Source organism: Somniosus microcephalus, chromosome 20 (genome assembly GCF_052327205.1).
Source record: "Somniosus microcephalus isolate GS21.2 chromosome 20, FLI_Smic_1.0, whole genome shotgun sequence".
Taxonomy (NCBI): Eukaryota; Metazoa; Chordata; class Chondrichthyes; order Squaliformes; family Somniosidae; genus Somniosus; species Somniosus microcephalus.
Window position 1 is genome coordinate 57,677,897 of NC_141006.1, and position 143,868 is coordinate 57,821,764.

The window sequence follows — 143,868 nt, forward strand, 5'->3', positions numbered from 1 at the left end:
GGTCTATCTGCGTTCTCCAATTCTGGCTTCTCACACATCACTGACTTCCTTCACCCCTTCACTGTGGCTATGCCTTCAGACACCTCGGTCCGGAGCTCTGGAATTCCCTCCCTAAACTTTCCGCTTCTACAGCTCTCCCTCCTCCTTCAAAGAAAGAGTGCATTTATATCGTACCTTTCACAATCTCAGGGTGTCCCAAAGTGCTTTACAGCAAAAGAAGTACCTTTGAAGTGTAATCACTGGTGTAATTTAAGAGGCTCCTTAAAATCTGTCTCTTTGACCAAGCTTTTGGTCACCTGTCCTAATGTTTCCTTCTTAGGTTCGGTGTCAATTTTTATCTGATCAGGTTCCCGTGAAGAGCCTTGGGAGGTTTTACTACATTAAAGGCACCAGATAAAATACAATTTGTTGTTATAACCACCAGGAACTGGGCCGAGACTGTACAAACTTATTTCACATTTGTTGAGTCTGTGTTTCCAAATGTAGTTATGCTGAATAACTGGACACAGACTACAGAAATAATTAAACAGGTCTTTAGTAATTGAGGGTCAGGGCTGAACTGGAATACACTTTGCTCCACAGGGTTTATATACCGGTGTGGTCACCACCGGTACTACAATGTACAGGAGCCATCAAAAAGTAGTCCATCACCTTAAGGTATCCTCTTAAGGTGGTACAGGTTACATACACTACAACATTGGGCCCTTATAGTCAGCAGGCAGAGAAAACTTTTAACCCATAATTTCTTCCTGGAGGCCATAGAGTGAAAGGAGAGGGGGTCTCATTTCATTACCTAGTACCGCCCAGCCCCCCGCCAACTGCACAACTTCAAAACTTCTCAGGTTACATAACAATTAATTCTGACAAAGTAAAAAGCACAACGAGCAGTAAGAGTACTACAAACGGTCTCAGTGCCCTTGTGGTAGGGAGAGTGGTAAAACAGAGAACAAAATAAAACCCAGGGTTCCTGTTCCTGCTCAGTACCTGGTGACCCTGTTGGCAAGTGTGGGTGCATGACACTTTAAACAAAGACAGACCGAAGCTCCGGCTTGGCTTTGATACCCCAACAATTGAAGAACCTCCTGACACTCACTGCCCAAGGCCACAGGTGACATGCTGGATGGCTGCTGGCAACAGTCAAACAGTCCAACAGGAACAGTGAGAACCTTCAAATGAGAAGAGGGAAGGAAAAATAATGCAAGGAGAGCTTACAGGTATTTGACAATAAGAATGAAATATTCATAGCAACAACAACTTGCATTTATACAGCACCTTTAATGTGGTAAAACGTCCCAAGGCGCTGCCCAGGACCGTAATCAGGCAAAAGATTGACACCGAGCCAAAGAAGGAGACATTAAGACAGGTGACCAAAAGCTTAGTCAAAGAGGTAGGTTTTACGTTTCCTACATTGCAAGTGACTACACTTCAAAAAATACTTCATAGGCTGTAAAGCGCTTTGGGACATCCTGAGGTCGTGAAAGGCGCTATATAAATGCAAGTACTTTCCTTCTCTTTCTTCAGCAGTGTCTTAAAGGGGAGGTGAGCAAAATGACCACACGTTAATGTTTAATATAGTTTTGCAATGCACTGATTATTATAAATTTGGTTTCTACTTTACTGTTTGCTTCCAATGTATCTTGGTTCTCGCCCCTCAGATATTCTCAGGGATTAGAAACATAGAAAAATAGGAGCAGGAGTAGGCCATTCGGCCCTTCGAGCCTGCTCCGCCATTCAATATGATTATGGCTGATCCTCTATATCAATACCATATTCCCGCTCACTCCCCATACCCCTTGATGCATTTTGTGTCTAGAAATCTATCTATCTCCTTCTTAAACACTTTGGTGGCAAAAACAGGAAGGCAGATTTGAATGGCAATAGATTGGGAGAAGGGGAAGTGCAAAGAGACCTGGGTGTTCTTGTGCACCAGTCGCTGAAGGTAAGCATGCAGGTGCAGCAGGCGGTTAAGAAGGCAAATGGTATGTTGGCCTTCGTAGCAAAAGGGTTCGAGTACAGGAACAAGGATGTCTTGCTACAGTTGTACAGGGCCTTGGTGAGACCGCACCTTGAATATTGTGTGCAGTTTTGGTCGCCTTACCTGAGGAAGGACGTTCTTGCCATGGAAGGAGTGCAGCGAAGATTCACCAGGCTGATACCTGGGATGGCAGGAATGACGTATGAGGAGAGATTGTGTCGATTGGGCTTATACTCACTGGAGTTTAGAAGATTGAGAGGGGATCTCATCGAAACCTATAAAATTCTGTCAGGCTTGGACAGACTAGATGCAGGAAGGATGTTTCTGATGGCCGGGGAGTCCAGAACCAGGGGTCATAGTCTGAGGATAAGGGGTAAGCCATTTAGGACTGAAATGAGGAATTTCTTCACCCAGAGAGTGGTGAACCTGTGGAATTCTCTGCCACAGAGGGCGGTGGAGGCCAGTTCATTAAATATATTCAAGAAAGAGTTGGATATATTTCTTAAGGCTAAAGGGATCAAGGGATATGGGGAGAAGGCAGGGACAGGGTACTGAATTTGGATGATCAGCCATGATCTCATTGAATGGCGGAGCAGGCTCGAAGGGCCGAATGACCTACTCCTGCTCCTATCTTCTATGTTTCTATTCAGTGACTTGGCCTCCACAGCCTTCTGTGGTAGAGAATTCCACAGGTTCACCACTCTCTGAGTGAAGAAATTTCTCCTCATCTCAGTCCTAAATGTCCTACCCCATATCCTGAGACTGTGACCCCTCGTTCTCAACCCCCCCAGCCAGGGGAAACATCCTCTCTGCATCCAGTCTGTCTAACCCTGTCAGAATTTTATACGTTTCAATGAGATCCTCTCTCATTCTTCTAAACTCTAGTGCATACAGGCCTAGTCGACCCAATCTCTCCTCATACAACAGTCCTGCCATCCCAGGAATCAGTCTGGTGAACCTTCGCTCCACTCCCTCTATGGCAAGTATATCCTTTCTTAGGTAAGGAGACCAAAACTGCACACAGTACTCCAGGTGTGGTCTCACCAAAGCCCTGTATAACTGTAGTAAAACATCCTTGCTCCTGTGCTCAAATCCTCTTGCAATGAAGGCCAACATACCATTTGCCTTCCTGTTTGCTGCACCTGCATGTTTGTTTTCAGTGACTGGTGTACAAGGGCACCCAGGTCCCTTTGTACATCAACATTTCCCAATCTATCACCATTTAAATAATACTCTGATTTTCTGTTTTTTCTACCTAAGTGGATAACTTCACATTTATCCACGTTATACTGCATCTGCCATGTATTTGCCCACTCACTCAACTTGTCTAAATCACCTTGAAGCCTCTTTGCATCCTCCTCACAACTCACCCTCCCACCTAGTTTTGTGTCGTCTGCAAACTTGGAAATATTACATTTGGTTCCCTCATCCAAATCATTGATATATATTGTGCACAGCTAGGGCCCAAGCACTGATCCCTATGGTACCCCACTAGTCACCGCCTGCCACCCCGAAAAAGACCCATTTATTCCTACTCTCTGTTTCCTGTCTGTCAGTCAATTTTTAATCTATGCCAGTATATTACCCCCAATCCCATGTGCTTTAATTTTGCACACTAACTTCTTATGTGGGACTTTTTCAAAGGCCTTCTGAAAATCCAAATACACCACATCCACTGGTTCTCCCTTATCTATTCTACCAGTTACATCCTCAAAAAACTCCAGTAGGTTTGTCAAACACAATTTCCCTTTCATAAATCCATGTTTACTCTGTCTAATCCCATTGATATTTTCTAAGTGTCCTGTTATCACATCCTTTACAAGAGACTCAATATTTTCCCTACTAATGATGTTAGGCTAACCGGTCTGTAGTTCCATTTTCTTTCTCCCTCCTTTTTTAAATAGTGGGGTTACATTTGCCACCCTCCAATCTGCCGGAACTGTTCCATAATCTATAGAATTTTGGAAGATGACAACCAATGCATCCACTATTTCCATGGCTGCCTCTTTTAGTATTCTGGGATGCAGATTATCAGGCCCTGGGGATTTTTCAGCTTTCAGTCCCATTAATTTCTCCAGCACTATTTTTTTATTAATACTAATTTCCTTTAATTCCTCCTTCTCACTAGACCCTTGGTTCCCTTGCATTTCTGGGAAGTTATTTGTGTCCTCCACCGTAAAGACAGAACCAAAGTATTTGTTTAATTGCTCTGCCATTTCCTTGTTCCCCATTATAAATTCTCCTGTTTCTGACTGTGAGGGACCTACATTTGTCTTCACTAATCTTTTTCTTTTTACATACTTGTAGAAGCTTTTACAGTCCGCTTTTATGTTCCTTGCAAGTTTACTCTCACTCTATTTTTCCCCTCTTAATCAATGTCTTGGTCCTTTTTTGCTGAATTCTAAACTGCTCCCAATCCTCAGGCTTGCTACATTTTCTGGCAATTTTATGACTCCTCTTTGGATCTAATACTATCCTTAATTTCTTTTGTTAGTCATGGTTGGGCCGCTTTTCCTTTTGTGTTTTTGCGCCAGAAAGGAATGTATAACTGTTGCAATTCATGCATTCGTTCCTTAAATGTTAGCCATTGCCTGTCCACCGTCATGCATTTTAATGAAGCTCCCCAATCTATCATAGCCAACTCACTGCTCATACCTTCGTAGTTTCCTTTTAGATTTAGGACCCTAGTTTCGGATTGGACTACTTCACTTTCCATCTTAATGAAGAATTCTATCCCGTTATGGTCACTCTTCCCTAAAGGACTCCGCACAAGATTATTAATTAACCCCTTCTCATTGCACAATACCCAATCTAGGATAGCATGTTCCCTAGTTGGCTCAAAGTACTGATCTGAAATACCATCTCGTATACACTCCAGAAATTTATCCTCCACAGTATTATTGCTAATTTGGTTTGGCCAGTCTATATGTAGATTAAAGTCTCCCATTACTGTAGTACCCTTGTTACATGCATCTCTAATTTCCTGTTTGATGCCATCCCCTACATTAACACTACTGTTTGGAGGCCTATAGACAACTGCCACCAGTTTTCTACCCCTTGGTGCTTCTTAGTTCCACCCAGACTGATTCTACATCTTGATTTTCTGAGCCAATATCCTTTCTCACTATTGCGGATTTAATCTTTTACTAACAACGCCACCCCACCTCCTTTTCCTTTTTGCCTGTCCTTCCTAAATATTGAATATCCTTGGCTATTCAGTTCCCAGCCTTTGTCACCCTGCAGCCATGTCTCTGTAATTGCAATTATATCGTATCCTTTTACATCTATTTGCGCTGTTAATTCGTCTACCTTATTACGAATGCTTCGTGCATTCAGATACAGTGCCTTTAGGTTTGTCTTAACATTGTTTGGTTTACAATAATTAACACGAGTTTCAGCCTTTAGCAAAGCCTATATTCTATTCCCCCCATCCCTCTTGGAAGGGGTTGACTCTTGCTAGGATACAGTTCCACAACTACTCTCTCGTACCATGCCCAATGACCATGTGTTACTTGGCTCAGTGACTCTTGCCTCAAGTCAGAAAGTTGCAGGTTCAAGTCTCACTGCAGGACTTGAGCACATAACCTAGGCAGTACTGAGGAGGTGCTGCATTGTCAGAGGTGCCATCTTTTGGGTGAGAGAGAATTATACAGCACAGGAGGCCACCATTCGGTCCATCAAGTCTGCGCTGGCTTTCTAAGAACAATCCAGTTCATCCAACTCCCCCTCTTTCCCCATATCCTTGAATTTTTTTCTCCAAGTATTTATTCAATTCCCATCACCCTATCAGGCAGTGCATTTCAAATCCTAACCACTCGTTGCGTAAAAAGGTTTTTCCTCATGTCGCCTCTGGTTCTTTTGCCTATCACCTTAAATCTGTGCCCTCTGGTTATCGACCCTTCAGCCATTGGAAAGTTTCTCTATTCTAAATCCTTCATGGTTTTAAACACCTCTATCAAATTTCCTCTTAGCCTTCTCTGATCCAAGGAGAACCACCCCAGCTTCTCTAATCTATCCACATAACTATTTCCTCATCCCTGGAACCGTTCTAATAAATCTTTCTCCAAAGCCTTCATGTCCTTCCTATAGTGCCTAGAATTGGACACAATACTCCAGCTGGGGCCAAACTAGTGTTTTATATCGGTTTAGCACAACTTCCTGGCTTTTGTACTCTATGCCTCTATTTATAAAGCCCAGGATCCCATATGCTTTGTTAACCTGTCCTGCCACCTTCAAAGATTTGTGCATAACCACCCCCAGCTCTCTGTTCTTGCACCCACTTTAAAATTGTACCATTTAGTGTATACGGTCTCTCCTCATTCTTCCGACTAAACTGTATCACCTAAATTGAAGTCCATGGGATAAAAGGGGCAGTAGCAGCATGCATACGTAATTGGCTGAGGGAGAGTTGTGGTGAATGACTGTTTTTCGGACAGGAGGGAGGTATATATACAGTGGTGTTCACCAAGGTTCAGTACTATTACCACTGCTGTTTTTGATATACATTAATGACTTGGGGGTACAGGGCACAATTTCAAAATCTACAGCTGACACGAAACTTGGAAGTGTAGTAAACAGTGAGGAAGATAGTAATAGACTTCAAGAGGACATAGACAGGCTGGTGGAATGGGCGGACACATGGCAGATGAAATTCAATGCCGAGAAGTGTAGAGATGTTAAATCAAGGCCCCGTGTGCCTTTTCAGGTGTAAGCAACAGATCCCAGAGTAGGGAATTCTCCCAGTGTCCTGGCCAGTATTCCTCCCCCAACCAACACCGGCAAGAACTGATTAACTCGTCACTCATTCCATCGCTGGTTATGGATAATTGTTTCAATAGTAATCAAAGGCTGTGAACCGCTATTTAAATTCAAGTTCTTTCTTTTGTGTGCGAGCCTAGACCACCACAGGCTATTGTGACCCCGAAGAACTAAACAGCTCAGCATCACCAAACGTCCACACAGGTACACGTTCCAGCTGGGGCTTTCCCTAGCCCAGAGGCGTTGGGGCTGGTTGTAGTGTTCCCTATTGTAGCCGAGGCTACGGCCAGTTTATCAGAATTTGAAATCACTTTTGCCAATGTTAAATTAGGTTTTGGTATCCGTCTGCCAGTAACAAAAATGGTGGTAATGTAGGGGGAGGGGCATTACAAAAATAAGAAAAAAATATTTTCAGACATGACACAGAAATAAAAGCATTTGAATATTTTCAATCACCTTTCTGTCACATGCATTTAATTGTTATACAGGAATGCTATGCATTTTTTGTTGGTTTAGTAAAAAAAAATGTACATAGTGTGGATTCATAATAAGAAGCAAATGAAAACAATACAGGCTCACATTAAGAAACTTCTGAAAACATCATTGGAAAGGAGACACACTAAAGCTGCCCTTACACAAATGAGGCTCGTTCAAATTTTGGCAAGGATATGCAAGAGGGTTACACGCAAGAGTAAAAATACAAGTACACAGCAAGCTCCGGCAGCATCTGAAAAGACCACGACAGGTTAACGTTTTACGAGTGGATCCTTTTTTAAGCGCTGAAGAGGGGCCCCAAGATGCAGACCCCGGTTTTCATTTTTCAGATGCTGACGGATCTGCTGTGTTTTTCCAGCAATTTTGTGTGTTCTTACTTCAGATTTACAGCATCTGCAGTTGTTGCTTTCTAACCTGTTACACTTGTAGTGATTGCCTCCCACAACTCACGCCGAGTACCCAATGCACCATTGCCTCGGCGCACTTTTCCTTCAGTCGCTTTTGTCACCCACTGTTACTGACCCTTAAAATGTTTTGCTTTGCTTCGCTTCACGCAGCAAGAGCACCCCATCTCTTCCAAGTAAAGGAATCAAAATTGGATGCTACATTCAGACTAGGCTTAAGTAAAACTGAATCAACCCATTCTGTTGCTGGAATTGTCAGAGGTGTCTGATTTGTGGCGAGCAATTGGAAGTATGTGGGTAGGGTATTTACCTTATATTCAATTACATCAGTGAACCCGAGCTTGCATCCTCTTTACAAGTTGTTCTGGGAAGGGGAGGGGACAGACAATGAGAGATCACTAATGTCAAGATGCTAACATGCTACCCAAACACCACTTGGTTGATAGCAGCTTGCAATACGAGGCAAACTGGAGCGAATTCTGATCCACGGTTGGGGGTCCAGCTGAATAGTCGGGACACAGCACAAAGAACGCATCATAATATTGCATTCCTTCCTTTAAAAAAAATACTCGTGTTGAGATTCATACCTTTTACACATAACTACATTTTGGTAACAGTACATTCAGATACAGCCAAGCAAGTACTTCAATAGCTCAAGTGTTTGGTTTTCTTTTTTTTAATTAATTTTCCTCATTTCTCTCGTCCTGCTGTTCCTCCTGGGTCACAACTTCGATGGCTTGTATCTGGGTTTCGTTGTCCGTGTCGGGCACCTTGTCGTCGCACTCCACATCCGCCACACCGTCTGGGTCCGAGTCCATCTCTGGCCCAGGGTGAATCTCGATCACAGTCTGCGATTCCGCCGTCGAATGGTCAACGCTGTGGCTCTGAACGACAGACGCCAGACCCGAGTCCACGGTGACCAGCTCCACGGGGCCCACGTTCATGCCGGCCATGGTCGTGGTGTTGCTGTCTTGGATGGCGGCCGTGCTCAGCAGGGCGAGGCTAGAGGCCGGATGAATGGTGACCGTGTCGGAGGCAGTCGTCTTGGGCACAGTGACCACGGCGGCATACCTAGTGAAGAGCTGGGTCCCGCCCGACAGCGTGTGGACGGTGACGGGGCTGGACTGCTGGCCAATGGCCATGGGCATGGTCGTGACGTTGGCGACAGAAAAGTTTGTTCCCATTGGAGTGATGGAGATAGGCGATATGACAGTGAACTGGGGTTGTTGGACCGGTGTAGTCGGGGTCAGGATGGTGGCCGAGGCGGGTCTCTGGAGTCGGGGGCGCTTGTTGGGTTTGGGAGTAGCGATCGGCATCAGCACCACGTTTTGCAGAGTTTGGCTTTTCAGTTTCTGCTCCCTGGCTCGTCTCCTCTGCTCCTCCAGCTGACGTTCCAGTTCTGTTGTTGGGAAGGGAGGGGGTTAGAAACGGGAATTTAAAAAAAATTTGGTGTGGTGTTCAATATCCAACATTAACATTGGCAACTGGGTATGTCCTTATTACACACCGTGCTCAGTACAGGAATTAGAAGGAATGAAAAATGGAATCAGTATCAGAGAACCATTACATAGTGTGTGTAATACCAATCAATACTGAATGGATCATTAAATAAGGACAATGCAAGGAAAGGAGAGCTACTTTGAATATAAAATACTTCCCTTATCTGTGTACCCATATACAAACGTAACCAGTATTTTTACCATACACATCTCTTCCCCAGCGCTTCAGAGTCCCTTGCCTTGCCCCTCACTATCTCTTTACCTTCTCCAGGCCTATAACCCTCCGAGATATCTGCGCTCCTCTAATTCTGGCCTCTGGTGCACCCCTGATTTTAATCGCTCTAACATTGGTGGCCCTGCCTTCAGCTGCCTAGGCCTTAAGCTCTGGAAGTCCCTCCCTAAACCCCTCTCTATCTCTCTCTCTCCTCCTTTAAGATGCTCCTTAAAACCTCCCTCTTTGACCAAGCTTTTGGTCAGCTGCCCCAATATCTCATGTGGCTCGGAGTCAAATCTTGTTTGATAAAGCTCATGTGAAGTGCCTTGGGATGTTTTACTATGATAAAGGTGCTATATAAATGCAAGCTGTTATTGCTGCACCATGAAGATACTCTGTCAACAGTTACTTAGGCGTTAGGAATTCTACAAAGAAATTCAAAAGTCAACTGTCAGGATCCATTTGGATGCCAAATGGGAGATGCAGAGCCAGTGCCGACTGGATATGCAACTATCAAAGTGCAGGTGCTCTCCTGTCAAATTCCTTCATGTGATTTTTGAGTATTGCACTGAGTTTTAGAGGCTGGGGCGGGAATGTTTTATTAACAACAGACCTCAACATAGAGTTCCGGAGAGCAACGGTACGGTACAGGGGTTTACGAACAAAAAAAAACTCCAACACAGCTCCCTTATCCCTATGATAGATGCTACTTTTTGTGGGCCTTTGATGCCATTGGGATGAAGGGGCTCGACAGTTGCCCTATGAATTGCAGGTGATGGAGGGCGACCGGTCTCTCCAAACATTGTATAGGGTAAAAGCGCCTTCAGTCAGCAGCAGCAAATAGCGCAACATCACCTGAAGGCAGCAGGTTTCTCTCAGTAAGAGGAACACAACTATTCTGAAGCCTAATTTTCCTGTGCACCTGGAGTAATAAAAATGACCGATACTGACTTAAATACGAGAGTCTGGAGCCTGAGGCTAACTTTAATTGGCAATATACTTCACTGTCTGGGTTAATTGGAGGATTGATTTGTGGGGAGGGGCTGAGTAGTGACCAGGTGCTCCCCCCGGAGGAAGAGCTATCCCCTGGTCACCCTCACGAACCTCTTGCAGCAGATCTCACAGACGCCTGAAAGCCGGCGGCATGCACTTGCCCTTTTGACCCCGGAGCGAGTGTCCCGACCCAATCGTTACCTTCACGGGGAGGGGGGGGAAGGCAACTTACCCGCAAGGTCACTGTGAATCTGTTCCTGGCTTTGATCGGTCTGACTCTTCCTGTTGTCCAAAACCTTCTTCACAGTCTCCAGGAGGCCAAAAGTGTGGGCCATGTTGTTCAGAACAGCAGCATCTGAAACCAAAGCACAAACACTCTGCAATACCTCTTTAATCCAGAATAGGGATCACTGGTTATTAAAAACCCCACATAATCCATCAGCCTGCATCTCCACCTAAGTACATCTTCTCCTAAAGGCACTGACCGTTGCTGGGATAGTTCTGCAGTACCTGCCAACCATCCAGTGCCTCATGCAAGTGCCCATCCTTCATGTGCAAGGCATTATCAACAGGTTACTCAACTGTGGAGGGCATCACAATTAAGCCTGATATCCTCACCAGACATTCACACATACCAGCAGGGAACACTGGTAGTGATCAGGAGTAGGGATTCTGGCTGTCTTTCCCCCCCCCCCACACCACTCTAGTAGTGCCACAACTACAGTCCCATCATTAATTAGCTCAATATAGAGCAGGGATCAAACCCGCAACATTCCTGGACACTATGGCTCCACATCACATCAGGCAGTGGATTTAATAATGTAGCCATCTCAGCAGCCTATCCAATAGATTTCACTTGAAAACGGAAAAAAAAACAAATGCAGTGACTCCATAATTATGGATGTTAATTTTTTTTTAAATTCGTTCCTGGGATGAGGGTGTCGCTGGCGAGGCCAGCATTTATTGCCCATCCCTAATTGCCCTCGAGAAGGTGGTGGTGAGCCGCCTTCTTGAACCGCTGCAGTCTGTGTGGTGAAGGTACTCCCACAGTGCTGTAAGGGAGGGAGTTCCAGGATTTTGACCAAGCGACGATGAAGGAACGGCGATATACTTCCAAGTCAGGATGGTGTGTGACTTGGTGGGAAACTTGGAGGTGGCGGTGTTCCCATGTGCCTGCTGCCCTTGTCCTTCTAGGTGGTAGAGGTCAAGGGTTTGAAAGGTGCTGTCTAAGAAGCCTTGGCCAGTTGCTGCAGTGCATTTTGTAGATAGTACACACTGCAGCTACGTTACAGTGAAGGAACTGAATGTTTAAACTGGTGGACAGGGTGCCAATCAAGCCAGCTGCTTTGTTACAGACAGCCATTGTTACCCGAATTACAAAGGCACAGCATTAGACTGAGAAGTTCATTAGGACAGAAGTGTCCAAGTTTTTTGTCTTTATGGGCCACTTAGGTACATTAAAAGGAGTCTTGAGCCATATGTAAAGCTTAAATCCACATTCCCATTAATCTGCGTATATCTCAAGTTGCTGATACCAACAGATCTCGGGTTCTGATTTAGGATTTATCCACCAGTGAGGCAACAGTGCCAAGGACAGCTCTCGCCAAACCTCCAGGCGCACAAAACACAAACAGGGCAAAGAGAGGAAGGAGTTATAACTGCAAATAGGACTGAATTGCTTAGGCTTTGAGGGCTGTATTGTCAGGGCTCAGGGGCTATATATAGCCCATCAGCTGTAGCTTTGTCACTGCTGCATTAAGCCACAACTGGGAGGGAAATAGAAAACCGCTAACAAAATTACAACAGTAGCTGACATTTCGATAGCATCTGTCACGTACAAAATGTCCCAAGGCACTACACCGAGGGATGGGGAAACCAACACTGAACCAGGGTGACACAGATTTAGGTAGGTTGCCAAAAGCTTGGTCAAAGAGATGTGTTTTTAGGAGGAGAGAGCTGCAAGAGGCAGAGGGGGTTAAGGAGAGAATTCCAGAGGCTGGGGCCTAGGCAGATGAAGGTACAGCCAGCAGTGGTGAGGTGAAGGTAGGAGGGGAAGCATAGGAGGTGAGAATTAGAGAACTGGAGTGTTTGGAGAGGGAGGAGGGGCAATGTTCCCTTCAATTTTTTGGGGGTGCATGGTTTTTCCCATTCAAAAGCCAGTGACCGGCCTGTGCAGGACCCCCAGACCGCTGCGCAGCTTAATGGGAACATTGGAGGGGGTTGGTAGGGCTGTAGAAGGTTAGAGATGTGAGAGGGATTAAAGATGAGGACAAAAGTTTAAAATTTGAGGCATTGAGACTCCAAGAGCCAATGTAGGTCAGCGAGGATGGTGGGTAGGCTGGAGTTGTCGGATGGGATATGACAAGCAGGGTTTTACTGGAGTTTATGGAGGGTAGAGGATGGGAATCCAGCAAAGAGAGCATTGGAGTAATTGATCTGGAATTAAGAAAGGGAATTAACTTCTATCTACTGTATTAGAAATGCTGATTTAGTTAATTGCACGACGGACTGATGAGACAGGGGCTCGCCGTCACAGTCCTTTCAGCCCGGAGTGTCTGCAGGATCCCCCAAGTGAAGGGTCACACGCAGGCACTGGGCTGGAAGTCACCGACACAAAAATGCTATTCAACAGCCGAGTACATGGGGCAACAAAATGTTCCTGCACCTACCTGTGATCTGCAGCGGAGTCTGACCCATCCTCTGCTGGACACCTGCCAGCATCTCCATCAGCTCCTTCTGAATGTTGGTGACAACTTCCCCCAGCAAACCCACGTCTGCTATTCCTTTCCAGAAAGCCAGGGTGTCCTCTGCAGCAAGAAATAAAACCACTCCAGAAATCTGATATTCTGTCAGCACCACCAAGTCCAGGATGAAGGTTCAGAGTATTTTAGAAACCCACGTTGAAAACAGCTGGAAACAGAAACATTCAGCCTCCACGTCCTCCGATACAGACGTTTATAACCTAATCTTCGGTATGGTGTAATCGCCACTGGTTGCTACTCTTCTGTTTCAACGTTTGTCCCTCTTAAGTCCAGGAGTGCTCAACCCAACTGTGGCACCCTTACTACCATCCCTTCCCAGAGATCTGCTGGATCAGAACACACCAGGGATTGAACACAAAACCTTCCTGGGCTGGGTGGATCACTGAATAAACTCGTTTAGCCATCAGCTTTAAATCACTGTTTCTACTCTTTTCAGCCTTGTGGAGATAGCCTTGAAAAGGAGACATTTGCAGGGCTATAGGGGAAAAAGCAGGGAGTAGTGGGACTAATTGGATCGCTCTTTCAAACAGCTGACACAGGCACAATGGGCCGAATGGCCTCCTTCTGTGCTGCATGATTCTATGATGGTGCCCACACAACGAGCCTTGGCCCTCCTAGTTTTCTCGTCGCACGTCCACTAAAAGTGCATTTTTCATAATTTCAGATTTAAACATCTGTGAACAATTACACTATTATGATCACACTCTCTGTCTGCTCTCGTTTGATGATAGTTGGTGGCTGAGATCAATCAGTTGCTTTCTGTTTTCAGCGGCACGGTCAGTCAGAGGTGCAGAAAACGGACAACAAAGCTCCCTTAAATAGAATATTCATTTATACAGTGCCCTTCGGGACCTCAGGACATGCTAAGGCACTTCACCGCCAAAGAATTACTTTTGAAATGCAGTCACAGGCCAGAAAGTGGAACACTGCATTACTGACCTGTGAGGAGTGAGCTCCGCAATGAGACCATGCACAACAGTGCCAGAACAACCAATTCCATGTTCCCTCCCACTCCAGTGCTTCCCCAAGTAGCCGTTCCTCGCACGCAAGTTGAAACAGCAAGTGTTGCTGGGCTATTCCACCAAAGAAAGCGTCACAGGTAAACCTGCGCCTGCCCCCACACGTGCACTTACCAGCAGGGGTGACTGGGAAAGGGTCAGCACCCTGGCTGCAGAAATTATTACCAACATTAAATATATAACAATCTCAGTGGTCTTTAAAGTGCCAAGCTATTTTTGATCATTGTGTTGATCATTCAATGGCCATTACAATGTAAGAAAACAATATATCTAGCACACACAGACATCACTCTTGCAAAATAATCTTAAAACGCTGGGTGGTTCCGAGCTGCAGCCTGAAACTGCGAGCACATTCCAATCTGCAGTTCCCTTAACAATTAAACTCAGTTACCAGCGCCCGTCTTTAGACTTTGTGGCCTTAAAATGACAAAGCTCCACTTTCACTGAATAATAAATTGTGCATACATGGTATAACACCTCTATCCTTTTAAGACAACACATCATCCAAATTACTGTAGAAAATCCACTGGTACCTTTTAGGAATCAAACTCTCAGCCACACTTTCTCCTTCAGGGAAATACTTTTTTACAAAAAGATTCCTCCCTTTTCAATCACCAGTGCGCAACCATATGCCCATTCTTCATATGCAATTCGGCAGGCTATTGAACCTCAGAAGGCATTACAGAAACCTTAATCAGAAGTCCACATGGCATAAAATATGCATCCTTACATGCACTTTTCAGCAGCAGGCCCTGTAGGGGGAGCGGAGTTGATTTTACGCCTCCCTACTCGAGGCAAACTGCGCCGAGATCAGCAGAGTCTGGGGACTGAGCCAAATACCTTGCTGGTGTGTACAGCTCAGTACTACACCTGGGCAGCGCATTTACAGGAAACTTTGGTTTATCCGGAGGTTGTATGTCCGGAATACTCGATCTAACGGCAAAAATCAGGAGCTGTTTTCTGTAAGTTTTTTTTAGATCTCGTTCTTTTTTTCCCCCCAGTCAGCCACTGCAAGGTCTGTAGCTATAGCAACAGCTTCAGCTACAGACGCTTGCAGCTGCAGCCGACTCTTTAGAAGCTGTTGCTAAGCAACAGTGTTTGTTGTCAGATACGGAGATGAAAACCTCCGTATGCTTCAACATTAACTTTGTATGTCCGGCAGTTTTGATAGATCGGCAACACGCCGGTCCCGTCAATGCCGGATATCACAAAGTTTCCTGTAATTGCTACGGCATCATGGAGTGACAGCATTTTATAACCAGCAAAATGTGTTTAATGATTTATTGTGCCAACAGTTTTAATTTAAAAAAGTCTTTTCACTCCTCCTGTGCAGGCTAGAGGCAGCGGTCCCTGAAGTCAGCTAGGACTGTAGCACTCCGAGAGGGGTTTCGGTCTGACTGCAGCTCAAAACAGAGAGGCCTACTGAACTCACCAGAGATCTCTTCGCCGTCTTTCCTGTTTAGATCCTCTGTAGTAACCGCAACTGTGGTCAGAGCTGGACTCCACTCAATGCACTCTTCAGTGTTGTCTTCAGACACAGTCATGTGGGCCCCATTGCCTGCAAAATAAACAGGCAGTCTTCAGACTGTAGCTATACTTTTTGTTGTTGTTGTGTCTTTGCAGACCAAGTCTCTCTCCTCTCAGAGCCAGCATGTCTCACCTGCAACATCACTGCACCATTCTTCACCAACTACCAACTTAGAAGCAATCCCACATACGGAAATGTCAGGCAGGAAAAGACTAGCTGCTCTGTCAAGCCTGTCCCACACTCATGATTCCTGGAGCATCACAAGACACTTCCAACAACCCCCTCCCCCTAGCCCCTCCCATGTAATAAAAAAAAAGAAAAAAATAAGGGGGAAAACTCCGACCCCCTCAGGCAACATTAAATATTAATCCACTTACCTTCTATATGATGCAATCTCTGCCCCAGTTCCCTCTCAAAGGCCTGCAGAGAGTCAGCACCCACCACACCAACCAGCAATGCATTCCAGAGGCCCATTACTCTCTAAGAAAAGAGAACTGCCCAACATCTAGCCTATTCCTGCTTTTGCATAGTTTAAATGCATTTCCCCATGTCCTCCCCAATCTGTCAAATTGAAATGATCCATCAATAGGCACACCATCCAGCCCTTTCATTATTTGCTATACCTCTAGAAATAATCTAGTTCATGAAGCACTTTAGAAGCAGGAGTTCTGTATCACTGAGCCCAGAGGCTTGATGTCTACTCGAGCAGTACAAAGCGCGGCTGACAGTTGCCCAGGGACTGTGCACTGGTTCATCAATGCCCAACTGTTATAGTGACTAGGGGTCCTCTCATAACACAGCAGGAGAGCTTGAGCAATGCACCTTACACGCAACATCTGTTTGGAACAGGAAATTCAGGGGAGGCCATTAAAAACCAGGTGATATTCTATCCCTTTCTAATAGGGCCATCCTTTGTTAAAGCGCTCTGCTTTTTTGACATTCAAAGGCCAAAGAATGAATGGGGTGGGGGTCACTGAGCCCCAAATCGCTGCAATTAAAAAAAAACCGCAGCCCTTCAATAACTGCAGGGACACACATTCCAGCCCTCAAGACACGCTCAGTGCATCAGACTCTTAAGCGTCAGGAGTGACATAAATATTTAAATGCGTTGACCTCAAATTATGATGGGGTCGGCTCAGGTGAAGGCACAGGCACGTGCAACACCGGAGGAGCAGCGATCATAGCAGCTCTGTGCTGGGACACTACAGTCCGCCCTGTAATGTCAGATGCAGGACATTCAGTTGCCCTAGGGGCTCACCAATCACATCTTCAAACTGCCTCGCAGTGGCAAGTTTTGCACGCATACTCCCACCCCTGTCTGCAAATATTCATTCTCGCTAGCGATGCCCACATAGCAAGGCCGGCCTTTATTACCCATCTCTAGTTGCCCTTGTCTGCTTTGCTAGGCCACTTCAGAGGCCAGTTAAGAGTCAACCACACTGTTGTGGGACTGGAGTCATATATAAGCCAGGCTGGGTAAGGACGGCAGGTTTACTTCCCTATCACGACAGTAACGAACCAGTTGGGTTTTTATCGACAATCCGACAGCTTCATGGTCACATTTACAGGTTTAAAAAAAAACTGAATTCAAATTCCCAAAACTACGATGGTGGGGTTTGAACGCATGTTCTGTGGATCATTAGGCCAGTACCGGAACCACCACACTACACCGTATGGGAGAGAAATAAAGAAAAATAGCAAATGCCAGAAATCTGAAATGCATTCCAAGATGATTTTCGGTGAAGGATCTCACCTGAAACATTGACCAAACCTTTCCCCCCCCCTTTCAGAGCACTCTCGGTCCCAAGCTATACAGCCTGCAGTGGTATTGTGCTCAAATAAAGAGAGAAAACACACAGCAGGCCATTGGCGCAGAGCGGTGCAGTTCTGGTGAAGGCAACACTCCTGAAATTGCAACCAATTCTTATCTCCCTGCTGATGCATTCCTGTTGCCACTTCACATCTCCGCCACTCACAGCCCTATCCCCCCATCTCTGCGGTATTGCACTCACCATCTATGGAGGTAGGGGTCTGTATCACATTGCTCTGCTGGCTGGGAACCGGCGCCCTGGCGCTGCTGATTAGAAGGTCGAACTTCGTGCTGCGGCAGGTGTTGGTGCAAACTTTATCGTGCTGATAGAAGTCCAACTGCCCAGAATCCATCATCTTCCTGCAAATAAGTACATCCAGAGACAACCCTTTCGAGCAGTGGTACACATAATACAGCCCAGGGCCACGTGCAGCCCACCTCTCCATAACCTACGGTCCTTGCAGACTGGATGGAGCATGTGCTTCCATTCACAGCCTACCCTGCTGTGGGATTTTGGCTGAGCTGGGATTCACTGCTGTTCCCTATCATTTTTTCCAAGAAAGGAAAGGGTGGTGGAAGCAGATTCAATAGTAACTTTCAAAAGGGAATTGGATAAATACTTGAAGGGGGAAGAATTTGCAGGGCTGCGGGGCAAGAGCGGGGGAGTGGGACTAACTGGATAGCATTTTGAGAGAGTCAGCACAGACAGGATGGGCTGAAGGGCCTCCTGCTGTGCAGTATAATTCGATGACAATCGGAGCCTGGGTTAGCCCAGCTTCCACACGTTAAATGAAAGAGTTATATTAAATAGAACGATATAATGGGACCCACTTTCCCTTTCGGTGGAGAAATTCTTGGCCTCGCACAGTAGCGCGACTGAAATCAGGAGTTCCTCTGGTCATCTCCTAAACCTTCCCAGAGCCTCAATGCTGTGGAATCCCCTCAGTATTCTTCCGAAAATCTACAGGTTTTTAAAACCAAAAAAATCGGTGTCACCCAATCGCTAATTCCTGACTTTTATCTTTACCAGCTTTACTGGCCTCCTGCACTACAGACCTTAGCCCTTCACCTAGAATCTCAATTTTAAAAACGGTAGAGACTAAAACACAAATCCAAGCGCTCCCACTCTGCGGCGAGGTCACTTTACCGCTCCAGTGATACTCCACTGGAATTTTCTCTTTAAGGCTCTCCTGAGCCCTTTTGCCTGAAGGCACCGATTCATGCGGAGGGACACATTTGCAGCGCCTCACATTACTGAGGTGGCCACTCTTCAGGTGTGAGTCCAGGTGATAGTTAGGGCCGCCCCAGTCTGGCATTGCATCGCAGCTACCGGGAGTGAGTGAAAAGCTCTGGAACCCCACAAACATATGCCTCACCTCACACTACACCGACTGCTTCAAACAGAAGAGAACCCAACTTCCCCGTTTGAATTGGTTGGCAGTTCTGTTGTAGCTGCCCTGTTTGTGTTGCAGGGCAGACTCCACAGCAAAGCACAGAAACAGCTGCAAGCACACATAGGCCAGCCGTGTCAAAACCATCCACTGGTCTGTGTGGGTGTGCAGCACCCCCCCCCCCCCCCCCCGCAAACCTTTTGTAAATCCATGTTGACTTTGTCCAATCCTGTCACTGTTTTCCAAGTGCTCTGCTATTACATCTTTTATAATGGACTCTAGCATTTTCCCCACTACCGATGTCAGGCTTACCGATCTATAATTCCCCGTTTTTTCTCTACCACCTTTTTTTAAATAGTGGGGTTACATCAGCTACCCTCCAATCCATGGGAACTGTTCCAGGGTCTATAGAATTTTGGAAGATGACCAGCAATGCATCTACTATTTCCAGGGCCACTTCCTTAAGTACCCTAGGATGTAGATTATCAGGCCCTGGGGATTTATCGGCCTTCAATCCCGTCAATTTCCCTAACACCATTTCCCTACAAATAATGGTTCAGCATAATGGTGATGACTGCTACCAATTATAAGGGATTCGCAACAGGGCTCGGAGAGAGAGGAGGGAAATCAGTGTTGGTGATTGCAAGAAAAACTGAGAGACTCCAGAATTTTACAAATACACGCAACCGGCGGGGAGCCTCGCCTGCCAGTCACACACACACATACTGGGAAATCATGAGCACACAATCCAAGATTTCTCCATATACGTGACCGATATGTGAGCTCCCCAAGGGAAGTGCATATTGAGGCGCCACCAGCCCTCAGATAGTTACAGACACACAAAACTACTAAATTTGGAACTTAAAAAAAAAGATAAACCTAGTTGAAAAGGCCAACTGTGCAGGAAAACCTTAAAGGAGTAGGAAACAGGATCTAGATTAATTAATAGTGACGCCAAGCTTGTTTAAAAAAAATAAAACTTGTCAATTATAGAAGGAAAGAAGACTGAGGAGATCGACAGTTCTGAGTTCCTGAGAAAGGGTGAATCAGAACGAGAGATGGTGCAATGTGTCTTGACCTCATAACAAGGGTGTAGGAAGACATAACTGAAGCTCAGAAGGAACAAGAAATGAAAGTAGAGCAATGACCATATTAGGACTCTAGGAGGCACTCCACAAACAACAACTTGCATTTCTGTAACACCTCGAACATACAAAACATCCCAAGGTGTTTACAGTGTAGTAGTAGGAGAAATGAAGCACTGAGCCAAATGGAGAAAGTTTAGGGATGGCGACTGAAGACTTGGGCAAAAAAATGTATTTTGAGAAGGTTATTGAAGGAAAAAGGCAGAGGGGTTTGAAGAAAGGATTGCATTTATATAGTGCCTTTCACAACCGTAGAACATCCCAAAGCTTTACAGCCAATTAAGTACTTTTGAAGTGCAGTCACCGTTGTAATGTAAGAAACCCAGCAGCCAATTTGCGCACAGTAAGCTCCCACAAACAGCAATGAGATAACGGACAGATAATCTGTTTTTTAGTGGTGTTGGTTGAGGGATGAATATTGGCCAGAACACTGGGGAGAACTCCCCTGTTCTTCTTCGAAATAGTGCCATGGGATCTTTTATGTCCACCCGAGGGGGCAGAAGGGACCTCGGTTTCACGTCTCATCCGAAAAACGGGACCTCCAACAGTGTAGCACTCCCTCAGTACTGCACTGGCATGTCAGCTTAGATTATGTGCTCAGGTAGGAGCTGCGGAGACCAGAGCCCAGGTGATTTAAAGCTCTGCCACCAATGGCGAGGTGAACGAAGAGGAACCAACCACAGAGCAGGAATCAAATCTGGGACGCTCTTGGCCTATGAGGCTCAGTTACTCATTAAGATGGGGCAATAATTAGACAGGAGGGATAGGTGGAGGGTGTGGAGGGATAGGTGGAGGGTGTTTTTTTGTTGTAGGGAGGTGATGACAATGGTTGGAGGGGAGTGGGAGGTGATGACAATGGTTGGAGGGGGGTGGAAGAGGAGTGATCAGAAATTGATGGCGAGGAGCTCAAGGGAGCTGGTTCTCAGGGCAAAGAAGTATATTTGAAAATCAACAAAACCAAGGACTCAGACAGCATCATCCCGGGTTCAAGATTATATAAGTGAAGGGGTCAATAAAAAACAGCAATACTGGCAAAATGGTACCAACCTCAACATTATACCTCCTATTCGAATTGCCCGCTTCCAGTCTTTCAGTGTAGATTTCCCCGCAAAGTGTACAAACTGTTTTGGGCTTATGAGCTGATCATTAAACTGAAAAAGGAAAATCAGAAGAAAGAATTCCATCAAAACTAGAAATACTGGCACCTTTGGTCACACACTATGAGGGAAAGAGGTGTCTGCATTAGTGCCAGGACAGTGCGCACACGCACACAAACGGAAACACGCGCACACAAACGGAAACACGCACACGTGCACACAAACGGAAACACGCACATGTGCACACAAACGGAAACACGCACACGTGCACACAAACGGAAACACGCACACGTGCACACAAACGGAAACACGCACACGTGCACACAAACGGAAACACGCACACGTGCACACAAACGGAAACACGCGCACACAAACACACAAGTGGGGCTTAAGCACCTTCGGAAGCGAAAGTGTGGCACTGATCCATGTTGGGGTATGGGTCTGTGGCTGTCTGTATCTCTCTATACGAGGTCGTTCTCTATTCATGAACCTAGATGGCATCAGGCTATTCAACCTTTAGAGGCAGCACAGCTGAACCATAGTTCACACACGCATGGCTGTATAAGTCACTGGACTGATGACCAGAAGTAGCAGCCCCGGCTGGTTTCACCCCCCCTCCCGAGCCTGGGGGGCTTAGACCAATTGTAGTATCCCTGTTGCCACCCCATTTGAGATCTGCCAACTCCGCACCGGCCTGAAATCAATCGCGGGACTTTCCTGGTCTATACAACTCAACAAGATACCGAACATCACATTAATCAGATATCAGAAATATCGGAATAGTTACAGCTGGAACATTTACATCTTGATCATACCTTTACACATTTCACGTTAATACCCGGGCAAACAAACTTCTTCCACAATAGAATGGCTTTGCTTTCCCCACAAGTAATAGGATAAGCAATTTCAACTTCCTCATGGAGTTCATTGCAGATATCTGAAATTTAAAAAAGAAACATTTATATACTGTACATTTTCACTATGTCTCTGCAAACAATTATCACAACTTTTTTTTTTGAAGAGAAACTGAAAAAAACCTTGCGGAGATTGTGCCAGAATAAATCGGTCATGTCTGGTGGAAACCACTGCAAAAAGGATCTGCTCGTTCTGATCCTTAAGAGTAAAACAGCCGATTGCAGCTCTTCCCCCAGTGGTCAGTTTACAACAACAACAACTTGCATTTACACATCACCTTTAACTTAGTAAAATGTCCAAAGCGCTTCACAGGAGCTTGACTCCAAGCCACATAAGGAGATATTAGGGCCAAAAGCTTGGTCAAGGAGGTCTTAAAGCAGGAAAGAGGGGTAGCGAGGCAGAGAGGTTTAGGGAGGGAATTCCAGAGCTTGGGCCCATGGCAGCTGAAGGCACGGCTGCCAATGGTGGAGCAATGAAAAGCGGGGATGCGCAGGAGGCCAGAATTGGATGAGCGCGGAGATCTCGGAGGGTTGTAGGGCTGGAGAAGATTACAGAGATAGGGAGGGCTGATAGTTTAGAGCAGTATTAGTAAAGGCCCGAGGAATGGAATTTTGCACAAGGGGAGAGAGTTAGGAATAAAACAAATGGCACCCAGAGTAAGCATGAGGCACTCCCAGAGTAAGCATGCGTTAGATGCAGAGCAAAGCTCCTTCTACACTGTCCCATCAAGTACCTCCAGATGAGCATGGGTTAAGATGCAGCATAAAGCTCCTTCTACACTTCCTCCATCAAACACACAAAGGCCTAGCCACAGCACAGGTTAGATACACGATCCATCGATTTCTGCGCATTCCACATAGAGTACCATTGACAGCTTGGTTTCCCACACTAGACATCCTGCGATCTCCGAGTGAGACTACAGTTTGGTGATGTGAACTTTCATCCACCAGCTGAGTTAAAACCATCTCCAACTCATTTTACACAAAATCTTCACGACTGAACGGTGATGACTCTCATCCCATCGGTCTGGTCTGGATTTGAAACAAGGTACTGGACATTGTCCATGCACATTTTAAGGATTTCTTGAAAGTTAAACTTTGCCGGAAGCAGTTGCCAACTGCCAGCACGTAACCGGCACTGCAGAAAGGAGGGTTTGAAGGGACTCAGTTTAAAATAACTGTTTGCTCCAACACTATTATTAGAATAAAAACAGAAAATGCTGGAAGTACTCAGCAGGTCAAGCAGCACCTGCGGAGAGAAACAGACTTAACGTTTCAGGTCGATGATCTTTCATCAGAACATGGCTAGAAAAGGTAATGCAAGATCAGGCGGCTCTGAACTTGTGGTTAGCCAGTCAACTCCAGATAACTGCATGCCTGAGCCAAGCACTGGATTCCAAATGTACCAAGTCACGCCAGATTGTCCATCAACTATTGTTTTTACTCAGCAAATATTCTTACTCAGAAGAGCCCAACTTAATAATAATAATAATTCAACTTTTATTGTCATTGCACAAGTACATGAACAACGAAATGTGATCTTGCAAGCTCCCATGACTGGGAGAAGCAAAGCCGCTGCGTCGGTGCGCGCCGCCATTCCATTTTCCACCATTCCTCCTGTCCGACCTGGGGACAGAGGTACGTGTCAGAAATGCTCAGCATTAGCTGCCCCCGAATAGCTCAATCAGTAAATGCGCCACCCAGTGTGGTACTAAGCCACACAGATTGGGAAGGGAGCAGGTTCAATGCCCAGCCTGTGTCACCTTAGCTTAGCTAGTGGAGGTAGGGATTTGACAGGCCTCAGCACACCAGGCCAGAGGGGAAAAAACAAGCCAGTGTGCACCTTGCTGATCACGATCCAGTGGCTCCCTGCTGGAAAGTGCGCGTGTGGGTGCAAAATTCGGTCTCACCTGCGATGCACTCCATGGGTAGAATAGCCCCCCCAACACAAAACCTGCATTCATAAAGCGCCTCTAACGTAGTTAAAAAAAAGTCCCAAGGCGCTTCACGAGAATGTTAGCAGAGAAAATTTGACACCGAGCCACATGAAGGAGATATTTAGGGCAGGTGACCAAAAGCTTGGCCAACACTCACTGTCTACGATTGTACATAAAGAATGGACATTTTGGCAAGGCAACATAGGACAGCCAGGAACTGTGGAACTTGCAGCCACCCAAGGTCAGTGCTTTCAAGAAAGCAGTGGAGAAAGTTAATGGAAAAAAAACAATGTTGCAAACACAGCCTACGCTGGACTCGACGCCGGAAGCTTCACTACCCCTGCCGTCGCCACGCCGATCACAGCGGCAGACAAGACCTCCGGAGAGACTCCAATACACTAACTTTTAATACACTTCACCCCGCCGGACTCAATTTTAAACAAGGGGTGAATGTGGTAAACCACTGTTTGTATTCCTGTTTGTCCTGTTTGTATTCCACTGTGTACATGCCTGGACATGCCTCGGCTGACTCCTCCCACAGGTCCTAGTATAAAGGTGGCTGCTCCCCAGCCTTTTGTATCCTGGACCGGTCGACCACGCGAGGCAGACCTCCATTCTGTTGTTAATAAAAGCCTTTAGTTACTCTTCTAACTCTCAGTCTTTTATGAGTAATTGATAGCGCATCAATTTTAGCACTTTGCACTAGGTTACACTGAACTTGCAGCACTCCGTTCTCTCCAATCCAACCCTAACACTATCATTAAACCTGCTGATAAGGGTGGTGCTGTTGTTGTTTGGCAAACCGACCTCTACCGTGCGGAAGCTGAACGCCAACTCTCCAACACCACCTCCTGGACTTTAATCTACATATAGATTGGGCTAACCAAATTAGTAACAATACTGTGGAGGAGGAATTCCTGGAGTGTATGCGGGATGGTTTCCTGGACCAATATGTCGAGGAACCAACTGGAGATCAGGCTATCTTAGACTGGGTATGATGTAATGAGAAAGGATTAATCAGCAATGTTGTTGTGCGAGGCCCCTTGGGGAGGAGCGATCATAATATGATAGAATTCTTCATTAAGATGGAGAGTGAAGTAGTTGACTCAGAGACTAGGGTCCTGAATTTAAATAAAGGAGACTACGATGGTATGAGGCGCGAGTTGGCTAGGATGGGTTGGGGAACGTTACTTAAAGGGTTGACGGTGGATAGGCAATGGCAACATTTAAAGATCGCATGGATGAACTACAGAATTTGTTCATCCCCGTTTGGCATAAAAATAAAACAAAAAAGGTGACTCAACCGTGGCTAACAAAGGGAAATTAGGGATAGCATAAGATCCAAGGAGAGGACATATAAATTGGCCAGAAAAAGCAGCAAACCTGAGGATTGGGAGCAGTTTACGATTCAGCAAAGGAGGACAAAGGGATTAATTAAGAGGGGGAAAATAGAATATGAGAGTAAGCTTGCAAGGAACATAAAAACTGACTGTAAAAGCTTCTATAGATATGTGAAGAGAAAAAGATTGGTGAAGTCAAGCGTAGGTCCCTTGCAGTCAGAGTCAGGGGAATTTATAATGGGGAACAAAGAAATGGCATACCAATTAAATATATACTTTGGTTCTGTCTTCACAAAGGAGGACACAAATAACCTTCCAGAGATATCAGGAACATATGGTCCAATGAGAGGGAGGAATTGAATGAAATGGTGTGAGGGAAATTGACGGCATTGAAGGCCGATAAATCCCCAGGGCCTGATAACCTACATCCTAGGGTACTTAAGGAAGTGGCCCTAGAAATAGTAGCTGCATTGCTGGTCATCTTCCAAAATTCTATAGACTCTGGAATAGTTCCCATGGACTGGAGGGTAGCTAATGTAACCCCACTATTTAAAAAAGGTGGTAGAGAGAAAACAGGGAATTATAGACCGGTAAGCCTGACATCGGTAGTGGGGAAAATGGTAGAGTCCATTATAAAAGATGTAATAGCAGAGCACTTGGAAAACAGTGACAGGATCAGACAAAGTCGACATGGATTTACAAAAGGTAAATCGTGCTTGACTAATCTACTGGTATTTTTTGAGTATGTAACTGGTAGAATAGATAAGGGAGAACCAGTGGATGTGGTGTATTTGGACTTTCAGAAGGTTTTCGATAAGGTCCCGCATAAGAGATTGGCGTGCAAAGTTAAAGCACATGGGATTGGGGGTAAGGTACTGACTTGGATAGAGAACTGGTTGGCAGACAGGAAGCAAAGAGTTGGAATAAACGGGTCTTTTTCCAAGTGGCAGGCAGTGACTAGTGGGGTACCTCAGGGATCAGTGCTAGGACCCCAGCTATTCATAATATATATTAATGATCTAGACGAGGGAACTAGATGTAATATCGCCAAGTCTGCAGATGACACAAAGCTGGGTGGGCATGTGTGCTGTGAGGAGGATGCAGAGAAACTCCAGTATGATTTGGACAGTTTGGGTGATTGGGCATATGCATGGCAGATGTAGTATAATGTGGATAAATGCGAGGTTATCCACTTTGGTGGCAAAAACAGGAAGACAGATTATTATCTGAATGGCAATAGATTGGGAAAAGGTGAAGTGCAACGAGACCTGGGTGTCCTTGTGCACCAGTCGCTGAAGGTAAGCATGCAGGTGCAGCAGGCGGTTAAGAAGGCAAATGGTATGTTAGCCTTCATAGCAAGAGGATTCGAGTACAGGAACAAGGATATCTTGCTACAGTTGTACAGGGCCTTGGTGAGACCACACCTTGAGTATTGCATGCAGTTTTGGTCGCCTTATCTCAGGAAGGATGTTCTTGCCATGGAGGGAGTGCAGCAAAGATTCACCAGACTGATGCCTGCGATGGCAGGAATGACGTATGAAGAGAGATTGGGTCAATTAGGCTTATATGTGCTAGAGTTTAGAAGAATGAGAGGGGATCTCATTGAAACTTATAAAATTCTAACAGGACTAGACAGACTAGATGCAGGAAGGATGTTCCGGTGGCGGGGGAGTCCAGAACCAGGGGTCACAGTCTAAGGATAAGGGGTAAGCCATTTAGGACAGAGATGAGGAGGAATTTCTTCATCCAGAGAGTGGTGAACCTGTGGAATTCTCTACCAGAGAAGGCAGTTGAAGCCAACTTATTAAATATATTCAAGAAGGAGTTAGATATATTTCTTAAGGCTAAAGGGATCAAGGGATATGGGGAGAAAGCAGGGACAAGGTACTCAATTTGGATGATCAGCCATGATCTCATTAAATGGCGGAACAGGCTCGAGGGGCCGAATAACCTACTCCTGCTCCTATCTTCTATGTTTCTATGGACCATGACCCCATTAGCAAACATCAAGCCATTGTTTCCAAGACTGTCACTGACCTCATCTCCTCTGGAGATCTTCCCTCCATGGCTGCCAACCTTATAGTCCCCCAACCCCGCTTCTACCTCCTTCCCAAAATCTACAAACAGGACTGCCCTGGCAGGCCCATCGTTTCAGCCTGTTCTTGCCCCGCGGAACTTATCTATTCCTATCTCGACTCTATCTTTTCTCCCCTTGTCCAGTCTCTTCCCACCTTCAGTCGCGACTCTTCCGACGCCCTCCGTCACTAACAGTTACCTGGCCCCAACAGTCTCCTTTTCGCTATGGATGTCCAATCCCTCTACACCTCCAACCCCCACCAGGACGGCCTGAGGGCGCTCCGCTTACCAGTCCCCATCCACCACCACCCTCCTCCGCCTGGCTGAACTTGTTCTCACATTGAACAACTTCTCCTTTGACGCCACTCACTTCCTCCAAATCAAAGGTGTTGCTACAGGAACCCGCATGGGCCCTAGCTATGCCTGCCTGTTCATGGGATATGTGGAACATTCTTTGTTCCAGTCCTACTCAGGTCCCCTCCGTCACCTCTTTTTTCCGGTACATCGATGATTGTATCGGTGCCGTTTCCTGCTCTTGCCCTGAACTAGGTAAGTTCATTCACTTTACTTCCAATTTCCACCCTTCCCTCACCTTCACATGGTCCATCTCCAGCTCTTCCCTTCCCTGACTTCTCCGTCTCCATTTCTGGCGATCGGCTTTCGGCAAACATCCACTACAAGCCCACTGACTCCCACAGCTACCTGGACTACACTTCCTCCCACCCAGCTTCCTGTAAGGACTCTATTCCAGTCTCCCAGTTTCTCCGTCTCCACCGCGTCTGTTCTGATGATGCCACCTTCCATACCAGTGCTTCCGACATGTCTTCCTTTTTCCTCAACTGAGGATTCCCATCTACTCTCGTTGACACGGCCCTTGACCGTGTACGTTCCATTTCCCACACTTCTGCTCTCACCCCTTCCCCTCCCTCCCAGAACCATGATACGGTTCCCCTTGTCCTCACCTTTCACCCCACCAGCCTCCACATTCAACGGATCATCCTCCGCCATTTCCGCCACCTCCAACGCGATCCCACCACCAAACACATCTTCCCCTCACCTCCCCTTTCAGCATTCCGAAGGTACCACTCCCTCCGCGACACCCTGGTCCACTCCTCAATCACCCCTAACAGCCCTTCTCCTTCGCCTGGCACCTTCCCGTGCAAGCGCAGGAGATGCAACACATGCCCTTTTACCTCCTCCCTTCCCACGGTCCAGGGCCCCAAACACCCCTTCCAGGTGAAACAGCGATTTACTTGTACTTCTTGCAATCTAGTATACTGTATTCGCTGCTCACGATGTGGTCTCCTCTACATTGGGGAGACCAAACGCAGATTGGGTGACCGCTTTGCGGAACACCTCCGTTCAGCCCGTAAGGGTGACCCCGAGCTTCCGGTCGCCTGTCACTTTAATTCGCCGCTTCACTCCCACTCTGATCTCTCTGTCCTCAGGCTATTGCATTGTTCCAATGAAGCTCGACGTAAGCTCGAGGAACAGAACCTCATCTTTCGATTGGGCACTTTGCAGCCTGCCGGACTCAACATTGAGTTCAACAATTTCAGATAATTATCCCTGCCCCCATTTTTCATGCAGTATATTTGCCATTCCCATTTGCAACATTTTATCTTTCCTGCCTCTTACAAAAGTACAGGATGTTCTTTCAATTCCTTCCTCCCCTCCTAAACCGCTCCCCCCCCCGCGCCCCCCCGTTTCATCTACAAGCTTCATAGTGACTAACCACCACAGGAGGTGCAGATAGTAATCACACCTCCAACAAGATTAAAGGAACCAAATATCAGAAGCTCAGAGCCTTTCCTACCCAGAGAGGATCAGGTTAACAAACACCTTTGCATTATATTCTTATCGTACATCAGTTACATCATATGGCAGATACAAAAAATAAAATCTCTTTTCTGGTCCAATTCCTGCTCATTAATCAGACTCATATTCTAAAATTTTCCACCACTGTTCCTTTCCAGGACTGTACTAGTGTAATGTGATACACATACTTGTGGTGCCTTGTTGGGTTACTGTGCCACAGGCAACAGACGCCCTCTGATATATGTCATGAGTCTAGAGAGGGACTGTCGACAGGCTAGCCTACCATTGGGGCATTACAAACAGGCCCAAAGGCCATACACATACTTTCTGGTTTGAGTTATTGGACAGTGATCAATAGCGGTAACCCTGCCTGATTTTGCCTCGCTAACTTACGGGTGCCAAGGCCCAACAGTAGCACCTTTACTGAACTCTCTGGCTGGAATCAGCACAGACTGGGGATCAAACCCAGGGCCTTCCGTGTGACTCAGTTCTACATTGGGCAGTCATTTTACTAACCGAGCCATCGGGAGACGAGGCATGCATTTTAAAAGCTGCAAGCATGCTTTTAGTGAGTAAGGAGTTCAAGGGACCATATCAAGAACTTTAAAACCAAGATTCACTTTAACTCTTTTCTCTCTCCTCTGTGCGCCATTATCTTCTCAGCCCCCTTGTTCTCTCCAGTTCACTAGCATTGGGGTTCGAGACCAGTAGAGGTGGTCTGGGATCCTTTTGGATAGATCAGTGGACGTATCAAAGAAAGGCATGAATTTATATAGCACTTTCATGACCTCAGGACATCCCAAAGCGCCTTTTTAAAAAAAAAACGTGTAGTCACTGTTGTAATGCAGGAAACACGGCAGCCAATTTGCGCACAGCAAGGTCTGTTTTAGTGAGGTTGGTTGAGGGATAAATATTGGCCAGGACACCGGGGACAATTCCACCACTCTTCTTCGAAATAGTACCCTGGGATCTTTCACACCTACCCGAGAGGGCAGGTGGGGCCTCGGTTTAACATCTCATCAAAAAGACGGCACCTCAGACAGTGCAGCACTCCCTCAGTGCTGCATTGGGAGTGTCAGCCTGGATTTTGTGCTCAAGTCTCTGGAGTGGAACTTGAACCTACAACCTTCTGACTCAGGAGGCGAGAGTGCTGCCCAGAGCCACATCTACTTGTGAGGCACACTGCACCAAGGTAGGCGGAAGAGAAGTATTGGTGAGTAGCTCATGATTTTATCTGATTAGGATTGTAATTGAAGGTTCTATTGCCCGATTACTATCACAACTATTCTCCTTCCCCCCTTCCATCCTGTCGAATTCCCTTCTCAGGGATACTTGCACGTTAGGGGAAAACTGACTCTGGTGGCTGCTGGGAGAATACACCCAAGGATTTACACTGGGGTGAGTAACACAGATCAGGTCAGATCCTTCCATTGGCCCAATGAAGGGATGTCCAAGATACAGACTGCAGGCGATACCCAACCCTGGGAGGGAAAGTGGAGTTGAGGTCGAAGGTCAGCCCTGATTTTATTGAATGGTGCAGCAGGCGCGAGGGGCCATATGCAATGTCCCCTTTGAGCTGCGCAGCTCTCTGCAGCTCCGGTGAAGTGGGCTCGTCAGCTTTTAAATAGGAAAAACCGCACAGGCGCGGTATTTTGAATGGGCCGCACACCCAAACAAAAATTGAAGGGAACATTGGCCGTATGGCCTACTCCTGCTTCTACTGCTTATGTTCTCAAACTGGGCCTCAATGCAAGGCAACTCGCTCGTATTTTCACTTAGATTTCTTACTCACTGATCTGTCCGGTTTGATTTTGAGAGTCTGGAGATTTGGAAAGTGCCATTAGTACTTTTGCCCTATTGATAAATAAATCCTAAATCAGAACATCAAGATCTGTCAGTGTCAGCCACTTCAGATATATAGAGATTAACAGGATGATGCAGTCAATGTACCAACAAAGTTCCACTGGATCCACCTAAGCAGCCCACAGACAATAAAAGCCTGGACATTCATGACCTGAACTCTGTGCCTTAACTCCTGTACACCACATCATTATCCTGGCATAACTGAATAAATTGGGAGATACAAAAACCACAGGTGACAGCAACGGTGTGTGAAGCACCGCTGCTGGTATTCCCGACAGAGAATCTGCATTGATTGCAGCCGAGAGACGGGGCCTGTTCTTTCTCCCCCGTTCCACCTCCCGAAGGTGTTGGCTCATGTCAGGGTACAGTGCCACAGACGCCACCCGCCCTCCATTATATCGCCCAAACGGCCCATTCTTCACGTGTGTTGGCAGGTTATCATTTCCATCAGAGCCATGCTCAATCCTGCCCACACAAGACACACTTTCCAGCAAGGGTCATTGTACAGCAATCACAAAAGGAGAACCATGGCTTTTTCCCCCCTTCCTTAGCCCGCAGGGCTTTGAGCACAACCAAACAGCAGATCAGCTAACTCCACACAAAATAGATTAGTTACCTACTGAATTAGCAGATACAGTCTGGTTTAACTGAGAGGTGCAATGTGATGTGTTGGTTTGGTCCTGATCTTGTAAAGGACTGGACTGGGCAGCCCAGCCCCTTCTCTCCAATACTGCAAATCGTGAGGTCTGAGAAAAAGCAGCTCAACTTCATCCAGTCCACTGGCTTGCAACAACAACTTGCATTTATATAGCACCTTTAACATATGGAAATGCCCCATGCAAGACATCAGACAGAGTCCCAGGGTAAGGATTATCTCTGGAACTTACCAAAAAATGTCTGGGATATTCCTTCACTGGAGATGGACTCTGTAGAATTCACTTAAAGCAGTGAAATCATAGGAAGCAAGTAATTTGACAAATAAATGTCATCTTACTGTTTTTGGTGCCTCTAATAAAAGGTCTCAATTAAAAAAAAAAAAAAATTTTCAACTCATAAACAAGTCTCTAAATGCCCCCCAATTTATTCAGTTATGCCAGGATAATGATGTGGTGATGGGAAACAAGTATGAAAAATGTTTTTTTAAGCAACTCACTAAACTCACGTTCACAATCAGCTAAAGTTTTTTTAAAAAGCCACGGTAATGGTACATGGTCCGCATTATATTCATGGGTTACGCAGGAAACTGTCACACTCATTGCCCCATAAAAGTCATCTTAAAGACATTTAGATTAATAAGGAGGATTGTTTGCATTAAAGTGTCTGTTGAGATTAGAGTAGTTGAAAAGCAAGTACTAGCATAAGGGGCTGATCAGCCTCCTAGTGAGCTGTAAATTCTGATTCCCATACTTTCCCTCCTCTTTAATGCGCAGCCTACATGTTTAACTTTTTGTATCTGTACATGTACAGAATGTGTTTAAGTTTATAATATGTTGCTTTAAAAAACTGCTGAAATCACAAACTGTTACATCAAATATTCAACAGACACAACCCCTGTTAACACCTTAACCTTGAAGTCAAAGAGAAGGTTTGTTACCTCATATTTGTTAATGTTCAATTAAATGTGCAAACCTCAAGGTAAACAAAAAACACACAGCAGTATCCAATGTCTGGCTTATGTTACCCATACATACGGTCCAATCTCTTACCTTCCCCATCTGCTAGCTTCTGTAAAGTGTGAGTCTCCACAGTCACGACTGAAGCATTGCAGTTCGATTCTGCTCCTTCTTCACACATGCTATTGGAATAATTTCAAACGCAGGTCAGTGCAAAGTACAGCAATCGACAACTGCACAAAGATAAATGGAAAATAGTCCACTCAAAACAAGATCCAGTACTGCCACTGGGAATTCAGTGAAACACACAGACTGAGTGTGGAAAGTCTGGCATATAGTGGGCACTTCTTGTGACTGTCACACTTACTTCCTGCAAGACTTTGCCCAACACACACCCCCTCACCGCTGGGAACATCTCCTCCGACTCCCTGTGAGCAATGGATGTATTACACACACACCTCGAGTGGAAAAGGATCAACAATTTTGGATTCTATCCACCCAAGCCTGGGGTTGTGTCTGGAGAAGCATTCTGAGCCATGAAGAACTAGTGGATACAGTTCTGATGGAAATCATGGAATCAATGTAAGGTGATGAATTAACGAGGGTCACATCGCAAGAAAGGTATTGGCACATTGTAAGAAAGAAATACTTGTGTTTATATAGCATCTCAGCACATTGTTAACATTTTTCACAGTGCTATCCATAATGAATTACTTTTGGCTGCACTCATTATTATACAGAAGGAGCCTTGGCTGGAACACCAAGAAAATGGCCTGTTCTTCTTTGAAACAGTGCCACGAGATCTTTAACGTCGGAACAGTTGAGACCACAGTTTCATTTCTGATCCAAAGTATGACGTTGTACTGCACTCTAGTGTTAACCTAGTTTATGAGCGCAAATCCTGGTGAAAGACTCCAATTTACAGCCTTCTCACAGAGGTAACTGTGCTATGACGGAGACAAGCTAACACACACACGGTGTACACATTTAACTGATTTCCCGCCCCCTCCCAATAGCATGTTAACAAGCTTTAGATGCCAAATGACAATGTAACACTCTGACCCTCAACTGCCTGCAGTATTTTAAAAGAGCTGGTTGCTTTTCAAGTTTTGTTTCAAGCAATCCCCTGAAATGCTCCCCTCTCCACCCCTGAAAGCACCGAGTTCTGCTGTGATGCAGTTCCACAGGTTAAAGCTCTTCAGTACCTCATCCAAGTGGATAGTTTTCATACTTGGGGCTTGACAAGAGTTTGGCAAACTATGTGACCATGCTCAGCCTGACCCCATCCCCTTTCCCACATCCATGCCCACGTACTTTCCAGCACTGGGTCAATGGACAGTGATCAGAAGCAAGGCCCAGAGGTGCTGAGGCCAACTGCAGCATTCCCGCCTCCACCTGATCAACTAAATCAGCACGGACGAGGAATCGAGCCTGCAGACTCTCTGGACTGCAACAGACTTGGGCTAAGCGATTAAGCAGTATATAGGATTAATACTAGACTGCACTGTAACGTCACAGCCTCATACTTTAACCTGGAGATATCGTTCACCTTCCTTTCTGCTGCCATGTCAGATAATGGCCTGTTAAGATGCTGGAGGTCTTTGACTGATGGGGAGAAGGCAACAAAATTCCACCTCCACGTGTTTAGATTTAGGTGGAGACATAATGGCATCTCACGGGACCAGCAAAAAATGTGCATCGCCACTGGTGTCAGGACCATGCAGGTCCCCTGCTTTATATCAGAGAGCACTGTCAATGGAAGCAGTAACATGCACTTGCCTTCAACGTAAAAGTGCCTGCAGTGCGGCCCATCATGCCTGCACCGACTATTCACCTGCACTCCCAAGGTCACACCCCCGCTGTTCTGTCGTACATTCACAGCCGACCGTCTCCTCAGCCAGGCAATCAGCTGTATGTGGCCTCCTGCGCTGCCCCCCTCCCTCCCCCACCAGACAAGCTGCCCACCCCTTTCATACAAATGACTCAGATGGGGGTCAAGGACCCCATGGAGCCACACTTTGGTGACAAGAGCGGCAGGAATCTCAGGCCCTTATTATACACTGGTTAAAAACGGAATGTGAGCCAGTCATCCACCACCTGCTAATTCTACATCATTTGAGGCTTGCTGTTTTACTTTTTTTTAATATATTTTTGCACTCGAACAAACATTCGCCAGACACAAAGATGTCTGAAAATAGTTCCAGCCAAAAAAATATTCAAGAAGGAGTTAGATATATTTCTTAAGGCTAAATGGATCAAGGGATCTGGGGAGAAAGCAGGGACAGTGTATTGAATTTGGATATCAGCCATGATCTCATTAAATGGTGGAACAGGCTCGAGGGGCCGAATGGCCTACTCCTGCTCCTATCTTCTACGTTTCTATGAATCAAAATGATTTTAAAAATGTATATATGAGGCAGAGACCATGACATCACGCAACGGGGAATAGGATAAGTGTTTGAAAAGGAATATAAAAGGATATGGGGGAAAACATCAGGGAAATGGGATCCGAGTCGATAGCTCCAATTGAAGAGACAGCACCAAGATGGGCACAAGGGGCTGAATGCCATCCTACTGTGCTGTCATTTGTACAATTTTTTTAAGCAGACACAGTCATGGTGTCACACTAATTCTGTATCATGACAGCGCAAGGTGCAAGAAATAACTGTTGATGCATTTTCACCCTGTGTAGCATCAAGCAGGCTGAGGCACTGTAGGTAACTGAAGCATCCGAGGGGCCTATGATCAACATTCCCTGTAAGCTGCTCGGATGTGCAGCTTTCTGCCTGTCCTGCACAGCCCAGGACCGGCTTTTCCAATAAATTGCGCGAGAAACCGTGAATGGGCCGAGCATTCAAATTTTTTTTTATTGGGGAAACCTCGCTTACGCTGTATTTAATTTAAATAGAAAGAAAAGAACTAGCATTCATATAGCGCCTTTCATGATCTCAGGACGCCCTAAAACGCTTGACAACCAATGAAGTACTTTTTTGAAGTCGCTGTTGTAATGTAGGAAACGCGGCAGCCAATTTGCGCACAAACAGCAATGAGATATTGACCAGTTAAATCTTTTTTTTTTTTTTTTTACTGATCTTGGTTGAAGGATAAATATTGACCAGAAATCCCCTGCACTTCTTCCAATAGTGCCATGGGACTTTTTACATCCACCTGAGAGCAGGTGGGGCCTCGGTTTAACATCTCATTTGAAAGATGGCACCACCAACGGTGCAGCACTCCCTCAGCACTGCACTGGGAGTGTCAGCCTGGAATTTGTGCTCAAGTCTCTGGACTGGGACTCGAACCCATAACCTTCTCAAATATAATGATGAATTATTGTAATTTTTTTGCCTATATACACAAGATTTCATTTCAAATTATATTTATGTCAGATTTTATTTTAAATTATGTTTAACCCAATTAAATTACTACTTATAGCAATTTTAACATTTAATTTACCTTTATTTGATTTTTAAACTTGTTTTATATTTAGTTTATTTTAGCATTTAATTTCAGATGATTTGTATTTTGTAATTTACAACCATTTAATAAATGTTTGTATTTGAGCTTTTAAAATGTAATCTATTTATCCTGTTTATTTTTAATAACTTATTGTATTTACACCATTTCATTTTATATTTAAATATTCTTAATTGTTTGATTAAACTTTTATAATTTAATGCATTTATTTACTTAAAAAAATTCATTTTATACTGTATATTTGATGTTTAATTTTTACATTTTACATGTTTTTACGGTTTAATTTTTCTGATTTATTACATAGAATTTTCAGTACAGAAACAGGCCATTCGGCTCAAATGGTCTATGTTTATGCTCCACATGAGCCTCCTCCCACCTGACTTCATCTCACCCTATCAACATAACCTTCTATTCCTTTCTCCCTCATGTACTTATCTAACTTCCCCTTAAATGCATTTATGCTAATCACCGCAACCACTCCCTGTGGTGACAAGTTCCACATTCGAACCACTCTCTGGGTAAAGAAGTTTCTCCTGAATTCCCCATTGGATTTATTAGTGACTGTCTTATATATGGCCCCTAGTTTTGGACTCCCCCCACAAGTGGAAACATCTTCTCTACATCTAATTTCTATACATTACACAGTATATTATTTACAATTTATACATATTTACACTGTTTAATTTTATAATATTCATCATTGTTTAATGCTGAGAATTTAATGTCTTTAGTTACATTATTATAAATACATTATAAAATTAAACATTAAAATATGCAACTAAATTATAAATGTATTAACAGGTTATTTTACCATAAACTGTATTTAGTTTAATGTTTATATTTGAATGTATTTAGTTTAATATTTGAATGTATTAGTTTAATATCTTAATGTATTTAGTTTGTTTATATTCTAATGTATTTAGTTTAATATTAATATTTGAATGTATTTATAATTTAATGTAGTTTATTTTAATGCATTTAGTTTAATGTATTTAGTTTGTTTATATTTTAATGTATAGTTTAATATTTTAATGTATAGTTTAATATTTTAATGTATTTATAGTTTAATGTTTATTTTAATGCATTTAGTTTATTTTAATGCAGTTTTTTAATGAGTTTTAATGTATTTGAGTTAATATTTTAATGTATGAGTTAATATTTTAATGTATTTGAGTTAATATTTTAATGTATTTGAGTTAATATTTTAATGTATTTGAGTTAATATTTTAATGTACGAGTTAATATTTTAATGCATTGGAGTTAATATTTTAATGTATTGAGTTGGTTTGAATGTGATTGTGCAGCGCTTGGTGTTGCTGTTCCCCCAGGCCACTATCCAGGCCGTGCTGGGGGCTGCTGGAAGCCGGCAGGCCTCCCCGCTCCTTACCCGTGCTGGACCGGCTGCAGCTGCAGGATGACCTGGGTCTTGCTCTCCTCCGAGCTCTCCCCCTCCAGGTTCGCGGCCTCGGCCGTCACCACCACCACATCCCCGACAGGCACCGCGTTCACCTCGGCCGCGTTCGCCATTTTTCCTTCACCCCCGTCTCCCTCTCGGTCGCTCGCTCCGAACGATCTCCCGCCGCCTCCGAGCGAGCCTGCGGGGCCTAGCGGCCCACTCGCGGGCTGCGTCCGCCGCTAACAACCGACAAATCGCCGAGGCCCCACGGTCGCTACTTCGGCGCTTTTCCGTCACCAACGTCTCCCTGCTAGCGCCGGCACCGCGGAACGTCATCACGTTGAGCGGGAGGAGCCGCGTCGGCGTCACCATCACGGGATTCGCGTCGGCGTCCGGTCAATCAGAATTGTGACTACTCCGTGCGCCGCCATCTTTCATACTGGCAAGAAATTACCACAGCAATTATTAATTTTAATGTATAAAAAAACTAAATACATTAAAGTATAAACATGAAACTATAAATAAATTAAAATATAAATATTAAACTAAATACATTAAAATAAACACAATAGAAAGAAAGACTTGCATTTATATAGCGCCTTTCACGACCACTGAATGCCTCAAAGCGCTTTACAGCCAATGAAGTACTTTTGAAGTGGAATCACTGTTGTAATATAATACATTAAAATATTAAATTATAAATACATTAAAATATTAAACTAAATATCACGCCTTTCATGACCTCAGGACGTCCAAAAGTGCTTTACAGCCAATGAAGTACTTTTTTGAAGTATTGTAATGTAGGAAACACGGCAGCCAATTTGCACACAGCAAGCTCCCACAAACAGCAATGTGACAATGACCATATAATCTGTTTTTTTTGTGATGTTGATTGAGGGATAAATATTGGCCAGCACGGTGGCATAGTGGTTAGCACTGTTGCCTCACAGCGCCAGGGACCCGGGTTCGAATCCGGCCTCGGGTGACTGTCTGTGTGGAGTTTGCACATTCTCCCCGTGTTTGCGTGGGTTTTCTCCGGGTGCTCCGGTTTCCTCCCACAGTCCAAAGATGGGCAGGTTAGGTTGATTGGCTATGATAAATTGACCCTTAGTGTTAGGGGGATTAAATACGTGGGGTTACGGGGATAGGGTGGGATATGTGTCGGTGCAGGCTCGATGGGCCGAAATGGCCTCTATCTGCATTGTGGGGTTTCTGTGATTTCTGTTCTGTGAACATAAGAAATAGGAGCAGGAGTAGGCCATTCAGCCCATCGAACCTGATCTTCTACCTCATCTTCACTTTCCTGCACTATCTCCATATCCTTTGATTCCCTTAATATCCAAAAATCTATCGATCTCTGTCTTGAATACACTCAACAACTGAGCCTCCACAGCCTCTCTGGGGTAGAGAATTCCAAAGATTCACCACCCTCTGAGTGAAGAAATATCTCCTCATCTCAGTCCTAAATGGCCAACCCCTTATTCTGAGACTGTGGCCCCTGGTTCTAGATACCCAAGCCAGGGGAAACATCCTCCCTGCATCTAACCTGTCAAGCCCTGTAAGAATTTTATATGTTTCAATGAGATCACCTCTCATTCTTCTAAATGCTAGAGAATATAGGCCTAGTCTACTCAATCTCTCCTCAAAGGACAATCCCCCCATCCCAGGAATCAGTCTGGTGAACCTTCGTTGCACTCCCTCTATGGCAAGTATCTCCTTCCTTAGGTAAGGAGACCAAAACTGTACACAATACTCCAGGTGTGGTCTCACCAGGGCCCTAGAAAATTGCAGTGAGACGTCTTTACTCTTATACTCAAATCCTCTTGTATAAAGGCCAACATACCATTTGCTTTCCTAATTGCTTGCTATACCTGCATGTTAACTTTCAGTGATTCGTGTACAAGGACACCCAGGTCCCTCTGAACACTAACATTTCCCAATACCAGGGATTGCTCACCTGCACTTCTTCAAAGCAGTGTCATGGAATGTTTTACTCCCTCAGTACTGCGCTGGAGTGTCAGCCTGGATTTTTATGCTCAAGTCTTTGGAATGGGAATTGAACCAACAAAATACTGACTCAGAAGCGAGAATGCTACCAACTGAGCCATGGCTGTCACCTCTAAACAATCTTCATCGATATCTTTTATCTATTGTTAGCTGCATTAAGGGAAATTATATGTGATGTGGTAAAGGAATATTCATTTCTTTCAATATGTTAGGGTTGTTGTTGAATTGGAAAACTTGGCTTTTGTCTGGAATTTCTGAAATAGAATCCAGACACCAGACGTCTGGTTTTTAAAACAGAAGTCAATTTACAGGGCCTTGGTGAGACCACATCTTGAGTATTGTGTGCAGTTTTGGTCACCTTATCTGAGGAAGGATGTTCTTGCCATGGAGGGAGTGCAGCGAAGATTCACCAGACTGATACCTGGGATGGCAGGAATGACGTATGAGGAGAGATTGGGTCGATTGGGCTTATACTCGCTGGAGTGTAGAAGAATGAGAGGGGATCTCATTGAAACTTATAAAATTCTAACAGGACTAGACAGACTAGATGCAGGAAGGATGTTTCCGATGGCCAGTGAGTCCAGAACCAGGGGTCACAGTCTAAGGATAAGGGGTAAGCCATTTAGGACAGAGATGAGGAGGAATTACTTCACCCAGAAAGTGGTGAACCTGTGGAATTCTCTACCACAGAAGGCAGTTGAGGCCAACTTATTAAATATATTGAAGAATGAGTTAGATATATTTCTTAAGGCTAAAGGGATCAAGGGATATGGGGAGAAAGCAGGGACAGGGTACTGACTTTGGATGATCAGCCATGATCTCATTAAATGGCAGAGCAGGCTCGAGGGGCCGAATGGCCTACTTCCTGCTCCTATCTTCTATGTTTCTATGTTTCTATTTCTATTTTGATCCCTAATGACATGAAGATGTTGGTCATGAAGGTTTCCAACTAATTCACCATCAGTAAAGGGTCAAAACTCCATTTGCGATTCACTGGCAACTCCCACACTTTGCATAAGTTAGTTTAACGCTTGTGATTCCAGCACGGATTGTAAATTCATACACTTAAATTTCCCACGTGAATCAGGAATAATGAAAATTTCTGCGAAACATGGGAACTTTAGCAAGACTGGCAAAGCAAGCCTCAGATCTCAAGCCATGATGCCAACCCCTGCCCACCATCATTTTGTCTCCAACCATTCTTGGATATCATTTAGCAAAATGTGGCAGGTCTAAAAGGTGCAAATGTGCAAACTTCTTATTCCTCATCACATAACACTGGGTACAACAGCAGTCACGATTCCACAAGCAAATTGAATCCAGTACAGGGACCCTCTCTCTCGCACACACACACACACAACTTATCATCAAATAATTAACATTTCCATAAAATGCAGCAATTTGTGTAGCCTTGCATCCAGTCCTTTTTTTTAGACACTTTATATATTTTACTACATTGCAATTTTAGGATGAAACATGGAACCTTTTGCAGTGTACTTCAAAAATAGCTATGGCTCAGTGAGTAGCACACTCTCCTCTGAGTCACAAGGTTGTGGGTCCGTCCCACTCTAGAGAGACATAAGCACAAAATCTAGGCTGACTCTCCCAGTGCAGTACTGAGGGAGTGCTGCACTGTCGGAGGTGCCGTCTTTTGGATGAGATGTTAAACCGAGGCCCCATCTTCTCTCTCAGGTGTAAAAGATCCCATGGCACTATTTGAAGATGAGCAGGAGGAGTTCTCCCCAGTGTCCTGGGACCAATATTTATCCCTCAACCAACATCACTAAAAACAGATTATCTGCTCATTTATCTCATTGCTGTTTGTGGGACCTTTCCGTGTGCAAATTGGCTGTTGTATTTCCTATGTTACAACACTTCAAAAGTACTTCTTTGGCTGGGAATCACTTTGGGATGTCCTGTGGATGTGATAAGATGCTGTATAAATGCAAGCTCCTTTGAAGATTTATCACAAAGTCCTTGTCCTCATTTTCAGATCGCTCCATGGGCTCAGCCAACTCTGCCTCTGCCACCTCGTCCAGCCATATATCACCACCACCCCTCCAACCCTGGATTGTTCCTCATTCCATGTTCCCTCTTTCCACTATCAGCAGCCGTTCCTTCTGGTGCTGTGCACCTGCCTTCTGGAACTCCCTCCTTAACCCCTAAACCTTGCCACCTCCCTCCCTGCTTTCAAAATTCTCCTTAAAGATTCTCTCTTTTGTAGGGAAATGGTGTTAGGGAAATTGACGGAATTGAAGGACAATAATCTACATCCTAGGGTACTGAAGGAAGTGGCCCTAGAAATAGTAGATGCATTGCTGGTCATCTTCCAAAATTCTATAGACTCAGGAACAGTTCCCATGGATTGGAGGGTAGCTAATGTAACCCCACTATTTAAAAAATTTGGTAGGGAGAAAACAGGGAATTATAGACCGGTAAGCCTGACATCGGTAGTGGGGAAAATGCTAGAGTCCATTATAAAAGATGTAATAGCAGAGCACTTGGAAAACAGTGACAGGATCGGACAAAGTCAACATGGATTTACAAAAGGTAAATCGTGCTTGACTAATCTACTGGAATTTTTTGAGGATGTAACTGGTAGAATAGATAAGGGAGAACCAGTGGATGTGGTGTATTTGGACTTTCAGAAGGCTTTCAATAAGGTCCCGCATAAGAGATCAGCGTGCAAAGTTAAAGCACATGGGATTGGGGGTAAGGTACTGACTTGGATAGAGAACTGGTTGGCAGACAGGAAGCAAAGAGTTGGAATAAACGGGTCTTTTTCCGAGTGGCAGGCATTGACTGGTGGGGTACTGCAGGTATCGGTGCTAGGATCCCAGCTATCCACAATATATATTAATGATCTAGACGAGGGAACTAGATGTAATATCTCCAAGTTTGAAGATGACACAAAGCTGGGTGGGCGTGTGTGCTGTGAGGAGGATGCAGAGAAACTCCAGTATGATTTGGACAGGTTGGGTGATTGGGCAGATGCATGGCAGATGCATTATAACGTGGATAAATGCGAGGTTATCCACTTTGGTGGCAAAAACAGGAAGACAGATTATTATCTGAATGGCAATAGATTAGGAAAAGGGGAAGTGCAATGAGACCTGGGTGTCCTTGTGCACCAGTCGCTGAAGGTAAGCATGCAGGTGCAACAGGCGGTTAAGAAGGCAAATGGTATGTTGGCCTTCATAGCGAGAGGATTCGAGTACAGGAGCAAGAATGTGTTGCTGCAGTTGTACAGGGCCTTGGTGAGATCACACCTTGAGTATTGTGTGCAGTTTTGGTCGCCTTATCTGAGGAAGGATGTTCTTGCCATGGAGGGAGTGCAGCGAAGATTCACCAGACTGATACCTGGGATGGCAGGAATGACGTATGAAGAGAGATTGGATCGATTAGGCTTATATTTGCTAGAGTTTAGAAGAATGAGAGGGGATCTCATTGAAACTTATAAAATTCTAACAGGACTAGACAGACTAGATGCAGGAAGGATGTTCCCGATGGCGGGGGAGTCCAGAACCTGGGGTCACAGTCTAAGGATAAGGGGTAAGCCATTTAGGACTGAGATGAGGAGGAATTTCTTCACCCAGAGAGTGGTGAACCTGTGTAATTCTCTACCACAGAAGGCAGTTGAGGCCAATTCATTAAATATATTCAAGAAGGAGTTAGATATATTTCTTAAGGCTAAAGGGATCAAGGGATATGGGGAGAAAGCAGGGGCAGGATACTGAATTTGGATGATCAGCCATGATCTCATGAAATGGCGGTGCAGGCTCGAGGGGCCGAATGGCCTACTCCTGCTCCTATCTTCTCTGTTTCTATGCCTCTGCCCTCCACCACTCTTTAACATCTGCTTGTCCGTCCTGCTTGGGGTCGACCCTTTTACTCCTCAACATCTTGTAAAATACTCTGAGATGTTGTCCTCTACATGAGGAGTGCAATAGAAATTGTTGCTTGTTTGTGTGTGTGTATGTGTTTGAGTGTGAGTGTGAGTGTGTGTGTGAATGAGTGTGTGTGTGTGTGTGTGTGTGTGCCTGTCATCGCAAGAATCCTCCTGAATTGCCTCCTCCCAGTGGCTGAAGAGCTCCTCCCAGAGTCGCAGTGCGGATTCCGCCCACTAAGGGGCACAATGGACATTATCTTCACTGCACGTCAATTACAAGAGAAATGCAGGGGACAGCACCAACCGCTGTACATGGCCTTCTTTGATCTCACAAAGGCCTTCGACACTGTCAACTGTGAGGGATTATGGAGTGTCCTCCTCAAATTCGGCTGCCCTCAAAAGTTTGTCACCATCCTCCGCCTGCTTCACGACGACATGCAAGCCGTGATCCTGACCAACGGTTTCACCACAGACCCAATTCACGTACGAACCGGGGTCAAACTAGGCTGTGTCATCGCACCAACGCTCTTCTCGATCTTCCTTGCTGCAATGCTCCATCTCACCCTCAGTAAGCTCCCCACTGGAGTGGAGCTAATTTACAGAACAAACGGGAAACTGTACAACCTCCGTCGCCTCCAGTCCAGATCCAGGGTCGTCCCATCCTCTGTCATCGAATTACAGTATGCAGACGACGCTTGCGTCTGCGCTCACTCGGAGGTCAAACTCCAAACCATCATCAACACCTTCACCGAAGCGTACGAGTGCATGGGCCTTACACTAAACATCCGTAAGACAAACGTCCTCTACCAACCTGCCCCTGCCACACAGTACTGCCCCCCCGATTATCAAAATCCACGACAAGGCCTTGGACAACGTGGACCACTTTCCATACCTCGGGAGCCTACTGTCAACAAGGGCAGACATCAACGACGAAGTCCAACACTGCCTTCAGTGTGCCAGTGCAGCCTTCGGTCGCCTGAGGAAGAGAGTGTTTGAAGTCCAGGACCTCAAACCCGGCACTAAGCTCATGGTCTACAGGGCAGCAGTGATACCTGCCCTGCTGTATGCCTCAGAGACATGGACCATGTACAGCAGGCACCTCAAAGCACTGGAGAGGTACCACCAATGCTGCCTCCGCAAGATCCTGCAAATCCATCGGCAGGATAGGTGCACCAACGTTAGTGTTCTTGCTCAGGCCAACATCCCCAGCATCGAAGCTTTGACCACGCTCAATCAGCTCCGATGGACGGGTCACATTGTCCGCATGCCCGATACGAGACTCCCAAAACAAGCGCTCTACTCGGAGCTCCGGCACGGCAAGAGAGCCCCAGGTGGGCAGAGGAAACGCTTCAAGGACACCCTCAAAGCTTCCTTGAAAAAGTGCAACATCCCTATTGACACCTGGGAATCCCTGGCCCAAGACCACACAAAGTGGAGGAGAAGCATCCAGGAAGGCGCCGAACACCTCGAGTCTCTTCGCCGGGAGCAAGCGGAAGCCAAGCGCAGGCAGCGCAAGGAACGCACGTCAACCCAAGCACCCCACCCACCCGCCCCTTCAACCACCGTCTGCCCCACCTGTGACAGAGACTGTAGGTCCAGCATTGGACTCATCAGTCACCTACGAACTCATTTTTAATGTGGAAGCAAGTCATCCTCTGTTCTGAGGGACTGCCTAAGAAGAAGAAGTGTGTGCCTGTTCATGTGAGTGAGTGTGTGTGTATGTGAATGAGTGTGTGTGTTTGTGAATGTGTGTGTGTATTTTTGTGTGTGTATGTGAATGTTTGTGAGTGAGTGAGTGTGTTTGTGAATGAGTGTGTGTGTTTGTGAATGTTTGTGTGTGTGAGTGAGTGTGTGTTTGTGAGTGTGTGTGTGTGTCTGTGCATGTGCATGTGAGCAAGTGAGTGTGTGTGTTTGTGAGTGTGTGTGTATGTGAATGTTTGTGTGTGTGTGTATGTGAATGTTTGTGTATGTGAATGTTTGTGTGTGTACGTGAATGTTTGTGTGTGTTTGTGAATGTGTGTATGAAAGACACTGCCGATGCAGAATGACTGCCACGTTCACCTGCACTCCAAAACCAATACATTGAATGAATACAGAAGGCCCTCTGGACCTTGACTGAGTTGCCATTCATGAAGTGAGAGTGTAGGAAAGCTGTTCCATTATGGGAGCATCATAACTGTGCTTCATCCTATTTTCCAGTGCAACATCCACATACATGCACCTTCCAGCAGGGGGCAGTGGCTAGTCATTAAATTGAATTTTGCAAAACCTGAGTATGTTAGGGCTGCCAACCCTCCAGGATTGCCCTGGAGTCTCCAGGGACTAAAGATTCATCTCCAGGACCACTGCTGCCAGCAGCTCGCCAGAAAAATCATAGCAGCATTGTGGGCTTCTTTTCATTTTCTTTGAACACTTTCGTTTATTAGTTATGCAAATATCGGAGATAGGAAAAAAGACTGACTGACAGTCAAGCATCATCCAATCGGAGAACGAAGAGTCTACTCACTTTCCAGTTGGCCGTGGAAAGGCGGGGCACCGCGAGGATGGACATATTGAGTGACCAATGGCGGAATTATGGGGTCAGAGGTGGGAGGTCACGTGAATACTCCACTTGGAATACATCCAACCAGAATTGTCAAGCTTAAAGGGTGCTGAGGCTTAATTTACCATCCCCAGCATTGCCTCAATCTGCAGCACAGACCAAGAATCGAACCTAGGACCATCTGGTCTGTATCAGCTGTAAGTGTTATACCGGGGTAGTGTCCTTTGCCACCTATTCATGATGTTTAGTAATAGCCATGGTGCTGAGGGGGATGGATTCACTCTAGCACCCCCCCGCCTCGGCTTGAGATTGGCTAACTCAGCACAGACCAGGGATCAAAACTTGGGACCCTTCTGGTTTGCACAGCTCGGTGCCACTCTGGGGAGGGTGGTTTACTCAATCAAACTGCTGGGGGGTGGCGGGTGGCACCCATGTCAAGGAATCCCTAAGCGAAAGAACTTGTGTAACAGGCAAAAGAATCAACGGCTCTTCCAAGCCCTTTGTCTCCAGTTTCGAACCATCTGGGTCATCCCTGCAAGCTTGCAGACTATAAAGGCAATGTTTCCTTTCAAGCTAAGACTGTCAATCAACCATCAATAAAGCAACAGCACTATTTCGATATATCATAAATCCACATATTCTCTTAACATTTCTGCAAGATTAAAATATAACAGAGCTTCCCATGCACATGGCATTGAAGAGCGGAGAAACATAAAACTGACCACCTGCCCAGCAATCCACTTACTCTCTGAATTAAATGCTTCAATAACAGATTAAAGATCACCTTTCCTCTCTCTTACACTCAAGTGCCTCTCCTACTTACCATTTACATTTTTTTTGTCTAATAGAGCTATTTTTTCTTTTATTATTATACATCTTCATTATTCCTACCCTCTAACCTCAATCCCCTTCAGTGCCTTGGTATTTCATAGAATCTTACAGCACAGAAGGGGGGCATTCGGCCCATCGTGCCTGTGCTGGCTCTCTGAAAGAGCTCTCCAATTAATCCCGCTCCCCTGCTCGTCCCCCATAGCCCTGCAAATTTTTCCTTTTTAAGTAGAGCTCCAATTCCCCTTTGAAAGTTACAATTGAATCTGCTCCCACCGCCCTTTCAGGCAGCGCATTCCAGATCACAACAACTCGCTGCGTAAAAATATGTTTCCTCATCATCCCCTGGTTCTTTTACCAATGACCTTAAATCTGTGTCCTCTGGTTACCGACCCTCCTGCCAGTGGAAACCGTTTCTCCCTATCTACTCTATCAAAACCCCTCATAATTTTGAACATCTGAATTAAATATCCCCATAACCTTTAGTATTTACTAAATTTCAATTTGTAAATGATCACGTTTTGACAGCGAATTATAAATTCATATAATTGGGACATTTCCTGTAACACTGTATTTTAACTGTAGAGCAATATTAAGTGAGTTTTTGACACTTATCAAAATAGTATTGCTGCTTTGATCACAATTGATGGACAGTCCCACCTTCAAGGAAAACACGGGCTTATAACTTGGAGGTTTTTGGTGCTGAGGACCATGGTAAAGTGTTCTTCTGTCAATCAATCATGATCAAGGCTGATGGTGCCTCGTGAGTAAAGCTGCCCTCAGTGCGATACAATGCTTTAGATAACAGAAAAAATCACCGGGTTGATCCCTTGTCTGTGCTGAGCTAGCTGGTCTCAGCAACAACAATAACAGCAACTTGCATTTATACAGCGCCTTTAACACTTCAGGCGCTTCACAGGAGTGATTATCAAACAAAAATTTAACGTCTCATCTGAAAAACGGCACCTCCGACAGTGCAGCACTCCCTCAGTATCAGTCTGCATTTTAGGCTCAAGACTCTGGAGTGGGGCTGTGAACCCACAACCTTCTGACTCAGAGGCGAGAGTGCTGCCCACTGAGCCTGGGCAGAAATATCACACACCAGACTTGTAAAATTGTTATGATTTTAATTGATAGATGTCGTGTATTGATTGCGAGTTTGACACCAGTCAATACGGTAATGTAATGTGCGAGTTTGACACCAGTAAATAATGTAATGTGCAATGCATTATGGGAATTACCCAGGAAAGCAGCAGTCAGCCATTTAGAGAATAAAGAGAACATCACAGTTAGAAGCCTGTCTGCCTGGCTCTATGCTTGAATGCGTTCATACAACAATAAATTAGACTGGAGTATCAGAACTAGGCTATATAATGCACAGCAATGACAGTATTGTAAAGTGAACACAGGCTGACTGTCAACTTAAACATCCCGTTTCTCTTCTGGCTGATTTCTTGTAAAAAAAAATGATATTTACAGAGGTTAATTTCACCCTGCGGTGTTCAACAATCAATGACATTTTTAAAAATACATTTTCTCCCAAATGGCCCACTGTTTCCTGGTATCTTCCAGCAGCCCAACAGTTTCTGCTGGTCCTGTCCAGCAAAAGCTTGCAGACTATAAAGGCAATGTTTCCTTTCCAGCTACAACTGTCAGTCAATCATCAATAAAGCAACAGCACTATTTCGATACATCATAAATCCACATATTCTCTTAACATTTCTGCAAGATTCAAATACAGTTTTGCAAGGAACACTCCATAAAATGCTAATGAGTGGCTAAATACACATCACCTGCAATCTTAGCTAGCATCTACTAATATACTGCCTATTAATTACAGATCCACAGAGGATACAAATAAAATTTGGTGTTCGCAACCAGTTAAAGCTGCAGTGTCAAAATACAGTTCATGGGTCACATGGTTGCAATTTCAACAACTTCAACTTGCCTTTATATGGTGCCTTTAACGTAGTAAAATGGCACAAGGTGCTTCACAAAAGCGTTATCAAACAAAATTTGACACTGAGACACATAAGGAGATGTTAAGACAGATGGCCAAAAACTTGGTCAAAGAGGTAGGTTTTAAAGCACGCCATAAAGGAGGAAAGAGAGGTGGAGAGACGCAGAGGTTCAGGGAGGGAATTCCAGAGCTTAGGGTCCAGGCAGCTGAAGGCACGGCCACCAATGGTGGAGCGATTAAAATCAGGAATGCGCAAGAGGCCAGAATTGGAGAAGCGCAGAGATCTCGGAGGGTTGTAGGGCTGGAGGAGGTTAGAGAGAGAGGGAGGGGGCGGGGCCATGGAGGGATTTGAAAACAAGGATGAGAATTTTTAAATCGAGGCTTTGACGGACCGGGAGCCAGTGTGGGTCAGCGAGCACAGGAGTGATGGGTGAACGGGACTTGCAGCAGTGCCCAGGAGGTTAATTCTTGGAGACTCTGGGACAATTCTGGAGGGTCGGGAACCTCTACCTGCAAAGCCTCTTGTGCGGGTCTCCGGACCCCTCTGTTCTGACCAGAACCAGCCCCGTTACTGACAACCAGCCTGCCGGAAACACCAGCAAAGTTTATCCCACAGGAGACTGAAGAGCAGCACAGGCTAGAACCTTGTATATTGGCATGCGAGCATCTCTGGGCCACTCTTAGACTAGAAACTGTCAGCACCTGCCTTATTTCCCTTTGGCCATGAAGCTACTGTATTTCTGCCACTTCTAAACGGAGCCTTTTATCCACACTTTATCATAAAATGCTCCTCACAGCCCCTCCTAAAAATGTTAACCAATGTTGCATTTCCACAGGCGTTAATCTACCCTCTGGCACTTAATAATCTTTGCTGCAGGTTTTTAATATTAGTTTGATCTATGAAGAAAGCCCTACAATCCATTTAATCTCATCTTTCTACAATAACAACTGGAGCATCTTCCCACTAGACCATACGATGCCCATCTGAACTCGTTACTGAAACCATAGCGATAGAATATACTGACATCATAATTACATACTCAGTGAGCCCGTAGCGATAGAATGTACAGATTTTATTTGCTTTGAAGTAATCTTTTAACTAAACTGTAAAGATTTGTAAGTGTTGAAATGCAACTCTGGGTTTCATACGAAATTCCTTTGCCTGCTATTTTAACCTGTTAATTTTAGACAGCTTAATTCTATGATTAAGTTAGCGAGTGGAGTAATTGTACATTGTTCCGACATAGACTGGAGTGATTGATATGTGTATATATCTGTATATACTTTCAGTATATGTCCCTCTGAAAGTTGCTGATGTAAATTATTAGCTGCCCTCTGATAACTTGCCCAATGGCCCGTTTGTCCATTGAGAGTCCAGATGGTGAGTCTCCACTGGCTATTCGACCACGAGGAGCATCACAGCCCAAGCCTTATTCGCACTTGGCATCCACACACTTTTCATCCGGGGGTCGCTGATAGTGATCAGGTGTGGGCAGCCCCGGCCGATTGTCTCCTTAGCTGAGCCCAAGGCCCTTCGAGATCAATTCTACAACCTCTGGCATCCCTCTGAGCTCACACCAACTAACTGGACACAGGTCAGGAATCAAGGCAGGTACTATCCCTGGTATAGCTCAGTTCCACACTGGATGGTGCATGTACAAACAGAGCCACCGTGGGTAGTTGAATCCATCAGTATATCACTTTCTATATTACACACTAGTCAGGAGGGCGTGTCTTATGTTTCCTAATCTGAAAGTCAGTTTCCCTTTTCATTAGGTCACAAGACTTGGTACATACACGGAACAGGGCTGCGACAGCGGAATTCAGGAAGTCCCTGTACAAGATTTCCTGCCAAGTCATAATCTAGCCAGTGAAGTTATTGTCTGCATCTGTTGGATCCAAGCAAAGACTGAAGGTAAGGAAACCACATTGAAAGTACGGCACGGCCCCACTGAGCACAGGTGCATCAGGTGGGAGCTGCTTTGTGTGCTGGTAGCAGCCTGTGACTGCTGGAATATGAACAGGCGAGGTGTAAACTTGACAAGTCCAAAAAGCTGACGGGAGGCAAGCTTGGAGAGTGGGGGAGAGGGGAGCGGGGAGAGGGAGAGCAAGGGAGCAGGGGAGAGGGGGAGAGCAAGGGAGCAGGGGAGAGGGAGTGAGGGAGAGCAGGGGAGAGGGGGAGAGGGAGAGCAAGGGAGAGGGGGGAGAGGGAGAGCAAGGGAGAGGGGGGAGAGGGAGAGCAAGGGAGAGGGGAGAGCAAGGGAGAGGGGGGAGAGGGAGAGCAAGGGAGAGGGGGGAGAGGGAGAGCAAGGGAGAGGGGGGAGAGGGAGAGCAAGGGAGAGGGGGGAGAGGGAGAGCAAGGGAGAGGGGGGAGAGGGAGAGCAAGGGAGAGGGGGGAGAGGGAGAGCAAGGGAGAGGGGGGAGAGGGAGAGCAAGGGAGAGGGGGGAGAGGGAGAGCAAGGGAGAGGGGGGAGAGGGGGGAGAGGGGGGAGAGGGAGAGCAAGGGAGAGGGGGGAGAGGGAGAGCAAGGGAGAGGGGGGAGAGGGAGAGCAAGGGAGAGGGGGGAGAGGGAGAGCAAGGGAGAGGGGGGAGAGGGAGAGCAAGGGAGAGGGGGGAGAGGGAGAGCAAGGGAGAGGGGGGAGAGGGAGAGCAAGGGAGAGGGGGGGAGAGGGAGAGCAAGGGAGAGGGGGGAGAGGGAGAGCAAGGGAGAGGGGGGAGAGGGAGAGCAAGGGAGAGGGGGGAGAGGGAGAGCAAGGGAGAGGGGGGAGAGGGAGAGCAAGGGAGAGGGGGGAGAGGGAGAGCAAGGGAGAGGGGGGAGAGGGAGAGCAAGGGAGAGGGGGGAGAGGGAGAGCAAGGGAGAGGGGGGAGAGGGAGAGCAAGGGAGAGGGGGGAGAGGGAGAGCAAGGGAGAGGGGGGAGAGGGAGAGCAAGGGAGAGGGGGAGGGAGAGCAAGGGAGAGGGAGAGCAAGGGAGAGGGGGGAGAGGGAGAGCAAGGGAGAGGGGGGAGAGGGAGAGCAAGGGAGAGGGGGGAGAGGGAGAGCAAGGGAGAGGGGGGAGAGGGAGAGCAAGGGAGAGGGTGGAGAGGGAGAGCAAGGGAGAGGGGGGAGAGGGAGAGCAAGGGAGAGGGGGAGAGGGAGAGCAAGGGAGAGGGGGGAGAGGGAGAGCAAGGGAGAGGGGGGAGAGGGAGAGCAAGGGAGAGGGGAGAGCAAGGGAGAGGGGAGAGCAAGGGAGAGGGGAGAGGGGAGAGCAAGGGAGAGGGGGGAGAGGGAGAGGGGGGAGAGGGAGAGCAAGGGAGAGGGGGGAGAGGGAGAGCAAGGGAGAGGGGGGAGAGGGAGAGCAAGGGAGAGGGGGGAGAGGGAGAGCAAGGGAGAGGGGGGAGAGGGAGAGCAAGGGAGAGGAGGGAGAGCAAGGGAGAGGAGGGAGAGCAAGGGAGAGGGGGGAGAGGGAGAGCAAGGGAGAGGGGGGAGAGGGAGAGCAAGGGAGAGGGGGGAGAGGGAGAGCAAGGGAGAGGGGGGAGAGGGAGAGCAAGGGAGAGGGAGAGCAAGGAGAGGGAGAGCAAGGGAGAGGGGGGAGAGGGAGAGCAAGGGAGAGGGGGGAGAGGGAGAGGGGGGAGAGGGGGAGCGGGGGAGCAAGGGAGCAGGGGAGCGGGGGAGTGGTGGAGAGGGAGAGCAAGGGGGGAGTGGTGGAGAGGGAGAGCAAGGGAGCAGGGGAGAGGGGGAATGAGGGAGAGCAAGGGAGCAGGGGAGAGGGGGAATGAGGGAGAGCAAGGGAGCAGGAGAGAGGGGGAGTGGGGGGAGAGAGGGAGAGCAAGGGAGCAGGGGAGAGGGGGAATGGGGGAGAGGGGGGAATGGGGGAGAGGGGGGAATGGGGGAGAGAGGAGGGAATGGGGGAGAGGGGGGAATGGGGGGAGAGGGGGGAATGGGGGGAGAGGGGGGAATGGGGGAGAGGGGGGAATGGGGGAGAGGGAGAGCAAGGGAGCAGGGGAGAGGGAGAGCAAGGGAGCAGGGGAGAGGGGGAATGGGGGGAGAGGGGGGAATGGGGGAGAGGGGGGAATGGGGGAGAGGGAGAGCAAGGGAGCAGGGGAGAGGGAGAGCAAGGGAGCAGGGGAGAGGGGGAATGGGGGAGAGGGGGAATGGGGGAGAGGGAGAGCAAGAGAGAGGGAGAGGGGGAATGGGGGAGAGGGGGAGCAGGGGAGAGGGGGAATGGGGGAGAGGGGGAGCAGGGGAGAGGGGGAGAGGGGGAGCAGGGGAGAGGCGGAGTGGGGGAGAGGGGAGAAGGGTACCGGGGAGGGGGGCACGGAAGCAGGGGAGTGGTTGAAGGGGAGCGGGAGAGCTAGGGAATGGGAAGGGAGGAGAGCGCGGGAGAGCAAAGGAGCAGGGAGAGGGGAGAAGGAAAGGGAGAGGCCAAGGGGGAGAGGCCAAGGGGGAGTGGGAGGGGGGGAGTGCGGGTGAGCAGGGGGCGGGGGAGAGGGTGTGTGTAGAAGGGAGTGTGGAGAGGGGGGAGAGAGGAGAAGGAGGGGGAGTGGGACGAAAACATTAACAACTAACATTTACACATCACAAGACGCGGAAGGGAAAATAGACTTCTTTTTAGTCAAAAATGACTTTTAACAACAGAGTTTACATTTTGGGAATTTCTGGCCATCTGGACTCCAAAACCGGACTGGCCAGTCATAGAACTGACCACGATAAATGGCAGCAACCCTTTGGGTGAGATTTGTAAGGATCAGACACTACAGTGTGTTGTGTGTGGTGTGACCGAGACTGGGCATTTTGCCTGTTGCTCCCTCTATTTCAACACTAGTCATTCCCGCCTCCCCTCTAATATAATACACCGGTTTAGAGACAGATTCCTTTTTTTCGGTGCTGTCCCCCAGCCGCCCTCCCTCTCTTTCAGGGCCCTAGTTCCACCGCCGCCCCTCACTCTTGTGGCCGTCCTTCAGGTGTGGGCCGCAGATGGGGAGTGGGGGGAGGGGAGGGGATTGTGTTGCCGCTGGACGTCCTTGCAGACACACACATTTTCCAGCGGAGGTCACTAGAGAGCCACCAGGCACGGCAATCCTGGCTGATTTATTCCATTGCCCAGCCCAGGGTCTAGGGCCAGTTTCGACTATATTCGCCACCAGGAAGTGCCCCACTCAGGTTACTCTATGTTGGGACCCTCCACTTCGATCACCGAGTCTCACCAGCGCTGTGCTGGGTTGGAGATTCAGGCCCCATAGTGGTATAAAAAAAGAAAGGACTTGCATTTATATAGCGCCTTTCACGACCTCAGGACATCCCAAAGCGCTTTACACCCAATGAAGTACTTTTTGAAGTGGAGTCACTGTTGTAATGTAGTAAACGCGGCAGCCAATTAGCACACAGCAAGCTCCCACAAACAGCAGTGCGATAAATGAGCAGATAATCTGTTTTAGTGATGTTGGTTGAGGGATAAATATTGGCTAGAACACTGGGGAGAATTCCCCAGCTCTTCTTCAAAATAGTGCCATGGAATCTTTTACATCCACCTGAGAGGGCAGACAAGGCCTCGGTTTAACGTCTCATCCGAAGGATGTCACCTCCGACAGTGCAGCACTCGATAGAGAATCGGCTGCCCGTCGTACATCACTCCCAATTATTATTTCCATTAAAGGCGATAAGACACTGAAGAGGGGTCGGGGAAAGGGGAAAGGAGAATGGGGGATGGGGAGCGAGAGACACTGGGGAATGGGGTGGGAGTGGGTACCAGTATGTTCTGAAGAGCAGCAGCAACAGCAGCTCGGTTTCCCTTCTCCCCCAGACTCGGTTTCCCCGCCCTCGGTTTCCCCTCCCTCGGTTTCCCCTCCCTTGGTTTCCTCTCCCTCGGTTTCCCAGTCCTCGGTTTCCCAGTCCTGGGTTTCCTCTCCCTCGGTTTCCCAGTCTTGGGTTTCCCAGTCCTCGGTTTCCCCTCCCTCGGTTTCCCAGTCCTCGGTTTCCCCTCCCTCGGTTTCCCAGTCCTCGGTTTCCCTCCCTCGGTTTCCCAGTCCTCGGTTTCCCCTCCCTCGGTTTCCCAGTCCTCGGTTTCCCTCCCTTGGTTTCCCAGTCCTCGGTTTCCCAGTCCTCGGTTTCCCCTCCCTCGGTTTCCCCTCCCTCGGTTTCCCAGTCCTCGGTTTCCCCTCCCCCGGTTTCCCAGTCCTCGGTTTCCCTCCCTTGGTTTCCCAGTCCTCGGTTTCCCAGTCCTCGGTTTCCCCTCCCTCGGTTTCCCCTCCCTCGGTTTCCCAGTCCTCGGTTTCCCCTCCCCCGGTTTCCCAGTTCTCGGTTTCCTCGCCCTGGGTTTCCCTTCTTCGCCTCCTGATTCTCTGAACTTCTCGCACAACAACTGCCGGCGCAAAACTGCGAGCAAAATATTCAAGTACAAGGGACCCAACCTTTATACAGTAAATGCAATAACATTTGGAGATGTCATGTGATCAGATGTCATGTGATCAGGCATCGCATGTCAGATGTCACATGGTCATTGTCAGCTGTGACTCAGTGGGTAGCACTCTTGCCTCTGAGTCAGAAGTTGTGGGTTCAAGTCGCACTCCAGGGACTTGAACACAATAAATCCCGGCTGACACTCCAGTCCAGTGCTGAGGGAGTGCTGCACTGTCAGAGGTGCCGTCTTTCAGATGAGACGTTAAACCGAGGCACCATCTGCCCTCTCAGATAGACGTAAAAGATCCCACGGCCACTATTTCGAAGGAGTTCTCCCCGGTGTCCTGGGCCAATGTTTATCCCTCAATCAACATAACTAGAAAAAAAATTATCTGGTCATTATCACATTGGCTGTAAAGCGCATTGCGACATCCTGAGGTTGTGAAAAGCACTATAGAAATGCAAGTTCTTTCGTTAAGGCTGGCTGAACTTAAAACTTTCTGATGAGTTTAATTTAGATCTGATGAGAAATTCTACATTCTTTTGATAAGCTGCTCAGTTCTAGTGTATGTCTGACAGCCTATCACATGCCTATCACATGCCGAGGTCAAGGCTGGGCCTTAGTGTCGAAATAAGAGGCACTAACAGCGTTTGACTTTGCTTCAGTTAAAAGCTCGGGACCCTGGCAGCTGCTTGAATAAACAGTAAATGATCCAGTTATAAGAGCCAGCTTTAGGCATCAGTGGTGTAGCATTCCCGCTGCCGAGGCAGGAGGTCGCGGGTTCGATCCCCGCTCCAGACAGTCCCGGCGAGTGGAGACCAGAGCTCCAGCTCGGAATTCCAGGTTGACATCCAGCCTGGGTCAGAGGGGTGACCCCCTCTGATCATATGGGAGCCTTTAAAACCCTCCTCCCCCCCTCCCCCGTATAGGACTACCGCCCCCATCCGTTGGGATAAAGAGGTCACGGCCATGGACGGCGTGCTCACGTTGGGGTTGTCACCTCTGGTTGGAGACATTCCTGGAGGTTTGATCGCGTGATGTTCTGAACACGTGACATCGGACCACATGATGCCAGATCACGTGACGTCTGATCACCCGACTTCTAACCCTAATTTTGCATTTACTTTATAAAGGTGGGGTCCTCTGCAATATTCCATGTGGGCGGTGTTATAAATCTCATCATCAAGAAACTACTTATGAAATAACGCTGGACGGCCAGCTGGTGGCGCCATCCAAGGAGTATAAATACTCGGGCGTGGGCCCCAGCTTGCCGGGGACATTTTGTAAGACAAGGAACTAGTGAAGTACAACTAGACTTCCATGTTCTGAAACAAGTTGATTAAAGCCTTGCTTTATGCTCAAACCAAGTGTGTAGTGAGTTTTATTACGTCAGGCGGCACTATGTCCTGCTCGCCCTGTTGCTTTCAGTGCGCGGTTCCATGCGCGGTATTTCCAATGCACATGCTCATGAGCGGCCTGCGCGGGACTTTGCAGATTACTGCGTGCGCGCATCTTAGAGGGAACGTTGGTCCTCTGTGGTTGAGTATCTTTGCTCGTGGTTTCGCTGCTAGGGGCGGCACTCAGGAGAGGAATCACCAATTTCAGCCGACTCCCGCCGAAAGCAAGAGGGCCAGCTACCCGAGCTCACACCGCGGCCTATCAGACTGTTAATCAGCCTGCGAATCCTCCCACTACTTCACCCTGTTCTCCAAGGGTAGAGCGTGGAGATACAAAAACAATGACAGTCCAGTGATCGTCACTCCACTCTTCAGCTCATTCTCAGCACACATTGGGGTTAAATTCCACTTTCACCATTAATCGGTGGCCAATGGAATCTTGGGGGTGGGGGGTGTTTCCATAGTGACAAACAGCTGTGCACCACAAGCTTGTGGACAGATACCTGCTCGAAGGCTTCCTTGGCGAGTTTGCCTAGTGAGTAACTGAGCCTTACAGACCAGCGGGGGGGTCTCGCGTCCAATCCCAGCACTTGTACTGAGTTAGCTGACCTCAGCTGGGATGGTGTTGGGGGTTGAGGGCAGTCAGGTGGGGGGGGGAAGAGGAGGGCGTTTGTCGATCCGATTGGTCTCAGTGCCTCTGGCGTACGGAGGGCGAAATTCGGCCGTGGTTCCTGCTCCGAAACGCTATCCAGTGTCTCCTGCTGGAAGTCCACTTGCGTGGGCATCGGGCTTGGCGGTGAGGCCCGCCACAGTGGAATAGCCTGCCCGACGCTCACTGTCGAGCCTTGTGCACGAGGAATGGGAAGTTTGGGAAGTACGAGAGGGTGAGCAGCGCCGGTGCAACTGTCCTCCAGCAAGTGGGATCTGGCTTCGGGAACGGGGCAGAAATAAACTGACCAATTTGGCCAGGAAGAAACAGCCACGATGAGAATTATTTTTTGAAAAAACAGTAGGAAAACCACGCCTTGCGCCCTATGTTTCCTGGCGGCCGTACAGCTCCCAGAGTGTGTGGGGGATGGTCCGCAAGCTCCAACAAGCCGCAACATGGCTTAAATAGGCGGGCTCGAGCACTCGACCTACTGGAGCGGTGGCCTCCCCTATGGTGGCCCTGCTAGTATTGGCTGCTGCCACTAGGTTGGTGAAAGAACCAGCGGTGAGATGAGCAGAATGTTTTTTACGCAGCGAGTTGTTGTGATCTGGAATGCACTGCCTGAAAAGGTGGTGGAAGCAGATTCAACAGTAACTTTCAAAAGGGAATTGGATAAATATTTGAAAAAGAAACTATGGGGATAGAGCGAGGGAAGTGGGTCTAATTGGATGAATCTTTCCAAGAGCCAGCACAGGCACGTTGGGCCAAATGGCCTCCCTCTGTGTTCTATGATTCTGTGTCTTCCCTCCATTCGGTAGTGAGCTGCACTTTGGCCCTTCACTGAGTTCCATCAGACTGAAGAGACTTTGACAACCACCAGATAACATGTCACTTATCTTTACTTTGCAAAGGAAGCTACAATGGCCTACAGACAAGAGCGATCAAATTCAACAAGTGGCGAATCTCTTTATACGATTCTACATTTGCCAAAGAAATCTACGGCAGAAGAGGTCAAAACAGCATATAGGTAGGAACATAGGAACAGGAGGAGGCCATTCAGATCCTTGAGCCTGTTCCACCGGTAAATTATATCATGATTGATTTGTATCTTTACTCCATTTACCTGTCTTTGCCCCATTTCCCTTGTTACCCAACTAAAACCTACCGATCTCCATTTTAACATTTTCAATTGCCCCCCCCCCCCCTCAACAGCTTTCTGGGGGAGAGAGTTCCAGATTTCCACGGCCGCCAATGGTGGAGCGATGAAAATCGGAGATGTGCAAGAGGCCAGAATTGGAGGAGCGCAGAGATCGCGGAGGGTTGTAGAGCTGGAGGCGGTTACAGAGATAGGGAGGGGGTGAGGTCATGGAGTTTTTTTAAAAATTCGTTCATGGGACGTGGGCGTTGTTCATTCCTAGATTTGAAGCGTTTGAGGAGAGGGGTGGAGAATTTTAAAATTGAGGCAATGTAGATCAGCGAGCACAGGGGGGTGTTGGCTGAACGGCAGTAGCATTCTGGACGAGCTCGTTTACGGAGGGTGGAAACTGGGAGGTCGGCCAGGAGAGCGTTGGAATAGTTTAAGGAGGAGAGTCGGTGCTTGTGACAGAGCGTGGTTTTTGGGCTGCCGGTGATTCTGTGTCTGATTGCAATGCAGAAAGCTGGCACTGAGATATCACCCGGACAAAAATCAAGACGACGCCACGGCAGCCGAGCTATTCAAGGAAATAAACCGAGCCAACAGCATCCTCTCCGACGAAAAGAAGAAGCGCATCTACGACTCGTATGGCTCGGCTGGGCTGCACCTGGCCTCCATGCTGGGGGGGGACGGGGAGAACTTCATGGCCTCACAGAGCAACTGTTGTGTGAAGGTGAGCTACGGGGCTGGGGCGCTGCGTCTCGTGTCACCAACCACGGTCTGACACATTCCTGGAGGCTTTGTCACGTGACCTCTCACCTCCAATCATTTCGCCCCCTCCACACTCCCGCCATTGGTCGCCCGGCATGTCAATCCTCGTGACACCCCGCCTTCCCACGCCAAATTGGAAAGCGAACAGACTCTTGGCTATCCGGTTGGATGATCCTTGACTATCAGTCAAACAGTCTCTTTTTTTCCCCCCAATCTCCAATTTTAATGCCCCCTATAATCTTTCTCCTGGAGATTCATCAGAACATACGAACATAAGAAATAAGAGCAGGAGTAGGCCATACGGCCATACAGCCCCTCGAGCCTGCTCCGCCATTCAATAAGAAAATGGCTGATCAGCGACCTCAACTCCACTTTCCCGCCCGATCTCCATATATTTTGATTCCCCTAGAGTTCAAAAATCTTTAATTCCTGGAGACTCCAGGACGATCCTGGAGGGTTGGCAAGCCAAGCCCACGTCCATGTTTGTTTCAGCCGCAGTGCCAATGCACCATGCTGCGGGAGGGTGGGACCGTGAGTCGACTGACATACTCGTTCCCAATTTTGTCTCCTTTCTCCCCGCCTCGCTCCTGAAGGGGTTAAGGTTTGATGGGCATCGGGTGCCCTCCAGCACCTTGTGGCCATTCTCCACGTGCAAGGGTAAGATGGTGAGGATTGGTAGGCTATTCGACAGTAACGGCATCACAGCCTAACCCAATCCTGTCCTCGCCTCGACATTGACTGGTTGATCCTTTAAACTTTCCTCTCCTGTCCATTCTCAACTTCAAATACTCTGTCCTACACACTCTCCCTCCCCCGCTTAGGTATCAGCCTTAGCTCAGTGGTAGCACGCCCGGCTTCAGAGACCAGAGAATCCAGGCTGATACTTCGGTGCAGTGCTGAGGGAGGTGTATCACGATCCCGGCCTAATTTCTGGCCCTACTGGCCCTCCATCAGAGCTACAGCGGAGTGTGCTGGAGAGTCTCCTGATGTTTCCTTTGCAGCTGATTAAAGTTAATTGAAAACTTTTAAATAACTGGCACCTTCATACCACAAGAAGCAGAAGGAAAAAAATAGGGGGAAAAATTTGGTTGCTTTGCGCCTCCCGTTAGTGCCCTAAGAGGGCACTAATGGACGCAAAGCAACTAGCGCCCGGGCGCGGCGATGTTTGCGCCGCTCGCGAAATTGACCGGACATTTTGCAGTGGCGCTAAACACTTCCACCACAATCTCCTGCGTTTGCAAAGCGCGATGTCAGTCGAGTGTGCAACGCCCCGGACCGGATATTGAGTGGCACCCTCTGCCTTTCCGCCTGCCGCTAGCAACGACAGGTTGAGGGGAACGTTTTGCAGTCGGGAAGGGACGGGGGAGCGCTATTTAAAGGCGGCCGCTTCCTGTCTTTTTTTGTCGGTGACATTTTTGCACCACGCATTCTGAGAGAGAGAGAGACTTCTGGAGAGATTCAACGCTGTGTGAACGAGTTTTGGGTACTGAGCAGCACTTTGCAGGTTCATTTTGATTTGCCCTTGTATCTATTTAGAAGAGACTGTGGGGGCTGCACTCTGCGCTCTTTCCCTGGGTCTCTCCATTCTTTCCAGCAGATTTGATGTACAGGTCTCTCCAGGCCGAGACTCAAGGCTGCAGTGAGCAGGGTGTGGATGGAGAGCAAGATCGACCCTCCCCTTTAAGAACTGGCCGGCGCCAGTGTGTCTGTGTTCCATTGCTGACTGACATCACGTGAGCTTCGCCAGCGCTCTGAGATAGCGCCTCGCTCCTCAGCGTTAGCGCCTTAAGAGAGATGTGTAGCGCCTGATTTAGCGCTCCAATCACCTCCGGGGGCGATAGAAGCCAAGTTTGCAGTCGGAGGCGATAATTAGCGCCAGGCGCTAAACTTTGCGCCCGGTCGATAATTGCGCCCCAAACAGGGCGATACCGAATTTCTCCCCCATAGACTTTAAAACTAAAATCCCGACTTTTGATGTGCTTTTTATTCATATTTTTTTTTACATAAACTGTGGTGGAAGCAGATTCAATGGTAACTTTCAAAAGGAAATTGGATAAATAATTGAAAAGAGAACAAATAATTTCAGGTTTGCACATCCTGCTCGATCTGTCATTCAAACCTTTAGGCTGAAGACAGTTACAGAAATTCATGAATTATCGCAGGCCTTCGAACCATCAGCGAGGGTGTTACTTTTCCATCATCCTGGGCTGTGTCTGTTCCAAGGTTGCCCTCGCATGCAGCCATTTATGTCTGATCAATACAACCCTTTCCTGCCACCTTCATCTAACCATCGTAAAGGTGTCACACCTCTCCTGCGCCCCTGTGGAATCGAAAGACGAATAGCCTACAAGATGCCATGTATTCTACACACACACTCGGGCCTCTAAACTCTCAAGGACTTGTTACAATTTAGATACAGAACCTGTTTATATCAAAGGGATGATCAAACGGCCAGTGCGATCAGCTACAATTGAAAGGTTACTTGACACAGTTAGTGTAAAGAAAGGAATACAAAGAGAAATCAATAGCAGTGCCATCCGATTAACCACTTCCTAACAAAACGGCCCGCTCCAAAATCGACTGTCTGGTCCAAAACCGGGACACTGGTCGGTGCCCTTACCATTGGGATTTGGGACCTTGGGTTTAGGAGGGAGAAGATCATAATGTCTGGCCTCAGCTCCTGTATAACTCGGTTTCTGTAACTGTGCACTGAATGGTTTGCTTGCCTTGCAGTTTATGGCCTATTTCTGTACGATCATCACTTGCTGTTGCTGCTGTTTCTGTTGCTGCTTCTGCTGCGGCAAGTGTTTGCCAAAGGAAGATCAAAACAACGAGAGCTCAGACTACAATCCCACATGCACAGGTGAGGAACGCTCGGTGACAGCGGCGTGCGCTAACCATTCCTTAGACCAGTTCAAAAGACTACCCCTTGTGTTCAGCAACAACAATGTGCATTTATATCGCGCTTTTAATGTAGTAAAACGTCCCAAGGCGCTCCACAGGAGCGTTATTGAAGAAAATTTAACACTGAGCCACATAAGGTGATATTAGGGCAGATGACCAAAAGCTTGATCAGAGATAGGTTTTAAGGAGCGTCTTAAAGGAGGAAAGAGAGGTTTAGGGAGGGAATTCCAGAGCTTAGGGCCTCGGCAGCTGAATCAGGAATGCGCAAGAGGCCAGAATTGGAGGGATGGGCTTCAATGGGAGAGTTAGGGTACTAGAGGGATGGGTTTTGCTGGGAGATTTCGGGTACTAGAGGGATGGGTTTTGCTGGGAGATTTCGGGTACTAGAGGGATGGGCTTCAATGGGATAGTTAGGGTACTAGAGGGATGGGCTTCAATGGGAGAGTTAGGGTACTAGAGGGATGGGCTTCAATGGGAGAGTTAGGGTACTAGAGGGATGGGCTTCAATGGGTGAGTTAGGGTACTAGAGGGATGGGTTTCGCTGGGAGATTTCGGGTACTAGAGGGATGGGCTTCATTGGGAGAGTTATTGTACTAGAGGGGTGGCTTCATTGGGAGAGTTATTGTACTAGAGGGGTTGCTTCATTGGGAGAGTTAGGGTACTAGAGGGATGGGCTTCGCTGGGAGAGTTAGGGTACTAGAGGGATGGGTTTCGCTGGGAGAGTTCGGGTACTAGAGGGATGGGTTTCGCTGGGAGAGTTCAAGTACTAGAGGGATGGGTTTCGCTGGGAGAGTTCAAGTACTAGAGGGATGGGTTTCGCTGGGAGAGTTCGGGCAATAGAAGGATGGGCTTCTAAGAGCCAAATGGCCTTTTCTCATAAGAACATAAGAAATAGGAGCAGGAGTAGGCCAATTGGCCCCTCGAGCCTGCTCCGCCATTCAATAAGATCATGGCTGATCTGATCCTAACCGCCAATCTACTATCACAGAACCATCTCCTGAATCTAACAGAATTAGACACACGAAATAGGAGCAGGATCAGGCTACACGGCCCCTGGGCCCGCTCCGCTACCCACAGGGCCATGACCGATCCGAACCTAGACTCATGTCCAAATTCCTGCCCGCTCCCCGTAACCCTTAATTCCCTTTACTTCTAGGAAACTGTCTATTGCTGTTTTAAATTTATGTAATGATGTAGCTTCTACAGCTTTTTGGGGCAGCATATTCCATGGACCTACCACCCTCTGAGTGAAGTAGTTCCTCCTCATCTCAGTTTTGAAAGAGCAGCCCCTTATTCTACGACTATGCCCCCTAGTTCTAGTTTCACCCATCATCGGGAACATCCTCCCCGCACCCACCCGATCCAACCCCTTCACAATCTTATATGTTTTAATAAGATCGCCTCTCATTCTTCTGAACTCCAATGAGTAGAGTCCCAATCTACTCAACCTCTCCTTGTATGTCCATCCCCCTCATCCTGGATTAACCGAGTGAACCTTCTTTGTATTGACTCGAGAGCAAGTATGTCTTTTCTTAAGTATGGACACCAAAACTGTATGCAGTATTCCAGGTGCGGTCTCACCAATACCTTGTACAACTGAAGCAATACCTCCCTATTTTTATATTCTATCCCCCTAGCAATGAAAGCCAACATTCCATTGGCCTTCTTAATCACTTGCTGCACCTGCATACCAACCTTTTGAGTTTCGTGCACCCAGGACCCCCAGATCCCCCTGCACTTCAGTATTTTCCAGTCCCTGCCATCAAGACAACAACCTGCTCTACGATCTTCCTCCAAAGTGCCATCCTCACTCCTTCCAGAGCACTCCACTTCAGTAGTCCCATCTGCCAAATCCCTGCCCACTTACCCAGCCTGTCCATGTCCCCTTGCAGGTTTTTTATGTCCTCCTCACTCACTACTTTCCCTCCCATCTTAGTATCATCTGCAAACTCCGACATGCTACACTCGGTCCCCTCCTCCAAATCGTCAATATAGACCGTAAAGAGTTGGGGACCAGCACCGACCCCTGCGGGAACACCACAGCCACCGACTGCCAGTCCGAGAACGAACCATTCATCCCAACTCTCCGCCCCCCGCTAGACAGCCAATCCCCCATCCATGCCAGAATATTACCTCCAATCCCGTGATTTTCTATCTTAAGCAATAATCTTTTGTGTGGCACCTTGTCAAATGCCCCCCGAAGTCCAAATACACCACGTCCACCGGCTCCCCCCCCCCCCCCCCCCCCCATCCACCCTATATGTTACCTCCTCAAAGAACCCCAGCAAACATGTCAAACATGACCCCCCCTTCATAAAACCATGCCGACCTTGTCCCATTAAATTATGTTTATCCAAATGTCCTGTTGCCGTCTCCTCAATAATGGACTCCAAAACCCTACCCACCACAGATGCCAGGCCAACCGGTCTACAGTTTCCAGCCCTCTGTCTACTGCCCCCTTTAAACAAGGGTGTTACATTAGCAGTTTTCCAGTCTGCCGGGACCTTTGCTGAGTCCAGGGAGTTTTGGAAAATTATTACTAATGCATCCACAATCCCACCGCCACCTCCCTCAAGACCCTAGGATGTAAGCCATCAGGTCCAGGTGATCCATCCGCCTTGAGTCCCATCACCTTACCGAGTACCACTTCCTTAGTGATTTTGATCGTGTTTAGCTCCTTCCCCCCTTTAGCCCCCTGTTTGTCCAGTGTTGGGATATTCTTAGTGTCCTCCACCGTAAAGACCGATACAAAATATCCATTCAGTGTTTCTGCCATCTCCATATTTCCCACCATTAATTTCCCGGTCTCATCCTCTAAGGGACCAACATTTACTTTAGCCACCCTTTCTCTCTTTACATAACCACAAAAACTCTTACTATCCGTTTTTATATTTTTTGCTAATTTACTTTCATAATCTATCTTCCCCCTCCCAATCAATCTCCTTGTTATCCTTTGCTGTCTTCCAAAGTTTTCCCAATCCTCTATCCTCCCACTAGATTTGGCCACCTTATATGCCCTTGTTTTTAGTCGAATACTATCCTTAATTTCTTTACTTAGCCACGGATGGCTGTCTTTTCTTTTACACCCTTTTCTTCTCAGTGGAATATATTTTTTTTGGAAGTTGTAAAATAACTCCTTAAATGTACACCACTGATCATGTATCGTCTTACCCTTTAATCTATTTTCCCAATCCACTCTGTTGAAACGGATTTTTTTGGTCCTCAATCTGGTTCAGTACAAACACTGAGTCGAATACTGGTTTAGTTCAACAGTTGTTTTATTCTGTTGTCCCAGGAGACTTACTCTGATACAGCACCGTTCTGACTCCAGCAGAGTCTCGACAGGTTCCACCAGAGCAAGCAATCTTTCATACAGTGGGTCACATTATTATACTTTACTTTTGAAAAGACATTAACACATCGTACATTCTACACCAATCCCGAGCGAGGCACGTACACAGTTTAAAGTGATTTCCTGGCCTGGCAGTTTGAAATAAAGAAGTCACAGTTCACTGAATGGTTTATAATATAGAAAATATGCAGGTAATGGTTTCACGATCACCTAATCATTATGGTAATGCATGGTAATGTGTTTTCGGATCGCCTATTGTCAGTATACCCTTTGCACTCCACCCTACATTGTTCCACCAGCAAGGTGTGACATCGTGGGTGCCAGCCATATTAGCATTTTACTTCCTGCTGCCTTCAGTTTCTTGAATTAACATGATCATCTCTCACAATATGCAAGTGACTCAGCGATGTCGACATTGCACCACCATTTTAAGCTAACAGGGTCCTCCATTTTAGGTTGGCAGGGTCCTTGGCCATGCGGAGCGAGTTGTTACCTTATTTTTGCATTCTATATTCTCATTCCCCCCTTTTATCATTCCATGATAACCATCTAAGGTACCCTGGGATTCTGGGCTTCATCCTACTGGTTCATCTCTACTTTATTGAGTCTATTATACTCCTCCTCCATTAATTCTTTCTCGACTTGCTCCTTTAACATCTCACTCGCTTCACCCTCTATACTTGGTAGTTCAATTTCCTCTGATGCTGATTTCCTTTTTTAATAGTCCATTACAGAAGTCCCATTTAGTCACGTTCCAGGATCCGAAAGCTTTAAGATTCTTGTCTTTGTACTGGAGAATATCTCTTCGGCACAGGTGGACGGTTTTTCCAGGTGTGATTTTCTTGCATTTCTTCAGTTGATTGAACGCCCCGCCCGCGAGCAGGATAACGCTCAGAAGCAGTAATAAGGTCCTCATCTTGATCCTCCGTGATCAATCAATGCGACTTATTAGTTATTAATCTGGAAAACAAACTGCTTACACAAGATCCAAAGTTAAAAACTTAAAGCTAAAATTTTAAAAATTAAAAATTAGAAATCGTATAATAAGTATAATAAAAGTAGGATTTTGGCAGGCCAAAACAATCCAAACACAACACCAGACCTCGTAAAACTGCAGTCACCTTTATCAAGGCCGAGCGTGAGTTCTGTAGTCTCTTATCAATTAAAATAAAATTAATGATTGTTCGTAAAATCTACTCTATACTGTACTGAAATCTACTGATTATCTCCCCCCCTTTTGATTGGTTTCTCCAATCAATTTACAATGGTGGAAGTGCACCCATGCGCTTCTTCCCTCGACCTTAGCTGCAGTCGGGGTTGTTAGTAAGACCTGATATGGACCTTCCCACCTTGGATCTAGACTTTTACGAGTCCAGTTCTTAACCATCACATACGAACCTGGTTCAATTTTTAGAGAACCAGATAAGTCAGGAAGTTCACCATATGCAGCACGGACTTGTGAATGCAGCCCACGTAAAACCTTAGTAAGAGCCAAGACATAGGTCGTCATTTCTTCAGTCATATGGTGAAAATGCACCGTTGTAGCAGCATTTTGGTTCCAGGGAGTCTTGAGTGGTTTACCATAGATAATCTCAGCAGGGGTAAGTCGTGCTTTACCCGCGGGTGTGGTGCGGATCTGAAAGAGAGCCACAGGAAGCAATTTCAACCAGGTTAAGCCGGTTTCGGCTACCAGTTTAGCAAGTTTGTTCTTCAGAGTCTGATTGGTTCTTTCGACAAGTCCTGCAGCCTGTGGTCGATAAGCACAATGCAATTGCTGATGAATGTTCAACTGGCTACAAAGTTCCTTGTTCACTTTGGCAGTGAAGTGAGGACCGTTGTCAGAACTTAACCGAGTTGGAATACCATACCGAGGTATGATCTCTCTCAGCAATACCTTAACAACAGTAGAGGCTTTATTGTCTGTGGTTGGATATGCCTCGATCCATTTACTAAATACATCTACAATGACAAGTACGTATTTGTAACACTGACATCTTTCCAACTCAATGTAGTCCATTTGCAGGGTCTCAAAGGGACCCTCCGGTAAAGGGGTTTTTCCCCATTCGCAAGACACTCCCTTTCCAGGGTTGTGTTGTTGACAAGTCAGGCATCGATCGCTAATGTTCTGTGCTATTGCTTGAAGCCTTGGATGCCACCAACTACTTAGAAGCACATCACTCACTGCCCTGGCACCACAATGAGTTGCAAAGTGTACACATTCAATAACCCAAAGAGCTAACTCATCAGACATGCAAGTCTGTTCCGCGGGAGTAGTCCAGAGTTTTGATAAAGGGTTATATACACATCCCGATTCTCTCCATAAATGCTTATCACTATCAGGAGCGTCCTCCTGCAACTTAATCACCTCTTGGATGGTTGGCATTAGTTTTTCCGAGGTAGACTGATTCTTTTTGGAATTTTTAGTCTGCCTCATAATTCGGGGCACAATCATTTGGTGACTCCTAGAAGCAATTTTGGCTGCCTCATCAGCGCGGCGGTTTCCTATATCTACTGGGTTTTGGCCAGTGGTATGGGCAGAGCATTTAATCACAGCTATCTGTTTGGGGAGTAAAAGGGCTTGCAGGAGGTCTGAAACTAACTGACGGTGTGAGATCGGACTGCCCGAAGAGGTTAGAAATCCTCTATTTTTCCACAATTGTCCAAAATCGTGAACTACTCCAAAGGCATATCTAGAGTCTGTATGTACATTAATTCGTAATCCTTCTCCCAAAGTACAAGCTCGTATGAGTGCAAACAGTTCTCAGAAAAAAGGGATTCAAAGGCTGCTGATTCTAAGGTGACACCTTCCTGATTCACAATTGCATAACCAGAAATTCGTTTTCCCTTCTCATCAATTGAAGAACTGCCATCTGTATACATAATCACGGATTCCTTTTTGTATGTTACTCCGACTGCTTCCGTCATCGCATACTGAGATACTTGTCCTTGAAAGCCGGATAAGCTTTGAGTTTTTCGATTTGGGGAGATTAAGGTCTGATTGAACAGATGACATAGCGGCCCCTGTATCGACCAAAAAGGGATACCATTGATCTCGAATCTGAAGCATTAATAGGGGTTCTCGATGTGGTTGTAACATGTTGTAACATGTGGAAACGGATTGGTTTGGGAGAAATCCGTGTATGTTCCCCTTCCTCGACCTCCTTGCCAACCGCCTCTATTTCCTCGGGTCTGACCTCCCCTTCCTTGTTGTCTGGCCGGACACTCCTTACTCCAGTGGCCAGACTGACCACAATTGAAGCATAGACCTTGTCCTTGTCCTCTGCCCCTTCCTCCTCCCCCATAATTTTGTTGTGGGGGCGCATATGGCCGGCCATAAGCAGCAGCGTCGGGTCCAGTTGGGTGATTGTAATACCCATAGTTTTGGGAGTCTACCCATCCTGGAACACAATACTGGGGTTCCGTTTGATATCCTGTTAGGTCTGGCCCTACTTTTGGCTGTATGGGCACGTCCTCTCGCTTCATTACATATTCCGCCTTGACCTTAACGTGGGGTTGACTTTCTGCACTCTTACTTTCTTTCCAGTAATATTTCGCAGCTCTAGTCATTTGAGTCGGGCTGTTTTCTGCCCAGTTCATATTATTGGTTTTAATGGCTGTCGCCACAGCAGCCGGAAGACAGTTCATCAGAATGGCGCAGAATTGGGGTGAATTGGCTCCTCCTTGATAATTGGTGTCCCCCGACTGTCCCTGATAAACCTCACAGAATCTCTCCAAAAATTCCTCAGGTCCCTCATCTTTCTTTGGCTTAGTATCTAGGACATTAGATATATTGATAGGTTTTTGGAGTGTAGCATTGAGTGCTGCAAGCATGTGTCGCTCCCTGTCGGCTGTGAGGACGTGGGCGGTCTCTAAAGCGGCATGATTGGGGTGAGTCAGGTGTTCCAAAAATCTAGTGTGTTCGGAAGGAGTTAAAACTTGTTGAATCAAAGCCCATAGATCTCGGGAGTCTGCATTGTACACCTGTATCGTGGTTCGAAGAAAGTCCACAAACCTAGCCGGCGCCTTTTTCCTGTCTGGCATACCGGTTAGGATAGCCATTATCTCATTAGGTTTCCAAGGGAAAAATACATCTATGGTGGGGTTGGCTGTGGCAGCCGCTGCATTCGGGTTTGGCATTGTTCTTACCGGCAGATTTCTTGGCGTTCGTTTTGGTTTAGTAAGGCTAATTTCGGGTTCTGAGTCGGAACTGTTTAAGGGTGAAAGGTTGTCTTCAGAATCAGTAAGGTCACTACATGAGTCAGTGTCATCTGCTTTTGCTGGTTTATGTTGTACTAATTGTCTGGGTCTACGTTTCTTCTTCTGCCAATTCAGACTAGGGGTATTCCCCGGTTTCACGTCTTTCTTGGGATTTGTTGGATCTTTCGATCCGGTTCGACAAGCAACAGGGTCTATATAAACATCAGAAATCGGCGTGATTGGGGAGTGACTTGGGACAGTAAGGGAGGGTGTCGGTGGACTGGTAACGGACGTAATAGGGATCAAGCCAGTCTGATTTGTAAGAGGTTGGTCGGGATAAATGTTATTATATTGGGGTGGCTGAGGAGGTGGCGCGGTAGGAGTTCTAATTGTCCAATTGTTTAAGTCCTCATCTGTTCCGTCTCCCTCGGTCAACCTAAGGCCAACCATTGAACTACGTAGTTCATTTTTATCCTTTTTATCTGGCGCCATTTCAGATTTTGACCTTTTCTCGTGCACATTCTTTCTTAAGTATTTCAATGGGTTTAGGATTTCCTCCTTCGGTTAACTTTATTCCTAACTTAACAGCATTCTCTTGCCAGCTGGCTAATAGGGAACTGTCTTTAATTTCTTGGCAATACTGTCGCCAGAGTCCAATTAGTTTCTTAGTCTTACTTCCCATATTCTTTTTCCAAATCACTTCTTGAGCTTGTTTAACCGTTTCTAAGCTTTTGGGACCCCCTAGTGGCCATTGTTCGCTGCCTAACTTTTTATTTAAACCCCCTGAGAGTTGTCTCAATTGTTGGGCTTTGTCCGGGTATTGGTCACATAAGGTTTGTAAGGCACTGCCCTCATCACTTGTGGTATCTAGGTAATTACCCATGGTTCTCTTACACTAAGGGTTCTTTTTCAGGATTCGAGTTACTTTTTGCACGTGTCTTATATATTTCACGGATACCGGCACACAAAATGAAACGCAACACTACAATACTTACAATACTTAGACTTAACAAAAACACAGTACAACACTTAGACTTAACAAAAACACAGTGAGTCGTCTATAGTCAAATAGTAATTTTAGCCTCTGTCACCGCCTGGCACAGGTATTCTTAGCCTCTGTCACCACCTGGTACAGGTATTCTTAGCCTCTGTCACCACCTGGTACAGGTATTCTTAGCCTAATTATTCAAATCGTAAATTTAGCCTCTGTCACCACCTGGTACAGGTATTCTTAGCCTAATTATTCTAATCGTACGACCCTTATCTTGCACTCCCCGAGTACAAGTTGCTATAGCTCTAGAGTCCCCGACTCTCTCTTTTTACTTTCTTTCAAGTATTCCTTTTCTCTTTCTTTAAAATCACTTATCTACTTTTTAGTCCAATCGGAGCCTGAGCGGGCCAAGTGAAATACGAGGCCGGCGCTTTACCCGACTTGGATACTTATTTCCTAAGTTTACACAGTATTCGCCAGATTGACCCAGATCTCGTCGGGACACCACACAAGAATTAGCGAGTGGCAAAACTTTTATCGGACTTACGGATCAGAGGAAAACCGAAGTGGTAAATTTAAACATACTCACTCCGGGGGCCCATTTCCTCCTCTCACGTCCAAAACTAGTTCGGCTCTTAATTTCGCGAATTCTCGGTGATCGTCCGTTGAGATCCCACTTCTGACACCAAATGTTGAAACGGATTTTTTTGGTCCTCAATCTGGTTCAGTACAAACACTGAGTCGAATACTGGTTTAGTTCAACAGTTGTTTTATTCTGTTGTCCCAGGAGACTTACTCTGATACAGCACCGTTCTGACTCCAGCAGAGTCTCGACAGGTTCCACCAGAGCAAGCAATCTTTCATACAGTGGGTCACATTATTATACTTTACTTTTGAAAAGACATTAACACATCGTACATTCTACACCAATCCCGAGCGAGGCACGTACACAGTTTAAAGTGATTTCCTGGCCTGGCAGTTTGAAATAAAGAAGTCACAGTTCACTGAATGGTTTATAATATAGAAAATATGCAGGTAATGGTTTCACGATCACCTAATCATTATGGTAATGCATGGTAATGTGTTTTCGGATCGCCTATTGTCAGTATACCCTTTGCACTCCACCCTACATTGTTCCACCAGCAAGGTGTGACATCGTGGGTGCCAGCCATATTAGCATTTTACTTCCTGCTGCCTTCAGTTTCTTGAATTAACATGATCATCTCTCACAATATGCAAGTGACTCAGCGATGTCGACATTGCACCACCATTTTAAGCTAACAGGGTCCTCCATTTTAGGTTGGCAGGGTCCTTGGCCATGCGGAGCGAGTTGTTACCTTATTTTTGCATTCTATATTCTCAACTCTACTCAATTCCGCTCTCACACCTTCATAGTCTCCCTTATTCAAGCCCAGCATGCTTGTTTGAGATCCAACCTTCTCACCCTCTAATTGAATATGGAATTCAACCATGTTATGGTCACTCATTCCAAGGGGATCCTTTACTAGGACATTTTTAATTAATCCTGTCTCGTTACACAGGACCAGATCTAAGGTTGCCTGCCCCCCCGGTCGGTTCAGTTACATGCTGCTCATTGATTTTTCTTGCAATGTGCCCCAACCAATTCCCCAGTTGAGACAGCACCTCTGACAGTGCAGCGCTCCCACAATACTGCACTGGGATTGTCAACCTGGATTTTGTGTTCAAGTCTCGGGAGTGGGACTTGAACTCGCACCCTTCTGACTCAGAGGTGAGGGTGCTACCCTTTCAGCCACGGTTGAGTTCTCACAGAGCCTAATCCTTATTGTTTTAATGCCTTTACCTTGAAAGTTACACTTATTTTCTGTTTCAGATGATTCAAACCCTATCCTGGCTCAGCCATATACCATGAACAGAGAAGCCAGTCCATTAAACCAGGATTTTGATCACAGCTACAACACAGCTAAATAAGGAGAAGTGAGACATTGGCTTCCAGTGGAGATTACAGCCCAATTCAACCCTTTGAAGACTTGGTAGAACTTTTAAAATAAGTCACTATTCTCCATCATCTAGCATTCGATAAAGAAATCTTAAGGGCATAAAGCACGGAAAGCCATTTGGTCCATGAAGCTCATTCCTTCCACAGACCATGTACAATCCACTCTCTCATGGACTAGGATCATCCACAGATGCAACTGCTGCAGGGGTGAGGGGCGTGTCTACCCCAAGTTTGTTTTTGACATGGATTTTTCCATGGGGTGACCCACTCTCTGAATCCCAGAATTGCCCTGATGTTCCCTCCCCTGCTCTCTGTGGTTCCACCTCTGCGCTCAACCCATTTCACCTCCCAATGAAAAAATCACCTTCTTTCCTCTGCAGGTAAACCAAAGCCTTACACTGTGCATTATTCATACTCGGCCATGCTCCTGCCATTGTTCTAGCAGCTCGGGAACCATCATCTTCCACACAGCACTTGACTATGTCTATTTGTCCTTGTCCTTGTAACCTTTGGCTCCATTAATGACCGAGTACTCGTCCAATTTTCCCTTGTCCTTGAAGGCTAATTGAAATTGGATGTACAGATGATCTGTTACAAGCCAGTGCAGTAGGTGCCACATTTTGCCTGGCATGAAATTGGGCAGGCCCGTGAAGTTTGTTGCTCTCAGTTGGCAACACCACATTTATAGCCCTGAGAAGGTGGGTGCTAACAGTCGACCACCTATCGTGGGACTGGAGTCACGCATAGGCCTGACCAGTTAGGAGCAGCGGGTTCCCGTCCTTTTACAATGTTAACGGCGCTATAAAAATGCAGGCCAGTCCACCTAGCCACTGCTTTTATAGCTGTACGATACCATGGCACTGTTGCCTGTGCAAGGGGTTATCAAGCCAAGCTGTCCCCACCTACCCATTCCCTTTTAAAACTGTATAATTCTTCTTACAACCCTGAGCCACTTTGCCACTTAAAGCAGTTTAACAGTGGACATCCATTTCTAGTTATGCGTCTTTTAAAGATGGGAATCAGATGTTTTGAGTCTCCAATCTTACCCGTTGCCTGAACATGCGCACGCTCACCAGACAAGTACGGATAAGGAAGGCCATTTTAAGCCCATTTTAGCGCGCTCATTCAAGAAGGCCCACAGTCCCGCGCCGCCCCACCCACTGTGATGACATCCAACATCTTAGAATTATTCCGAGAATTTTGCCTCCACTATCCCACCCAGAGTCCATTCCATGCGCCATGTCTCTTGGTGTAAAGACCTTCTGACCTCCATCCTAAATGTCCTTTTCTCCAGTTCGAACCTGTGTGACCTTGTCCGGCTGTCATGGTTTAATTAGCAGCACATTCTGCTCGCTGTCCTTATTTTATGCTGAATTGCATACAGAGAGGAGGGAAAAAAAGGCACCCTCTACCCAGTAGACCTTGTACCTCACCCTCCCCTGGTAATAAAAACCTGGAGCCAATTTCAGGACAAAGAAACCTCTGGGAAGTTTCTCCCTGATTCCCTAAGGAAATCAGGCAAAGTCAAGGGAGTATGGTTAAGCTTGATGCCCCTTCCCTTTAACCCCTAAAATATTACCTAGAATTCTATAGAATCTACAGCACGGAAACAGGCCATTCGGCCCAGCTGGTGTTTATACTCCACACGAGCCTCCTCCCACTCTTATTACCTCTTCCTGCCCGATATCTGTCTATTCCCTTTTCCCTTGTGCATACATCAAGCCTCCCTTTCAATGCATCAGTGCTCTCTGCTTCTACCACTTCATGTGGCAGCGAGATCCACATTCTCATCACTCTCTGCGTAAAGAAGGGTACAAAGATCAAATTGTTGGGCAGATATCCACTGAAGCTTTAAGGGATTTAAAAATAAACTAAAGTACAGTACGTTAAACACCATTAGGTGGTGTTATATCTTGCTTTCCTCAGCAGTGGCAGAGTCTGTGGGGAGTCATAACCCTTAACCACCCCGCCTCAATCATTGTGAGTTTGACCAACGTGCCTTTGGAGGACCGCCTCCATTCTGCTATTGGGAACCTCTGTCACCCGTCACTGGAGTCCAGGGTCGAGCTCCAAGCCTGTGCGGGTCCAGGCTCGGCCTTCAGACTGGGTCAGTCGACATCCTCCCAGTTCCCAGCTGGGTGCCCCTTCAGGGAGTAACATCTGGAATAAGTGGGGCTTCCTTTGCATTGTGAAACTGTGGACATTTTAAAATTTAAAACAGAAAAACGCGCAGATATTTAGGATATGTGCTAACAATTAAATACGTGGGAAAAGCGATCTTTAAATAATGAAATCTCTTTGTACAATTTGTAACCATGGAGACGTTTGGCACTAATTCTGGTGACTGGGGTCTTTGTGCAGCAACGCCACCCCAAACAGGATTCAATGAATAAAAAGTGCAGTGTAAAATTGTGAAATTGGCAGCTTCATAGTCTGAGTCTTTAATGCAAATTTGAAGTGTCTCAGAGGCTAAGTGCAAGGCCCACTGTGGATCTTAGTTTTAAATTGAGCCATTCGCAAGTCTGGGAACAGAAAAGAAGTTAAAAAAACAAATCGTGCATTTATACTTCACCTTCACATCTGCTGGGTGACACAAAGCACTTGCAGTAACCCTTGTTATACAGGCAAACGTAGCAGCCAATTTGTGAACAGCAAGATCCCACAAACAGCAAATGAGATAAGAACATAAGAAATAGGAGCAGGAGTAGGCCAATCGGCCCCTCGAGCCTGCTCCGCCATTCAATAAGATCATGGCTGATCTGATCCTAACCGCCAATCTACTATCACAGAACCATCTCCTGAATCTAACAGAATTAGACACACGAAATAGGAGCAGGATCAGGCCACACGGCCCCTGGGCCCGCTCCGCTACCCACAGGGCCATGACCGATCCGAACCTAGACTCATGTCCAAATTCCTGCCCGCTCCCTGTAACCCTTAATTCCCTTTACTTCTAGGAAACTGTCTATTTCTGTTTTAAATTTATGTAATGATGTAGCTTCTACAGCTTTTTGGGGCAGCATATTCCATGGACCTACCACCCTCTGAGTGAAGTAGTTCCTCCTCATCTCAGTTTTGAAAGAGCAGCCCCTTATTCTAAGACTATGCCCCCTAGTTCTAGTTTCACCCATCATCGGGAACATCCTCCCCGCATCCACCCGATCCAACCCCTTCACAATCTTATATGTTTCAATAAGATCGCCTCTCATTCTTCTGAACTCCAATGAGTAGAGTCCCAATCTACTCAACCTCTCCTCATATGTCCATCCCCTCATCCCCGGGATTAACCGAGTGAACCTTCTTTGTACTAACTCGAGAGCAAGTATGTCTTTTCTTAAGTATGGACACCAAAACTGTATGCAGTATTCCAGGTGCGGTCTCACCAATACCTTGTATAACTGAAGCAATACCTCCCTATTTTTATATTCTATCCCCCTAGCAATGAAAGCCAACATTCCATTGGCCTTCTTAATCACTTGCTGCACCTGCATACTAACCTTTTGAGTTTCGTGCACCAGGACCCCCAGATCCCTTTGTACTTCAGTACTTTCCAGTTTCTTGCCATTAAGATAATAACTTGCTCTACGATTTTTCCTGCCAAAGTGCATAACCTCACACTTTCCAGTATTCCATCTGCCAAATCTCTGCCCACTTACTTAGCCTGTCTATGTCCCCTTGCAGGTTTTTTATGTCCTCCTCACTCACTACTTTCCCTCCCATCTTAGTATCATCTGTCAACTTTGATAAATGGCCACTTAGTCTGTTTTTGTTTTTGGTGGCCAGGGCACCACGGGGAACTCCCCTGCTCTTCTTCGAATAGTGCCACATAATTTTTTACACCTGAGGGGGCAGACGGGGGCCTCGGTTTAATGTCTCATCCGAAAGACGGCACCTCCCACAGCGCAGCACTCCCTCAGCACTGCACAGGGAGTGTCAGCCCTGGATTATGTGCTTCAATTCTGGAGTGGGGCTTGAACCCACGACCTTCGAACTGAGAGGCAAGAGAGCACTACCCACTGTGCCACGGCTGATACCGAAAAGGCCCAGCTTCCATCACCGCTCTGCGCTGAATTAGCAGATCTCACTTGGGGTGTGATAATTGGGATTAGTGAACTTAAATAGCAAGGGGTTCCCTGATCACGAGTCTGATCAAGAGAATAATGAGCACGGCACTGATATACCTGCCCTGGAAAATATTTACACACTTGCTATGTTCTTGAAGAATATTTAAAGGAGCCGTTTCGTCTGGTGACCGGACAGACAGTTACTTCTCTTTGGACGCTGCACTGAAATTGCGAAGTTAGCTCTTCAGGAACAGATTGACGATTCTGCCACAACCACTGCACAGAGGAAATACATCTCTCCAAGTTAGTAAAGAAAGGGAAATGGAAACAGTGTGACTCAGCCAGCTCCCCATCACCCTGTTACCAAGGGGAGGGGGTTGGGATTAGGTTTAAAAACTCTGACCCCACCCCCCCTTTCAACCTTGTAAACTTGTAAACCAATTCCTCTCAGCTTGGTGCATTTTAGTCTAATGACACGTGTGAGAGACATTTGAACTATCTGCCTCAGTTGTGACATTAAAGTTGATAGCTCCACCATCTGTGTTTCAGCATCTACTTCAGCCTAATGTTTCTGGCTGATGAAATCACTTGCAGATTATTTAGCTCCTTTGGCCAACTGTGGGCAGCTGTGTGTCCCTTTACTTCAACACTGTGGGGTAAATGTTACACTCTCGCGTCTCCAGTGCGACGGGAGCACTTCAGAGAATGAGCTCATTTATCCTTCCTCCACATCCCCATTCCCTTTCTGTACCTACAGAAGCTGCCTTGCACTGTGCACGCTAATTCATTCAAATAATTTCACGGAATGCATCCCGATTTATGTTGTTATTGCTATTGCCGCTTTCTGTTAACTGTACAACGTGATAACTGTACGGAGTTTCCAATATCAAACAGCCATGGCTCTGTGGTAGCACTCTCGCCTCTGAGTCATGAAGGTTGTAGGTTCATAGCCCCACTCCAGGGACTTGCCCACAAAATCTAAGGCAACACTTCCCAGTGCAGGGCCATGGGAGTGCCACACTGTCGGAGGTGCCATCTTTCAGATTAGATGTTAAACTGAGGCCCCATCTGCCTTGACAGATTGATGTAAAAGATCCGATGCTACTATTTGAAGAAGACCAGGGGGGTTGTCCTTGGTGTCCTGGCCAATATTTATCCCTCACTAAAAAAAACCAGATTATTTGGTCATTATCACATTACTATTTATGGGACTTTGCTGAGCGCAAATTGACTGCTGCGTTCCCTACATTAAAACAGTGATGACACTTAACAAAGTACTTCATTGGCTGTAAAGTGCTTTGGGACATCCTGAGGTCATGAAAGGCGCTATAGAAATGTAAGTCTTTCTTTAGCAGGAAACTTCTGCTCCTAGTTCTCATTCTAAACACCTAGGGGGTGAAATTTGGCCCCTGAAACCCAGACTGTTTCTTTCTCCATTCCCCAGCATCGAAGCTTTGACCACACTCGATCAGCTCCGATGGATGGGTCACATCGTCCGCATGCCCGATACAAGACTCCCAAAACAAGTGCAATACTCGGAGCTCCGACACGGCAAGAGAGCCCCAGGTGGGCAGAGGAAACGCTTCAAGGACACCCTCAAAGCCTCCTTGAAAAAGTGTAACATCCCCACCGACACCTGGGAATCCCTGGCCCAAGACCGCACAAAGTGGAGGAGAAGCATCTGGGAAGGTGCCGAACACCGAGTCTCTTCACCGGGAGCAAGCGGAAGCCAAGCGCAGGCAGCGCAAGGAGCACACGTCAACCCAAGCACCCCACCCACCCGCCCCTTCAACCACCGTCTGCCCCACCTGTGACCGAGACTGTAGGTCCCGCTTTGGACTCATCAGTCACCTGAGAACTCATTTTTAATGTGGAAGCAAGTCAGCCTCAGTTCTGAGGGACTGCCTAAGAAGAAGAAGAAGAAGAAGAGATTCCCCAACCTAAATCAGAAAGACTTGAATTTATATAGCGCCTTTCACGATCTCCAATAGTGCTTTACAGTCAATTAAGTACTTTTTTTTTGGAAGTGTAGTCACTGTTGTAATGTAGGAAACGCAGCAGCCGATTTATGCACAGCAAGCTCCCACAAACAACAATGTGATAACTGGCCAGATAATCTGTTTTAGTGATGTTGGTTGAGGGAAAAAAATATTGGCCAGGACGCCAGGGAGAACTCCCCTGCTCTTATTCAAAATAGTGCCTAGGGACCTTTTATGCCCACCTGGAAGGGCAGATGGAGCCTCAGTTTAACATCTCATCCAAAAGATGGCACCTCTGATGGTGCAGCGCTCCCTCAGTACTGCACTGGGATTGTCAGCCTAGATTTCATGCTCAAGTGTCTGGAGTGGGATTTGAACCCCACAATCCTCTGACTCAGAGGTGTGAGTGCTACTGACTGAGCCACAGGTGACACCTAAGAAGCAGCACAGCGGCGGTGACAGAATTCTTGGGTGGAATCGCACCAGTTGCCCTCTGCTAGCTCGTTGTGACGGATGCTGTCACACACGTACTGTGACAACAACAACTTGTATTTATATAGCGCCTTTAACGTAGTAAAATGTCCCAAGGCGCGGCACAGGGGTATTTTAAGACCAAAAATTTGACACCGAGCCACATAAGGATAAATTAGGGCAGGTGACCAAAAGCTTGATCAAAGAGGTAGGTTTTAAGGAGCATCTTAAAGGAGGAAATAGAGGTAGCGAGGCGGACAGGTTTAGGCAGGGAATTCCAGAGCTTAGGGCCTAGGCAACCAATGGTTGAGCGATTATAATCAGGGATGCTCAAGAGGGCAGAATTAGAGGAGTGCAGATATCTTGGGGGGTTGTGGGGCTGAAGTAGATTACAGAGCTGGAAAGGGGCGAGGCCATGGAGGGATTTGAAAACAAGGATGAGACTTTTGAAATCGAGGCGCTGCTTAACCGGGAGCCAATGTAGGTCAGCGAGCACAGGGGAGATGGGCGAACGGGACTTGGTGCGAGTTAGGACACGGGCAGCCGAGTTTTGGATGACTCAAGTTTACGTAGGGTGGAATGTGGGAGGCCAGCCAGGAGTGTGTTGGAATAGTCAAGTCTAGAGGTAATAAAGGCATGGATGAGGGTTTCAGCAATGGATGAGCTGAGGCAAGGGCGGAGATGGGCGATGTTACAGAGGTGGAAATAGGTGGTCTTAGTTATGCTGCGGATATGTGTTCGGAAGCTCATTTCAGGGTCAAATATGACACCAAGGTTGTGAACAGTATGGTTCAGCTTCAGACAGATGTTGCGGAGAGGGATGGAGTCAATGGCTAGGGAATGGAGTTTGTGGCGGTGACCGGAAACAATGGCTTCGGTCTTCCCAATATTTAATTGGACAAGCAGTCTGACAATTTAGAGACCGTGGAGGGGTCGAGAGAAGAGGTAGTGAGGTAGAGCTGGGTGTCGTCAGCGTACATGTGGAAACTGACGCTGTGTTTTCGGATGATGTCGCCAAGGGGCAGCATGTAGATGAGAAATAGGAGGGGGGCCAAGGATAGATCCTTGGGGGACACCAGAGGTAACGATGCGGGAGCGGGAAGAGAAGCCATTGCAGGTGATTCTCTGGTTACGATAGATAGACAAGAATGGAACCAGGCGAGACGTTCAAAATAGCAGCACTGCTTCACGAAGGCAAGGAGCTTCTGTATTTGTGGCTCTAGCTTTTAAAATAAAAGGAAGGGCAACAGCTGTTACAGTAACAGTGACGCTGTCGAACTGGCTTTCGAAACATATGAGGGCTTCCAACAGCTAGTTAAGGCTCATCCATCCCTTTAAATGGAGTTGCCTGCGTAGAGCACCAGTCTTTGAGAGTGCAAAGTCTCCCAACCTAAATCTGCATTTAGCCGAGGGGAGGTTATGAGCAGAGCAGATGGCTCGTTAAGACATGCTTTAAAAAAGCCACCAAGCTTTTGCAAACTTCCTGTGCCCCCCCCAACCCCCCGTTAAAGTGACAATCAGCACATGACCAGCTGCAGACGAGATCGCATCATTTCCATTTATGTTTCTCCTGATTACGCAGCCTGTTTAAAAACTGCCTGAGCGAGCAGTTGGACAACCAAAGTCAAGGACCGTCAAAAATAATCTGCTGTCTGTTTAACGCGCAGCTCAAAGGATTCTGTAAAGTCTGTGGGTTGTGCAGTAAATAAATACACAGACTTTTGAAGTACAAACAAACAGGTCTTTACTATTCAGAGGTCAGGGCGAATCTGCCCCAGTTATCCTGTCACAACACTTATATACTGGTGTGGTCACTGTCGGTATTACAGTATACAGAAGCCAACAAGTAGTGCCACACTTAAAGTAGTTCCCTTAAAGGTGAACGGTTACATACAATAATTTCCTTAAGGGTAGACGGGTACATACACTACAATCCTCCCTTTTTAGCTTTCAACATACTGAGTCCATAGTGGACATACATTATCACATATATATATACAGATTTATTTAAGACAGTTCATAGATTCAGTCTTTCGGGAGGTTTCCGGATTCTGTCCGGATAACGCCGCAGTGGTGTCGTCATTCCAAGCGGGCTAGTAGGTGTTTCTGGTAAAGTTGAATCGGCTCGAAGCACAGTGTCAGGTTCCTCTGACTCCAGAACTACCAGATCGGACGTAGGTGTTCTGGGTAACTCAGTCTCAACCTTATCCGGGTAAGGTGGTGAAGTCGGGGGCCCATTTGTGGCGGACCCTATGATCTGGTCAACATGGCGCCTTATTATATTGTCTCCAATGTCCACAGTGTACATCAACGGGCCTAGCCTTTTTCCAATCGTTCCAGGCTGCCATTTCTCAGTACGATAGTCCCGGGCCAAAACTCGTTGACCGGTCTGGAAGGATCTAGTGGCCCTTTCGTTCATGCCCTGGAATTGCCGTTCTCTACGTCCCTTCTGACGTTTGGTTTGAGTAAATCCAGCCGACATCGTAGGCGTCTATTACAAAACATCATCGCGGGAGTTTGATTCGTGACCGCATGGGTTGCATTTCGGTATGCCAACAAAAAACTATCCACCTTATGCTGTAAACTTATGTCTTCATTACTCATGGCCTTTATGGCCTTCTTGAAGGTCTGGACAAACCTTTCAGCCAATCCATTGGAGGCGGGATGGTATGGGGCTGACGTGTAATGTCTAACCCCATTGCTTTTTAAGAATTTCTTAAATTCCTCAGATACAAATTGCGGTCCATTGTCAGAACAGATCTGTTCTGGCAGGCCATTCCGAGCAAACATAGTCCTTAACACTGTGATGGTTTTTTCCGTCGTGGTGGTGGTGGTCATCTTAATTACTTCTGGCCACTTGGAGTGGGCATCTACCGCTATTAGGAACATCGAGTCCATAAATGGACCAGCAAAGTCGATGTGTACTCTTTGCCAGGGAGATGAGGGCCACTCCCATGGGTGCAGAGGAGCCTGTGGTGGCGCATTCTGAACCCTCTGACATCCTAGGCAGTTCTTCGTGATCTCCTCTATGTCTCTATCAATGCCTGGCCACCACACAAACGCTCTTGCTAGATTTTTCATTTTTACTCCCCCCAGATGTCCTTCGTGCAGCTCCTTTAGCACCTTCTTTTGGAGTTTGGGTGGAATCACCACTCTCGATCCACACATCAGGGTCCCTCGACACACTGACAGTTGTTCTTTCCTCTGTGCAAATGCTTGCAGTGTTGGTTCGCTCTGTGCTGGCCATCCCTCCACCGTTACATCATAGACTCGTGAAAGAGTCGGGTCATTCCTTGTCTCATTCTCAATCATTGAGTTTGTTATCGGTAGACACTCCACTATGGATGAGTGGAACAACTCTACTGGGTCCACTATACTCGCTTCTTCTACCATCGGCAATGGCAAGCGTGACAACCCATCAGCATTCCCATGCTGTTTAGACCTTTTGTACTCAATTTCGTATTGGTGTGCCCCAAGTAACACGGACCACCTTTGTAACCTTTGTGCTGTCATGGTGGAAACGGCCTTATTTGGGTTGAATATGGACACCAACGGCTGGTGGTCTGTCAGCAATGTGAACTTTTTACCTTGTAGGTAATGGTTGAATTTCTTCACGCCCCACACCAGACTGAGGGCCTCCCTATCTATTTGTGCGTAATTTCGCTCCGCGGGTGTCAATGATCGGGATGCGAAAGCCACTGGCCTTTCCGAGCCATTTGGTAGCCTATGCGAGAGTACTGCCCCAATTCCGTACGGGGAAGTATCGCAAGCTAGACGAAGGGGTAATGCTGGGTTGAAATGAGCCAACACTTCTTCAGAGGTAATCAACTCCTTGCTTCTGCGAAACGCCTTTTTGCATTCCTCACTCCACTTCCATGGTGTTTCTTTCTGCAACAGGTCATTCAGCGGATGCAGTACCGTGGATAAATTTGGCAGAAACTTGTGATAGTAATTAATCAACCCCAAGAATGATCTTAACTGTGATATGTTTCCTGGGGCGGGGGCCTTCACAACCGCTTCTATCTTTTCGGGTGACTTATGTAGTCCCTCTCGGTCAATGACATGACTGCAGTATGAGATCCGTTTTTGGAAGAACTCACACTTCTTGCGATTAACCCGAAGGCCATACTCCTTCAACCTGGTGAGTACCAGTTTCAAATTCGTGAGGTGTTCTTCCTCATCTTTTCCCGTGATTAAAATGTCATCTAAGTAGCACTGCGTGCTTGGAATTCCTTGTAACACCTGTTCCATGGCCCTCTGCCAAATTGCTGGCGCCGAAGCTACCCCAAAGACCAGTCTATTGTAGCGATACAAGCCTCTGTGAGTGTTGATGGTGAGGTACTGGCGTGACTCTTCCTCGACCTCCATCTGTAGATATGCTTGAGCCAGATCTATTTTCGTGAAATGTTTCCCTCCAGCCAACGAAGCAAAGATATCTTCAATCCGCGGAAGCGGGTATTGTACCGTGTGAAGCACCGGATTCACAGTAATCTTGAAATCTCCGCAGATACGGACCTTCCCCGGTCCCCCAGGCTTATTACTCGGTGAGGACTTCATGACGGGAACAATGGGCGTGGCCCACTCACTCCAGTCCACTTTTGACAGAACCCCTGATCGTTCAAGTTCTTCCAGTTCTGCCTCCACCGCTGGTCGTATTGCGTAAGGAACTGATCTGGCCTTAAAAAACTTTGGGCTTGCATTTTCTGCAATCTTAACCTTTGCTTTAATACCTCGCAGCGTTCCCAGTCCTTGCTGGAATACCTCCTTAGCTTCGTCCAATATTCTGGTCAACCGTTCAGGTTTGACATCCTCTTTTTCGGAATCCACCGTCATGGTGTTTAGGGACTGCCAGTCCAATTTTATTTTTCGGATCCACTCCCGTCCCAGGAGTGGTGGTCCTCCCTCAGGCAATACATACAGGTCCAACCGGTGATGATCTTTATCCTTGTATCTCACCTTGACTTCTATCATTCCGATGGGGAATACTTTGTGCCCCGTGTATGTCTGTAGTACTAGTTCCGTATCCCGTAGTGGAATATGCTTGAAAAATTTCTTATAGTCATGCTTATTCATGACCGTCAACGCCGATCCGGTGTCCACTTCCATTTTTACTTGGACCTTTGCAATCTGTAGCGTTATCCAGATAGTTTGTCGGTCAGCTTCATTGCTCACGTTGTGGATTCTCAGACTGTCCAGTCCTTTGCATTTGGAGTGTGAGTCCGACTTCTGTTCCTTCAGACTCTTCCTAGTTGCCTCTTGTACCTTTCTGTACCATTTTTGTGAGGACTCGTTATTGTTGTACGTCGTTCCTGACCGGCACACTTTAGCTATGTGCCCGATCTTGCCACATTTCCGGCATTCTTGGTTTTTACCCCAGCAACGCTTCTGGTCGTGTGTTGTCTTCCCACAACGATAGCATTTCGTAGTCCTCGAGGTGATGTGGTCCACCCCTAGTGCCACCGCCTTCCGCTGCATTACCGCCGTTCCTTTTGCTGCGGCTTCGTATGATGCGGCTATAAGGACAGCCCTGTCAAGTGTGAGGTTGTTCTCTTCCAGTAGTCGCTTTTGCGTCCCTTCTTTGGACAATCCACATACGAACTTGTCTCGCAGTGCCTCTGTCAGATTCCCTCCGAACTGGCAGTGTTTCGCTAGCCTCCGCAGTTCGACCAAGTATTCCGCGTTGCTTTCGTCTTTCTTCTGTGTTCTCGCATAGAATCTGAATCGTTCAGCCAGCTTCAACGGTGTGGGGTTCAAGTGATCCTTTAGCACCGCTACTATATCCTCGAAAGTCTGATCCGCCGGTTTAGCTGGAGAGAGAAGATGTTTCAACAACCCGAATGTTTTCGCACCCATCATGTTAAGTAAGGTTACAGCTTTTTCCTCCTTAGCTATTTTGTTAGCCTTACAATGTATCTCAATACGTTCCACGTACGTGGGCCAGTCTTCTATTTCGGAGTTAAAATCGTTGCTGTCCCCACGCTTAGGCATCTTCCTTTCTTTGGGTACAACACAAATATTTCTTTAAATTCTTATGTATTTTTTTTTTTTCTCTAAGATGGCGGCTTCCCCCGCGAATTTGGCGGTTTCCCGCTCTTCTTCCTGGTGGAAGGGGTACGCTTTCCCCGCAGCGGACAGGTTCAGCCGCTGGGCTGGCTCTCGCACAGCTCCCCCTACTCGGCTCTGTCTTATCCTCCCGGCCACACGGCTCTACTGGCGCTGGGTACACCCCGTTAACGGAGGACAGTTCAGCCGCTGGACTGGCTCTCGCGCAGTCTCTCACCCCGTTTTCGGCTGTGTCTCTCTCCCACTCCCGTACGTTCGGTTTTTCCAGCTCTGAGTACCCCGTTGGTGGAGAACAGCTCAGCTGCTGGACTGGCTCCTCGCAGTCTCTCTCTCCGCACCCGGCTCTCCCCCGCACGGTTCCCGTTCGCCTCCCCAGCCCTCTCGCAGACCGGTGTTTCCCTCCCCGGCTGCGGCTGGGTTTCTCTTCCCGCGCCTACTCACAGGCTCAGCGCTTCGTGGCTGCGGTCGCTGCCCGGATTTCTCCCGCCGATCACGGCCCGGCTGTCACCCGACGCCGTTGGACCCGACTTTTGGCCGGCACAGCTCCCCCTCGACCGAGGTCGAGTGCTCTGCCCGATATTCTCTACACCTTCCCCTACTCACAGTCTCTTCGGCCGCCTTGTTCCCTGCTGATCGGCTCACTCTGTACCGTGGTAGAAGGGTAGTCAGTGCCTGTTGCAGACGGAAGCTTTTGTTGCTAAAGTCTTCCACCTTTCTCCTGCTGCAGCCTCGTGTTTTCTTCTTGCTTTGGTAATCTTGCCGCAGGGTACGATCGGACTCGTCGCCACTGTAAAGTCTGTGGGTTGTGCAGTAAATAAATACACAGACTTTTGAAGTACAAACAAACAGGTCTTTACTATTCAGAGGTCAGGGCAAATCTGCCCCAGTTATCCTGTCACAACACTTATATACTGGTGTGGTCACTGTCGGTATTACAGTATACAGAAGCCAACAAGTAGTGCCACACTTAAAGTAGTTCCCTTAAAGGTGAACGGTTACATACAATAATTTCCTTAAGGGTAGACGGGTACATACACTACAGATTCCTTTTTGCCTTTGCAGGGATGTTTGATCTCTCGCCCCGTCTCGCTCGAAGACGCTGACTCTCGCCGGCGTCCTGTTCCGCAGATCTTGGCCTCTCTCCAAGTAACTCACCGAGTGTCCCTACTTCTGGTGTGAGCATCAGCAAGGTATTTGCTGGTGGAATTCATCACAGCAAGACCCAGTCATGCACTCGCCTGACACGCTTCCATAGCTGCTTACAGCAGGAGTCACTGGATAACGATCAGGAGCTGACTTTACCCCTTCTTACTCAGCTGTACCAGGGCTCGATTAGGAGCCTCCCAACTGTTGCCCTCCACTTCCCAGTTCAAGAGTAGCCCTGCTGGCAATCAGGAACTCTGAGCGTGGGGCACAGCGGGGGTGGAGGGTGGGGGATACATTGTTCCTTGTTGCCCCACAGCTCAGCGTCTCCACACCGTGACACGGGGTAAACATTCCCAGAACACACGTGCCCAGCAGGGCCTCCCAAATACCAACTCCAACTGTCTCAGTTAATAAAATCGGGGCGCTGTGCACTCGCAACTTCCTGATAAGCTGCCCGCTGAATGTGGTGCAGAGTCTCCGAAAGTTTCACCCATAACGCCAGCCAGATCGGCCGGGCTTCAAGAATAAAAACATTGTCAAATATCGATCACTTTCAATTAAAAAATCCCTACAATGTGTCAGCCTTGGTTCAGTGGTAGCATTTTAACCTCTGAGTCAGAAGGTCGTGGGATCAAGTCCCACTCCAGAGACTTGAACACAAAAATCTAGGCCGACACTCCCAGTGCGGTACTGAGGGAGCGCTACACTGTCAGAGGTGCCGTCTTTCGGATGAGACGTTAAACCGAGGCCCCGTCTGCCCTCTCAGGTGGACATAAACGACCCCACGGCACTATTTCGAAGAAGAACAGGGGAGTTCTCCCCGGTGTCCTGGGCCAACATTTATTCCTCAGCCAACATCTAAAACAGATTATCTGGTCATTTATCTCATTGCTGGTTTTGGGAGCTTGCTGTGCACAAATTGGCTGCCGCATTTCCTACTTTACAACAGTGACTATGCTTCAAAAAGTACTTCATGAGTAAAGCTCTTTGGGACATCCTGAGTTCATGAAAGGCGCTATAGAAATGCAAGTTTTTCTTTTACAGTTACAAGATGTGCTTCTTCATTACACATCAGTCACAATTCACAATGGGAGAAGGATGTATGTTTGTAAAAGATTCGTATAGCACCTTATCACTTCTGTCAGAAATGTCTCAAAAGCAATGAGTTACTTTAAAGTGCAAGGACTTTTGTTTTGTATTCCAACATGCTAGCCATTTTGTCCATAGCACGGTCCCAGAAACAGGAACGAGATGAGTCAGTTGATTGAGAGAGAAATCTTAGTCAGGACACCAGGGGAACTATTCACTTTTATTGAATAATGTCAGGAATCCTGCACGTCAGACTAGCAGACTGGGAGCTAGTTTAATATCTGATCTGAAGGACAACATCTCTGACAATGTAGCACTCCCTCGGTGCTGCACTGAAACGTCAGGTTAGGTCATGTGCTCATTCCATGGTTTGGGGCTTAAACTCACAACCTTCCGACCGAGAGACGAGGGTGAAATCAACTGAGCCAAGCCAGCACAAGCTATTGGATTGTACGGTATATCTTTGTGCAATAAGGTAGAGATTCTCATTAAGATCACAGCATGGTGTCCAATGGCTACCATGGGTAAATGCACCCTCTGGCATGGTATTGTGCCACATTGACCAGAAAAGTCCTCCCTTCAATTTCCCGTTTGCACTCAGTTAGTCAACCTTTATAAGAGACTTTGTGGCTGCTCCTCAATTGGTCTCGGTACCCCTAGAGTGGAGAGGGGATGATCAGCTCGGATACATGCTCCTGATTGATAGCCGGTGACCTCTGCAGGAAAGTGCAAAGATGTGGATGTCGTAGGAGGACAGGCTTGGCTATGATGCCCCTCCATGGTTGAACAGCATGTTGATATTCACCATCTAGTTGCACACATGACGATGGCCACTCGAGAGAGGTAGCAAGAGTCATCACCGCTCGCTGACCTACATTAGCTCCCGGTCCGGCAATGCCTCGATTTTAAAATTCTCATCCTTGTTTTCAAATCCCTCAATGGCCTCTCCCCCCCTCCCTATCTCTGTAACCTCCTCCAGCCCTACGACCCTCCGAGATCTCTGCGCTCCTCCAATTCCGGCCTCTTGCGCATCCCCGATTTTAACCGCTCCACCATTGGCGGCCGTACCTTCAACTGCCAAGGCCCCACGCTCTGGAATTTCCTCCCTAAACCTCTCCGCCTCGCTACCTCTTTCTCCTCCTTTAAGAGGCTTCTTAAAACCTACCTCTTTGACCAAGCTTTTGGTCACCTGTCCTAATATCTCCTTATGTGGCTCGGTGTCAAATTTTGTCTGATAATCGCTGCTGTGAAGCACCTGGGGACGTTTTTACTATGATAAAGGTGCTACATAAATGCAATTTGCTGTTGTTGTCAGAGGCTGCAAAACCACATCCTCAGTACAAGTCAGCACTTTCAAGGAGCTGAAGAGGGAGAAAATAAGAGGGAAAATTGGAGCAGGAAAAAATAAGATAGCACGGCTTGCCGCATATAGTAGAACGGGTGCCTTGGGACTGCCCTAAAAAAACCAGCCCGAAATAAATGGATCCAATTTCATAGGACTGAATACAGAAAAATATCATTGTTCTTATAAGTGCCTGGGTTGCGACGAGGTAAGGCAGTGATATGGCACATTCGGTGTCTTCTTTCAATCTGCTCTCACTTCGCCAAACTCTTCTTCGAGCCGGGGCCTTTGGACGCTTTAAATAGCGCTAACACAAACATAGAGCCAGCACAAAACAACAGGTGCTCCAATAGCAACCGGAGACAAACAGTGAAACAACAGGCTTCGACACAGAGTTAGGTCATCGTCACTTCACATAGCTCCCACAGGGCTTGCGTTAAAGGGGCTTGTTTGCAATGATTTCTACCCTAGTTTACACTGGCAACAACAACAACAACTTGCATTTATATAACATCTTTAATGTAGTAAAATGTCTCAAGGTGCTTCAACAGGGGCGATTATCAAACAAAATTCGACACCGAGCCACATAAGAAAATATTAGGACAGGTGACCAGAAGCTTGGTCAAAGAGGCAGGTTTTAAGGAGCATCTTAAAGGAGGAGAGAGAGGTAGAGAGGCGGAGAGGTTTCGGGAGGGAATTCCAGAGCTTGGGGCCTAGGCAGCTGAAGGCACGGCCACCAGTGGTGGAGCGATGAAAATTGAGGATGCGCAAGAGGCCAGAATTGGAGGAACGCAGAGATCTCGGCGGGTTGTAGGGCTGCAGGAGGATAGAGAGGTAGGGAGGGGCAAGGCCATGGAGCAATTTGAAAAAAAAAATCAAGACTTATGGGAAAGGAGCCTCCCTTCTCTACTAGCTGTAAGAGCCATTGGGCAATCTCAATCCAATATCTAATTTGCATGGGCCCCCAGCATAAAATTGCCTCCAATTTGGTAATAATCGGCACTGAACTGGCAATCTCAGTTCGAGAGACCACAAGATGATTGGTGTAGGAAATGGGAATACCATGCTCGTAGAGTCAAGAGTGCTCTTCTGAGTTTGAGTTAAGGTAAATCGTTGGGCAATGTAGAGAGAGCTGTACGCTGCATCTGTAACTGCTTTACCTGACCAGGGAGTGCAAAAAGTAGAAAAATGTTCAATTCCTTGGCCCTGGTATCCCTCCTCCTGGTTAAAAAAAAGGCTTATATTTATATAGTGCCTTACGACATCTCTCAGAAACATCTCAAAGTGCTTGGAATGCAATTAATACTTTGACTCTTATGTAGGGAAACAGTAATATTTTGCATTCAGCAAGATCCCACATAAAGCAGTAAGTTGAATGGCCAATAAATGTGTCTTTGGCAGTTTTGGTTGGGGGACGAGTGTTAGCCAGGACACTCAGAGAACTGAAATAAAAACAGAAAATGCTGGAAATACTCAGGTCAGAACGAAGGGTCATCGACCTGAAACGTTAACTCTGTTTCACTCTCCACAGATGCTGCCTGACCTGCTGAGTATTTCCAGCATTTTCTGTTTTTATTTCAGATTTCCAGCATCCGCAGTCTTTTGCTTTTCACTCAGAGAACTGCCTGCTCTTCAAAGAGTGCTATGGGATCTTCAATGTCTACCTGAATCCCCAGGGCCATTTTTTTTAACATCTCATCTGAAATTTGGCACCTGCAAAAAATGTAGCACTCCCTCAGTACGTAATGGGATGTTCATCTAATTCATGTGGGGTTTCAAGTCCTGGAATGGGGCTTGAAGCCAACCCTTCTGGCTTGTGTAGTGATTATGCTACTGGACTAATAATCCAGAGGCCTGGACTGATAATCATATCCCACCATAGAAACATAGAAACATAGAAGATAGGAGCAGGAGTAGGCCATTCGGCCCCTCGAGCCTGCTCCGCCATTCAATGCGATCATGGCTGATCATCCAAATTCAGTACCCTGTCCCTGCCTTCTCTCTATATCCCTTGATCCCTTTAGCCTTAAGAAATATATCTAACTCCTTCTTGAATATATTTAATGAATTGGCCTCTACTGCCTTCTGTGGTAGAGAATTCCACAGGTTTACCACTCTCTGGGTGAAGAAATTCCTCCTCATCTCTGCCCTAAATGGCTTACCCCTTATCCTTAGACTGTGACCCCTGGTTCTTGACTCCCTGGCCATCGGAACATCCTTCCTGCATCTAGTCTGTCCAGTCCTGTTAGAATTTTAGTTAAAATGGCAGTTTGAGAATTTGAATTCAGTTCAAAAAAAATCTGGAACTAAAAAGCTGGTATCAGTAAAAGTGACCATGAAGATGTCAGATTGTTGTTAAAAACCCAACTGGTTCACTAATGTCCTTTAGGGAAGGAAACCTGCCGTCCTTACCCGGTCTGGGCCTATATGTGACTCCAGTACCATACCAACGTGATTGACTCTTAAATGCCCACTGGAATGGCCCAGCAAGTCACTCAGTTGTATTAAACCGCTACTCACAGCAGTTCAAGAAGAAGGCTCACCACCACCGTCTCAGGGCAACTAGGGATGAGCAATAATTGCCGGCCTTGCCAGTGATGCCCACATCCTGAGAATGAATAAAAAGAGGCAAGAGTTTTTTTTTAATTCATTGATGGGATGTGGGCGTCGCTGGTTAGGCCTGCATTTAGTGCCCATCCCTAATTGCCCTTGAGAAGATGGTGGTGAGCCGCCTTCTTGAACCGCTGCAGTCCATATGGTGTAGGTACACCCACAATGCTGTTAGGAAGGGAGTTCCAGGATTTTGGCCCAGCGACAGTGAAGGAACGGCGATACAGGTCCAAGTCAGGATGGTATGTGGCTTGGAGGGGAACTTGTAGGTGGTGATGTTCCCATGCGTCTGCTGCCCTTGTCCTTCTAAGTGGTAGAGGTCGCGGGTTTGGAAGGTGCTGTTGAAGGAGCTTTGGCGAGTTGCTGCAGTGTATCTTGTAGATGGTACACACTGCAGCCACAGTGCGCCGGTGGTGGAGGGAGTGAATGTTGAAGGTGGTGGATGGAGTGCCAATCAAGCGGGCTGCTTTATCCTGAATGGTGTCGAGCTTCTTGAGTGTTGTTGGAGCTGCACTCATCCAGGCAAGTGGAGAGTATTCCATCACACTCCTGACTTGTGCCTTGTAGATGGTGGAAAGGCTTTGGGGAGTCAGGAGGTGAGACACTCGCCACAGAATTCCCAGCCTCTGGCCTGCTCTTGTAGCCACAGTATTTATATGGCTGGTCCAGTTCAGTTTCTGATCAATGGTAACCCCCAGGATGTTGATAGTGGGGGATTGAGCGATGGTAATGCCATTGAATGTTAAGGGGAGATGGTTAGAGTCTCGCTTGTTGGAGATGGTCATTGCCTGGCACTTGTGTGGTGCGAATGTTACCTGCCATCTGTCAGCCCAAGTCTGAATGTTGTCCAGGTCTTGCTGCATATGGACACGGACTGCGTCAGTATCTGACGAGTCTCAAATGGTGCTGAACAGTGTGCAATCATCAGCGAACATCCCCACTTCTGACCTTATGATGGAGGGAAGGTCATTGATGAAACAGCTACCTACCCAGTCGGGCTGGTATATTTAACAAGCACAAACATTTAAAAAAAGTTCTGAGTATACGTTAGGGTTGCCAACCCTCCAGGAATTGGCCTGGAATCTCCAGGAATTAAAGACTTGCCTCCAGGACACTGCTGCCAGCAAAACCCGGGAGAATCATCGTTGGGCCGTTAAAAAACTGTGTTTATAAAACATTTTCTTTGAGCACTTTTGTCTATTAATTATAAAAATATCGGACATGGGAAAAAAAATGCTGTTTGACTGACAGTAAGAATTATTTAATCGGTTAATGAAGAGCCTCTTCGCTTTCTGATTGGCCGTGGGAAGACGGGGCACTGCGAGGATCGACATGTTGGGCGACCAATGGCGGGAGTGTGGGGGGGCTGGAGGTCATGTGATGAAACCTCCAAGAATATGCCCAACCAGAGTTGCCAACCCTAGTGTGTATATATAGAGAGACAAATCTCTGCCTTAAAGTATCACTAATTGTGGCAGACCTCTGGCCTGTTGTGTAAATTAAAGGGATTAGTTACTGTACATTAATTAGTTGCAGAAGGATCTGAAGCCCGGGTAAATCCAGAGCGACAATGATCTCACAGCTTGTTCTCCGGGACGATCCAAGTCTAGTTAGAGCCGCATATCTTACTTGCTACAGTTTGACATAGCACGGACATGGCAGGCAACTCAGGGTCCCTGGGGTGAAGGCTGTCTTTCCGCGTTAGTCATCCAAGAGCTGTAAACATCACAAGGCTGAGTTTCCCCTGTGGAACTGACGTGGGGTGGAGGGGTAGAGAATCTAGAAGGTAAGGAGACATTGCGATCAGCTTCCCCTGGCTCTCTGCGACTGAGTGAACACCAACTCCCCTGACTGGATCTTGTTTATCCATCAGTCTGTGGAGCATCAACGATGTAAACAAGGGTTCAGATGGATGAAGCAACAGCAAGCACTTGAGGTGTGGCTGCCAAAGAAAGAAAGACTTGCATTTATATAGCGCCTTTCATGACCACTGGACGTCCCAAAGCGCTTTACAGCCAATTAAGTACTTTTTGAAGTGTAGTCACTGTTGTAATGTAGGCCAACCCTCCAGGATTGCCCTGGAGTCTTCAGGAATTGAAAATTAATCTCCAGGACACTGCTGTGAGCAAACCCAGGTGGAAAATCATTTGGGCATTAAACGAAATTGAGTTTTTTTTTCATTTACTTTGAACACTTCCATTTATTGGTTTTAAAAATATTGGAAATGAGGAAAAAAGGCTGTTTGGCTGAGAGTCAAGACGCTTCCAATTGGGTAAATGAAGAGTCTGTTCACTTTCCAATTGGCTGTGGGAAGGCAGTTCACCAGGTGGATGGACCAATGGCGAGAGTGTGGGGGCGGGCAGTTTGTGGCGGGATGTTGTCTGATGAAACCGCCAGGAATACACCCAACCAGAGTTGGCAACTCTAACCTGAAGCAGTTTGTGGGGAGGGGGTTGGAGCTAGTTCAATCTTTGATAAGCGGGTGGGGGGGGGGATGTTGCCATCAGGACCCCTTTTATAAAACAAACCAGAACAAAGTTGCGTCAATTCCCAACGTGTGCAGGCTGCAGTCCTCAGCGACTCCCAGCACGTTCCCTGTCAGCTACACGAGAGAGCTGCATGTTGTTAGCTGACGCCATTAGCATGTGCTTTGGCGCAATATTAGGCGCAGAGAGTGGTGAGAATGTGAAACTCACTACCATAAGGAGTAGTTGAGGCGAATAGCAGAGATGCATTTAAGGGGAAGCTAGATAAGTACATGAGGGAGAAAGGATTAGAAAGATATATTGATGGGGTTAAATGAAGTAAAGTGGGTGGAAGCTTGTGTGGAGCATAAACACTGGCATAGACCTGTTGGGCTGAATGAACCTGTTTGTGTGCTGTAAAAATTCGATGTAAACACAACTCCCGTAGGTAGCTTGATTCTAATTCAGCTCTCTTGTATTGTTGGATTTAATAACTTGACTTAACCTGTACTCTTGATACTTCTGAAAGGGTCATCAACTGTGTAAACAAGGATACTTTTGAAACCCAATAAAACTCATGGGCTGGGGGTGCGGGAGCCGGAAACCAAAGTAATATTAAAGGGCAAGTGACTTTCTGACAAAGTATTCATCAAACTGTGTTTAGTTTGGGGAGGGAGAACACCTTGTGCTATTCTCATCCAAGAGAGCTGACATGAAATGATTGAGTGGCGTACTTTCACGTGATTGACATTATTACGTTATCTATTTATAAATAAACACAGTCATGAAGACAGTGCCCATTTAAAGCTGATTCTTTATAACACTGACATTTGTATTGTTGTAAGCTTGGCTCATTGGTGGCACTCTTGCTGCCAGGTGGGAATATAGAAGATTAAAGTGTTAAATTATGAGGACAGGTTGCATAAACTAGGCTTGTATCCTCTTGAGTATAGAAGAATAAAGGGTTGATCTAATTGAGGTGTTTAGGATGATGGTTTGGAGTTCTACCTCCGAGTGAGTGCAGGCGCAAGCGTCGTCTGCATACTGTAATTTGACGACAGAGGATGGGACAACCCTGGATCTGGACTGGAGGCGACGGAGGTTGAACAGTTTCCCGTTTGTTCTGTAAATTAGCTCCACTCCAGTGGGGAGCTTACTGAGGGTGAGATGGAGCATTGCAGCAAGGAAGATCGAGAAGAGCGTTGGTGCGATGACGCAGCCTTGCTTGACCCCGGTCCGTACGTGAATTGGGTCTGTGGTTGACCACGCGCAGTCAGCTCTGATGGACGGATCAGATTGTCCGCATGCCCGATACGAGACTCCCAAAACAAGCGTTCTACTCAGAGTTCCGACATGGCAAGAGAGCCCCAGGTGGGCAGAGGGAACACTTCAAGGACACCCTCAAAGCCTCCTTGAAAAAGTGCAACATCCCCACCGACACCTGGGAATCCCTGGCCCAAGACCGCACCAAGTGCAGGAGAAGCAACCGGGAAGGCGCCGAACACCTCGAGTCTCTTCGCCGGGAGCAAGCGGAAGCCAAGCGCAGGCAGCGCAAGGAGCGCACGTCAACCCAAGCACCCCACCCACCCGCCCCTTCAACCACCGTCTGCCCCGCCTGTGACAGAGACTAGGTCCCGCATTGGACTCATCAGTCACCTGAGAACTCATTTTTAATGTGGAAGCAAGTCATCCTTGGTTCCGAGGGACTGCCTAAGAGAAGAGAGTTTAAGATGATTAAAGGAGTTGCTAGGGTAGAGAGAGAGAAACTATTTCCCCTGGTGGGGGGAGTCCAGAACAAGGGGGCATAACCTTAAAATTAGAGCTAGGTCATTCAGGGGTGATGTCAGGAAGCATTTCTTCATACAAAGGGTAGTGGAAATCTGGAATACTCTCCCCAAAATGCTGTTGAGGCTGGGGGTCAATTGAAAATGTCAAAACTGAGATTGATAGATTTTTGTTAGGCAAGGGTATTAAGGATTATGGAACAAAGGCGGGTAGGTGGAGTTAAGATGCACATCAGCCATGATCGAATTGAATGGCGGAACAGGCTCGAGGTGCTGAATAGCCTCCTCCTGTTGCTATGAGAAGATTGTGGGTTCAAGCCCCACTCCAGGGGCTGGATTTTTCCCAACCTTGGCATTGTCTGTGGCGTGTGGGGACTTCGCTTCTGCCTCGATCTCGGCCTCCAACAAGATTTCACGTTAATAGGGCTTCTTAAGCCTGCCCTGCAAGGTTCCCGGCCAATTAATAGGAAGTGGGTCTGATGATGTCATTTGATGACACGTCCTCAGCCGGTTTCCTTAAAGGGACCTTGTCCAAAATGATTTTGACAGTTCTGCTGTCAGTGTTCTACAGCACTGAGGTGCTGCAAACACTGACATGCATTGCACAAAGGTGTACGGCTGCACCCAGGCTCTCCCATGACTCCATAATGCTTATGGAGGGAGTCACAGCACGCAGGGAGGTTCTCTTCCCTTCCAATGGGCGGAAGAGACCTCCCCAGGGGACCAACACAGCCTGGTTGCACATTGCACAGGAGGGCATAAGCAGGGATGTCGTCAGGAGGACCAGGCTGCAGTGGCGCAAACCTGTCAATGATCTCAGTAGGTCACGAAACGTTGCTGCAAAGCCACACTCAACCTCATCCTGCTGTGCCACTCATCACATCTCCATCACTCTGCCTTCCCTACTCTACTCCTGTACACCCTTACTCACACCAACTTACCTTGCACCTCCACCCATCCCTCTCAATCTACATTATCACATCCCTATCTCACTAGCCAACTCTCACCCTCATCCTAGTCCAATCACACCAACTAAGAACACACAAGGGTAGGCACTTGGGTGCTTTAGCCAATGTTTGTGTAAACATTCTGTTAATGTGTTGTCAAGCATTGAAACCCTTATTGTCACCACTTTGCCTTCGACAGATTTGTGTGCACCTTTGAAAGTGTGTTAGTGAGTTCCAGTGAATGGTGAGACATAACGGGCTGGATTTTCATTGAGGAGTCGGGTAGGAGGCGGGACTACAACTTTTGGGGTTGTAGTCCCGCCTCCATCGAGTTCTAGCCAACCCACGCGATTTAGACTTGATTGACCTTGTTGAGCCTGTCCAGCGGGCTCAGCAGGCCAATTAAGGGCCACCTGGCAACAGGTGACGTCACAGATTGAAATTTCATCTGTCAAGACCTTTTGACAGATGAAATATCAGCGTTTCACGTCAAACACTGACAATCTGTACTCCAGGTTAATTCCTTCCTCTCAGGATGATTTAGTGATCTCCCCGGAATAGAAAGCAGAGGCTGCAGATTTTGACAGCTGGCGGCCATTCTGCTTTCTGTGCCGGTGAGATGAGGGACTCCCGAGACCTGAAGGAAGGAAGGCTGTAACGGTAAGTAAAGGTTAGTAGAGCTTCTTTAAACACTTTACACAGACTAAACACACTTACCTCTGCACTCATGCATCCATCACTCACCTGAACACTGGACATCTTGACCCCTCCAAGCCCTTCATCCCGATGGCCCGCTTCGCTAACCTGGCGTGGTTTGGAGCTGTCGGGAATCCCACATTTCAACAATGAAAATAGGGATTAGGCTAAAAACTGCCTGTTAATTACCTGTTAACAAGTAGTTAATTGGCACTAATCCCCTTCCCGCCTCGGGGAGGCGGGTCCCAGTGCGGGGCGGGTACCTGCCTCCTTTGAAACTGGCATGGAGGCGGGTTGGGGGCGGGATGGGTTCGGGACCCCCGATTTCGGGATTTTAAACCCCCACACGCCTCCAATCCCGCCTCCACAGCCCAATGAAAATCCTGCCCAACGTCTCCCCCTCGTGCCCCCCCCCCCCAATGGTGATGAGTGAGAAAGGAATGCCTTGGACATTGTAGGGATGCTGTATGATGCTGGTGTGGGGTGGTGCCAACCTGGTGCTTCATGTGGCAGCCAGGGTGTACAGTGTTAAGTGAAGCAAATCTGGACATGGTGAGGCCATCGGTGGCGTCGCGGGCAGCAATGTGCACGGGTGGTGATGCACTAAGTCCAGTGCAGCATCAGTTGATTGCGGAGAAGGTTGGTGTGGATGTTGGTGCTGCTGGTGTGCCCAGTGATGCTGGTATTGGGGCTGATCGTGGTGGGATTCTGAGGACCAAGGTGAGATTTTTTCAAGGGTACCGATGCTGATGGATTAGATGGCAGGAGAGGTTGAGATGACAGAAGCGATCTGTCGATGAGAAAGGTTGTTCCAAAGGGGTGACTGTGGATAGGGAGATTACGCCAAACACTTCAAAAGTGCATAAAGTTCAAAAGTGGGTTTGAAATCATTAATGCTCCAGCTTCTAAGATTGGAGAGTGACCAGCTGTGAAATGGTCGGCTTTAGACCACTTTTGCAGCTTTCACCTATTCACAGCAATCCACAGTCATTGAGAACCCGACACACTTACCTGACGTGATAGCCGCTCTCCCGGAACCTCGTTGAAAACTGGTAAAATGGTAAGTACATGGGAAAATGGTTCTTAACTATCTTTTAATAAGCTTTTAACAATCTAAATTACTGAACTGCCGCTTGGTGTTGGGTCTGTTCAGGGATGGCAGACCCAACACTTGGGAAACTGACAAGGAGGCGGGTTTACAATGGGATACCGACCCGCTGTCAATCTTGGTGATTTTGACAGCGGACCCACCTCCAAACCCTGCACTCTGAGCACTGGGAAAATTCAGCCCCAGATCTTTAGCACAGCAGGCTGACACTCCAGTGCTGCACTGTTGGAGGTGCTGTCCTTCAGGTGAGACCTTAAACCCAGGTTGGCTTTGCCTGGTCAACATAGGAACATATGAAATTGAAGGCCAGGAGCATACCAGCTGGTCCATCAAGCCTGTCCCGCGCTCATGATGCCCAGTGGGGTAGATTTTGACTTTATATCAGTGTTATAAAGAATCAGCTTTAAATGGGCACTGCCTTCATGACTGTGTTTATTTATAAATAGATAACGTAATAATGTCAATCACATGAAAGTACGCCACTCATTCATTTCATGTCAGCTCTCTTGGATGAGGATAGCACAAGGTGTTCTCCCTCCCCAAACTAAACACAATGATGAACACTTTGTCAGAAAATCACTTCCCCTTTAAAATTACTTTGATTCCCCCCCCACCGCCGCCCCCACCCCCCGCCGCCCAATAGTGTAAACCAGGTGATAGCGAAACGGCAGCTCATGTTACGTCTCTCCCTGTTTTTATTTCCACTACCTTCAATAGAAATAAAAATGGGGAGCGATGTAAACGGGCTGCCGGCTCACTATCACTCGTTTTACACTGTCGCACAAAGTCAAGATCTGTGCCAGTGGCACAGTGAGTCAAACAAGCAGGAGAGAGGAGGGTAGATTGTTTTTTTTTAGAAAGGATCGTATTTGTAGGTTAATGGAAGCAACATCAGATACCAGTGAGCAGGTGTACATAGGTTTAAACAGTGACATAGCATCAAGCAATCATACAGCACAGAAGGAGGCCATTCGGCCTATCGTGCCTCTGCCGGCTCTTTGAAAGAGCTCTCCAATTAGTCCCACTTCCCAGCTCTTTTCCCATAGCCCTGCAAATTTTTCCTTTTCAAATATATACCCAATTCCCTTTTGAAAGCTACTATTGAATCTGCTTCCACCACCCTGTCAGGCAATGCATTCCAGATCATCATAACTCGCTGTATTAAAACAAATTCCCCTCATCTCCCCTCTGGTTCTTTTGCAATGACCTTAAATCTGTGTCCTCTGGTTACCGACCCTCCTGCCACTGGAAACAGTTTCTCCTTATTTACTCTATCAAAACCCCTCATAATTTTGAACACCTCTATTAAATCTCCCCTTAACCTTCTCTGCTCTAAGGTGTAACAATCTTCTGAATATCCAATCAGATTCATTAGTATTTAGTCTTGGTGCAAAGAGGAAAATGTTGTTTGCAAATATGCTTCAGCTGGTGAATGACTCGCAGTGCACACTGCCTGCACTAACCAAGGCAGAATGATGTCCAGCATTATTATTTTACAGTCTGCCCCTAACCTCGACTGCACATCTTAAATTAGCTGAGGTTCCCATGACCGCAGCAAGTAAACCATCTCACAGTCACAAACAGCTGATGTAATTGGACATATTTTGAACTGTACTGTAAATAACATGCCCCGCCCCCACACACTCCCTTCCCAACCCCCTCACACACACCTACACACGCTCACACCGATATACACACTCCCACACACACCGCAGGTACACACTTGTACACCCTCCACACATGACCACACATACAAACGCGCACACGTACTCCACACACAATCTTACCCCAGACACCTACACACACTTACCACTCAACCACCTCACACACCACAGTACCCCCCCACACACACACACCACTACACACTAGGTCATCCCCCCTATACAGACAGGCACAAACACCCTCACACACACACACCACCCATCACACATCCCTACCCCCCATCCCCATACGCACACAGACAACCCACATGTAAATTAATTCAGGCGCATCCTCTCTCACACACCCACCCACAGATACACAGATATACAAACCCACATCACACACATACCCTTCTCTCACACAACCCCCAACAAACACCCCATCCCACTCCCTTCACACACACACTCCTCTCGCTGGTAATGCAGACTTACCTATTTCCGTACATTCTTAGTTTCTGTCAAACTTGCAGATGGGTATATTTTCTCCCCTCATCTCCTGGAGGTACTGACTTGCTGGAACACAGTTCCAGGGCACCAACCAGTCTCTGGGCATCCGATCTATTTAGTGAATTCTTTATTTCTGAACCTAGACAGCAAGCGATGGCAGACCATTCCACCATTGGGGGCATCACAGCCCAGCCCGATCCTGTCTGTTCGCGCTTTCCAACAAGGGTCACTGGATATCACCAGGAACATTGGCTGAATTTTCCTCTTGTTAACTCAGGGATGCTGAGACCATCGAGAGACTTCCCCGCATTTATTCTATATCAGACAATGCTTTTTATTCATGGAATTTTTTTCTATTTTATTTTCATTCACATTTTTGCAGTTGTTCATGTCCAGAATGTCAATGCTGAGTAATGGAACAGCACGGGTTAGATAAAGAGTAAAGCTCCCTCTACACCGTCCCATCATACACTCCCAGGTTAGGTGCAGCATGGGTTAGATACAGAGTAAAGCTCCCTCTACACTGTCCCATCAAACACTCTCAGGGCAGGTACAGCATAGGTTAGATACAGAGTAAAGTTCCCTCTACACCGTCCAATCATACACTCTCAGGGCAGGTACTGCACGGGTTAGATACAGAGTAAAGCTCCCTCTACACTGCCCATCAAACACTCCCAGGGCAGGTACAGCACGGGTTAGACACAGAGTAAAGCTCCCTCTACACTGTCCCATCAAACACTCTCAGGGCAGGTACAGCTCGGGTTAGATACAGAATAAAGCTCCCTCTACACTGTCCCATCAAACACCCCCAGGGCAGGTACAGCACGGGTTAGACACAGAGTAAAGCTCCCTCTACACTGTCCCATCAAACACTCTCAGGGCAGGTACAGCTCGGGTTAGATACAGAATAAAGCTCCCTCTACACTGTCCCATCAAACACTCCCAGGGCAGGTACAGCACGGATTAGATACAGAGTAAAGCTCCCTCTATACTGTCCCATCAAACACTCCCAGGGCAGGTACAGCACGGATTAGATACAGAGTAAAGCTTGCAGATGCATTAGTTATAATTTTCAAAAGTTCTCTAGATTCAGGAATTGTGCTTTTGGATTGGAAAATTACAAATGTGACTCCATTCTTTAAGATGGGTGGGAGAGAGAAACCAGGTAACTACAGGCCTGTCAGACCTATTAGTTTAACGTCAGTTGTGGGGAACTTACTGTAATCTGTCTTCAGGAACAGAGTGACTGAACATTGGTCAAGTATGAGCTAATCAAAGGAAGTCAGCACGGATTTGTGAAGGGTAGGTCATGTCTGACTAATTTAGTTGAATATTTTGAAGAGGTCACTAGCACCCTTTAATATATCTTCAAGTGTAACCCCACTCTCCTGCTCACTCCCCATAGCCTTTAGTATCCCACCCAGTCTAATCCCACTTTCCTGCGCACTCTCCATACCTTTTTTTTAATCCCCCCTGTCTAATTCCACTCTCCTGCTCTCTCCCCTTACCCTTTAATATCCCACCCAGTCCAATCCCAGTCTCCTGCTCACTCCCAGTACCCTTTAATATACGTACCACCCAGTCTAATCCCACACTCCTGCTCACTCCCCATACCCTTTAAAATCCCACCCAATCCGATCCCACTCTCCTGCTCACTGCCCATAGCTTTTAATATCCCACCCAGTCTAATCTCTCACTCACTCCCCATATCCTTTATCAAGCAACTAACTAATTCACCTTTAAAAGAATTTCCAGATTCTGCTTCAACAACAGTTTGTGCCACAGAATTCCACGTTCTAACCAGCCTCTGTGTAAAGGAATTTTATTTACCCTCCCATTTAATTCTTTTCATAATTCTTTTAAATTTGTGCATCTTGTCTTGTGCCTCACCAACCAATGGAAACAATCTATTCCTCATTACCTTATCATAGCCCTCAATAAAAGAAAGACTCCCATTTCTATAGTGCCTTTCAGGACGTCCCATAGCGCTTTACAGCCAATGAAGTACCTTTGAAGTGCAGTCACTGTTGTATTGTAGGAAACGCGCCAGCCAATTTGCGCACAGCAAGCTCCCACAAACGGCAATCAGACAATGACCAGATAATCTGTTTCAGTGATGTTGATTGAGGGATAAATATTGGCCCCAGGACACCGGGGAGAACTTCCCTGCTCTTCTTTGAAATAGTGCCACGGGATCTTTTACGCCCACCTGAGAGAGCAGACGGGGCCTCGGTTTAACGTCTAATCTGAAAGACGGCATCGCCGACAGTGTAGCATTCCCTCAGTACTGCACTGGAGTGTCGGCCTGGATTATATGGGTGTGGTAAACCACTTTTATCGTTCACTATCGTTACACTATAGTTATCACTGTTATATCGTTACTCTATGGTTATCACTGTTCACACTGTTGTATCACTATACGAGGTCGCCTCTTGTCACGCTGCTATACCTGGGCTGACCACTGCTGACTCCGCCCATGACTCCACCTACCTGCCCAGGTATAAAGGTAGTCGACTGGCTGGCATTCCTCCTTGTTGTATCCGATCACCCACGAGGGTGGGCTCTGTTATTTAGCCAATAAAAACCTATAGTTACTTTCTTAACTCGTCGCTTTTCATTGGATGAATTGATAGGTATATCAATTTTATTGGCTAAATTTTAAAATGTCGACACCTGAGCAGTCAAACGACCAGCCAAGCGACCAGCCAGATGCCCAGCTACAACAGCCACAGCAGCCGGCCTGGCTGTGAGCCCTCAGACCACCATACCTGGATCTAAACCCACAGGCAGCAAACTCAGCCCTCGACTTCGAACACTGGCTGAGCTGCTTCGAAGCCTACCTGGGAGAATCTGGCATGCCTCAGAAATCCATGCTAAGAGTTCTGAACGCCCAAGTGAGCCCTAAAGTATTCGCACTCATCCGGGACCTTAAAACATACGAGGACGCCATCAACCGGCTGAAAAGACAGTACCAAACCCCGGTAAATTCCATGTATGCCAGACACCTCCTGAGATCCCGCCCGCAACAGCCAGGAGAGCCTGTGGAGGAATTTTTACGGGTGCTACAAGCAATCGGCAGAGACTGTAACTTTAAAGCGGTAACGGCGGCAGAAAATACTGAAGACAATGTCCGCGATGCCTTCGTGAAAGGCCTGCGGTCCGACTACTCACGGCAAAGACTACTGGAAGCAAGGGACCTCGACCTGGACAAAGCTGCAGCCCTCGCTCTCTCTCTAGAGGTGGCCCATCGGGACCTCGAGGCATACTCAAGGTACTGTAACTCGCGACCCTGGGACTTGGGACCGACCCCGACCGCGATACCCCCCGCAGCAACCCCCCTGGGACCTACCTCAGCGTCGGCGTCCCGGACCCGATCGAGACCGCCACCCCCGGTACCGGCTCCGACATCGGACCCCCGCGATCGGGCCGCCGGCTGCTTCTTCTGCGGCCAGGCGAAACACCCGAGGTCGCGCTGCCCAGCCAGGAACTCTACCTGCTCTAACTGCATGAAGAAAGGCCACTTCGCTAAGGCCTGCAGAGGTGGATCATCAGAGGCCAGCAGTGCCTCATGCGAGCTGTGGGGGCGGCCATCTTCCTTCAAGGCAACAGAGGCCAGCATCCCCACATGTGAGTCATGGGGCGACCATCTTTGATACAGGCAACCGACACCAGCAGTGCCTCATGCGAGTCATGGGGGCAGCCATCTTCTCCGCCATTTTGTCCAACCTCGTGGGAGACGCCATTTTACCCACCACGCCTGACCGCCACCGTGCCTCTAGACCCGACTACCGCCTCAACCGCAGACTACAACAACTCGCTCAGCTATACACTAGCCTCCGTCACACTGGACCAGGCCCGCCCGCATCACCTGTCCAAGTCGATGATGGACATCAAAGTAAACGGCCACGCCACGACCTGCCTGTTCGACAGCAGAAGCACGGAGAGCTTCATCCACCCAGACACGGTGAGCCACTACTCCCTCCCTGTCCTGCCAACGCGCAACCGGATCTCGATGGCATCGAGGTCACACGCCACAGGCATCAGCGGCTACTGTGTTGTGACCCTGTCGGTTAAGGGTACGGAGTATAAAAATTTTAAACTCCTCGTCCTGCCCCAGCTATGCACTGCCGTCCTACTAGGCCTAGACTTCCAATCCCACCTCCAAAGCGTCACGCTAGCATACGGCGGACCCCTCCCCCCACTCACAGTCGACAACCAGCAGATTTTAAACCGCCCACCACGTAACACCTGCGGCCTATCCACCCTCAAGGTCCCGCCACCTTCCCTGTTCGCTAACCTCACCCCCGACTGCAAACCCGTCGCTACCAAGAGCAGGCGGTACAGCGCCGGGGACAGAACTTTCATTAGCTCTGAGGTGCAGCGTCTCCTGAAGGAGGGCATCATCGAGGGGAGCACCAGCCCCTGGCGTGCCCAGGTCGTGGTCGTTAAGACCGGCAATAAAAACCGCCTGGTCATCGACTACAGCCAGACCATAAACAGGTACACCCAGCTGGACGCATACCCCCTTCCCCGCATATCTGATATGGTCAATCAGATTGCGCAGTACCGGGTATTCTCCACCATCGACCTTAAGTCGGCCTATCACCAACTCCCTATCCGCCCTGAGGACCGCCAGTATACAGCCTTCGAGGCGAACGGCCGCCTCTACCACTTCCTTAGGGTTCCCTTCGGCGTCACCAACGGGGTTTCGGTCTTCCAAAGGGAGATGGACCGGATGGTTGACCAGAACGGGCTGCACGCCACGTTCCCCTATCTAGATAACGTCACCATCTGCGGCCGCAACCGGCAGGACCACGATGTTAATCTGGAGAGATTCCTCCGTACGGCCCAACGGCTGAACCTCACCTACAATAAGGATAAATGTGTGTTTAACACCTCGCGCCTTGCCATCCTCGGCTGTGTAGTAGAGAACGGAGTCATCGGCCCCGACCCCGAAAGAATGCGCCCCCTCATGGAGCTACCCCTCCCCCACTGTCCAAAGGCACTGAAGAGAACCCTGGGGCTCTTCGCCTACTATGCCCAATGGGTGCCCAATTATGCGGACAAAGCCAGACCCCTCATGAAGTCCACATCCTTCCCCCTTACGGAGGAAGCGTGCGCAGCCTTCTCCCTCATTAAGGGAGACATTGCCAAGGCCACTATGCACGCAGTGGATGAGTCCATCCCCTTCCAAGTCGAGAGCGATGCATCCGACTTCGCCCTAGCCGCCACCCTTAACCAGGAGGGGAGACCAGTGGCCTTCTTCTCAAGGACCCTACAGGGCCCTGAGATCCGACACTCGTCAGTCGAGAAGGAGGCCCAGGCGATTGTGGAGGCGGTACGACGCTGGAGGCACTACCTGGCAGGCAAACGATTTACCCTCCTTACCGACCAACGTTCGGTCACTTTTATGTTTAATAACAAGCTGAGGGGCAAAATCAAGAATGACAAGATCTTGAGGTGGAGAATCGAGCTCTCCACCTACGATTATGATATCTTGTACCGGCCAGGTAAGCTGAACGAACCCCCCGATGCTCTGTCACGAATTACATGCGCCAGCGCACAAAGTGATAGACTTCAGACCCTCCACAACGACCTCTGCCACCCCGGGGTCACCAGACTTTACCACTTCATTAAGGCCCGCAACCTGCCCTACTCCATCGAGGAGGTCAGGACCATGACCAGGAACTGCCAGACCTGTGCCGAGTGCAAACCGCACTTCTTTAGGCCGGACAGAGCAAGCCTGATCAAGGCCACCCGCCCCTTCGAGCGCCTGAGCATCGACTTTAAGGGGCCACTCCCGTCCTCTGACCGTAATGTGTATTTCCTCAACATTGTTGATGAGTACTCCCGTTTCCCCTTTGCCTTCCCCTGCCCAGACATGACCAGTACCACGGTCATTAAATGCCTGAACGACCTCTTCGCCTTGTTCGGGTTCCCAAACTATATACATAGTGACCGGGGCTCCTCCTTCATGAGCGAGGAACTCCGTCAGTTCCTACTAGCGAGAGGTATTGCTGCAAGCAGGACCACCAGCTACAACCCCCGAGGGAACGGCCAGGTAGAAAGAGAGAACGCGACGGTATGGAAGGCCGTCCTCTTAGCATTAAAGTCTAAGGGCCTCCCAACCTCCCGCTGGCAGGAAGTCCTCCCGGCAGCGCTGCATTCCACCCGGTCACTACTTTGCACTGCCATCAACGCCACCCCCCATGAACGAATGTTTGCTTTCCCCAGGAAGTCGACTACGGGAACCATGCTACCAACCTGGCTGACCTCTCCGGGGCCCGTCTTGCTGCGAAAGCACGTGAGGGCCCATAAAACGGACCCCCTGGTCGAGAGGGTGGACCTCCTGCACGCCAACCCCCAGTACGCCTATGTGGCATACCCAGACGGGCGGGAGGACACAGTCTCCTTCCGAGACCTCGCACCCTCGGGCACTCCGGAGACACCACCTTCACCCCCCCCCACCACCCCCCCAATTCCAGACCAGGTAGACGGCATGCTGGAACCCCACGAGCCTTCGCCGACCACGCAGACACCAGCATTAACACCGGATAATGCAACACCGCCGCTGCGACGATCAGAAAGGCTTACGAGGCCTCCGGACAGACTGACATACCAGAACTGGTAGTACACTTCACCCCGCCGGACTCAAATCTAAACAAGGGGTGAATGTGGTAAACCACTTTTATCGTTCACTATCGTTACACTATAGTTATCACTGTTATATCGTTACTCTATGGTTATCACTGTTCACACTGTTGTATCACTATACGAGGTCGCCTCTTGTCACGCTGCTATACCTGGGCTGACCACTGCTGACTCCGCCCATGACTCCACCTACCTGCCCAGGTATAAAGGTAGTCGACTGGCTGGCATTCCTCCTTGTTGTATCCGATCACCCACGAGGGTGGGCTCTGTTATTTAGCCAATAAAAACCTATAGTTACTTTCTTAACTCGTCGCTTTTCATTGGATGAGTTGATAGGTATATCAATGGGCAAGTCTCTGGAGTGGGACTTGAACCCACAATCTTCAGAGTTATAGGCGGGAGTTCAGCTGGAAATGTATAAGAGATGTATAATGGAGATGTATAATGAAGATGTATAATGGACGGCTGAATCGATATTGCTCGTTTACCACTGTCGCCCAAAGTCAAAACTACCCTGATACATATTCCCACCACAAATTCCAATGCCCACATTTATAAATATGTAAACTTGTACACTGCCATAGTTGGGATGCTACAACTGGGGTTGGTGCACCTGGGCTATGAAGAGGAGTACTCGGCAGGATCCTTGTCTCTGACAATTATCCAGTGACCCCCCCTACTCAAAAGTGCAGCTTGTGGATTTGGTTGAGAGCAGGATTGGGTACAGCTGTGCCGTCCGCCTTCCCCCACTCCAAGGTCGAATAGCCTGACAAACACTCCCCCTCTGGGCTCGCCTATGATGAAGTGCCATGAGGGGCGAGGTACCAGAGGAGGGCTGACGACCCATGAGATGGTATCTCGGCAAGTGTCGGCGCCTTCAGCAGAGCAGAGGAGGAAAACCGAGAGAAAAATAATCACACGGCGCTCGGGAAATCAATGGTCCTGCAAGGCAAGGGGTCAAAGGACGGTAATCTGCCAATGTCCCCCCAAACCACAGTCCACTTTGCCCAACGTCCTGATTGACCAGACTGAGGTGGCTCTTGCAAAGTTGCTGTAAAATTAACCGTCGGCTCCTGGACTCTGAATGAAGCCGAGTACCCTTAGGAATGTCTAATAATAACCATCGCCCTGTTATCTCTTCTCTTTAACCAGCTGACATTGCACTCGATGAGCAATGTACCCCTGCTCAGTGATTCACAGTAGGTCACAGCACAGGTTTAAATGCTGTTCCCCGAACATTGTAAGTGAGGTAATGGGATTAAAATGAGATTGCTGTCTGTGATGAAATATATGCCTTCATCAGTCCCTGTGTTTTACCTGCTTTGTATTGTGTGTACCGCCCCCTTTTTCCTATTGTGTGTATTGGCTACGCCCCTGTCTTTTGTCATATAAAGGTCTCAAGAGCTGTATGAGTCATTCTATCAGACGAACTCGATGTGGAAAGACCTGCAATGTTCTTAGTGATTAAAAGCCTTTAGTTGAATCCTTTAAACTCCTTGTCTTTGAGTTATTGATGGCACATCAATTTTAATCACTAAAACACCAAGATGGATCGACTCCTGAAACCAGAGCGCTTGGATCTGGACCCCCATGCCTCAGACGCAGCCACACAGTTCGGACACTGGTTCCAATGCTTCGAATTTTTCATCGCAAACTCATCCACCGCCATAGCAGCCGCAACCGCCACCGGAGACGTGAAACTGGGAATCCTGCGAAACTGGGTGAGCCATCGGGTCTCCCCTCTCATCCAAGATGCCACCAGCTACGGGGATGCCTGCACCATTATGAAGGCCCACTACGTGCGGCCAATAAACGAGGTGTACGCCAGGCATCTTCTGACTACTCGCACGCAGCGGCATGGTGAGTCACCAGAGGACTTCATGCTAAGCCTAAAAGTACTGGGCAGAGACTGTAACTGTAAGGCCGTGTCTGCCACCGTGTACACGGAGGAGCTGATCCGAGACTCCTTTATTGCGGGCCTCAGTTCAAATTACATTCGGCAGAAACTGTTTGAAAAGGAGGGACTGGACTTAAAACAGGCTATGGGCATAGCGCGATCGCTGGATATGGCCCAGAGGAACTCTGAATCCTGTTCCTCAGGCCACGCGGCCCACTCCGCCTCGTGCGCGCCGTGGGGGCCGCCATCTTGGAAGCCATCTTCACCTCCCAGGTCTCAGGCCAGCCCAGCACCATCGGAGCCCCAGCCCCCACCCAGGAGCCCCACTACTGCCACGATGCATCGGGGCCCGAAATGCTACTTCTGCGGCCAGGGCAAACACTCCAGGCATCTATGCCCAGCGAAGGGCACCACCTGTTTTAAATGCGGGAAGAAAGGACATTTCAGCAAAGTCTGCAGAGGGAACCCCGCCTCCAACTCCACCACCGCCGCGTGCGCGCCGTGGGGGCGGCCATCTTGGACGCCATCTTGTCCACCCTCATGGAGTCCACCATCTTGCCCCAACTACACGGACCTCCAGGACCCACTGGTGGCCTCGATCACAGTGGATCAATCCAGGCCGCATCCTTTGTCTAAATCGATGATGGACATAGAGGTAAACGGGAACAAGGTTAAATGCTTGATTGACTGCGGGAGCACCGAAAGCTTTATTCATCCTAGCCTGGTAAAACGACTTTCACTAATGATAGTCCCCACACAGGGCAAAATCGCCATGGCTGATAAGACTCATACCTCAAAAATTACAGGTTTCTGCGCGGTTATGTTGTCGGTAAAAGGCACCGATTACAGAGATTTTAAACTATTGATAATGCCAGATCTCTGTGTGAGCGTGATCTTGGGTCTGGACTTCCAGTGCCACCACCAAAGTATCACGCTTACCTACGGTGGGTCCCAGCCGCCCCTCACAGTGTGCGGTCTGGCTACCCTGAAGGTCAAGCTGCCCTCTCTGTTCACCAACCTCGCACCCATAGCGACCAAGAGTAGGCGGTACAGCTGGGAGGATAGACGGTTCATTGCGTCGGAAGTAGAAAGACTCAAGCGGGAGGGTATCATCGAATGCAGTACCAGCCCGTGGCATGCCCAGGTAATAGTAGTTAAGGGCAGCGAAAAGAAGCGGAAGGTGATAGATTATAGCCAGACGGTTAATCTATACACCCAGCTAGACGCCTACCCTCTGCCCCGCATAGCGGATATGGTTAACCAAATTGCCCGTAGCCTTTTTCTCAAGAACCCTCCAAGGGCCCGAGATCAGGCACTCCTCAGTAGAGAAGGAGGCCCAGGCCATAGTGGAGGCAGTGCGGCACTGGAGGCACTACCTAGCCGGCAAACGCTTCACCCTGCTTACCGACCAGCGGTCGGTAGCCTTCATGTTTAACAACAAACAGAGGGGGAAGATCAAGAACGACAAAATTCTCAGGTGGTGGATCGAACTCTCCACGTTTGAGTACGACATAATATATAGGCCGGGGGCCCTCAACGAATCCCCCGACGCCCTATCACGAGGGATGTGTGCCAGCATCCAGGGGGACAGGCTACAGGACCTCCACAATGGCCTCTGCCACCCGGGGGTCACCCGGCTATTTCACTTTATAAAATCCCGTAACCTCCCCTATTCCATCGAGGAGGTCCGGTCGATGACCAGGGGCTGCCGCACCTGTGCGGAATGCAAGCCCCGTTTTTTCAGGCCCGACCGAGCCCACCTGATCAAAGCTACACAGCCATTCGAGTGCCTGAGCTTAGATTTCAAGGGACCACTCCCCATCACCGACCGCAATGTGTACTTTCTCAACATTGTGGACGAGTACTCCCGCTTCCCATTCGCCTACCCCTGCCCAGACATGACCAGTGCCACGGTCATCAAGTGCCTCGGCAACCTGTTTTGCACGTTCGGCATGCCTAACTACATCCACACTGACAGGGGGGCGTCGTTCATGAGCGGCGAACTGCGCCAATCCCTGCTGTCGAAGGGGATAGCCACGAGTCGGACCACTAGTTATAACCCCCGGGGTAATGGGCAAGTGGAGAGGGAGAACGCAACAGTGTGGAAGGCGGTCACCTTAGCACTAAGGTCTAAAGGCCTCCCCACCTCCCGCTGGCAAGAGGTCCTCCCAGACGTACTCCACTCGATAAGGTCGCTACTGTGTACTGCTACTAACGCCACTCCTCACGAGAAGATGTTTGTTTTTCCCCGCAAATCAACCTCAGGAGTGTCCCTACCCTCGTGGCTCTCCACCCCAGGGACAGTCCTATTACGGAAGCATGTGAGGGGCCACAAAACGGATCCCCTCATGGAGGCAGTACACCTACTCCACGCAAACCCACAGTACGCGTACGTCAAGCACGCCGACGGGCGTGAGGACACCGTGTCCATAAAGGACCTCGCCTCGGCAGGAAGCGACGACGACCCATCACCACCACCCCCAGAAGAACATCCACCATCCCCAGGCTCACCACCCCCAGAAGTACCTGCAACATCCCCAACACATGGGTATGCCCAGGAGGGCACCACGGACTCCCGGTCGGAACCCGAGGTACTGTTGCGACGTTCAGGAAGGACTATCACACCCCCGGACAGACTAAATCTGTAGAAGGGGCGAATGTGATGAAATATATGCCTTCATCAGCCCCTGTGTTTTACCTGCTTTGTATTGTGTGTACCGCCCCCTTTTTCCTATTGTGTGTATTGGCTACGCCCCTGTCTTTTGTCATATAAAGGTCTCAGGAGCTGTATGAGTCATTCTATCAGATGAACCCGATGTGGAAAGACCTGCAATGTTCTTAGTGATTAAAAGCCTTTAGTTGAATCCTTTAAACTCCTTGTCTTTGAGTTATTGATGGCACATCACTGCCAATCAAACATGATGGGATAGAATGCAAGGGCATTTTGTTCAACCCATGACTATATTTTTTCCATTTTTTTGGGCTGGGTTTTTGGGCTTGTGATGAAGGATGTTAATGCTGGGAGGTGCAATATTTTCCCGTTTGCTTTTCACACTAAGGGTCGTGGAAATCTGGAACTCGCTCCCCAAAAGGCTGTAGCTGCTAGGGGGCAATCGGAGCTTTCAAGACTCAGATCGAGAGATTTTTGTTGGGTAAGGGGATCAAGGGATATGGAGCAAAGGCGGGTAGATAGAGTTGAGGTGCAGATCAGCCATGATCGAGTTGAATGGTGGAGTAGGTTCGAGGGGCTGAATGGCCTCCTCCTGTTCCTAAGGTTCCGATGTTCTGGTACCGCACAGGTAAATTGTACGGGCTCAAACGTCTGCGGGTCATTTGATTCCGGCTTAAGGGCCAGAATCGCCCTTCCCAGAACCTCACATCAGAGGAAGAGTGGTCGGAGAGGAAGTGGTCCCAGTCCGGGATCTGCCAGGTGGTTGGTGTGCTGGGCAGGGGGAGGAGTACCAGCCAGTAATCCCACCTGGGGATTCAGGCCCAGGTCGTGGTCTGGACCCCTGAAGTAACTTTGACAGCAGATCGGACCCCTCCTGGGGCTTTGAGACTCTGTGCCAGTGCTGCCGATGTTGCCGTTGGTGTCTGGTCTCCACCACTCCTCCCATTCCCCCTGCCCGACTGCCCCCCCATACTCCCGCCGCCAAGCTATGGTGGCGGGACCATTGATTTCCCGAGCGCCGTGTGATTATTTTTCTCTCGGCTTTCCTCCTCTGCTCTGCTGAAGGCGCCGACACTTGTCGAGATACCATCTCATGGGTCGCCAGCCCTCCTCTGGTACCTCGCCCCTCGTGGCGTTTCATCATAGGCGAGCCCAGAGGGTGAGCGTTGGCAGGCTATTCGACCTTGGAGTTGGGGAAGGTGGACATCACAGCTGAACCCAATCCTGCTTTCAACCAAATCCACAAGCTGCACTTTTGAGTAGGGGGGGTCACTGGATAATTGTTAGAGACAAGGATCCTGCCTAGTACTCCTCTTCATAGCCCAGGTGCACTAACCCCAATTGCAGGCAAAGCAAGAATGCTTATAATTGGGAACATCCCCCTGACACTACAGCAGGGTCAGGACAAAGGTTCTGGGCATGGGGATATTAGAATGATACAGCACAGAAGGAGGCCATTTGGGCCATCATGTCTGTGCCGGCTCTTTGAAAGAGTGATCCAATTAGTCCCACTCCCCCTGCTCTTTCCACATAGTCCTGTAAATTTTTCCTTTTCAAGTATTTATCCAATTCCCTTTTGAAAGTTACTATTGAATCTGCTTCCACCGCCCTTTCTGGCAGTGCGTTCCAGATCACAACAACTCACTGCGTGAAAAAATTCCTCATCTTGCCTGGAGCATCTCGACTGGACACTTCCTACCCCCACCCTCCCCCAACCCCTCCGCAGCCATGTAATCTCCTGAAAGAGGCAAGAAAACAAGAAAGATAAAAACCCAGGGCCAAAAAGGGGGAAAAACACCTGGACAATTCCTCTACCACCACCTCAGGCGATCGACACCAGTCCAGGGGATCACATGGTTCTGTTAACTGGTTACCTTTTACAAGATGCCTGTATGTAAAAGGCCTTGAGAAGATTCATTGGGTTTTTTGGGGAGTTTTATACATGATTATACTCTGGAAAATGTTAAAGATATAAGTAGTTATTTTGGCACTGTATGAAATGCACAGCAAAGCTACTTGGACACCTGAAACTTAAATAGCAGCTGTGGCAATACTGGGACAGAGGTCAATAAACAGAAGGGACGTCAAACCCAGCCACGTGACACGATAAATCTGTCCCCTGGTGAGGCTGTCTGGATAATTCATGAGCAACAAAGTCACAAGTGACTAACGAGTATCTCACGAGTGAAGATATTTATTGAAACACCTGGCTAGACATGGACTGCTCTTTCTTGGTCAATATTGTCCATCCCGGAAGGTGCTGACCCATGTTTCAGTATAGTACCAAGGTTACAGACTGCCCCCCGATACCTCATTCTAGTCCCATTCTTCACAATGAGCCTGGAGAGTCAGCATTGAAGAAAGAAAGCAGACTTGCATTTATATCGCCTTTCACAACTTCAGGATGTCCCAAAGTGCTTTATAGCCAATGAAGTGCTTTGCAGTGTAGTCACTGTTGTAATGCAGGGAAACGTGGCAGCCAATTTGCGCACAGCAAGATCCCACAAACAGCAACATCTAGGCTGGCACTTCCAGTGCAGTACTGAGGGAGTGCTGCACTGTCGGAGGGTCAGCACTGAGGGAGTGCTGCACTGTCGGAGGGTCAGTACTGAGGGAGCGCTGCACTGTCGGAGGGTCAGTACTGAGGGAGCGCTGCACTATCAGAGGGTCAGCACTGAGGGAGTGCTGCACTGTCGGAGGGTCAGTACTGAGGGAGCGCTGCACTGTTGGAGGGTCAGTACTGAGGAAGTGCTGCACTGTCGGAGGGGCAGTACTGAGGGAGTGCTGCACTGTCGGAGGGACAGTACTGAGGGAGCGCTGCACTGTCGGAGGGTCAGTACTGAGGGAGTGCTGCACTGTCGGAGGGTCAGTACTGAGGGAGTGCTGCACTGTCGGAGGGTCAGTACTGAGGGAGTGCTGCACTGTCGGAGGGTCAGTACTGAGGGAGTGCTGCACTGTCGGAGGGGCAGTACTGAGGGAGCGCTGCACTGTCGGAGGGGCCATCTTTCGGATGAGACCGAGACCCCATCTGCCCTCTCAGGTGGACATAAAAGATCCCACGGCACAAATTTGAAGAAGAGCAGGGGAGTTCTCCCCGGTGTCCTGGGGCCGGTATTTATCCCTCAACTAACATCACTAAAACAGATTATCTGGTCATTACCACCTTGCTGTTTGTGGGAGCTTACTGTGTACAAATTGGCTGCCGCGTTTCCCTACATTACAACAGTGACTACACTTCAAAAGGACTTCACTGGCTGTAAAGTGCTTTGGGACGTTCCATTTAAATGCAAGTTCTAATTTTAAGATTATGTCCCCTTGTACTGGGTTCCCCCACCAGAGGAAATAATGATTCTATATCTAGCCTATCGAATCCCAGAATCAGATCACCCCGAACCTTCTAAAATCAAGGGAATATAAGCCAAGGTTATGTAACCTGTCCTCATAATTTAACCCTTTAAGCCCCGGTAATATTCTGGTGAATCTGCGCTGCACCCCCTCCAAGGCCAATACATCCTTCCTGAGGTGCGGGGCCCAGATGGAGGTCTGACCAACTGAAGCATAACTTCCTCCTCTTTGTATTCAGCCCCCTTTGAGATAAAGGCCATTAGCCTTTTTGATTTTGTTTTATACCTGTGCACTAGCCTTTAGTGATTTCTGGACCTGGGCATCCAAATTATTTGCTCCTTCAGACATTTCAGAGAGCTGTGAAAAGGCAAACATCAGGATAATTCCACAACCCCACACTCCTAGCAGGGAGCTACATCACAGAGAGCATGGGGTTGGGCAATCGGGATTACAGTGTTGTCGCCTTATCTCCGACCTGCGCTTCTTGTAAATGCAGCTCCCTACTGCGAGCATGGAATCACGGACATACCCCTTGTATAACTCCTCACCAACGTACCTTCCATGATAGAAAAGTGTGTGCCTGGTGTTGCCTTCTGCAAAGGATGGGCACTGGGTTTTGAACAGGTGAAGGCAGCTTGGCAGCTGGTCAATTGTTGTGCCATCCAACTTCAGCCAGGAGAAGGTATGAGCCCACAGAATGAGCAAGAACATTGGCCCAGATTTTGCAGGCAAAATAACAGCGAGTTCATGACGCACACTGTATAAATGCACAAATCAACCAGCAAATTTAGGCGAAGATGAGCTACCCCATGAGTTGCGAATCGCCACAAGTTGCTGGATGATTTGCGCCACTCCGCCATTAGCCTCGTGAAAATGGCAGCTCGCCCTCAACCTCCCCATGAGTTTCAGGAAATTGCTGTATTTGTGCATTAATTACCCAGTAAACTTGCCACCGAAAGTTATAAGGGCTGGTACTTAGAGGCGTAAGTACCTTGTTAATGACGAGATTTATGTTCCTGCAATGCCAATCAACCTCTCTGGCCCAGAAAGGAAACAATTCAAACTGTGGAGTCTCATTCCTACAGGTAGTAAATTGATCTTAGAGATTTAAAAAAGGTTGCATTTTTAAGTTTTATATATTTTTTCTTACTTTTCCTTTCTATCTCTTTTCTCTCTCTTTCTCTCTTAATCCAATCTTTCTTCCCCTCTCTTTATTTTTCTTTCTGTACCTGATTTGACTCTAATTCACCCGATTTTCTTCTCCGTCATTCCTCTGTTTCTTTCTCAATCCTTAAATCTCATTGTTTAAGGAGAAAGAGGGTTGGTCCCATTGTTCAATGAGGTCTCAGATGCCCCGTTGCCCTCGCTGCACCGTTATCAGCTCGCACTTCCAGCAAGTTAAGGCGCAAAAAAGTTTCTAGCTGAAGGGTGAGGGAAAACATCTAACAGGGCACACCGTGAGATGCCCCACTCCAGCAAAATCTGGGCCATTATGTTTGGTGAGATGGAACACACTGGCCCTGAAATTAGGATCGGGAGCTTGCCGCGCGTGCAAGCCCCCGATGTGCACTTACCCGGCGCGCTGACATTTCAATCCTGGCCCGCATTGCATTTCCTCTCACTGGCCCGCTTGAGGTCCTGCCGCACTGTGCGTGCGTGACCCAGCGGCGTACTTAGTGCGATGAGCCGGCTGGGATCACGTGAGCACAGGGCAACCAATGGGAGGTTGCAAAAGTTCATTCATGAGTTTGATCGTGAGAGCTGTCAAACTCATGAAAACTCCTGGCCCTAAAACACTACTTAAACTAGAAAGAAAATTTAAAAAAACATTGCACTACTTAAATGAACCATAAATAACTGTAAAAAACTATTTTAAACAATAATTTTAAAATTTGAAAAAAATTATTATATAAAAAATCGGGGCTAAAACTAAACTTACCTTACTGTAAATTCTTTAAAAATAATAAACCTGTGGAAATTTTTTTTATAAATTGTATTAATAGACCACTTACCTGTAAAACTAAGTACTTACGTGTGGTTTTTCAATGCGTAAAAACCGGAGGCCTTTACACATGCGCAACTCTCTAAAAATAAAGGAAATCCAAGTCGCACGCGCTGCCTGTGCAGTCGCACGCATTCAGCCTCTTAACCCCTTGGGTCAGAGGAGAGGAAATGCCGGTTTTCCCCGCATGCGCTGTGCATGCTGAAAACCGGCAATTCCTCCGGGCACACGCGTGAGTACCCCGTCCTTACTCACGCGTTGGGAGAGGAATTACTGGGCCACTGTGAATCAAAGATTTGTAAGCACTGACCTTTTGACAGCTTTTAGTTGACAGCATAGCCCTTAGCAAGCTCGTTTTGCCTGATATTCCTCATGTGTATATCATCTGACAAGTTCCGCTGGCACATTGAAGGTGTCGTCTTTCATCAACAGTTGCATAAATGGCTGCCATTGTTGCATATACAAAGCCATGTGATCACTTGTTGACTGCCGTCGTTATTCCTTCCTGGAAAAATTGCAAGAGCAAAGTCACAGTTAGTTCTGCACAAGCTCAGAGTCCAGAAACATGTAAACAAAGAGCCCGAGGAGGCTTCGACACAAAACAATTCCGACATTAAATGAGCTCCCCACATGGATCAACTGATATTGGGACCACCCAGTGTGGAACTGAGTTGTGTTGACTCAGATGAGCTGTGCTCAATGAACTGATCGCAGCTACATTGCGGGTCATATAAATGAAAATCTTTCTGTCTTTTTACTATGTGGAGAACCAGAAACGTACAAAGAGAATGTTCCAAAAATTCCAGCTGGTCAAATGACAAAAATCTGAAGATTGACAGCATTGTGTCAGACTGAGAGGTTCGAATCAGAACCTGGAAATTTCTGTGGAGGAATTTACTCATTTGCCTTGTCCCATTGTTCCTGAACTGATTGGTGATGCTTCATTTTTGTACTTAAAGCTGAGATACCTTCCCGGCGCGTAGTGCCAAAGAACACTCTTATAAGTGATCCCGCGTTCCCTATGAACCGGAGTTTTCCTTTGCACACCCAATAATTTTTGCGAGCCTGGGGTCAGACAGAAATCCTTGTCATTGTACATGATTTTACTGGATATATCATATGCCCACACCTAATCTCCTTGACTTTGGAAGGCAAAGGTCCATGGCATAGCCTATAAATGATGAAACATATTTAATAAAAATAACAACTTACATATATATAGCCCCTTTAAGGTAGTAAAATGTCCCAAGGCACTTCACAGGAGCGTTATCAGACAAAATTTGACACCGAGCCTGATAAGGAGATATTGGGACAGGTGAGGAGGTAGGTTTTAACTAACTTCTTAAGGAGGAGAGAGAGGTAGAGCGGCGGAGAGGTTTAGGGAGGGACTTCCAGTGCTTAGGGCCCAGGCACCTGAAGGCGCGGCCGCCAATGGTGGAGCGATGGAAATCAAGGATGTGCAAGAGGCCAGAATTGGAGGAGCGCAGAGATCTCGGAGGGTTGTTGGGCTGGAGGAGATTACAGAGGCATGGAAGGGTGAAGTCATGGAGGGATCTGAAAACAATAAAAATACATAATGACAACAGCAACAAAAGTAAACAGGCCGATATCAGGAACTCAGCAGAACAGGGGAGTGGATCAACAGTGTTTCACCACCTTGTGGCAGACAGCATTACTTCTTCAACACAGTGACCCAGATCTTTTGGAATTTGCATGGTGTCTATTTTGGATTTTTGGTGCTGCCAGACTTCTTACTGTTGCAATGAGGGGCTATCAAGATCCCTCAACATTGGGCAAAGATTTCCTCTGCTTCCCATGTGTTAATGGCCTTATTTTTTATTTAACCTTGGGATGTGAGTGACACTGGAAAGTTTACCTAATGGACACCAAGAGTCAACCACATAGTGTGGGACTGGAATTACCTGTAGACCAGACCAGACCAGGTATGGGTTCCTTTCCCTGAAGGACATTAGTGAACCAGTTGGGTTTTTAACAATTTTTTCTGGTGATAACCCAACAATGACCAGATTTATTGAATTAAATTTCACAACTTGCCATGATGGAGATTTAAACTCAGGATCGTCTGGGTTGCTAGTCCAGTCCATAACCACTAGGCTACTGCACCCCTCAACATAGTCAGAAGACTTCCCGTGTTTCCAATTCTAGCAACAACAACAACAACAACTTGCTATTGTTCCAGGGACGGGAGACAGAATAGAGGGAGTGGTGACAACTATTAGGAACTCTTCTTCCATCCTCTGGCCCATCATGTACCACCAACACCCCTCCAATGCTGTTGCCTGGGAACAGAGGTACTTCAGTGGAAAGACAAGGAAATTGGCAGGTTTCTGAGGTCCTGCACCTCCACCATCATATAAACATGGCCAAAAGTCAGACAGACAAGTTCCCTTCTGGGGGAGGCTGTAATAGCTACAGTGCCTATTTCAAGGGCAGGGGTCTGACAGTATGCCTCCCCGCCCCATTTTCCCTCCTCTGTCACTATACTGCCTGATTTTGGAAAATCCAGACCACCGTTTCCTCTGACTAACCATGGTAAAGAAAAAGAAAGAACCTGCATTTCTATAGCACCTTACACAACCTCAGGACATCTCAAAGCTCCTTACAGCCAATTAAGCAGTTTTGAAGTGTGGTCACTGTTATAATATAAGCAATGCAACAACCAATTTGCACACAGCAAGCTCCCACAAACAGTAATGAGATAAAAAAAACAGATAATCTGTTTTGAGTGATGTTAGTTGAGGGATAAATATTGGCCAGGACACCGGGGAGAACTCCCCTGCTCTTCTTCGAATAGTGTCATAGGAACTTTTAAATCCACCCGAGAGGGCAGATGGGGCCTCGGTTTAACGTCTCGTCCAAAGATGGTGCCACTGAGAGTGCTGAACCCCCCCCAGTACTGAACTGAAATGTCAGCCTAGATTACGTGCTCAAGTCTCTGCAGTGGGACTCTGAACCCATAATCTTCTGACTCAGAGGCGAGAGTGCTACCCATGGAGTCACGGCTGACACCTCTAATACATGGAGACCAACTAATACATAGACAGATAGAAGTCTTAAGCCTGTCACACTTCAAACATCAGAATTCATACTTACAGTGTGGCACTTTGTTGGCAGAGACTGAACAATATTAAAAATGAGAATAAAATATGAGATGGAAAATTGATCCACACATGGCCAAGCAACAATCATTATTCTTCAATTTACCTCAGCATGTGCCTAAGCAGATGGGACTTCAAATTGAACTCAGAATATCATCAATTAGACTGTGTGACCTTAAAGGGACAGATAACACGCAGATCCACACTTGGAGCAGAATAATACACTGCACGTTACCTGATATAATGCTCCCGTCGTTATAAAACAGCATATTCTACAGCTTACTTTAACATGGGATATTGGCTAGCTTTTTGTGAGAATCTTTGAGGCTCACCAATTAAACATTAAGGCCTGGAGTTTCCTCCTCCAGTGTAACCCAGAAGTTGTACCCAATGTCGTGCCCACTTTGCAATGTCCAGTCACACCCAAATATCCTCCCAATCTCATTGGAATACACCCGAACTTAAAATGGGCGTAAATCAGCGTAAACAATCAGGGCCCAACAAGGAAAACGTCAAACCCACACCTTATATTTCTTCTTTGAAGTCTTAAAATTAAAAGTTTCATCTCATTTAACCGGCATTCGTGCACATCAGGCGCAACATGTTTATGAACCTGCAATCAGGGAAGCTTTTCAATTTTTAATGTGACTTGTACTTTGCCATAAAAATCCGTTCAAAGACACAGATAATTCAGAGCAGGTCGCAGTGAGGATAATTCAGAGCAGGTCGCAGTGAGGATAAATTGGAAAAAAACGCTCAGAAAATTGCAATTAAAAAATTACTTTCTCTCCTGCTGCGCCTGAAAATCTGGTCATGATGTGGAGAGACCCCCGAACAAGCGCAATTGGAGGACACTCACGTTTGAGAGTTGGGGGGGGCGTGGCCAGCGTTGTGGGCGGAGATTTTTTGGATGGAGGGTTTGTAGATAGGCATGAAAAATCAAGGAGACTTGGAGCGTATTGTAGTTATGCGAGTAACTCACTTATGTCCAACTTTTAAGCCACGTGATTGGTTTGCGCCCAGATTTCGGCTGTCTCTGGGCAAGCGGAGGAAATTCCGGGACCTACATTTACAAATATTTCACATGCAACAGCTGCAGATTCTTTGCAGTGGGTAAGGGGATGGGATTTATGGTTTCTTTAACATCAGCCACACTGAAATAGTCCTGGACACGCTCATCAGCCTGCTTCAAAACAACAAACAAACCTCCCAGCCCAATAGACTCCCTGCTCCTCCATCTTACTCCTCACTCTTGGTTCCTTCAAGCCACTCTTTCACCACCATACCCCACACTCTGGAAGTCCCCCCACCCCCTAAAACTGCACCTCCTTGCCACCTCCTTACACTGCTTATAAAAGTCTCCTAAAAAACACATCTTTTCAACCAACACCTGCCCCAACCTTCTGATGCTCCTCTCCCTCGTGTTGTGTCCATTATTGTCCTCAGCCCCTGTAAAAGTGCTCTCAAAATTCCCTCGGTGCCGTACAGAAACAAAATTATTTTTTACGGATGTCTTGGACAACCTGTTCTCAACTGACCATAGTCTGTTTATAGTTATGTAAAAAGTTTAGCAACTTTTTTTTGATTTATTCTTTCTTTGAAAGTTGTTTTGCTGAACATCCCATGTGATTGCAACTCTGGGTCCTGCTTGAACTGAGAACAAGCAGGACCCAGAGTTGCAATCACATGGGATGTTCAGCAAAACAACTTTCAAAGAAAGAATAAATCAAAAAAAGTTGCTAAACTTTCTTACATAACTATAAACAGACTATGGTCAGTTGAGAACACGGTCTGTCCCAAGACATCCGTAAAAAATAATTTTGCTTTCCTGTACGGCACGAGGGAATTTTGAGAGCACTTTCTACAGGGGATACTAACGAGGAATTCGACTGACAGGAACGAGAGCGACAGGGAAAGGGGAAAGACGAAGCAACTCAACCGGTTTTAGGTGGCGTGCGCTATATTTAGAGATGGATTTCCAGTCGAGTATAATTCGAGAATCCAGCACGATGGAGACGCTGGAGAAGCAACTGATCTGCCCAATCTGTCTTGAAATGTTCGAAAAGCCTGTCGTGATCCTGCCTTGCCAACACAATCTGTGCAGAAAATGTGCCAATGATGTGTTCCAGGTCAGTGTTTTTAACCAAGGTCTATTCAAAATTCCGCGACTGGGTTTTCTTTTAATTCTGGCCTCTTCAGTGTAAAAACCTCCCGAGACAGTAAATTTTCATATTTTCTTCTGAAAGCTCTGACCCCTTGCTGGGTTACAGTAGCCCACAGATGTTGACTTTTGGTCACCTGTCCTAATATCTCCTTATGTGACTCGGTGTCAAATATTGTTTGATAATCACTCCTGTGAAGCACCTTGGGATGTTTTTACTACGTTAAAGGTGCTATATAAATGCAAGCTACATGTGGCAGCCTAGATGGTGAGCATCAGCAGACAGTTCAACACTTGAGAGTATGGTAGCCAAGCCCAGTCCTGCCCTCAGCTGATGTCCGCACACGTGCAGCTTCCAGTGGGAGGCATGGCTGATATTTCCCCCCACCCCCGCTCCCTTAGCCCAAGGGCACTGAAACCAGTTGGAGGACTTCAACTGAAGCCTCGGTTGAACTAACTTGGGGTTGAATGTGGAACCTTGTGGCCTCAGCACGGTACCAGTGAGAGAGAAAGAGGGCGAGAAAGAGAGAGAAAGAAAGAGAAAAAGAGAAAGAGAGAAAGAAAGGGAGAAAGAGAGAAAGAGAGAAAGAAAGAGAGAAAGAAAGAGGGAAAGAGAGAAAGAGAGAAAGAAAGAAAGAGAGAAAGAAAGAGAGAAAGAAAGAAAGAGAGAAAGAAAGAAAGAGAGAAAGAAAGTAAAAAAGAAAGAAAAAAAGACAGACAGACAGACTTGCATTTATATAGCGCCTTTCACAACCTCAGGATGTCCCAAAACATTTTACCGCCAATCAAGTAAATTTTTGAAGTGCAGTCACTGTTTTAATGTAGGAAAGCTCATTAAGGAATGGCAAGACCTTTTTTGCATAAAATTTAATCAAACTTTTAACTAGATAATTATCTTTGTTGAAAAATGTTCAAAACAGTAACTTTAAAAAAAGTGTGACAACTTTTAAAGTTTAAAAAAAAAGCTGAAAATGGTTTAATATGGTGACCAGTTCTGGTGCAATGCTGGTGTGTATGATTGTTCTGGATATTTTGTAGATATATATCCGTGTTGTTTTTTTAGGCTGCTAATCCATACTGGCAGGGTCGAGGTACCATGGTGTCTGGAGGGAGATTCAGATGCCCATCCTGTCGACATGAAGTTATCCTGGACCGTCATGGAGTATACGGGCTACAGAGGAACCTGTTGGTGGAGAACATCATTGATATCTACAAGGAGGAGGGCACCAGGTTAGCACTGGTAACCCCTTCGGTGTCAAGCCTGCGTTTTGAGGGGTGGTGTGTGTTGGGGGGGGGGGTTGGTGGGGGAGAGAGAAGGTGGGACCACCTTTGTTGGGGAGGGAAAAGGGCCAAGTGCTTGTCGCAACACATCTCGTGCAATGGTTACAATGATGCCTCCTTGAGGTGTTTGCTGGGATTTACACGACTGCATTCTGTCATGTTATACATGGGGAGTCACAACCTCGTGTAGCCTTCAGGTGAAGCAGGGATAGGGGGTAATTGGACCAGGGGACACAGATGTAATTCTGTCCCCATTTTAAAGTGACATATTCTGTCTTTATTTATACATTTCTGTTATAAATTCATATGTCCACATTTATAATGAACACTGCCCATGTGAACATCTCACACTGATAATTATGAAGGGGTTTGATAGGGTAGACGTAGAGAAGATGTTTCCACTTGTGGGGGAGACCAGAACGAGGGGCCTTAAATATAAGATAGTCACTAATAAATCCAGTAAAGAATTCAGGTGAATACTCAGAGAATGGTTAGAATGTGGAACTCGCTACCACAAGGAGTGGTTGAGGCAACTAGCGTAGATGCATTTATAGGGATGCTACATAAACACGAGGGAGAAAGGAATAGAAGGATATGGGTGAGAATGAAATACAGTGGGAGGAGGCTCGTGTGGCGCATAAACACTGGCATGGACCAGTTGGGCTGAATGACCTGTTTCTGTGCTGTAAATTCTATAGGAATGTAAAAAGTTCACAAAAAGTGTACGCAGATGTAAGATTTTTGACATATTACAGATACTGAATTCACAAGTTAAAGAACCTTTAAGCCTCTCTCCATTTTACAATATTTATGAGTACAGATAAGTATAAAATAATTTTGCAGCTAATATATAAATGATATCTTCAAGTAACTAGTTAGGTCTCGAGCACTGGGGAACTCCTGAGGATGGGGTAAGATGCTATATAAATGAAATTAGTTTTTTTCGTTCATTATCATATTCAATTGGGGGAAAAAGATGAAATATATTTCTCCATAATACTTCCCTTTATAACAGAAATTAAGGAGAAGCATTTGAGAATGCACTCGACAGAACACGGAAGCTCTCCCAGTGCTCGCTTGGCTCAGTTGGTAGTTCTCTCTCTGAGTCAGAGGGTTGTGGTTTCAAGTCCTACTCCAGAGACTTGAGCACATAATCCAGGGAGTGCTGCACTGTCAGAGGGGCCGTCTTTCAGATGAGACATTAAACTGATTCCCCATCTGTCCTCTCGGGTGGGCGTAAAAGATCCCATGGGATTATTTTGACAAAGAGCAGGGGAGCTCTCCCTGGTGTCCTGGCCAATATTTATCCCTCAATCAACATCAACAAAAACAGACGATCTGGTCATTACCTCATTGGTGTTTATGAGGCCTCGCTGTGCGCAAATTGGCTGCCATGTTTCCCCACATTACAACAGTGGCTACTTCGAAAGTACTTCATTGGTTGTAAAGCACTTTGGAACGTCCCGAGGTCGTGAAAGGAGCTATATCAATGCAAGTTCTTTCTTTTGACCTCCACCCAAAGTCCACTCTCAAGCACGAGTCACTGGACTGCAATCAGCAGCAGGAGACCTGACTGATATCCCCCTCGCTAACCACGGGCACTGAGGCCAAGTGTAGCACCTCAACTGCTGCTCTGGCAGAGATCAGCAAAATCAGCACCAACCGTGGGATAGAATCCAGAGCCGTCTGGTGTAATGCCATATCAGACAGTACATTGGCCCACATGGTGCATAGTTCAGATTAAAATCCTATCAAACAACATCTTCAGGAGTGCTTTTCACTCACTGGCAACATACTAAGTTATTATCACTTCCTACTGCGTCTGTGTCCACAAGGTCATCTGGTCAGGGTTTCAAGTGGTAACGATGGCATAAACTTTATTTAGCTTAGTTATTTCTAAATGTATAAAAATAGTTGGCCAGTAACTGACAAACTCCAATGAAGTTTGCTGAGCTGTGCCTTTAAGAAAAGCTGACCATATTTATTACTGCCAGACATTAGATAAGAAATTAATAATTTATACACATACAAGTGTCATAATATATTGACATAAAGCAAAGAGCATTATGAAAATTGTAATATTGAGGGAGATTAAACTTTAAGCAATGATCGTCTCTGAGATGCAGTTGCAGAGGGAATAAATCGTCTCAAAGAGCAATGTCAGTTTTCAAAAATGCCATCCAATGGGGATGGTCTTCATCACCAGTGACAAGGAAGAGCTGGTGCTGTGAAGGTAGGCCTTTCATCCCAACAACTCCACCACCAAGAAGGACAAGAGCAGTAGGCGCATGGGAACACCACCACCTCCAAGTTCCCCTCCAAGTCACACACCATCCTGACTTGGATGTATATCGCCGATCCTTCATCGTCGCTGGGTCAAAATCCTGGAACTCCCTCCCTAACAGCACTGTGGGAGTACCTTCACCACACGGACTGTAGCGGTTCAAGATGGCAGCTCACCGCCACGTTTTCAAGGCCAACTAGGGGATGGGCAATAAATGCCGGCTTTGCCAGCGATGCCCACACCCCGGGAATGAATTTTAAAAAGCTCTGCAATCTCCCCCAGCCCTATATCCAAGCCACTGCCTTGCTGTCCTCCAATCCTGGCCTGCTGTTCATTCTCTCCACCGCCCCCCTACTCTTCCCCATCCCATGCTCCTCTCTTGCTGTAGGAGCTTTCAGCCATCTGGGTCTAACCCTCTTGGAGCTCCCTCCCTACCCCATTCCCCCTCACCACTTCCACCCACGCCTTCGATTACCGTATCTTTTTCAACCGTGTTTCCAGTCAGTTCTCCCGTTATCGCTCAGTCTGTTCTCCTGTGATGTTTTAAGACGTCAAACGCACGATGCAGGTGCAGGCTCCAGCTGTGCACAGGTGACAGGATGGTGTTTGGGGTGAGGTCAGTGGTCTGTTTCACTGCAGTTCACACGGGCAAAGAAACCGGCACAATCACACTGTAGAGATCAAAAGCAAATAACCGCGAGTGCTGGAAATCCGAAACGGAAAATTCATGGAACTGCACAACAGGTCCATCGGCATCTGAAAGGAAAAAGGCATTTTTGGGGGCGGACACTCGTCTTTTCTCTTTCGACCAGTGCCCACAGATCCACTCTGTGTTTCCACCATTTTCTGTTTCTGTTTAGATACATTTTTAAGGGGAAGCGAGACCAACACGTGAGGGGGAAAGGAATAGAAGGATATGCTGATAGGGTGAGATGAAGTAGGGTGGGAGGAGGCTCGTGTGGAGCATAAACACCGGCACGGACCAGTTGGGCCGAATGCAAAGTTCCCCCTAAGGTGCGCATCTAGGCAGCTGCACCGATCGCGAGGTCCAGCGCGGACTGCTCACCACCCTGCCGCTGGAAGAGATACCGAGCAACAAATTTAAAGGGCCCGGGCAGGAAAAAAAAATGAGAGGGACCATTGGCTGAATGGCCTGTTTCTGTGCTGAAAATTCTCTCTGTTTAATGTAGTTCATGTATTGCTTCTTTACAAACAGCGACATACTGATGAAAATACATGTATTCTTTTGACATCCAGCAGACCTTTGAAGAAAGGCAACCAGCCCATGTGCGAAGAGCATGAGGATGAAAAGATCAACATTTACTGCGTGACCTGCCAAGTTCCCACCTGCTCAATGTGCAAGGTCTTCGGCGCTCACAAGGACTGCGAGGTGGCCCCGCTACAGAATGTATTTCAACAGCAGAAGGTAGGGATTGGGTGGGAAAAACTGTGACATGAATCTTGTCATTCACGTGGAAATGACTTATGAAATAATACTGGTGGCCTGCTGGTGGCGCTGTCCAGGGAGAGTATAACTACTCGGGCACGGGCCCAGCTTGCTCAGGACATTCTTTAACAGGAACTGGTGAAGGACACAACTAGATCTCCATGTTGAAAAACAGTTGATTAAAGCCTTGTTTAATACTCAGACCAAGTGCCTAGTAGTTTTCTTACGTCAAATTGTTTATTTAAACTCATTAAAAGTGGCAACGCAGGTTAACAAAGCCATTAAAAAGTACAAACAAAGCACTGGGTTCATGCCGAGAGGAATAGAATTCAAAAGCAGAGAAATTATGTTAAAGTTGTCTCGAACTTTGGTTAGACCACACTTCAGAGTACTGTGTACAGTTCTAGTCTCCAGATTACAAAAAGTTTATAGAACTACAGGAGAAAGAAAGGAATAGACGGGTATGTTGATAGGGGGAGATGAAGTAAATAGAATGGGAGGAGGCTCGTGTGGAGCATAAACACTGGCACAGTTCTATTGGGTCAAATGGCCTGTTTCTGTGCTGTAAGTTCTATGTAATCAACAATATTAAAGCAGTTCAGAAACGCCTGGGCAACGAGGGGTTAAAGTAACCTTGTGCATAAACTCTCTTGACGTTCAGGCTAATTTTAGTGCAGGCGTGTCGCAGTGCGACAGCTGGCCTGGGGGCAGTGGGAAGGAGGAGGGAATTCTTCTGAGCTACAGTGCCCCACTTTTCAGCTTGCCTGCCTGCTTACTCAGGGAAATCGAAGTTGCATTGTGCTTCCTTAAATGTGGTCAGGTCTCCTTGAGTTGTGTAACTCATTCCCCTCCTGAAGGCGCTATCTCTACCTGGAGTGTGGACGCCAGATACCATCTTGTACCTTGCCCGAACAAGTATGCTTTGCATGTGAGATTGGCATCAATTGTTGGCAGGTTGTTTGATCTAAGGGGTCATCACAGCAATACCTGAACTTGTCCATACACACCCACTTTCCAGCTGGGCTCAATGCATAGTGTCGAGGAGCAGCGACCCTGTCTGACTTTCCTCCTCCTTATCCCAAGGGCAGTGAGACCAATTGTACTGCCCCCAAGTGGCTGAGCTCAGCTACCTCAGCACAGACCAGGGGTGGAACCTGGGGGAATCCTGGCCTGTGTGCGCCAAGCAGCGCACATACCCACCCAGCCACTGGGGGATGGCTGGAGGTGAAACTGGGCTTTAAATGGTCTGTCCCTTATAATTGCTATAAATAGGCACTTCCCTGGGTCAGTTATAGCTAGTTGCTGCTAAGATCAATTAGAAACTAATGATTGGCTTTCTTTTTGTTTGCATTGATCTAGAACAATGGGTTGCATTCACTTTTGCTCTAGTACAGTACGTCACAGTACATTGGGCTGTATCATATTGACCTAGAACAGCTGACTACCCTTAACAGTAGCACGTTGATGTAGGGCAGGAAACAATTAAGTAAAGCTTTGTAAATAATTCATGCCTCCAAATCTCCCTATGCCTCGACCTCCACTTCACCTCTGTGATTCACCACAGGGGGTTTATTAGGTTGAAGGTGCTATGTACAGGAAACTCTCGATTTATCGGCACCTAAATACTGGAAATCTCTGTTAACCGGCAAAATGCAGGAGTAGGTTCAGGTAAGTTTTACTTCATATTAGTGGCCGTTCCTGGATCTGTGGCCGTGTAACCGGGGTTCCTGCACCTGTTGCTGTGCAACAGGGACGCTTGGTCTGTGGCCGGGGTTCCTGCACCTGTTGCTATGCAACAGGGACACCTGGATCTGTGGCCGTGTACGGGGCTCTCGTACCTTTTACTATACCTCTCTGTAATCCGGACTTTTTGATAAACCGGCACCACGCCGGTCCCGTTGGTGCCGGATAAAAAAGAGTTTCCTGTAAATACAAGCTGATGTCTTGGTTGAAGGCCGCTGTCATATTACCAATACTGGGGTGAAGCCGTTCTATGCAATGAATAACTCAGACTAGAAGCCCCAACATATCCCCTTGACTCGAGAAAACAGATTTCAGTAATACATGATTGAGAACAGTGAGTTACCCACAACATCTTGAGTATCTGTGCAGAACTCCTCTCTCTGTTCTAGAACGACATGCTACAACGCAGCATAACTTACTTGTTCTAGATTAACGTGATGCTGTACAGTGCGACACACTGTTCTAGATCAATACGATACACTACAGCGCAGTGCGCTTTTAATATCAATGTGAAACGATTTAAAGAGCCAGCCCTCTGTTAACAGCAACAGCTTAAAAAGGAACTTTTAAGAATTTTAGAACGTACCATTTTTAGATGCTTAAAGTCGACTGAGATGGTTTCAAACCTGAGTCGCACTAGTCAATTTGTTTCAATGCAAAGCTGAAACCAAATCACATGTGGCATGACTGACTTAACTGTGATATTAAAAATAGCATAGCCTGACCTTATAATCAACTTTTAACAATTGCAGAAAAGATCGCTGAGTGGAATTGTGATTTCCTGTCTCAAACCCTGCGTTCCTTGTTGCAGGATGTGGGTGTGATGGTTTTCCTTTTACAATCAGTCCTTCTAATATGTCTGTTTTTTTGGTGTGTTTCCACAGACAGAGTTGACTGATGGGATCGCCATGCTCGTGGCTGGCAATGACAGGATCCAGGCTATTACAGACCAGTTGGAAGAGACATGCAAAAGCATCGAGGTATGGAATAACCGACAGAGAATTTTCAGTCGTGGGGCCCTTAAATAGACGCCTGCATTCTTCCCCCACTTCCATGGCAACAGCTAATCTCATCAATACCAGTGATGTTCAGTGGAGTTCCTAACATCTCTTCTAAAATAGCCCATGTAAAGTAACCCAGTTTAAAATAAAGTTCCAGGGATTGGGAATGTGCATTCAGCGTGTAATCCCATTTTATTTCGGAACTCCTTTAGAATGCTGAGTCGATAACATAGACTTAAACAGACCTCTTAGCTCAGACTGAGACCCTAAGCTCTGGAATTCCTTCTCTAACCCTCTCCACCTCTCGCTCCTTCTTTAAGACAGTCCTTAAAACCTACCTCTTTGACCAAGCTTTTGGTCACCTGTCCTAATATCTCCTTAGTTATTGTGGCTCGGTGTCAAATTTTGACTGATAATGCTCCTGTGAAGTGCCATGGGACGTTTTACTACGTTAAAGGCGCTATATAAATGCAGGTTATTGCTGTTGTTTACTGTGAGTATAAAATGAACAAACCTCAAAAGCAGACAAAGGGGAGTGAATATAAGGAAAATATAATCCCATCAAAAGCAATCAATGCTGAAATGATTCATTCATTCAAAAAGAAAAATCTGTAATAAATACTTGGTTAAGTACAGGACTGAAAGTTAGAAATACGGACGACAATAAGTCACTTGCCCTGAGTAATGGTGAAGCATTCCACAAGTGTCTCTCACAATGAGGAAGGTGGCTGTTACAGGCTCGTCATGAATCGATTCTCTGCCTTCCTCACTGGGAGCGACACCTGTGGTGAAGCAATTGTCTGTGTGAAAAGGTTCTACCTTCTCACTCTGGTGAAAATCCTGAGTCTCTGCTCCCTTGTTACCCATTGGCCAATCAATGGATTCAACTAGGTATTCCCAACCCATACACAATCTAATCAGGGCTGGCTGTCCATCAGGTGAAAGATATGGTCAATGCCAACATCTAGGGGAAGCTGGTGACCTCAGTTGGCGAGTGTTTGCTTTCTACTGTGTGGTGAAGGTTTGTTATTGCCTTATTTTCCCAGGAGAACAGCAGACACCAGAAACACTCACTCATAGAACAGTTTGACAGTTTGTACGCCATTCTGGAACAGAGGAAAGAAGATATGCTGCAATCAATTACAAAAGTACAGGAGGAGAAAGTGACATTCGTCAAGGATTTGATCAAGCAATACAAAAAACATCTAGAGGGGTCCTCTAAGCTGGTGGAGAATGCCATTCAATTCATGGAGGAGCCTGGAATTGCAACCTTCCTCGTTGTAAGAGGCACTTGTGCTGTGTATTTCCTTCCCTGAATAGACCTATTGTCATAATAATCTTATACCCGATAACACACAGTGTGATATATATAAAATACTAAGTGATGTCCTGTGGCATTGCTCGAGTATTAACAGTAACGGGTTTAGCACTGGTCCCCGCTCATCTCATGAACCCTAGTAACGCACAGTGTGATATATGGGTATCGTTGTGCTCAATGTTCCCTCTAATTTTTTTTTTTGTGCGTGGTACCTTTAAATTTGCTGCGCAGTATCTTAAAGGGAACAGCTTGTGAGCGGTCTGCGCAGTACCTTCCCACTTGCTGCGCGACTGCTTGCATGCGCAACTTAGAGGGAACATGGCTGTGTTGTACCCTAGCAAGACATAGCGGTGATATATAATACTAAGTGATGTGCTGTGGCATTGCTTGTGGAAAGAAAGTAACAGGTTTCGTATTAGCCCCTCTGCTCATCTCATGAACTGTCCTCCTCTTCTGGGTCACACTGTGCCTCAGATGTTGCAGCCCATCCAGAGCTGCAGCATCTCTCAGCTGCACTGGAGCCTCTGCCCAGTCGCACAGCATCACACCCAATGCCAGCCTTGCTGCCCACACCCCCGACCTCAATCCTGTACCGCCAATGAACCCACCTCGTAACAGCCTGGACTGTCAGTAAATTCCCTCCACTCCAATGTCAGTAAAGGCCGGCCTTCTTACCCCAACCCAAAAAGAAATGGGTTCTGTGCCAAGACAAAGCCCTTCACAACAGTCCATGCAGTCCATCACACAGTGTTAGCTGTGGCTCAGCGGGTAACACTCTTACCTTTGAGTCATGGGTTCAAGTCCCACTCCAGAGACTTGAGCACAAAATCCCCCTCCTTAACCCTGAAGAGCTGAGGCTAATTATCGTCCACAACTTCCTCCCAGACTGCGAGCAACCAACCTGGTATGGACCGAGTTCAAAGTTGGGATCTTTCCTCATCCAGATATGGCTCTATACCATATTGGGTTCACCCTCTAAAGCTCTCGGGGAAGCTTGTTGTGCTTAATATCTAAAACCCCAGCTTCTCACTCCTCCTCATGTTGCTAACTACCTCTCCATGAAACTTCAGTGAAACATATAAATGTCACGGTGTTTTTCATGCAATGAGAGAGAGTGAACACAAGCCAGTGTGTACAAGCTGATACTCCCCAGGACTTTGTTCTAAATACACTGATAGGTTAATTGCTTATTGAGGAAGATTTTCTTTACATTAAATGATAAAATATTCAAACATCTAATCAATGTTCCTTTTCTTTCCACAGAATGCAAAGAAACTCCTGCAAAAGTAAGTGTTCATTGAGTTTTGTCATCCTCTATTAAGCTTGTATCTCATTATTTCCTAACTTTAAAAAATCAAGGCTCTCTATTAAATCAATTTTCCAGCACATTTAACTCAATCCTGAACTGTCCCTTCCACACCAGGAACAGCTTTGTTTAAGTTGTGCATTTTCTGAGTGAAAGCATCGAACTTAATGAATAATTGGACCAACTGAGCAATACCAAACTTTCTTCCCTCCTTTCCTGAAGACTCTTTCTGGGGCATGGTTTATGGGTGCCGGTTGCTCTTTGACACCATGTCCAAATGTTCATTCTTCAGTGAGCCAAAACAGTGAGCATCGGGCAGCTGATTGACCAGGGAGGGCATCGCAACTGAGCCCAATCCTGCCCTCACCTGCATTTGCTGCCCAATAGGAGTCAATGGACACTGAAAAGAAAGAACTTGCATTGATAGAGCGCCTTTCACACCTCCGGTATGTCCCCAGGCGCTTCACAGCCAAATAGCCTTTTTTTTTCGAAGTGTAGTCATTGAGGTTCTGTAGGGAAATGCGGCAGCCAATGTGCGCACAGCAAGCTCCCACAAACAGCAATGAGATAAATGACCAGATAATCTGCTTTTGGTGGTATTGATTGAGGGAGATCAGAAGAACTTTTACTTCGAATAGTGCCGTGGGATCTTATACCTCTAACTAAACAAATGGATGGGTCATCGATTCAACATCTCATTCAATAGATGGCACCTCCGACAATGTCTCTTCCTAGATGATATGGTCAAGTCCTGGAGTGGGATTTGAACCCACAATCTTCTTATTTGGCAGGGGTGGGGGTGGGGTGCAGGGGGCTAGCGCACTACCAATAGGCCAAGTTGACAGTTGATTAATAATTAAAACAGGGAGTCCTGATTCCTCTTTTCATCTCCCTAGCCCAGGGTGATGAGACACAGACCCTGCTGCCCTGGCTGAGATCAGTAAACTCAGTTCAAGGGATTGAACCTGGAACTTTACTGTTCTGCATGACTCCAAACAGTGCAGTTATTCACTTAACCACCAGGTCACTGACCCAAGCAGTTTCATTCAGCAAGGCCATTCAGATAGAGGGGTGAGAAATTAAAATACCACCGCTGTACAGTAGGGGGCGCGCTTCACTATTGGAACAGTATGAAGAGAACCCTGTGCTGCTTCAACAGCTGAACTTTCAATGCTTAATGTTTAACCTCATGCAATATATGCAAACAATAAATAATATTAGTTGATAATCTAAATAAATTGCTAATCAAGTGCAGGCTTGGCTCTACGGAGACCTAGCCAACTTTCCTCCCTCAAGCAACACTACCGAAAACAGATTATCTGGTTATTTATCTTTGGGGCATCCTGCGCATGTGATAAGGCTCTCTATAAATGCAAGGTCATCGATCGAATGATACAGCACAGAAGGAGGCCATTCGTGAAAGAGCTATCCTCATTTCCCCTCCCTGTTTCTTTTTTTCACATTTACTGTCTTTTTTATTCTTTATTCAAGTACAACAGTACTTATACAACTCATCAATTACAAAGTAAATCCATTACATCCATTGACCACAATAAGAAAAGAATAAAGCCTTAAAAAAATAGCTTTATGGTTAACGATATAAATGCAATGATAAATTTTTACAAATAAATCAATAATATTTACAGTACAAACTACCACTATTTCAATAAACCAAGAAAAAAACACCGTATCATGCCAGTCCTACTGTCTCCCTGTTTCTTTTTGCCAAGTACTGCCAATTGCCAATTAGTTCTTTATTCTAAGTAAAATGCAGTGATGATAAATGAATTATTCAGATTGATTATAACTCAACACACCTAAATTATGCTCTTTAATTCAAATCTCAGAATCATTGACGCCTCCAGAACCTCTCACATACCGAAACACGAAGACGGGTTTGAGAACATGGATCAGTTTTCAGTGAGTCTGGAACAGGCTGAGGAAACCCTGAAAAATATAACATTTGGAACAGGTACGATGATTGTAGACACTGGCGTTTGACAAAAAAAAAGTGCATGTTGTGGCCTAGGAGAGTGGGTAGTGCAGTGGCCCTGGGTCAGCACATTGACCTTTCACCCCTGGCTGGGGACCCAAGGCACAGAACTCCCCATAATTCAACACTATCCAGAGTGCCCACAAGGATGGTTTCAATGAATTCCAGACTGAGGGGATGAACATAGGAAGGAACATAGCAACAGGAGGAGGCCATTCAGCCCCTTTAGCCTATTCTGCCATTCAGTTAGATCATGGCTGATCTGTAGCTTAACTCTATCTACCCGCCTTGGTTCCATAGCCCTTAATACAACCTAGACGGTGAATGTTGGCAGGTTATTTGAATGTGGGCGGGGCCTGACGGCTAAGACCAATCATGTTCTCACCTGATGATAACATGTGTTTGGGGCAGAGCTTTTCACCTGTAGTCACTAAATAGCAACCAGGGGTTGGGAATCCAGTCTGATTTCCACCCCCCCTCCATAGCCCAGGGGTAATGAGACCATTCGTTGCCTTCGGCTAACTCAGCACAGACCTGAGATTGAGCCTGGGACCTCAAAGAATGACACAGCACAAAAGGAGGCCATTCGGCCCATCCTGCTATGCCAACTTCATCTGCATGACTCAATGCACTAAAGACAGTAAGAAAAGTAATTGATTGTACGCAAAGTGACTTGAAACAATTCTGAGAGATGTGGTGCGGCGCTAGATAAATTAAAGTCTTTTTTTTCATAGTATGATACAGCGCAGAAGGAGGCCATTCAGCCCATTATGTCTGTGCCGGCTCTTTGAAAGAGCGATCCAGTTAGTCCCACCCCCACTTCCCCAGTGAACTTACCAGCTGAGATCAGGGGTACACGCTAAGAACCTTTTTGGCATCTAACCGGCTTGATTTTCAAGCAAAATATAAATGAGGAAATGCTGTGGGGTTACTGGGCAAACTTTCGATTCTAGAATTGCGCAAAATCTACCAGAAACTGCCCGCCAAGCATCGGAGTTCAATGGAATTCATCTTAAAGCAATAATAATTCAAAATAAATGGTGCAAAATAAATCATCTGGAAATACTCCAGTTGGAAAGTTGAGTGACGGATCTGCATGTTCTCTCTCCAGATGAAGAAGAGATAGAAGAAGAGGTGGAGACTGAGGAAGAGGATGAAGCAGAAGATCAAGCTAATGGTGAGTTCTACTCAGATAGGACTTAGGTTGCCTCTCACTTAAGTGCACCTTAGCACATCTGGCAGGCAACTTACAAAGAGCTCATCAGAGGAATTGAACCTAGCGGGATTAAATCAGATCACTATCAGTACAACTAAATATAGCAGGTAGTTGTTCAGTTGGCAACATCTCCTGGCCAGCCTTCCACCTTGCAACCTCCGTAAACTGGACCTCATCCAGAACTCTGCTGCCCATGTCCTAACTCATACCAGGTCCTGTTCACCCGTGATCACCCCTGTGCTTGCTGACCTACATTGGCTCTCGGTCTGGCAACACCTCGATTTTAAAATTCTCATCCTTGTGCTCAGATCCCTCCATGGCCTAACTCCCTCCCTATCTCAGTAATCTCCTCCAGCCCTACAACGCGCTGAGGTTGCGAACAGTTCGGTCTCAGGCAGTGGCCAGGGAGAGGGATAGAGTCGGTGGCTAGTCTTCATGGGTGAGCCTTGGATAACAACCAGGAATGGGAACCCTGGCTGATTTCCAGCCCCCACCCCCTCCCCTTCCTTAGTACAGGGCTGTTGAGTCCAATAGAAGGCTCCTTGCTGTTGCTCAGCCTGACATCAGTACAGACCAGGGGACCTCCCTGGTATATGTGGCATAGTCGCACATTGGACAATGTTGGGTTAGCAGCAGAGTTCTTGTTATTTGGTCATAAAACAAGCTGGTCTATGTTCACTTTGTTAACTCTTGTCAAAATCCCATTTTGCACTTGCCAATCGTTTAGCTAAAATTATCGACTGGTTGAACTGTACCGCCCGTCACAAGTTTTTCAGACCATTCATTGTTGGCTGTGGTTTCACATCTGGAAGCTGCAGATATGTTTCATGTCACAGTTGACAAATGGCCTTGTCAAGGAATTTTGCAGCTCTCTTGTACAAAAATAACAAAGACTCTCCAGCTCTAGTACACTGATAACGAGGTGTGACAGACGCTGTGATCACATTGCACTACCGGTTTTGGTAGTAACGCCAGTTTAGCCATTACAATCTACGGGCCAGAAAATCTGCAGGGAGCATGGGGGCAAACCCCTGGCATAAGTGCAGGCACGAGCCACTGGGAAGCTCCACCACTGACCCCAGTGGGCTTTGCCGGTTCATGGGGAGGCTCTTTATTTTGTTTGTAGTGTACATTAATGATTTAGATATGAATGTAGGAGGTATGATCAGTAAGTTCGCAGATGACATGTAAATTGGTGGGGTGGTAAATAGCGAGGAGGGAAGCCTCAGGCTACAGGACGATATAGATGGGTTGGTTAGATGGGCAGAACAATGGCAAATGGAATTTAACCCTGAAAAGTGTGAGGTGATTCATTTTGGGAGGACTAACAAGGCAAGGGAATACACAATGAATGGTAGGACCCTAGGAAGGACAGAGGATCAGAGGGACCTTGGTGTGCATGCACATAAGTCCCTGAAGGCAGCAGCATGGGTAGATAAGGTGGTTAAGAAGGCATATGGGATACTTGCCTTCATTAACCGAAGCATAGAATATAAGAGCAGGGAGGTTATGATGGAGCTGTACAAAACGCTAGTTAGGCCACAGCTGGAATACTGTGTGCAGTTCTGGTCGCCACACTATAGGAAGGATGTGATTGCATTAGAGAGGGTGCAGAGGAGATTCACCAGGATGTTACCTGGGCTGGAATGCTTCAGCTATGAAGAGAGACTGGACAGGCTGGGGTTGTTTTCCTTAGAGCAGAGAAGGCTGAGGGGGGACCTGATTGAGGTGTACAAAATTATGTGGGGCATAGATAGGGTAGATAGAAAGGAACTTTTCCCCTTATTAGAGGGGTCAATAACCAGGGGGCATAGTTTCAAGGTAAGGGGCAGGAGGTTTAGAGGGGATTTGAGGAAAAACTTTTTCACCCAGAGGGTGGTTGGAATCTGGAACTCACTGCCTGAAAGGGTGGTAGAGGCAGGAACCCTCACAACATTCAAGAAGCATTTAGATGAGCACTTGAAATGCCATAGCATACAAGGTTACGGACCAAGTGCTGGAAAATGGGATTAGATTAGACAGGGCTTGATGGCCGGTGGGGACACGATGGGCCGAAGGGCCTCTTTCTGTGCTGTATAACTCTATGACTCTATGACTATGACTCGATGACTATGGCGCCTATGCCACTAGGGGCACATCGCTACTGTTGATCTATCCCCAGAGGCTGCAGGAATGTGGCGTATTGTGCCAGTTCTGGGGGGGCAGGGTGGGGGGCGGTTGGCAGGGTGGGGGGTTGGGGGGGGGGTAACGGGCGGGTTTGTTAGTGCCTCTCCAGAAAGTGGTGAGTGAGTGAGTGTGCAGAGGTGCGTGAGTGAGCATGTGATGAAACCTCTCGGAAGACATCCAGCCAGTGTTGGCAGCCCTAACCCCAGCAAGGGTCGGGACATTCAGGAGAGGAGTGAGAAACATTGGAAGCAGTTGTGGGAATGCAAGCAAGAGGTCAGCACAGTTAAGGTGTATGTTTCATGTTCCCTGCCACAGGCCAGTAGTGATGTTGCCATTGCGGTGTGACGAACCTTTGATGTCTTGTTTGAAGACTTCAGGTGCCTCAGACATGGAGCACCTCTTGTGAATACTTGGGAATGTCCTGACTCCGAATCACAGACAACCGAGGAAGAAGGCAAACCTGTTCAACAAACTTCTTTTTCTTCATAAAATTGTTTAAAAAAAAACAAAAAAAATGTTTTTATATGGTGCAAAATGGATGGTTTTGTACATTTTATATATTATTATTTTTGTATATAATACAATGGAGCAATAATTCATTGTACTTTTTAAAACAATTTGAGATTTAGCAGCCAATGCAGTTTAAGTCTATCCTTTGCAGTATGTCTGCCAGACCATTAGCTTTTTAGTTTGACCATCTATTGTGATAGACCCCAATCAGCGATAGGTAAAGTGACTGTACCAAAAGCTACACTAAGTAACACTTAGGGGAAGCTTGATACATTGTAGGTGGCAAGTGTAGAGGGAGAACAACAAGGAAGTACTGAATTATCGGAAGATAACTCTCAAGATAATAAGACTGAACGCTGGAAACCTGAATTAAAAACAGGAAATGTGGCAAGTTGACAGCAGGTCAGTCAGCATCTGAAAAGGAAGAGGTTTTTGGGCTAGATGATTCATGGGGACTCAGTTTTAAGTGACCCTGTAAGCTCCGTTATGATAGTTACTTCATTTTCATGCCTGTATGTTGTTTGGAATTATTGAGCGTAAATAAACTTATTTACATGACGTTCTCCTGTTTAGCGCATTTCTTGGGGGGTTTTTGCTAGCAAGGGTTATTTACCTTTTCCAATTCTCTCCTCATTTCTGATGATGCTGGCCTGTGCTGAGGTAGAAATCCACAGGCACTGGTCACAAGCCAAGTAGTCGTTCTTCATATGAGGTGTAGTCAGGCTATCCGACTGTGGTAATGGTGCTGGGGGGAGGAGTTTACCGCAGCCCACCCTCTTCTCACACCAATGCCTACTTTCCTTAAGAGATGGGGCCAGAATTTGCTGCCAAGTCTCAGTGAGTTCAATGGCGCTCGCATTTATTAATGTGTAAATCGTCCAGCAACTTGTGGCGATGAGGTGATATGCCGTGAATCGCGAATCGCCACAAGTTGCTGGATGATTTGCGCCGCTCCGCCGTTAGCCTCACAAAAACTGCAGCTCGCCCTCAGCCTCTCCGTGAGTATCAAGAAACTGCTGCTTTTGCGCATTAATTACCCATTAAACCTGCCGCAGACAGTTAGGGCTGGTACTTAACGGCGTAAGGATCCTTTTTAATTAGGAGATTTATGCTGCTACAATACCACTCAACCTCTCTGGCCCAGAAATGGAACAATTAAAACAGCAGAGTCCCATTCCTGCAGGTAGTAAATTGTTCTTAGAGACTTTTAAAAATGCTACCTTTTTTTCTTACTTTTGCTTTCTGTCTCTTATTCTCTCTCTCATAATCCAATCTTTCTTTCCTCTCTTTATTTCTCTTTCTCTACCTAATTTGACTCTAATTCACCCAATCTCCTTCTCCGTCATCCCTCTCTTTCTTTCTCAATCCTTAAATCTCATTGGTTAAGGAGATAGACTGTTGGTCCCATCATTCACTGAGGTCCCAGTTGCCCCATTGCCCTCACTGCGCTGTTATCAGCTCGCACTTCCAGCAAGTTAAGGCGCAAAAAAATTTCAAGCTGGAGATGCCCCATTCCCAGCAAGATCTGGGCCACAGGTTTATCTGGCATTTCTACTTCCAGCTGCGCCCCTAGTGGCAAATATAAATATTGCTGCCAGAAGGAAAGGCCATAATCTTTTCTGGCTATGTATATCGGTGCACTAGTATAAAAGGGGCAGATTTCACAGCACTGCGAACAATGCACCCGGGGAACAAATTGCCCACTCATGCAGCGAACACCGATTCCTGACATACCTTCAATAGACAGCTGAACTGGTTCCTGGCTGGAGCAGAGATCACATCATACAAAGAGTAGCATACCAAGAAATGTAACCACGCTCAATCAGCTCCGATGGACGGGTCACATTGTCCGCATGCCCGATACGAGACTCCCAAAACAAGCGCTCTACTCGGAGCTCCAGCACGACAAGAGAGCCCCAGGTGGGCAGAGGAAACGCTTCAAGGACACCCTCAAAGCTTCCTTGAAAAAGTGTAACATCCCCACCGACACGTAGGAATCCCTGGCCGAAGACTGCACAAAGTGGAGGAGAAGCAAGAAATATAAGTATATGGTCAGTGACATAAATCGTGCCATTTATGTAGAAAGGACTTATGAAATATACTGGGCGGCCTGCTGGTGGCGCTGTCCAGGGAGAGTATAAATACTCGGGCACGGGCCCAGCTTGCTCAGGGCCATTTTGTAAACAGGAACTAGTGAAGGATAACTAGACTTCCATGTTGTGAAACAGTCGATTAAAGCCTTGTTTAATACTCTGACCAAGTGCCTAGTAGTTTTCTTACATCAGTCAGTGTGTCTCCTGGCCTACTTTCGATCACTGAAGAGAGGCTCAGCGAAGAATTTTTAAAAGATTTTTCATCTCTCAACAACAACTTGCATTTATATAGAACCTTTAACATAGTAAAAATATCCCAAGGTGCTTCTTCTTCTTCTCTTCTTAGGCAGTCCCTCGGAACCGAGGATGACTTGCTTCCACATTAAAAATGAGTTCGCAGGCGACTGATGAGTCCAATGCGGGACCTACAGTCTCTGTCACAGGTGGGGCAGACGGTGGTTGAAGGGGCGGGTGGGGTGCTTGGGTTGATGTGCGCTCCTTGCGCTGTTGCGCTTGGCTTCTGCTTGCTTCCGGCGAAGAGACTCAATGTGTTCGGCGCCTTCTCGGATGCTTCTCCTCCACTTTGTACGGTCTTGGGCCAGGGATTCCCAGGTGTCGGTGGGGATGTTGCACTTTTTCAAGGAGGCTTTGAGGGTGTCCTTGAAGCGTTTCCTCTGCCCACCTGGGGCTCTCTTGCCGTGCTGGAGCTCCGAGTAGAGCTCTTGTTTTGGGAGTCTCGTATCGGGCATGCGGACAATGTGACCCATCCATCGGAGCTGATCAAGCGTGGTCAGAGCTTCGATGCGGGGGATGTTGGCCTGAGCAAGAACACTGACGTTGGTGCGCCTATCCTGCCAATGGATTTGCAGGATCTTGCGGAGGCAGCGTTGGTGGTACCTCTCCAGTGCTTTGAGGTGCCTGCTGTACATGGTCCATGTCTCTGAGGCATACAGCACGGCGGGTATCACTGCTGCTCTGTAGACCATGAGCTTAGTGCCGAGTTTGAGGTCCTAGTCTTCAAACACTCTCTTCCTCAGGCAACCGAAGGCTGCACTGGCACACTGAAGGCGGTGTTGGACTTCGTCATCGACGTCTGCCGTTGGTGACAGTAGGCTCCCGAGGTATGGAAAATGGTCCACGTTGTCCAAGGCCTTGTCGTGGATTTTGATAATCGGGGGGGCAGCACTGTGTGGCGGGGGCAGGTTGGTAGAGGACCTTTGTCTTATGGATGTTTAGTGCTCTCGTACGCTTCGGTGAAGGTGTTGACGATGGTTTGGAGTTCGACCTCTGAGTGAGCGCAGACGCAAGCATTACACAGGAGCGTTATCAAACAAACTTTGACACCGAGCCACATCAGGAGATATTAGGATGGTGACCAAAAGCTTGGTCAAAGAGGTAGGTTTTAAGAAGCATCTTAAAGGAGGATAGAGAGGCGGAGAGGTTTAGGGAGGGAATTCCAGTGCTTAGGGCCCAGGCAGCTGAAGGCATGGCCACTAATGGTGGAACGATGGAATTCGGGGAATGCTCAAGAGACCAGAATTGGAGGAGCGCAAAGGATTCGGAGGTTTGTAGGCAATGTTGCCCCTAATTTTTTTTGGGTGCGTGGTTATTTAAGGGGCTGCGAGGCCCATTCACAGTTTCATGCATAAGCAAAATTTAACATTAGAAAAGCTGGTCCCTGGATGCGTGGGACTGGCTGAGAGCCGCACAGCTTAGAGGGAATGTTGGTTGTAGGGCTGGAGGAGGTTATAAAAATAGGGAGGGGGTGAGGCCATTGAGGGATTTGAAAACAAGGATGAGAATTTTAAAATCGAGGCCTTGCTGGACCAGAAGCCAATGTAGGTTAGTGAGCACAGGGGTGATGGGTGAACGGGGCTTGGTGCGAGTTAGGACACGGGCAGCATTTCCATTTTGTTTGTATGAGATGCACTGTCTTATAGAACCACATCGATTCAAAGCAACACAACATAACACCCATCACTTTTACTTTCATATAAATGTTGAAGGGGGAAAAATTTTGGGCGCTAACTGCGCCGGGGTGCTACTTTTAACGCCCCGAAAAAGTTAGCACCCCCGCGCCATAAATTGAGTGATAGCGCCCCAAGCAGGAGGCGGTGCACTACTGAAAGCGCTCCCCCTCCCTCTTGGGGCACTACCATTCAATATTGCAGCGCTACGTGCAACAGCACAACGCACGTCGGCACGTAGCTCCGCGGTATTACAGGCCTCCCTCCCCTGATTAAAGGGAAGGACCTAGCGCAGTGCGCACCGGGGCCCTGCTGGACCACCGGGGAGCGGGTTGCAGTCTAAAGAGCCCGACACTCCAGAGAAGTGCCGGGCTGAGCGATCGCGGCCGGCACCCCGCATGAAGAAGCGGGGGGTTGTGGGGGGGGAGGCAGGTGCTGGCAGGCGGCCCACAAAAAAAAGTGACCGCTCAGCACCTGCCGTTTAATTAGTGCTGCCACCGCCGCAAATACACTGCCCTGACCCTGTCGGACATATCATCCGGCGGTAGGTCAGGGGGCGTGTGATAAATCCATGTAGTGGAACAAGAACTCGAAGAGGCGATATCTTAGAATTAGCACAAGTACTTTATTAAGAACTGTGTAGCAAACAAAACAGGCCTGCATCCTGGCATTCCACCTTTGCTGACCTTGACAGGAAGCAACCCCCTGACCTTAACTAGTGGCAGCACTGGCTACAGCACCACCTGGTGGATAACCTTAATCATAACATCCCAGATTACTATATTCCTCCACCCTTAAGATTTCAGTATGAATTTCTTAACAACCAACCATTCCTAAGGGTCACATAAGAAGTCTCCATTCACTATGTTCCATACTTGACGAATCTAACAGGTCAGTATCAATCTCTCTGGTGGCTTGCGAGTCCTTTGTGAACGTCTAACAGTAAAGTCCCTGCTTGTTTGTGGTGAAGCCACCAGCTGCTCCTGAGCAGTGCTCAGAGTATCTGACTCTGCAACGATGGTTTCCTCTTGAAGAATAGGTTCCTGTGGAATTGTCTCTGTCCATGGTGGTGGCACCACAGATGCACTTGGATAACTGGGGGCAAACCTGTCCTCAGCCATTGCATCTGGAACCTTCATTTCAATTTTCCCGTGTCTGTGAAGTATCTGATCTACATGTCTGCGTACTACCCTACCATCTCCCAACATGACCTTTTATGATACTGGCCCTGTCATTGAGTCTATGAAGCCAGGAATCCACTTTGGTCCATAACGGAAATTCCTGG

General features: G+C 47.2%; 4 protein-coding genes across 10 annotated transcripts; 2 read left to right on the top strand and 2 right to left on the bottom strand.

Moving 5' to 3' along the window:
• Positions 1-7,185: 7,185 nt before the first annotated feature.
• LOC147103302 (glucocorticoid modulatory element-binding protein 1-like) lies at positions 7,186-37,865 on the bottom strand. The gene is made up of 9 exons (XM_085962766.1): positions 37,516-37,865; positions 32,745-32,833; positions 21,906-22,027; positions 21,041-21,144; positions 17,660-17,817; positions 15,552-15,677; positions 13,008-13,145; positions 10,571-10,693; positions 7,186-9,031 (listed from the first exon to the last, which is right to left on the bottom strand). The coding sequence occupies exons 1-9, from the start codon at positions 37,653-37,655 to the stop codon at positions 8,313-8,315; spliced, it is 1,719 nt and encodes a 572-aa protein (XP_085818892.1). The 5' UTR covers positions 37,656-37,865; the 3' UTR covers positions 7,186-8,312.
• A 12,654-nt stretch (positions 37,866-50,519) lies between these two features.
• Positions 50,520-74,928, top strand: LOC147103303 (dnaJ homolog subfamily C member 5-like). Of its 5 annotated transcripts, none has more exons than XM_085962769.1 (5): positions 50,520-50,665; positions 58,085-58,200; positions 58,828-59,041; positions 61,813-61,942; positions 72,376-74,928. In XM_085962769.1, the coding sequence occupies exons 2-5, from the start codon at positions 58,094-58,096 to the stop codon at positions 72,471-72,473; spliced, it is 549 nt and encodes a 182-aa protein (XP_085818895.1). In that variant the 5' UTR covers positions 50,520-50,665; positions 58,085-58,093; the 3' UTR covers positions 72,474-74,928. The 5 variants fall into 5 exon arrangements, with proteins under 5 accessions (XP_085818895.1, XP_085818899.1, XP_085818898.1 ...); XM_085962773.1 differs by lacking the exon at positions 50,520-50,665 and adding an exon at positions 55,901-56,260; XM_085962772.1 differs by lacking the exon at positions 50,520-50,665 and adding an exon at positions 56,963-57,059.
• Positions 65,244-72,082, bottom strand: LOC147103304 (uncharacterized). The gene is made up of 2 exons (XM_085962767.1): positions 70,659-72,082; positions 65,244-70,626 (listed from the first exon to the last, which is right to left on the bottom strand). Exon 2 carries the CDS (start codon positions 70,022-70,024, stop codon positions 68,402-68,404), a length of 1,623 nt encoding a protein of 540 aa, XP_085818893.1. The 5' UTR covers positions 70,025-70,626; positions 70,659-72,082; the 3' UTR covers positions 65,244-68,401.
• A 47,043-nt stretch (positions 74,929-121,971) lies between the features above and the next one.
• Positions 121,972-139,081, top strand: LOC147103305 (E3 ubiquitin-protein ligase TRIM63-like). 3 transcript variants are annotated; one of them, XM_085962774.1, is made up of 9 exons: positions 121,972-122,226; positions 123,322-123,488; positions 127,081-127,249; positions 129,898-129,993; positions 131,061-131,294; positions 132,596-132,618; positions 134,486-134,610; positions 135,743-135,808; positions 138,329-139,081. In XM_085962774.1, the coding sequence occupies exons 1-9, from the start codon at positions 122,068-122,070 to the stop codon at positions 138,334-138,336; spliced, it is 1,047 nt and encodes a 348-aa protein (XP_085818900.1). In that variant the 5' UTR covers positions 121,972-122,067; the 3' UTR covers positions 138,337-139,081. The 3 variants fall into 3 exon arrangements, with proteins under 3 accessions (XP_085818900.1, XP_085818901.1, XP_085818902.1); XM_085962775.1 differs by having other exon boundaries at positions 127,084-127,249; XM_085962776.1 differs by lacking the exon at positions 121,972-122,226 and adding an exon at positions 122,286-122,752.
• The last annotated feature ends 4,787 nt before the right edge of the window (positions 139,082-143,868 follow it).

Bases quoted from the DNA above. Each gene is read 5' to 3' on its own strand.
- LOC147103302 (XM_085962766.1), bottom strand. From the start codon at position 37,655: ATGGCGAACGCGGCCGAGGTGAACGCGGTGCCTGTCGGGGATGTGGTG. The intron at 22,028-32,744 runs GTAAGAGATTGG...TTTAAATTTCAG, and splicing joins GAAGCTAGCAGATGGGGAAG to ATATCTGCAATGAACTCCAT. The intron at 10,694-13,007 runs GTAGGTGCAGGA...CTTTGGTTTCAG, and splicing joins GACTCCGCTGCAGATCACAG to ATGCTGCTGTTCTGAACAAC.
- LOC147103303 (XM_085962768.1), top strand. From the start codon at position 57,684: ATGGTGGCCCTGCTAGTATTGGCTGCTGCCACTAGGTTGGTGAAAGAA. The intron at 59,042-61,812 runs GTGAGCTACGGG...CTTGCCTTGCAG, and splicing joins AGAGCAACTGTTGTGTGAAG to TTTATGGCCTATTTCTGTAC. The intron at 61,943-72,375 runs GTGAGGAACGCT...TTTCTGTTTCAG, and splicing joins CTACAATCCCACATGCACAG to ATGATTCAAACCCTATCCTG.
- LOC147103304 (XM_085962767.1), bottom strand. From the start codon at position 70,024: ATGGCGCCAGATAAAAAGGATAAAAATGAACTACGTAGTTCAATGGTT.
- LOC147103305 (XM_085962774.1), top strand. From the start codon at position 122,068: ATGGATTTCCAGTCGAGTATAATTCGAGAATCCAGCACGATGGAGACG. The intron at 129,994-131,060 runs GTATGGAATAAC...TTATTTTCCCAG, and splicing joins AGACATGCAAAAGCATCGAG to GAGAACAGCAGACACCAGAA. The intron at 132,619-134,485 runs GTAAGTGTTCAT...TTCAAATCTCAG, and splicing joins GCAAAGAAACTCCTGCAAAA to AATCATTGACGCCTCCAGAA.